The following is a 144,179-nucleotide window of genomic DNA, read 5'->3' on the forward strand; positions in this document are numbered from 1 at the left end:
TAGTCCTAGTATGGTGTTCTAATCGTAAACCTAAGAAGGCACTCTCCATTAATGTTTGAAATTGTGACTGGACATGTGGGGAGACATTTTCTTAGGAGGCCAACTAGTTAGGGCCTCATATTACTAATTATGACTTGTAAATGTTTTCTAATACTCTATATCACTTTTATCCTCCAATAGTAGAAAGAGGGGCAAAACCAGAAAACTGGGGGGGGGCGAGGGAGGAGCAGGGTAGGGGAGAATAAAAACCTGTCAAAAAGGAAACCAAGTGAAGCTTAAGACTTGATTTGACAATGGAAAAAATAGTAACCCACAGCATATATCCAAATTGTTTGACACACTGTCATCTAGTTATCAAAAGCTTTATCTTCCAGGAGAACAATCTTGGTGTGAAAGATAGTTTTGTTTTCCTAAGTAAACACTGCTAGGTACATGGTCTATGACGTAAATAAAGAGAGCCCAGAATACATAATTCAGATTATTATGCAAGAAAAGCTTCCCTTACACAAGCCTTTATCCACCACAAGTTTCTGCACAATTTTGGCTTCATCATAGATATGTTTCAGCACTATTATCTTTCAGCACTGTCTGCATTGTCTTTCCAAGAAATGCAGGCTCACTAAAAGTGAGGACTCAGAATCAACACAAAATTTCATGTAACATAGCATGTTGATACATTTTAATTAAAAGATTAGTGAACCAGGGCTGCCATCCCACATTTGGGAGGAATGAGAAAAGGAACTTCACAGGAAGGTCCTAAAGCCCAATCTCAGATCTATTAAAAATTCAATTGCAAAAATGTTGTGCATGTTAAGAAATTTCCTTGTGTTCACTTTTTATACTCCAAATCCACCTGAGACAGAGTGGAATGAATTAGCGCTGCACCAGGACTACAAAGAACTGGATTTAAATTCCCACTTGATCATGAAGCTCACTGGATGTCTTCCTCTTGGGTTAACCTACCTTACAAAGTTGTTAAGAGGATAACCACTGGTGGAGGGAACTGTACAAGTCATCCCGAACTCCTTGGAGGAAAGGCAAGATAAAACTGTAATAGGTAGAAGTATTGTGGAGGAGTAACCGTATGATCTGAAATATGGCGAGCATGAGCACTATGAGATCTTTCTAAATTGTGCCCCTCTACTTTAAATCCACTTCATGCTTAAATCCACATGGCAGTCATGTTTATATCTGTTACACTAGTGTCACAACAGTGTTTTCCACAGCGAAATATAAAAAGTGGGTGGTGATGATGTCCAGGAAATCTGGGCTTGCTACACTGGCTCAGGAAATTCCTAAAGATTTGGAAGGGTGTGCTCAGGGATGGTGGATTTGGGAGGCAGAGATCGGTAAGAATATTAAGTTAATTCATAATACCATGTCCTGCGGTGTTACTTCCAGGTCAAAAGTCAAGTGATGGCAGATCATGTGATGTCACTTCCAGTTTAAAGGTAGAGTCATCAAACTCCTCTTTGTGAGTTCCTTCTTCCTTTCAATCTTTAAATTTCCCACCTTACATAACTTTCTCCCTCCTCCTCATGAGTAGGATGGGTTGGAGACCAACACTTCAGGCTGGATCCTGCTGGTGCTTCCCTCCTTCTTGCTGGTCTCCTTCAAGTTGCCAGGTCTCTTGCTATGGTGGAAAATCTCTTCGTAACCCTTGCTGCCCACTTCTTCTCTGACTACCAGCAAGATAAAATGCACCAACTTAATGTCACCCAGAAGTGACTTTGTACTTCTCTAGGAACAATTGAAAACTCTATGATTTTACTATGCTATGTGAGCCGCCCTGAGCCTGCTTCGGCGGGAAGGGCGGGATACAAATTAAATATTATTATTATAGAATTTCTGGTGATTCCTAGAGGGGTATGACATCACTTCCAGGTTTTCCCTGATTCCTCACTGGCTGGAAACCAGTCCTACTTGTGAGCAGGATGGGGCACCATTTTGTGCTTCAGGCTGGATCAAGACCGAGGGCCCCTTGCAAATGGAACAAGGCAGGAAGACGGGAAGGTGTCAGCACCATTTGGAGCTCCATCCTGAAACTCAAAGTAGTGCCCCCATCCTACTCAAAAGTAGCACTGATATGGGAGGAAGGAGGAAAGACACTGTCCTGCTGGAACCTCCCCCTGCTTCATGCTCTGGAGTAGGAAGCAATGGGGCGGCTGCTTGATCCATGTTAGGGAAAAAAGGGTAAAGGTAGTCCCCTGTGCAAGCACCAGTTGTTTTCAACTCTGGGGTGACGTTGCTTTCACAACGCTTTCATGGCAGACTTTTTATGGGGTGGTTTGCCATTGCCTTCCCCAGTCATCTACACGCCCCCGCTCCCACCCCCGGCAAGCTGGGTACTTATATTACCAACCTCGGAAGGATGGAAGGCTGAGTCAACCTGGAGCTGGCTACCTGAACCAGCTTCTGCTGGAATCGAATTCAGGTTGTGAGCAGAAGGCTCCAACTGCAATACTGCAGCTTTACCACTCTGCGCCACAGGGCTCTTTCCCAAAAAGGTAAAGGTAGTCCCTTGTGCAAGCACCAGTTATTTCCAACTCTGGGGTGACGTTCCTTTCACAATGTTTTCACAGCAGACTTTTTACAGGGTGGTTTGCCATTGCCTTCCCCAGTCATCTACACTTTCCCCCCAGCAAGCTGGGTACTCATTTCAGCAACCTCAGAAGGATGGAAGGCTGAGTCAACCTCGAGCCAGCTACCTGAACCAAGCTTCTGCCAGGATTGAACACAGGTCGTGAGTGCAGTACTGCAGTCCTAAACTCTGCTCATGACCTGAGTTCGATCCTGGCGGGAAGCTGGTTGATGGCATTATGCCCTGCTTAGGTATCTCTATGTCCCAATTCCCTGAGGCTCCACCCTCTAATTTTCCAATCTGAAGCTGGCTACACTAATTGAACTCTGTAGGCTTAGAAAGCTATAATTCTGCTTAGGAGCATGCTGTTAGGTTATTAACAGACTGAAGAAATCTACTAGAATACCCTGATTGGTTATGGCTATTTGTATAGGTTCCTTGCACTTTACATTTTGCTTGCTTACTGTGAGGATCACTGGTGGGATACTGGTAGTGCTACAGATAACTTTTTAGTTTCTTAGGAAGCAGGGCCCTACTAGATGATCCTAGAGCTTAAGTGAGGGAAAGTCATGGATATGGTTACCAACAAGCTGGAGAAAAACCCCCAACTCTGTCCCTTTGTTGTTGTTGTTGTTTGGTCGCACAGTCAAGTCCGACTCTTTGCGACCCCATGGACAAAGTCACACCAGGCCCTCCTGTCTTCCACCATCCTCCAAAGTCTGCTCAAATACGTGTTTGTTACATCAGTAACGCTGTCCAGCCATCTCATCTTTTGCCATCCCCTTCTTCTTTTGCCTTCTGTCGTTCCCAGTATCAGGATCTTCTCCAGGCCCTTTAGCAGAGACTTAATGGGATACTATTTCCTTTGTGCCATGAAAAGCTTCAACTGCCTAGTTCTACATAGTAAGCCTCTGTTAAAGGGGCAAGACATTTTTTATCTCCAGGTTGCTGGCAACAATGGTCATGTGGAAAATGTCTGCTTCAGGCAGATGCTAGGTTGGGAAGGGCTCTGGGTCAAGAACCAGCCCATTGAATGGGCCCACTAATACCTGGCAGCTGATTGAATATGCATCTGCTTTCTCATGAACGCCAGAATGTGGCATTCTGCACCAGCTGTAGCATCCAAGCCAAACCCAAACCCTAGATCGGCTTATAAAAGCTCGCATTAGCATTAAACCCTTTTGAAACAATCTCAGAGATTATGTGTGTAATATTCTCCATGCTGTGGGAAATGACCTCCAGTTCCTTAGTTCAGTCAAAACAAGTACCGGTCTTTCTTGTCACTAGAATGCAGCAACAACTCATTAAAGAGATATATATTTGTGTACATATGTATCTGAAGCCAAGCTGAAATAAATTGTTTATTGCCAAAGGTAGTGGTGTCATGCCAGGCTTCCCTATGAAAATGTCAAAAGAGTTTCCCTTTTAGGAATAACATATGTAAACTGAGAGTTGGGGATAGGAAAGATCAATTCATGTACCATTTTTTGTTCTTAGACCTTGTTTTCTTTGTATTGCACCTTCTACAAAACAGTTCCTCAGCTGCATTTTTGTCCATGTGACCAGGGAAGAGCTTCCTTGGCTCTAAATCTAAATTGAATAAAGCAAAATAAATAAATAACAGTTCTCTTCTGGTCATACCAGCTGTGGCAGCACTCAATAAAGCTTGATGTGTATCAAACTGCATAGGGAAGGCTTCTGATGGAAACATGAGAATATCCCCACTACAAATAACTCTAACATGAATTATGATACATTATGCTTTGTCTTTCTCACTGTCAGGCAGCACATGCAGGTGTTCTGACCAATGATTAATTATGGTTCCAGTGATAATTTTCCAGCCTCTTTTGCATTTATAGAATATATAAATTATTCAGCTTATTCAACATAAAGCAGGAAGAAGATTTAGCTTCCCAAAGGATAATTTTAGGCACATACATAATAATTTGATGAGTATTATGGAAGCAATACTCCACTATAGCCTTTGCCATTACCAAGAATATCTACATTATTTGCAGAAAACTTTTATTTGCATAGCATACAAGACAATCATTTAGGATGGTTTCTTCTGTTTTTTAAAAAAAACCTTGTACACTGTAGTAAACTTCTTACTTGTGTTCCTCAGTGGAGTAGCTTTTCATTAATATAGCGGCTGTGGAAACAATGAATTAAAGTTTTGGTCACAGTGATCTCACAAATTCCTCACCCCCACCCCCAGGCAGGAACAGAGTAAAAAAGCATTTTCTCTTGCTCAGAGGATGACATGTGGTGGTTCTATAGTGGCCTGTGACCCACCTGAGGGTCTCAACTCATGGGCCAAAGACAGAGACAAATTATACTCTGAGGGAAATTTATATTCTTGAGGGGGAAACCAAGGCTTATGCAAAACAGATGGGACACAATAAAGACATACTGTGCAAAACAAAGGACCACCTGACCACTTCATGACACTTTCAGCACTTATAAGAAGAGCCAATTGCTTTAATAAAACTTCAGTTTTCAGATTGACAGTGAGAATTCTGGAGCAGAATCCATTTTTAATTGATGTATGTTGGCAAGAAAATACTCTTCTGCCTTCTTTGGTAGACAGTCACTTCACTTAACTGCATATACCAAAGGAGTCTTTTTTAATTTTCAATTCAGGAGTAGAAGAAATACTGGCAGAAGATACAAAAAAGACACAGTAGAAAAGTCACCCTCAAATAATAACACAGCCACCATATTAATGAATGGAGACTCCATTCAGAAATACAAGTGAAAAGATTGCTACAGTGCTTTTGATTTTTTCTTTTTTTAAGAAAAAGTCTTATTGGTCAGTCCACACAAACTGCGATGTCCACTGGAACAATTCAGTATGCTCAGGCAGAACATTGCAGAATTTGAAAAACCGTCCTAAAAAAGGTCAATTTAAGTCACTCTGGGAATACTGAAGAAATCATCTGAGATTTATCAAGGATTCTGACAAAAACATTAACTCAATTTTTGGCAAATGGTGCAAAATGTACTTTTTGCTCTACCTGACTGTTATGATCCTAGGCCTAAACCTGAAGAATGAGCAGCCTGTAGGCCTCAAGGAAGCCAACAGGCCTATACTTCCTAAACTCTCACCAAGCCTTAAGACTAGACTGGGAACAAAATGGAGAGAAAAGCAGAAGCCAATCACTGGTGAAGAGTCAGAGCTCTAACAAAAGGCCCTGCACAGAGAGGGTATTCCACTGATGTATTCTCCAGGTGGGACCTCGAGATCTCCTGCTTTTTACAACTGATCTCCAGCTGGCAGAGATCAGCTCCCCTGGAGAAAATGGCTGTTTTGAAGGGTGGACTATATGGCTCTGTACCATGCTAAGACTCCTCCCCAAACCCCATCTTTTCCTGGATCCATTCCCAATGTCTCCAGGTATTTTCCAACACAGACCAGGCAGCCGTAGCAGTCAGGCTGTTTCTGGAGAGTCGATCCCTTACCCCATGGTGGGGGTGAGTCTGGCCTATTAGGATCAGGTATTGAGACATGCTTAGGATTGTCTAATGACTTAATGACTATTTGTATGGACACCCAACTTGTAGAGTGCCTAGGGGACTAAACACCTCCCAACAATACAAAGTTTCTTTAAATGCCCATACTGTAGGACTGCAGCTCATATTTTACAACTTCACACATTAATCTGTTCCAGTAAATAAAAAAAATAACTATAATAGTCATATGAACACATGTATAATCGACGCACGATGTACACTTGATTTTTCTTATGCGTGCAGAGTAGTTCTCCTGTTCTATTCAACATATATACAGCTGAATGTGTGACAAACCTTACATTTATCCAGGTACTGGTCTCTGGTTTCCTTTGTAAAGTGAATGCATGTTAGCTCTTCCTTACATGCAGATGTGTGCACATTCATGGAGGCTAGCTAAGGTGATTTTATTAGCATTCCCCAGATACTTAAATTGACCTTTTCCTGGGACAGTCTTTGCAAATATCAGCTTGCTTGTTTAGGGCAGATTCCCTGCCTGCACAAGAACAGGAAGGCTTGAAGGCTTAATATATTCCAGAACACTGCTCCCAAGCATTCAGGGGTTTGCAAGTAACAGTAAACCAAAGGCAGCTTCCTTCCTATAAATATGAAGGTCAAATATGCTGTATCAAGGGCTCTAGCTTGATTAAGAGACTGCTGCATAGGTGTTAAACAATATTGGCTGGCCAGAAATGCATCATTCTGCATATCATATTTCTGGATGAGGGCCAAGCTTGTTAGTAGGCCCAGGATGTTGCTTTGAAGAGTGAAAAAGTATACTGGGGGAAGAGTTTAACACTTTCTTCTCAAGCCTCTGGTTTAACACTCCTCTTTCTCGGCGGCATCCAATTCTAGCTCTAATTCCACTATTGGGAGGCAAAAGCATTGGGCATATCTGCAGAGGCTCTTACAGGGCACCTGGAGTAGCCAAGAAGCCTCAAGAAAAACAGGCAGCTGAAGTTTTGGAGCACAGAGCCAAGTAGCCTGGTAAATAGGGTTGCCAAGTCCAATTCAAGAAATATCTGGGGACTTTGGGGGTGGAGCCAGGAACAAGGGTGTGACAAGCATAATTGAACTCCAAGAGAGTTCTGGCCATCACATTTAAAGGGACAGCACACCTTTTTAAACGTCTTCCTTCCATAGGAAATAATGAAGGGTAGGGGCACCTTCTTTTGGGGCTCATAGAATTGGACCCCCTGGTCCAATCATTTTGAAACTTGGGGGGTACTTTGGGGAGAGGCACTAGATACCATATTGAAAATTTAGTGCCTCTACCTCAAAAAACAGCTCCCCCAGAGCCCCCGAAACCTCCAGAACAATACCCATTATACCCTATGAGAATCGATCACATAGGGAATAATGACGTTTCCCTCTCTCTCCCCCCCCCACCCCCGTCCTTTCTGGCCAGTCTGAAGCAGCGGATCAGCCTCTCTACTCACCATTTGCTGCCAGCTTCTTCACAGACACACCATCCTAAATTGAAGTCAAGCCTCTGGAGGTGCAAAGGCACATGGTCCTCTGCGGGGGGGGGCTCCCTCTCCACCGCCAGCCAGCTGATTGGGGCAGGAAGCAGCCTGGGAAAACTGAAGAAAGGCTGCTGCGATCGGGGCTGGGTGGGAAGGGCAGGGCAAGGAGAAGCTGCTGAGATCGGGGCTGGGTGGGAAGGGCCACCATTCCCCCCCGCTTTCCAGATTTTTGGCTAGCAGGGGGAGAAGGCTCCAAATCAGGGGTCCCCAGGCAAGGCAGGGGATTTGGGAAGCCTACTGGTAAATAACAACCCATTAAGCTTCTATTAAAGGGGAGGATATTTTTTCCCTACAGGCAGCTGGCAGCTCTAAAGCTGCCCTGCTACCCCATTTTAAGAACCACAGCTGCCTTCATGTGGTTCATGGGCTATGAGCATGCAATTAGACCAAGGTCACCCAGGAAGCTCCCATGGCCAAGTGGGGATTTAAACCTGGGTCTCCCAGACCCTGGTCTGATGTTCTGACCACTAGGAAAAGAAAGTGCAAGAGCTGGACCCCAGCTTTTCCTATCCTGGGAGCTAATGGCAACGGCAGAAGGGAGCTTTAAATCATGAAAGAACAAAAGCGGAAGGGATTAAACCACCCTCCCCAGTTCCTCTTTCCTGATCCTCAAAGCAGCTGCCTCCAGGCTGCTTAATCAGTGTTTATAAAAGTGGGCAATCCTAATCATAGATCTTTGAAGTCTGGTCTAGTTTACCCCATAAGAGCCCCATGGCACAGAGTGTTAAAGCTGCAGTACTGCAGGCATAAGCTCTGCTCACGACCTGAGTTCGATCCCTGGTGGAAGCTGGGTTTTCAGGTAGCCGGCTCGAGGTTGATTCAGCCTTCCGAGGTCTGTAAAATGAGTATCCAGCTTTGTGTGGGGAAAGTGTAGATGACTGGGGAAGGGAATGGCAAACCACCCTGTAAAAAGTCTGCCGTGAAAATGTAGTGAAAGCAATGTCACCTTAGAGTCGGAAACGAGTGGTGCTTGCACAGGGGACTTTTTCCTTTCCAAGTGTACCCCTAATGCTATATTTTCTTTCTCATTACTTTGCGTGGGTTATAGACACTGGAGGCAGCTCTTCTTCCAGTGCTTGCTTTTGGATGCCGCAGATCTTCACTCCATGCACACCCCTTGTATCAGCTTACATTCTGAATAAAACTTGGTTGGTCTTAAAGGTGCAACTTGACTCCTGCTTTGTTCAACCCCTTGTATCAGTATGACTACTATCTGACCAGTCCCCAAAGCTACATGATAAAAGCATTCCTAAGAAGTGATTTCAAGCTTCTGATTAGATTCCAACCAGTCAGTTTTAAACTAGCCTAACCAGCCACCTATCTGGTTCTGAGACAGATTATAGTGGTTAAGACAGAAAGACAGGTTTGGAAGTGTTGCTTCTCAGGGTATATGAATACTTTCCCCCACAGTCACTTCTGGTCAAACAGGTTTTGGATTGAAATTCAAAAAACCCTGCAAACCCTGTTCATTGGGAGGTGAAAGCAAATCATCTACCAGCTGTCATTCAAAAAGTAAATGTAAGCCTCCGGTCCATGGTCTGATGCACTCATATCTAGGCAAACTACCATACCTTTCCTTTGTTCTGTAGGAGTTCTGTCTGCAAAACCATGCTCTAATCAAAGATCTTTTGGAATAAAGGAATTGGTAAACTACAGGGCTTGTCAGGCAAGGAAAACAAATGGCTTGATAGGTGGGAGGGTGTCATTTCCTGTGTTTTTTCATCCTTATGAAACATCCCTTGGATGGCCATTCTCAGCTTTTCAATGCACACAATGAGAATCTAATGAAGCCTCAAGCTTTTCCACTGAACTCCTCTCTTGAGCTAGAACCAATTTAGTCAAATAATAGAAGAGCCCACCACACCTGGAGAATCTTGTTTGAAAAGAATGTACATCCCTCCTTGAACTAACAAAAAAAAACCCCCAAGCCGTGTTGGTTTGAAGCAGCAAAACAAAAGTTGAGTCCAGTGGCACTATTAAAACTACGTAAGTTTAATTCTGGATATAAGCTTTTGTGTGCAAGTACATTTCTTCAGATACAGAAGTGTGCTTGCACACAAAAGCTTATACCTTGAATAAAACTTTGTTGGTCTTAAAGGTGCACTGGACTTAAACAAAAAGCAATTAACCTTCTTTTACATTCTGTTCTTTGTGTCCTTTCCTGCATAATAAAAAACCAACCTTCTTTATTATCAGACTTGCACCCAAATCAGTCCTCTCCCAGGCTGCTTCCCTGCAGGGAGGATTATCAGCATTACTGTTATTGCCACTGCAAATGCAGAGACAGACAGGTTAGTGGGAGTTCCCCTCCCTGACTTTTCCCTTCCACACGTTGGCTCTCAGGGGAAGAATTGTCACAGCTACTGTGATTACTCCCATTTCCCTTTCTTGTTCTTTTCTTCATGCATGTGCTTATGGGAAGTATAACAATTCTATGAAAAGTAGAAATAGATGAGTGGCAATAAGAGCACTAGTCACTGTGGTGTGCCTTGCAAAGGTCCTGTCCATATTAATGCCATTTCCCTATGAGCAGACTCTTGCAAGCATCTCTGTAAGTTTAATAATTGCTGTATTTATTTAATTAATTTACATCTCACTCTTCTCCCTTACGATTTAGTTTTTCCCTTCTATAATCTTTTTTTTCCTGAGAGTAGTGACTGACCCAAGGTCACCCAGCAAGCTTCCATGGCAGAGTGAAGATTTAAAACTGGGTCTCCCAGATCTGAGTGTGACACTATGATCACCATATCTTGCTGCAGTGGGGGGCGGGGGACAGGAAGTTCCAGGCCATCAATAGAAATGCCTTTCTGTTAGTGGAGGGGTACTATAAGATCTGTGCCATGGACTGCAAGAAACAAAAAGTCTGGCCTAAGCTAAAGAACAGGTCAGAAGACTACATAGCTGGGGTGTTTTTCTACATTGTGGAGAAGACACTTCAGCCAAACCATCCCCACTGCTGCTACCACTAAAAGCCTCTGCAGAGTAAATAAACAACTGAAGAAATCAAACAGTTCAAAGAATAATAATGTATCTGAGCTCTGTGTAACTTGCCCTTTGCTGGAGTAGCTAGACCCTTTAAAAGGGTGGGGGAGAGTTGTTCTAAACACCTCTGCTGGTACCATGGTTGAAATGCCGATTCCCACACCCAGTGTGCTGTGAGAGAGACTTGGTAATGAAAGCCATCCAGCTGTGATGCGTTGCACATTTTCCAAGTTTTAATAGATACAGAAGTGAGTCCATTTGACTTAAGACTACACTGATTCCATTCTGTTGCAAGTCCCTTCTCAAGACTGTATACAACCAGAGTAAACAGTTTTGCGGCATTTAAAATTAAACAAGAGTGTGAGAGACCTTGTTAAGTAAAAGCAGCAGCAATATGTGTGTGAGTGGAGAGGGGAACGGCAGAGGAATTATCAAGAGGGGCTAACATTTTACGTAATAAATACATTCCAGGTGGGGTGTTCATTAGTTCCCCATGTCCATTGAAATGTTTAAATATCTTTTTTGTCAGTCTGATTCTCTCATGTTAACTAGCCTTATGACTTTTGGTCAGACTAGCCTCTGGAGGGTCTCCTATGCAGCCTGGGTGCTTGTTATCTCTTAGAGTCGATCAGCAAGGCCAGTCTGAAAGCTCATCCTGCCACATATGCAGCAAAACCATAAGAATCTCCTGGAGAGTGTGTCAGGATGTTTACAGACTTCGTGAAACTCTAGAACAGCTGTGCTCTTCTGTTACCTTGAAGAAAGGGAAAGAGGGAGAGGTTACTGCCTGTGGTGCAGAGCAGGCCAACATGAGCTACAAAAAGCGTACACACACCCATTCCTCTAAATATAGCACAGAACCTCCCAGGTTAAGTCTATCTCAGCAAAACTGGAGTCAGTACAGTTTTTACATGAGCAGATGCATATTCTGAAGAATCACTGATGCAAACATGCCACACCTACAGAATTCAAAATACTTAGCGCTTAATAGTGCAAAAGGGAACTTTCTGTTTCTCTATGATGTAGCTATACAGGACAAAGGGGGGGGGGGATACCCAATTGGTTACAGTGGCTTTTACTCCAATTTCTTCTCAAGACACCCCCCCCCAAAAAATATTACAGAAAAGGATATGAAAAACAAAAAGGCAGCTGCTTTCTTCTTACATGCCAGTGTATTCTTGTGGCAAAAGGTATCTTCCTGATCACACACACACATACACGCACTCCTTAATGTCCAGTCTACAACTAAACTTGTGAAATACATTTTTTTTATTATTTAACTGAACTACTCAGATTTCATAAAGTGGGTTCCCATTTCATATAATGAGTTCACTTAGAAGCTCAAAGATTCTATGAGAGATTTCAGAATTCATGTCAAGGGTTCAAAAGCAACTTAGCTCGTTTAAGGCATCTCCTTCACTAAGTCCAACAACATGACCTAGTAGAAGCCATCTTGGGTCTTAGTATTCCTTCCTCCTGTGCTTCTTGGTCTCTATTAGCCGGAATTGCTCATTTAAGAAGTCTTCAGAGTGGTCTTACTGAACTATACTTTCAAGCACAACTAACATCTGAGACACTATCAGAAAGAATGAGCACTAAGATTCATATACAAATTTTAAAAAAGAATTTGGCTAAAATATGTTGGTGGCATTTTTTGTCCATGAGCAGAAAACAAAAAGAGAAAGCCTAATATATATATTATAAATAATGAAATACAACTCATACTGTTCAATTGAAACCTCTCAAATAGGAGGAGCCTTCTGAAAAAAAATCTAAATATACTTGTTACTGATATAATTTGTTAGGAATGAAGACCATCTGTATGAAATGCTATTTGTTCCCAGGTTTGTATGTCTCTGGTTGTGAGGTTTACCATTAGTTGTCACAGTTGTTATCGTCGTCGTCATCATCATCATCACCATCATTTATTAAATTTCATTAAACGTCCCATCCAGCTTATGCTGGGCTCTGGGCTCTATGGTTACAACATACACCATAAAAGCAATATATAAATTAAAAGCCAACACAATATAGATAGCACCCTATGAGTCTTTGTTAACATTCTGGACTACCAGAGCATCATACCAGGGTGGGGGAGAATTTACAAAGCATGGGGGGGTGGGGAATGAAACAAGGGAGGTGCCAGCTGAATAACAAAACATTGCTGTCCTCAGCCAAAAGTCTGGCCGAACATCTCTGCTTTGTGGAATTGCATAAGGTTCCACAAGACCCAGAGGTCACCTGACAGAGAGTTCCACCAGGTCAGTGGATAGTCGCCACTGGTGGACTTATCCTCCATGAATTTTGCTAAACCTCTTTTAAAGTGATAACTGTGGCTATCACCATATCCTTTCACTCCCTCAGAAATACTGAATCTATTGCCCATCATCTTCACAGGGACCCTTCAGTTCTAGTGTTTGGGGAGAGAAAGGCATTCTACCTACTCTCTTTACCACATGCATAAATTGAAAAATCTCTATCACACCCCCTCGCATGTGTCTTTCTTCTAAATAGGCAAGTCCTCAGAGTTTTCAAACCTTTCCTCTCAAGAAAGATCCCATCATCTTGGTTCCTTCTCTTCTGTTCTTTTTCTATCTCTGCAGTGTCCTTTTTGAGATATGACAAAAACTGCACTCAGTATTCCAAACAGCCCACACCACTGATTGCCAATTTTATGTTCAAGGTCTTTCCAGTACAGAGCTTGACCTCCTTGATGTTGTCATACACTGAAATGATTTCATTTTCATCACAACCCAAGAGTCTCTTCATCACAACCCAAGAGTCTCTTCCTCTCAAGTTTCAGAAAGTTCAAACCCCCATCAGCATATGCTCAAAGTTGGGATTTTTTGTTCCAATGTGTGTCTCCTTACACTTATCTATAACTGAACTTCATCTGCCCCTTCACCCAATCTTTAAAAAAAAGGTCTTCCAGATGCCTTTGAAAAACATTCCAGATCCAGCACATCTCCAGGAGAAGAGGCATCTCCATCCCGAACTCAGGCCTGAATACCGATTGAAATGGGTCTTGATAATCCATCTCTTCCAAGGCCACCTGAAGCTGTGTGGCCACTCAAGCACCATGCCGCAAAATGGAATGTTAGCTTCCAGACAGTAGTTTTGCAGGTCAGTGGGGTCCATGGATGCTTGCTTCAGGAGAGGTCATGCAACTGCCTCTTTCAAGGCAGCTGGAAATATATCCACCCTCAGAAAAGTGCCTATTACTCCTCAGATCCATTCAATGAACCCAGACCTGCTTGATACCAACAGCCAGGAAGGCCAAGGGTCAAGTCTTGACATGGTGGCCTGCACACTTCCAGCTCCTTATCTACTTCTTCAGGCCTCACCAACTGAAAGTCATCCATACAGCTACAACCACACTGCACTACAACGCATCTTGAGATCAAATTGCCCCAACCATGGGATCTCAACCACAGTGGAAGAGAGCAATTTTATCCACAAAAATGCACTGCAAAAGCATCACAGTCGGTATATACATTTTCCAGGTCAACATTTCCAGGAACCTGGGATAAGAGCTCCACTACATCCTGGAAACGTTTCACCACATGTCACTGAGCAGATGCAATGGAGCCAGACACAATGGTGGAGAAATGAGCTTGCTTTCCTGCCATGTCTGCACAGAGCAGGCATAACAGTGTGCTCTCACCTGTGCATGGTCATATTCACCAAGTCTTCCTCCCATTGTACTTCAATGGTCTGCCCAACTGCATCATTGCTCCAAGCTCCTCAATAAACCAAAGAGCATTCTGAGGTCTGCATGAGGGTAGAGGGCACTCCAGAGCAATTATGTAAACAGCCCCAGGCATCTCTGTATTGCACAGATCAACCAGGGCTGCAACAGGAACAAAAGCCTTGGCTGACCAGAAAATCCCCTAGAGCAGTGTTTCCTATTTGCAGGTTCGTGACCTGGAACTGGGCCACGGAAGCCTTACTACCAGGTCACAAGAAAAGCCAAAGTTAGCCCCACCCCCAGCAAAGCATGACCTCTGCTTCCTTCCTTCCCCCATCTCACTGTGGTTGTGCAGAGAAATGCTAGCCTTAAAGACTGACACAGGCTGCAAAGCCTGAGCTCCATTTGGCTTCCTTCTTCCTTCCCCCATCTCTGTGTTGTGCAGAGAAGAGCTGGGCTGCCCCTTCTTCCTTCTCCCCCCCTCCCAGTATTTGAGAGAAAAGCTGGCGTCACTGGCACTTTAGACCCATGAAGTGTTCTTCAAGGTATGAGCTTTCCTGTGCCTTGTAGTATGTTCTTTTGGGGAGATTTCCCTGGGAGGCCTGGTTGGCAAAGAAGGGAGGGGTGTTTTTTCCAGATGGGCGGGGCGGGGAGTGGGCATTCCAGTAGCTATTTTTTTTACCAAACGACCCCTGGGCAAAATTGTTGCTGGCTGGGGTCATCTATGGTAAGACTTTCCTTTCTTTCTTTCTTTCTTTCTTTCTTTCTTTCTTTCTTTCTTTCTTTCTTTCTTTCTTTCTTTCTTTCTTTCTTTCTTTCTCTTTCTTTCTCTCTCTCTTTCTTTTTTTCTCTCTTTCTTTCTTTCTTTCCCTGCAAGTGATGGTCTGTCTGTATTCTTGGTGCTGGAGTGTGGGGGAAGTTCTTTCTTTCTTTCCCTTGCTCTTTCTTTCTTTCCTTCCATTTTTTTATAGGATGAAACTTTTCTGTTCATCATACTGTTGTTGCAGACATAGCAGCTCTGCCAATGAAATGTTGCCACCCCCAGTTGTAGCCAGCTGGCCTTTCTATGAGATTTCTGTATGAGTGAGAGTGAGAGGTGTGGGGCAGAAAGAGATTATTGGAGATTACTGCTGTATATCTCAACAGCACTGAAAGTGATGGTGCTATGAACCTGGCACCATTTTACTGTTCCTGCTTTTAACAGCTGTCTGACACAAAAATTAAACTCCTCCTGTAGATATTAAAGAGGACGAAAAAAGTTCACTGACTAAATATCTGCACAACAGGTTGCTTTTAAAGGCATGGGAAACAAAGCCAGTAAAAAGCTGCAAGCCCCTCATAAATATTCTTTTTGGGATAACTGCAGAAAAACAGCTGTCAAAAGATTTTCTTGAAACCAAGCAAGCTTGGTTGTAGTTTGAGGCAAGGTTCTAGTAGCAGCAGCTAAAGGAAGGGCCTACTAAATGTGTCTGCATATTTTGAGGTAGAGCAGCTGCCAGGGCCTAGTGTGGGTGATACACAGTGCTGGCATTCCTGATGGCAATGGCAACAGCACTTCCAACTGCATACACTGGCCAGTGCTGTTGAGGAAAGGGTGCGTAGGTGGTGCAGGCAATTGAACATGGGCATTAGGTATGTGCAGGTCTGGGGGTGGAAAGAGAGGACCGCCACTTTCCACCCCTATTTTGGCTCAGCATGAGTTTCAGAGAGATTTTTCTGAAAATGAAGTTACTTCAAAAGAAGAGGCAGGTTTGGGGGAGTGCCCTGGAAGTGACATCACAGGAAAAGGTGGAGTTTTGGTTCAGTGTGCCCTGGAAGTGACATCACTTGGTCCTTGACCTGGAAGCGACACCACAGGAAATGACATAATTCCTGTATCCCAGCTCCACCCCAAAATCTCCTAGCTCCACTTCCGAATTTTAGTGGGCCACAAAGGAGAAGTGTAAAAATAACCGGGCCATGGAAAAAAAAAGTTTGGCAAACCCTGCCCTAGAGATGTCAGGAAGCCATCTGGATCCATCAACTTCTGGAGGCCAACTATCCTAACCAGCCACCTATCCTTGCAGAAGTTTTGAGAATCAATGAGTCAAAACCTAACCAGGCAACACTCCGTCCATAAGGTTTTATGCTGTATTAAAGTCCTGTGATGTTACACATACCTTGACACCCTCACACTATAAAGCACTGACATTTCATAGTTTGCACACCTTCTCTGTTAACAGTCCATTAACAACAAATTCATTCAAACACAGAAAAGATGGAGGGACACCAGTGTGGAGGATAAAAAGCAAAATTATAAGCCAATGCTGCCAGAAACTGGAAGCAATCTGTCAGCATATGGGCTTCACAGTGTTTTCTGCAATTCCCACATGCTCCCCTAAGAACAAGTGATCACTAATATTTGTTTTTGCCCCGTTTTATTGAAATACCCAGCCTTTCTTCATTTGATCCCAAACTAGCTTAAATTTTGCCAATTTAATTTAACCACAACCAAAAGATAAACACCATTGTTTTTGACAACAAAGAACTGGGGGGGGGGGGGGGGGGAGAGAGACACAATCTAGGATACAGGTCCAGATGCTGCAACATACATCAGATAACATATGCCACTTTTAAACCATAAATACAACATCTAAACTATAAACACAGCCATAAGCCATAAACACAACATTTATCAATATCTACACCATGCAAGCTGTCATGGACAACTTTCTAAAGATCGCTGTACTTTACAGCAGCATTTTTAATGCTGTGTTCCAAATTTCTTGGAAACTTATGAGGAATTTCTTATGCAGGATATCAGGCATGGCAAATAAGTTTCCCTGATCAACAGCTTGCGCAGTCATTTCCAGTCTTCTCCCGCAATACGTGACGCAACAATAGATTGCTGGGTGCATTCTAGGTCACATATTCTGTGCCCTCTTAAGTATGCAATTATGTCTTTGGCTCATCCCAGGTGAGAAATGGTGGCTGCCCCCCATTTCTAAACTTCACCTTGAAGTCTTTTGAAGATTAAACATCTTCTCTGGGGGGTGGAGGAGGGATTAACATTTGTTTTTCTAGAAATTACTAATAGCACAATCCTAAACACCTTTTTACAACTTTCTAAACCCACTGAACTCAGTGATTAGGATTTGCACCAGTTTTTCTATGCCTGGGTTGAAAAAGGATAATATATCTGTGTTGGCACTGATGTGCTGGTAAGATCTGGGACTAAAGGAAGGTAACTCTGTTAAAAGTACAATGCAAATAGAACAGCTGAATTCTTTGGTTCAAGAGAACTTTGGGATCTTTTGTTTCCCAAGCAACAAAGGGAACAACTTTTGTGAGCAGCTCCTGCCCAGCTGGAGTAACATTTAAATAATCCAACCATATGGGTGTGGGCAGATTCAGTGTGACAGAGTCAAAGAGGCATCCCCTGTTATCTGCACTTGAATAATTTAAATGTCACTCTGGTCATACAGGACTGACTCTCAGAAAAGACACTATGTGGAATTTAAAGGGCCCCCAGGGTTAGCAATAGTCATGGTTAACTCTGGTAACAAACGTGGAACCTCCCTACAATTAAAACTGATGGAGAAAGGGCAGGGGAAATTTACACTACAGAAGAGAGGATTAAATTGGGAGCATGAAATCCTATGGCCACTCTTGGTTTCTCAACCATAAAGAGATTCCAACTATTATATCTTCAATCCCAAAGAAACAGCTGATGACCACACTGAGAGTCTGAAACATATATTAAAAACGTAGCATCTTGCTTAAATTGTTATTAATCTGCCACTTGGTATCTTTCTCTCCACTTACCAGTTAGGAATTCAGTCCAAAACATACCAAAGTGCTCAGACTCAACATGTATGCCACGATTTAAATATGCCATAGGCAGGCAAGAACTGATCTGTGCAATGTTGAACATGGCTGGAATCCTGTTTAAACTGGGCCACTAAGATTGCAACCTCACTATGTGAGCATTAGCAGCATGCCAATGCAATGTCAGCCCAGGCTATGGATTTCTGGCTTTTTAACATTGCAAACACAGTGGTGGAAGGCCCAGCTTAAATTATACACTGGGCATGTAAGAGCCCCATGGTGCAGAGTGTTAAAGCTGCAGTACTGCAGTCCTAAGCTCCGCTCACGACCTGAGTTTGATCCCCAGTGGAAGCTGGGTTTTCAGGTAGCCTGCTCAAGGTTGAGTCAGCCTTCCATCCTTCCAAGGTCGGTAAAATGAGTACTCAACTTGCTGGGGGGAAAGTGTAGATGACTGGGGAAGGCAATGTCAAACCACCTCATAAAAAAAGTCTGCTGTGAAAACGTGAAAGCAACATCACTCCAGAGTCAGAAACAACTGGTGTTTGCACAGGGGATGCACATCATTGCATAATTAAGTTGTTCTGCTAGCCAGCACTGTATTTAAAGTAGATTGTCTGAAGATCAGTTGTAATTCTGGGAGAACTCCAGGCCCCACATGGAGGATGGCAACCTACCCTCATACACATGTGTGAGATAATAATAATAATAATAATAATAATAATAATAATAATAATAATAATAATAAACAACTTTTATTTATATCCCGCCCTCCCTGCCAAGGCAGGCTCAGGGCGGCTAACAAGACATGGTAAAACCATGATACAATAAAACAATATATAATATAATTAATAATTTAAACAGTAAAACCAATAAAACGATATAACATTATAATATAATCAAATTGTGTATAAGATGGCTCGGTGTTATTGATGTTATCAGGGGTTCCATCTTAAAAAGCTAGCTGGAAGAGGACAGTTTTGCAAGCCCTACGGAATTGGTTAAAATCCCACAGGGCCCGCACCTCTTCCGGCAGTTGATTCCACCATTGGGGGGCCTTCATAGAGAACGCCTGCTCTCTGGTAGTTTTTAGTTTGGTTTCTTTTGGCCCAGGGATTTCGAGAAGATTTTTTGAACTTGATCGTAGTGCTCTCTGGGGAACATATGGAGAGAGGCGGTCCCTAAGGAAGGCAGGTCCTTGATCATATAGGGCTTTAAAGGTAATGACCAGCACCTTGTAACGGACCCGGTAAACAAGGGAAACTATGGAGGACTACCTTCCAACAACCCTCATATTGTCCTTGAAGAAGAAGAAGATATTGGATTTATATCCCGCCCTCCACTCCGAAGAGTCTCAGAGCGGCTCACAATCTCTTTTACCTTCCTCCCCCACAACAGACACCCTGTGAGGTGGGTGGGGCTGGAGAGGGCTCTCACAGCAGCTGCCCTTTCAAGGACAACCTCTGCCAGAGCTATGGCTGACCCAAGGCCATTTCAGCAGGTGCAAGTGGAGGAGTGGGGAATCAAACCCGGTTCTCCCAGATAGGAGTCCGCACACTTAACCACTACACCAAACTGGCTCTCTTGAATGTACTTTAGCATTAACATCTGTGCCTCCTACCCAGGAGAACTTCCATGATAGATTATATTTCAAACCCACAAAGATGGCTGCTAACTTTTCAGGACTGACAGGCAGTGCCACTCAACCTGCCTTTTTTCTACTCCTAGTGATCTGTCTGGCAACAGATAATGCCTTTAACCCCCCTCTCCCCATTAATAGACTGCCTTAATTCAAAAATAGACTCTCAACATGAATGCCTTCAGGCAACTTGCTGTCTCACTGGGTTTTACTGCAGGGCACTAAAAAATTCCCCACCCACCCCTTGCATAAGATTATAATAAAAGGAAAGGCAAACTATACTGTAAATAAAATATAGATAACTGTTAGTAAGTTCTGATTAACCTATCAGTTCCCAAAATGCAAGCAGGCCTTTCACAACTAACAAACCTATTAGCCTCTGATGGCTGTCACAAAGCAGGGGACCAGGAAAGGCTCTCTACTGGCTGCCACCATTCTGGTAAGGGTCTGCCTGGGGCCCCCAGAGCACCTACCTATCCCCCGTGTCTTCCAAAACCGTTTCATTGTGACCAAAGAGATGCTAGGACTCAGGCAGTTTAATGGTAAAAGATTTATTATAAGTGCTGAAACAATAATGGGTAGTAAAACATTCAAGGCAACAGTGAACTAAAAAAACAGTAAAGGATGGTATAAATAAATAAACAGCCCTATCTATAGCTACCCTATAGTTTCCCTTCCTCTAATTCCAGATTCACCCTCCTTGAGTGAGGCAACACTCCTGCTGCAGCTGTTCCAGAGAGCACTCCTTCTCTATCTGCAGCCTCTCTAGGGAGAACAAATTTCCTTTCCAGCCAGGCCTTTTCTGCTTTACTCCTAGGTCCCATCCCCTCTCGGCTAATTTTCCCTCCTAAACTCTGCCATCCAATCAGAGGGACAGAAGGAATCCTGGGAGGTGTAGGCCCATGTATCTACTCCTAGGCAGGTTTCTCCCTGCCCTCTAGGCCACACTAGGCCTTTGATCATGACACCCCCCCCCCCAAATCATGGGGTCTGGCAATCTAGATCACCATTGATGTGATCTACATACCAAGGGCACTGCAATAACACCTTGTTAACTATACCTCCTTAAACTATTTAGTGGTGAACACAACCACTACAGCACTAAAATGATTTTTAAAAACATACAGTAAGGTAGCTCTCCTTGTCCCAAGCTCTACAGATTCCTCTGACCAGCAGCAACTTGCATTTCTTGCTTGGAAAGTGCTGGTTTCACCTCACAGTGATGTCCATTTATGGTGTGGTACCTCTGAAAAGCAATTTTGTTAATTGCAACACAAAAATCAAACCCTCTTTTCTTCCCATTCTGCCCGTCTTCCATTACATTTATGAGTGTGATCTTGCCATATTTTCCAAAATAGTATCTTGAATTACATTCTTCCAGGTCTCCAGTTCCCCCTACAAATACTTCCTTACAGTGGCACTGAGGAATATACTCAGGGTCTGGATCAGAAGAAGTGGGTTCAGGAAGGGTTGCCAATCCCCAGGTGGGGGCAGGGGATCCCCCTGTTTGGAGGCCCTCCCCCCGCTTCAGGGTCGTCAGAAAGTGGGGGGAGGGGAGGGAAATGTCTGCTGGGAACTCTGTTATTCCCTATGGAGATTTATTCCCATAGAAAGTCATGGAGAATTGATCCCTGGGTATCTGGGGCTCTTGGGGGGGGCCCTGTTTTTTGGGGTAGAGGCACCAAATTTTCAGTATAGGATCTAGTGCCTCTCCTCAAAATACCCACCAAGTTTCAAAAAGATTGGACCAGGGGGTCCAATTCTATGAGCCCCAAAAGAAGGTGCCCCAGCCCTCATTATTTCCTATGGAAGGAATTGAAAAGGTTTGCTGTCCTTTTAAATGTGATGGCCAGAACTCCCTTTGGAGTTCAATTAGCCTTGTCACAGCCTTGATCTTGGCTCCACCCCCAAAGTCCCCAGATATTTCTTGAATTTGACTTGGCAACCCTAGGTTCAGGGCCTGTTAGCATTCATGTGGTATGCCACAGTAGTGCAAGACCTGGGGCACTGACTTTGAATATGCCCCAACTCATTGCAGGCATAATAGGAGGTACCTTCCAATCACCTGTTGGCAGTTTCTCACCAGCCCCTGTAGAACTAGGAGGCTGTTGCTGCCCAGCAAGGACAATAGCCCCCCAAAATAGGGATGTCACTGTGCAACATTCTCAATGCAATGACATAACTTCCAGGGTGATGCCATCATGCTAGAATGCTCTGGTATTTAGGCAAACTTTATGGTTTTGAGGGTGAAAAAACTAGAGTTTCATCCAAATACTTACATGACATTCCCAAAGTGATGATATCATTTCCAGGTGACAGCATTGTGCCAGGGGTGTCACCTGGTACCCACTTAACAGGGAACAAAATATTTGTAGGGGGAACTGGAGACCTGGAAGAACGTAATTCAAGAGACTATTTTGGAAAATATAGCAAGATCACACTCAAACATAATGGAAGACAGACAGAATAAGAAAAGAGGGTTTGATGATTGATGATTGTGTTACAGTTAACAAAATTGCTTTTCAGAGGTACCACACTCCCCAGAATGTCCCCCAAACCCCCTGCCAGATAGCCCTATGTCTAACTATTTTCACCTCACCTTTCTTTCAATGATTTACTGGCTTTCCGTTCCCCAATTTTGTCCCAACTATGAGATAAATCAAAATGAAAGTATGTGAATGCCAAGATCACCCAGTGAGTTTAAGCAGGAACTCATTTGCATATTAGGCCACACACATCACCATTGTTTCACACAGGGCTTTTTTGTAGAAAAAGCTCAGCAGGAACTTATTTGCATATTAGGCCACACCACTTGATGCCAAGCCAGCCAGAACGGCATTCCTGTGTGTTCTTGCTCAAAAAAGCTCTGAGTTTAAGCATTTGACCGCATGAGGCTACTTTATACTGAATCAGACCATCAAGGCCAGTTTTATCCACTCAGACTGGCAGCAGCTCTCCAGGGTCTCAGACAGAGGTCTTTCCCATCACCTCCAGTCTGGTCCTTTCAACTGGAGACACCAGGGGTTGAACTGGGAACCTTCTGCATGCCACGCAGATGTTCTGCCACTGAGCAACAGCCCCTTCCCCTTATCGCTTTAATTAGAACATCTGTAGGTTGTCCTTCCAAGGAACTCAGGGCAGCATAGATTGTTCTCCTGCCTCCATTTTATCCTCACAATAACCCCATAGAGACTTCAGACTGAGCAAGAGTGATAGATTCAAGGTTGCATAGTGAGCTTCATAGCAAAAGGGATTTGACCCTGGCTCTCCCTGATCCTAGTCTGACATGCAAACAACTACATCACACTAGTTCTAAGCAACAAAATGCATTAACTATTAGTTCAAGGTCTCACCGTCATTATACCACCCATGCCTTTAAAAAAAGGACAAAACTGTATGATGGATAGCCAGCCAGCTTTTTAATTAGAAAGAAGAAAAAGCCTTCGGCTTGCAAGAGTCTCCACTTAAGGTCTCTGCAGGGACCTGGGTGAATCGCTCACTCATTGCTTTCAAGCAGACACCAATTCTAACTCTTGGTCATCTTCTGTAGCCCTGGAAACAGTTTTTATCAGAGTGCCTTTTGCACAGCTGACTCATTTTGATACTCTACAAGAAAGATACCCTACAAATGTTTCACAGAGCTGAATAAAACTAGAATAGGGAACAAAAGAAAGGATGTCCATAAAAGCCCTGTGCATGAAAGGTGTGGTGTCCAACATGGGCCTTTGACTGTATTCAGCAATAGGACAGGTTGCTACTAGGCCTGTCAACAGATTTTTTTTAAAAAAAAAACTGGCTCAAGGCTGTAGGCATTTACCTCAGAGTAACTTCACTTGGCAAAATTGGGAGTTATTCTTGAGTAAACATGCACAGAGCAGGCTGCTTAATAGGATGCCATTGCACTTTTCTGTAGGGCAACCCTTGGTTAGAACTGCCTGTGAATGAAGAACCATGCAGGGTGGGGTGCAGTAAGACCACACTAACACAGTTAACACTTACCCAGGCATTGATTGTCCTATCAATGGCTGCAGGGATGGGCACCCCAGTGAAAAGCCAAGGAGTAGCTTGGTTACATTTATACAAAACGTACATAGTACAAACTTCAACAGGCACCTTTTAAACAGAGCCTATTATATTCTTATTGATTAAAAGTATATTCCACCTCCCTCCTCAGTATTATAGCAGTGTGTGCATAGGATTCTCAGGAACTTGCTCAGATAGGAACTGGCCAGATTCAAAATCTGTTTGTTGCCGTTTCACCCTCTCCTCAAGCTATATCCTGGACTCCTTTCCACTACCCTTAAAAAAAATTTCTTTTTGCTGCCTCTGGCATCAACATATATTGCGCTGCCTCTGTTTTTAAAGGCATCTAAGGAAGACACTTTCTCTTAAGTGTAAAAGACTACGCAAGTAGAAGTGAAGAGAAATCCAGCAGCAACCAGTTCAAAGTGAGACACCTCATTAAACACAAACACATATTTCCTTTCTCTTCTTCACTGAATGATGCCTGCTAAATACCAAACAATACTCCTCATTGTTTGGGGAAAAGGTTAACACAATTTCTTGTTCCTTTACTGCAGAGATGAAGAAACCAAAATAACAAGCAGAGTGACAGGCCCTCTTCATAGTTGCTGAGATTTTGTTTGCTGCCAGGCCCACTGACTAACAAGAGAGGAAGCAACTGCACACGTGAGAAATGCAAATGCAGGAAAAGGGGCCAGTGAAACCAGTGAGTGGGTCACTAAGTGACATCACCTGGTAAATAACATCCTATTAAGCTTCTGTTAAAAAGACAGTACTGTTTTCTTCAAAAAAACTAACTCTAGTTCCCATACTTTCTCCCTCCTCCCACTATGCAGATAGGGTTGATTGATACGGCTTCCAACTGCATCAAGAGAAGTCCTGTCCCTTTAATAGAAATTTAATAGGATGCCATTTCCCAGATGGTGCCATAGAAAGCTTCAGCCGCCTATTTCCATATGTTAGGCCTCTACTGAAGAGATAAGTTGCTTTTTCTCCAGGTCTATTGAAAACCTTGGAGATTGAAGGCTTCTTAGTTTAAGAACCTTTGATCAAGCCCTAATGTGTTGCAACATCGAAATTAAGACACCTGAACAAACTGGTGATGTTTCCTTCCAAGTAAATGTCCTTTCTTAAATCAGGATCAAATTGTGATTTAGAATGCTCAGAAACAATCAGTTTGTTCAAACCACCCAGACATCACAGCAAACTGCAGAGATAACAGCCTACCTGAATCACAGATTTCAGCTCAGCATGACAGAAGAGCAGAGAACATACAAGTCCAACAATTTCTAGTTTGTTCATGATGTCTGCATGTAGATAATATCTAACAGTTTTGAGAACACTCTAATGAAGCTTGTTTCCTGAATTCATAAACTGCTGATTCTCAGCTGAGCAAGCTAAGAACAATGTTACCTTACAACGCTTACTTTCCTGCTTGGAAACACCCATTAACCCACAGGTGTAATTTACATAACCCGGTGCTTACAAGCAGAGTTGGCCAATGAGGCAGTGGGGGCTTCAAGAGCCACATAATGTGTGTGAAAGAGCTACTTGTGGCTCCCAAGCCACAGTTAACCCAAGGCTAACCAGATCTGTCAGCCCACCATTCTATCCCCTACACTGGGGTCTCTGTGGGCACCATGGCACCTACTGACCTGTCCTGGGGACCACCAAGTGCTTTTTGAAAATGGATAGTTCCTGGTGGGGCTGTTGCCCAGCAAAGCTTCTGATTGGCCTGTGATTTGATTGGCTGTGCAGATTTTTTTTTAAAGGCTGCTTTGCTAGCAGCTGCTACCATACCATAGCACAAGGATCTTCACTGTGTGACTGATAGTAAGCTGCAACAGCTGTTTTATGTCTGGATCCATCTTCTGCAGCAACCATTTTGTGGCTGTGCCCATCACACTGCATCAGAATTCTAAAAGTGCCCACAGGGTCCAAAAGGCTGGGGCTCCTTCCCTACACAGTCTTTAACCTACACTTTGTGGAAGTGTCTTTTGGTGTAGTGGTTAAATGCATGGACTCTTATCTGGGAGAACCGGGTTTGATGCCCCACTCCTCCACTTGCAGCTGCTGGAATGGCCTTGGGTCAGCCATAGCTCTCACAGATCTGTCCTTGAAAGGGCAGCTGCTGTGAAAGCTCTCTCAGTCCCACCTACCTCACAGGGTGTCTGTTGTGGGGGAAGAAGATAAAGGAGATTGTAATCTGTTCTGAGACTCTGATTCAGAGAGAAGGGCGGGGTATAAATCTTCCTTGCCTTTAGGCAACAGGCAAGCAACATAGTATTTTGGGCTAACCCAAGATGGATTCAGTAGGTTCCAGGAAAATGTAAAATGGAAAGCACAATTCCCCTCCTCAGTTCCATAACTTTTGAGGTTCTGTTAGTTTCTGTTGCTAGAATGTAAATTGCCTTCCTAGGGCTTAGTGGTGGAGATGGAAGGAATCAAATTCCTCAGCAGGAGATATTTGTGCATCATTCCTATAAGGCAGCCCAGAGGCATTCTTATCAATAGCACTTTTTAGGACTAAGCATGAACCAACACATTCAGCAGATGATCATCCATAAGCTACAGAGTGCATCTTCTCAGTTAAGCTACTCAACCCATGACACAATATTTGTCCATCAGGCTCATTAGAAGGGACTTGGCTTCATTTTTTTTTCTACTGGAAGATAGCCTGATCAACTAATCCTTGAAGAATGGAATCAGTCAACCTGATAAAGAGTTTCAGTGCACTCAGAATCTTGCGCAATCTTTTCTGTCAATTTGGTTGGTCCTAATAAAAGGTATCACACAGATTTTGCTCTTTGGTTTTGGACTTTGTGTGTAGACCAATATGGGCTGTTTACAACTTTTTTTCAACTAATCCTTGGGCAGGCTCTGAAGAGAAGTTCATCTCCATGAATGCAAAGATCTGCTTTTCTCAAAACAGTGGTTTCTTTCCCCAATAACACATGGCATTCAGATTTAGAAAGTGCTTTCCAAAAAAGTTTGAAATATTGGGGGGGGGGGGAGCTCTCCAAAATCCTCTGAGTTCATGATCCCCTGGGCCAGCCTACATCAGTTCTGGGGAATCCTGACCCTCTAGACAATTCCAAGTACAAAATCAGAATTTCTGGCAAGTCTGCTGGTTAAGGTTGGCATGCTAATCAACTGGTAACGTTAACTGCCCACAGTCAAATATTCCAAGCCAGGAATATTGAATTAAGGTGTCATTTGTTAGCAAGGACAAAATGAAGGCTGTTCTCCCACTGGTCCTGTAGCAGGCAGGGACAAAGGTAAGGAGCACAGCACAGCTGCCCCAGCTCCACACCCGCTGTAACTATAGGTTTCTCCGAACAGGCAGAACTGGCTGGCAGCCTACTTAAAAAGTCAAATTTTAAAGGCAATTGCACTTTTTCTAAGTAGTTGCAATTTCTTCACTTTATTTATTTATACATTTTTAAAACTGCAGAGTGGCTCTAGTGATCTAGAATAAAAGGCAGAAAAGGACTGTTTAGTGAATGTTTACATTTTATAAAAACATACAACTCTTTAACAATAACGAATTATTACTTTTGGGTTTTTTAAAGTTATCATTTATACTAGTTTATTTTGATTAAAGTAACTGTGTTTTAATAAAATTAATGGGGTTTTTTGGGGGGAGGGGAATTAATCCTTAACTAATATTTGACCAGTCAACTGACCAAATGTTTTCTCAACCTATCAAAAACCGTCCTTGGTTTTATTAATGCAAAGCATGCTAGCTTGCACCCATATGACGTATCATTCCTCAATTGCACTTTTTCTAAGTAGTTGCAATTTCTTCACTTTATTTATTTATACATTTTTAAAACTGCAGAGTGGCTCTAGTGATCTAGAATAAAAGGCAGAAAAGGACTGTTTAGTGAATGTTTACATTTTATAAAAACATACAACTCTTTAACAATAACGAATTATTACTTTTGGGTTTTTTAAAGTTATCATTTATACTAGTTTATTTTGATTAAAGTAACTGTGTTTTAATAAAATTAATGGGGGTTTTTTTGGGGAGGGGAATTAATCCTTAACTAATATTTGACCAGTCAACTGACCAAATGTTTTCTCAACCTATCAAAAACCGTCCTTGGTTTTATTAATGCAAAGCATGCTAGCTTGCACCCATATGACGTATCATTCCTCAATCAACTAATGCAGCCTGCAATGAACAAGCTAAACCAGCAGAACCCTTAAATCTGTTGTTTAGTTGCTAGTGTGTTAGAAAGCTACAGACTGCTTGTACATTTAAAGACAAGGAGAAAGAGAGAAAAGTTCAAACATGCATAGACATCTGATCAACTACTGTGTCTGATATTTCCATCTGGACAGTTTCTTCTTCCCAACTCCACCCAGTACCGTTTTCTGTCTATTCAAATCTACACAGCATTCTTCCCAGAGCAGCTTGCACACTGTTTGACATCCAAAAAATGGTATTTTGTGAATTTTGTTTTCAGATTTTCCTTTGGACCAAATGCAGTTATCTGCAAATACAATGCTAAATATAGCTACAGAGACCCTGTTGGTTTTCCTTCATCTTTAGCTACTGCTTATAAGCAGGGCTGCTGTTATTTGCAAGTTATACAGTCACCAAAATTAATAAAAAGCCCTCCTCGTTATATTCATTTCACAATAGTAGGTCATATGGTAAGTTTCCTTATCATTGGCAAAAGAAAGTTTGCAGAAGGCAAGGAAAAGAAGCTTCTTGGACAGGTTGCATAACACATTTTAATATAGCACTGTCTGCCAAAAATAACAGTCATTTATGCTTGCCACTCAGCAAACAGACCATTCATGGAAACAAGGAAGCACACATAAAAAAGCAATACTGACTCGCAAAGTAAATGCTAACGTGCAGATTCAGGTTCTCCCTAACCATCTAAAAATAAGCCCGTAGTAGAATGAGGCTCTGGTTCCTTACAGTTGAGACTTTTGTGCAAGCGAATACAGTGAGCACTGTATAAAAAAGACAGCCCAAATCCTGCAACAAGAACTATACCAGCCAACAGTTGTTTTCCATAGCCTTGTCAATCCAAAAATGGTCCTAGACAGGATTGTGTCCTATGTGTGTATGTGGAGGAGGCCATGGTAAATCAGATTTCTCACTGAACTTCACAGCAAGTTCCTACAAAGTGTTGTGCAGTCCAACTCTGGTGGAGAAGGGTAAGGTCATTTACATACTAGTAAGTTTAAGACATGCTCCCCATAGCACAATGCAACAGATGTTCACCAACCCTTGCCCTCCTTTTGAACTTGGCATGGGAGGAGGCTGCACTGGCTCATGCTTCTATTTTTTCCTACTCCTCATAGTTCATTTCCCTCCCTCCCTCCCTCTGCAGAGCTCTCTCTGTAGCCACCTCCTCAACTTCCCAGCCCTACCATGTTGAGCAGCCAATCCTCCTCATCTTCCCTTACTGACACCTTTGCCGGCTACCTGCTGCGACCCACCTGTATTAGGAAGAGGCTGTTTCCTGTATTAGGAGGAGGCCTTCTTACCAGTAGTCTGGGCATCTCAGCTTGCAGAGTCCAGGCTCTGCTGGTGGGAAGCATAACTAGCGTGTGTGGTGGCACTGAAAGGCAGGGCCAGCTCCAGGTCTTGCCCCCCCCCCCAGTCCCCTCCTTTCTCCCAGGGCCTCTTCTCTCACCATCCTTATTTCCTACCCATTCCCATGCCTCCCAGTTGCCTGTGTGCACTTCCCTTGCCCACCTGTGACCCATCACCATCAATGCTCACAACCACCAGCACTGTCTGTAGCCCTTTCTTCAGCAATGCGAGGATCTGGGAACATGGGTGAAGGAAGTGGCCGGGAGGGATGCTATGACCCAAGGCCCCTGCTAGCTGCCCCACTTCATGCTAATACCAGTCCTGTTGAAAGGTATTGGGGGCTAAGCAAAAGAAAAAGCTCACATGCTCAGCACTAGCTGATGTTGGCAACAGAAGAGAGGACACAGAAGCTGTGCTGCTGAGTCCTTTTTGACGGGGGGTGGCAGGAGCATCATTGCAATGGCAAGTTGATGAGAGACCCTTTTTAAGTCAACAGACTTCTGACGAGAAATTGCTTAGTCAGCATACTTATTCTCCCACTATGAGGATTCTGATAAAATTTGGCAAATATTGGAGAAAAAAATAGCATTGCAGCAGCAGCAGAACAGCTCTGATGCGGGGAGGGGAAGCCATGGGTAAGCACAGCAGCAAGGAGAAAATGATCAGAAGAACTGAAAGCATGACAGTGAATGCAAAAGTGCCACCTCCAAAATGGCAGCCTCATGGAGGTCTGGAGCTGAATTGGCACCATATTTCACTCAACTCCAGAGCTGGCTTTGAGTATTAAGTACTTGAGCATGCGAAGTAGTGATGGAGAGATGTGCTGAGCTCATGCAGAACACCTTTCATTTGTCACAGAAAGTTTCTCACACCTTTAGGCCTAAGAAGCAGGGATTCCAAGGCCTTGCTTCTAGCAACTCTTCCATCAGAAACCAAGCGTCCAGAGGCCTTGCTCACAAATTTCAGGTTTATGTATATAAGGACTAGGAACATAATCTTTTAAAGATAAATATGAAAACTGGGTTCCAGCAGACCAAATCGCAGTCTCCCATGCCAACAAAGTGTTGCTTCCCCACCCCCCCAAAACTGGAGAGAAAAATAATTAAAGTTGTGTATTTAACACCACAAATTTCACTGTAATAAGCCTACAATTAAGACTAATCAGCGTGTGTCCATGCACATGTGGTTTCATCTAGATCTGGGGAAAAAAATACATCTCATGCAAAAGTCAAAAAATGAAAAGCAGAACTAGGATATAAGTGGAAATATGGAATGAAGACAGTCTTTGCTCTTGTAGCTATATACCAAAGTTCAGAAAAACCCAAAGCGCACAGTCCTGGAAAGATCAAGGAATTTCATAAATTGCATCTTCTGTCACGCACATGAGATTGCTACAAAGACACTGCAAGTTAATGTATGTTGAAGTCCCAGTCTCAGTTATGATCGAATTCCAAAACATATTCACAGAAGTTATACAATAGATGACAATTTAAAAATAATAATAAAATAGCATTTTACACACTAGTTTCTGGTTACCTCTCAAATGTTTCAAGGATACTTCTGTCTATTATGGTGCAGTCCTAAGCAGTTACACCCTTCAATGACTTAAAATGGTATAACTCTGCTTGGAATTGCACTGTACAATTACTACTTTTTAAACCATTTATTACCATAGCATGCACACACATGCATACATATGTAAGAGCTATTATCTCTGTATTATCTAGGTGATATAGCACACACACTGGAAATTATACGAGTGCACACACACGTATAGTATGTTTAATTCATTAGCCTTTCAAACGTTCTAAAACAAGTTCTAAGCAAAATAGTTGCTTAAGCCAGTTTCTGCATTGCATCCATGTCCCCTAAACACTCACCTGTTAATGAAGCCAAAATTATGTTTCAAATTGTGTTAAGATATCTCTTATTTCTGGGGTCAGGTGTTCCACTGCCTTGGCAGCTTCAGTAATAGCTTTTCGATACATCCCTTTCTTTTTACGATTAAATCGTAGTTTGAAATATTCAGAGAAGGGGGACAGTTTTGATAGAGATAGGAAAGATGTTGTTGGAGAACCAAACCATGAAACTTTTGCTTCCTGCCAAGAAGGGTCTCCATTTTCCTTTTGGCTCAGATTTATGTCAAGAACACGGGCCGGCCACCATGGGAAGCCATGAATTTTACCCCAAACGACATCTCCCACTGATATAGTTCTTCCATCTTCAGTGACACACTTGGAGACGCTGTGCGTGTGCAGTCGAACGGTTAATGGGGGCACAATTTTGCGTTCCTCTTTTGAAGAAGAAGAGACAGATGCATCATCACCAGGTAAAAAGTCACACATTTCTGGGGATGTTACTTCTGAGCTGGAAGATTTGGATTCATCTAGGCTGTCATTGCTACATACTGATAAGCTAGAAGAATCTGCTTTCCTTTTACGATAATTCATGAGAAAAGCCAAGTTATCATGTCCATCTTTACCTTGGTGAAACCTTTTGAAGTCCTCCTCTTCACAGGAGCTGCCTGAAGACATTTCTGCTAGACTTCTATCAGCAGACTCGTCAGTATAAAAAGCATCAGCAGCAGCATGAGACCTTCTCCTGCTGGGAGGGACATTCATCTCATCAATAAGTTCAGCTTTATATATTGAAACATTATCCCCCTCATTCATTCGATGGGGCTTCAGCCTGATTTTTGGAGGTGGCGCATCTGTGCTGGAATGCACAGGCCTAGTTAACTTCAGCTTTGGAATGGAAGCAAGATGGCCACCTGATGACTTGTCCATAAAACATTTCGGTTCCTGATACTGCTCTGAGTCTCGATCCTCTTCTTGGTCCTCCCCTCCATTCTGCAGTAGTCTCTGAGGACAAAATGGCTTCCCTGAGCCATGAACTCGAGAGGGAATTTTCACCACTTCTCCTTTACCTTGTGGGGTGCTGTAAGATATTTTGATAACAGGAGTCCGATGCAGCAACTCCCCAGAGAACTTGTCATCTTCTCGTTTTTCTCTTTTGTTCCTCTTCTCTACATACTCAGATTCACTGTGTCTTTTTTGCTCCTTATCTTGAATGCTTAGTTTCCTTCTGGTTTTAGCATTTTGCCTTACTTTACCATCCTCCTCTGGATTTAGGGTGTTCTTACACTTTTCACAAAGCACTTGCCTTGGTCTCAACCTAATGGTGCTCATGATGAGCCTTCCTGGGTCTCTATTTCGGGACAAGCGTCTCCTTGTCCTTTTTATAGTTCTTGGGGGTGGCTGTGGTACCCACTGATTATACGTGCGCCTTAGCCATAAGGGAGGGGGGAAAGGGGCTCCCTCAAAATAGGGAGGGTAAGGAGGAACACTGCCTGATGGTGGTGGAGGCAAGAGGGGAGGAACATGTTCCTCACTATTGGCCTTGGAAAGTGTTTCATCTGAAGACCACAGTTCAGTCTCCAGCTTTTTAGGTTCTCTGTCTTCAGATGTCCCATTAGCGCAAGGTTTAGGAGGGTCATCAGTCTTTGGTAATGAAGCCGGCGGTACACAAAACAATCCAGACCTAGAGTAGCGTGGGAAGGAAAAAAATACACAAATAATCAGAAGAGATTCAAACTATGACTTCTACCCCCCATTAACAAAATTACAATTCAAAAATATTGTAGCAAAACAAACACTAGAAATTATATATTTTTGCCCTCTATGCAGGAAGAGATGTGGAGAGGTAGAATCTTATGCTTACTGCTGGTAGCAATGCAAATTTATTAAGGAATTTTGGCATGCCATACTTTCTCAAATAAAAATTCTAACTAGATATGAGATTCCATTATTACCAGAAATAATGCTTCTAAACTATTGGCATGATGTAATAATTCCTAATAATCAGATGTGAACTAATTAATAGTCTCCTAGTGGCACCAAAAACAGCAACTGCTCTAAAATGGAAATCACAATCTACCTCTAAGAGATCTCTCTGGTACAACAAGATCTGGGAGCACTTTGTGATGGAAAAGATCTTAGAGCAGTCTGAGATTTATCTGAAAATGACTCAGTTCATGGAAAAATGGTTTCCATTTCTTGAATATGTCAGTACAAATTATATTCAACTACATCATCCCTTCTCACCAGACTCTGCTACATCTTTAAATTTTGAAAACTTGTCTACATAGGACAAATGTTTATATTCTTGCTTGGTACAACGCTTGGCCCATACAACACTTACTGGCACTGACAGATAACTCTTGCTGTTTATGATGTGCATGTATGCAATTTACTGTTTTATTTACTGCTAGTATGTTCACTAAATTCAATTACCATAGCTCACTGATTGTAAATATTTTCTAGTTGTGTTGTAAAAGTTATAAAATATTAATACAAGAAAAAAGAGTGGGAAGAAACAGGGCCGGCTTCAGGGCATCTGGTGCCCAAGGCGAGGCCCCCTCCCCACCATCTGCAGCCTTCATACCCCCACCCTCGCCCCCAGAAGCACAGACCTGGGAAAGCTGAGTGATGGTGGCCAGCCAGTGCGCATGCTCTGAGATGCAGGAGCTGCACTTGCCCATTTCCCTCACCCAAAAGGTAAGGGGAGAGCCCAAATTGGCACACACCCCAGCGCCGCACCCTAAGCAGACGTCTAAGGCTGCTTAATTGATGGGACGGCCCTAGGAAGAAATTATACATTCACTGGACAATCCCAAAGCACCATAATCTCAATTTTTGGAAGTTTACTCATTTTATGGATAGCCAAAGGTAGTCTGTATGCTTGAGATTCTAAGTACTCAAGTGCAAGCAATGCAGTTGGGAAAAGTAATATATCTAGTGAAATCCCAAGATGGTTATGGTTCCCTACCAAAAAAATGAGAAACAGAAGTCAGCTCTTTCCTGAGAAGCACAGCACTAGTTTACACATAAATAAAATAACTCACGGATGCTACCCTAAGCTCTTTCTGAAGAAGAAGATACGCATTTCCCAGCAGTCTTCACACTCGAAGCTGCCTTATACTGAATCAGGCCATCAGTCCATCAAGGTCAGTATTGTTTACTCAGACCGGCAGCAGCTCAGTTCTCCAGGGTCTCAGGCAGGTCTTTCACATCACCTCCTGCCTGGTCCTTTTAAACTGGAGATACCTGGGATCAGACCTGGGGCCTACTGCAAAGCAGAAGCTCTTCCCCTAAGCCACAACTCCTCCCAAATACAGATGTGGGAAATATTTTTTTTAAATATATTCATCATTTTATAACACCAGACTGTGTGAGGTCATGGCTCAAATAGACTGGGGACTTGGCCAAAAAGCAAGCTGCATGGCCATCAGCAAGGCATTTAACTTCAGCTTAAGAGGATGGTTGTGAAGAGAAAATGGAGGAGGAACCAGGTACACTGTCCTGGCCTAAAAGGACATAGAGGTAGCACTTTAATGATAACTTGCATGTGTGAATAACCCACCAACGCCCAAGTTAAAACTCTAGTCTTGCTTCAACAGCAATACTTTTCAGTAGAGGCAGGCCATACATTCTGAAGCAAGTCATCAACTGTGGAGTAATACTTTTACTTGTGTGAACTACTTCTGAGACTGCTGAACCACACAACATCACAAATATACACCTGTGCTTGTACTACCACTCTTAGTGCCGAGGTGGTAACCATGACTGCAGCACTAGAAACAATTAATGCTGTGGGGCATATTTTAAAAGCTGGCTAATTGTGGCATAAAATTTACACTGGATTAGGCTATGGGAGGTAGGTTGTGACTCCCTAAAATTAGGCATGGAAAATAAAGGTGAAGCCCTTACTAGCAATTGACAACTGAAGTAAACAATGCTACTAGATATTTGTTGCAAAGCAGTTACAATTTATATACCAGCTTTACAGCTTTTAATAAAGCAACCATATGATTAAAAGCAGCAGGACAGCACTTATTTCCATTAAGAACAGCACAAGTACTGGAAAAATTGGGGGGAAATATCCCCCTTTTTTAGTACAGATAGGTTTTGGAAGCAACTGACACTTTGATTGCAACGTTAAGCTTTCTAGATACATTGCAATATAAAAGACTCAATATGTTTAGTCAATAATACTTTGAAGTGGGGTCTTGGGGCAGGTGGGAATCTCATTCCATTACTCCCTCTCTACCTCTAGCTTTTCATCTTTGCCTCTTTCTGACAGTGTCTACACAGTCTCTTCCCTTTCTTTCTCTCCCTTCTATCTACTTACCTTTTTCAGTTTCTCTCGCAGCAGTGTCTAACCCCACTCCCCACCCCTTTCTGTCCCACTCCTCTGTTGTCAACTTTCCCTATTTTGTCTTTCTCTTCCCTTCCATCGTCATCTTCCTCTTATCTTTATAGTTCCCTGCTACACAAGCTAACACTAACCAAGATGAGGAAACCTCAGCAATGCTCATTGGGGTCTGCATAGCAACCCCAATAAAATGGTCACCAAGATTTAACAATGTAGCCTCAAAAGATTTCAGTGGCATTCTTTTTCCTAAAGAAGTGAACTTTGATTCTATTATTTGAGGATTTAACTTCCACCAATGTTTTGGGGTTGTTCTTCTCACAATGCATATTTTCCTGTAATCCTGGGGGGTCCCTTATCTATACATGGCCCCGGTGTGTGGATTTTTTCATCCAAACTGAGGTCATTGTTCAGAATTTGATATAATAATACTGGCAAACAAAGCCAATTGGGTTGGATCCAGATTAATTTTCCTGTGGTTGCAAGAATTTTTACATACAGAAAATGATTTCCTCACCTTCCATGGCAGCTCAAAATACCCTCTGAAATCCTGTTCAAGAGAGGTTTCCCACACACACACCCCGTCAATGACAGGATTTCGGATGGATATTTCAAGCTGTTAGAGGGCCTGGAAAATTTTATTCCATCCTTGCACCTGTGGAAACACCTAGTCTGGATCCAAGCATATAATTAGAAGACAGCCCATGCTGGAAGTGCTGGGGCCACAGGACTTTTTCATCTGCCTGGTGGAATGGGTTAAGCAGCCAAACCTTTTGGCAAGAAAATATGTGAAACTTCAAGGAGGAAAGAGTCTGATAATTATTATTTCAAATTAATTAAAACATTTTGACTTGTTTCTTTAAATTTTACCACATTGTAATGTAGGATTATGAACCAATGCTGATAAAAACATAGTTAGACAAAGGCTTGAGTAATATCATCAAGCTGTCTTCCCATCTGAAAAACAGCAGGGTTCAGCAAAGAGGTCAAAGCCTCACCTGCTCCATCAAGGTTCACTGTAAATTAAACTGCTATTAAAAAGATCACTTAAAAAGCCAGCACAAGCGTCACTGTTACCATCCAGTAATGTCACTGTTACAATCCAGTAAGGAATTATACCTGTAGGAGCAGGTGCTCTCCCTCCCCCTAGTCCCACTCCATTTACACAGGAATCCCCCTTAATGTTCTCAAAGTTAAATCTTAATCACAGTTACTCATAACGAGGGTTCATGAAAACTTTAACTCCCATCTGCAGAACAGGTATACTAATGAGCTGTTTTCAATAAGTTTAATGAGGCTAGCTATGTTAGGTCCATTGGTAGCTACTAGCTATGGCGAGTAAAGGAAACCTCTGCATTCAAAGGGAGTAAAAGCCCTGAAAACCAGTATAGGAAGCAACGTGTGTGCGCATGTGTGTGCTTGGCCTCTGTGCACTGTTCACTGGCCCTGTGGGGCAACTGGCTGGCCACCCTGTGAAAGAGGGCTACAAGGACCATTGGTCAAATCCAGCAGGCTCTTTTTATGTTCTTACACTAAGGCAATCAATAATTAATGTTTAAAGTATGTTGCCTAAGCAGTCACAAGCCATTTAGTTATTTACCATAAATATATACACAAAAGCTGTGGGCAGCTTGTGGGCCTCTTGAATAAAGTATTGTACAGAGAAGGAAGAAAGGAGGAGAAAGAACTTACACGTGTATAGATGAAAGGAAGTTACAGAGAAGAACTGAAAAGCTGCCACAGCATTGCTGGGACATCAAGAAAGCAGTTGACAAGTCATTTGGCTAGCTGAAATAGAGCGCAGGAGAGAAAGATACTGAAAAGATAGTGGAAGCCAGCATTTGAAGTCTGAGCTCTCAGGGACTGACTGCACCAACTACTTTACACTCAGGGCAGCAATAGAGGGGTCAAATTCAGGCAGCAACCACCCTCAAGAGTGCACTTCCTGTGCCTGGGAAAAGATTCGTTCGGTAATGTGGGTCACAGGTCTCCATAAAAGCTTCACCTTGAAATTAGTCTACTGAGATATATTAGATGGTCTCAAATGCAAGGTCACTAGAAACTTATGCTGGCACCTAGGTTCTTTGCAATCCAATTATAACCAGCCTCCACAGACTCACTTGAGGAGACAATACTATGTTTCTAAGCATTTCCAACCAAGCTTGACAAGCACGGAGCACGCAATACTTGGCAGTCTTTCTATCACACAACAGCTTTCAAGATCTGAGTGCAAAGTTAATTATTTTTTTAAAAAAATTAAATTTGCATATTTTGGCTAGCTTAGAGAAGTGTCTTTAGCTCTGCTTTAGCCACTCTGAACTAGAACAGCTGTGATCCAGTCTGTAATATCTGACAAGTTCTCTGCCTCAGAATTTGGCTTCTTAAAGACTTAGGCTTCATTTTTCTTCTTTTAAAAAGTCAAGTTTCTAGCTCTCAACATGGTAAGAAAATGTTGAAATATAATCTTCTTCAGCTGCTGTCCCACGTATGATTAGAAGCAGGGCTTTTTCAGTGGCAGGAACTCCTTTGCATATTAGATCACACACCCCTGATGTAGCCAATCCTCCTGGAGCTTACAATAAGCCCTGTAAGCTCTTGGAGGATTGGCTACATCAGGGGTGCATGACCTAATATGTAAGGAGTTCTGGCTACAAAAAAAAGCCCTGTTTAGAAGATATGATACCTGCTGAAGCTAAGCAGGACAAAGGACAAGGGATCTTCTGAGGACCTTGTTTGATGCCACGATGCATTCAATGAAGGAAGAAAAACAGGATATAAATATGGTAAATCTGTAGCCTAGGATATCCTACCTTCATTCAGTATTTTAGTCCCCCCCTTCCTTTGCAAATAAAATAAAATCAGAATTATGCAATTATGCTTACTTTTTTTACAATAAAAGAATTCTGACTATAGAATTTTTGTTTTCCTGTCTTAGAATTTAATTTCCTCCCCAGGTGCAAAGCTTCCATCCCTAGGTATCCCTAGAGCTCACCAAGTAAATGGTCAGAGGGTCCTGTAGACTACTGGCCAGATCTGGAAGGCATCTGCGATGTAATATTGCCTGACACAAGAGAACAAAGCCATCAATTGTGCTTTAGCCTGAAAAAAGGGAGGGGAATACTTCAACCAGTAAGCTGTTTTCATCACAAGATGAAATTATTATCAAAATCATGACTAAGGTTTGTGAATTAGGGAGATAGCCTTTTACAAATGGCATCAATGTACAGCTTCTGCTTGCAAGAACACAAATTTACATACAGAAAAATGTAATATCTTTTTTTAAAAATTGAGAAGTATTTTCCTTGAAGCTTCTGGGCAATAAATGTGGACCCTTTCCTCGTTTCTCTTTCAGCATACTCCAAAATCCTTACAGTTTTTTTCTCCTTTTTGTTCTCAAAGAAGCAAGCTTTTAAGATTATGTGAATTATAATTTAACTGGGGGAAGACAACACATCCTTTTATTTTTACATAGCCAAATGTAATTCATAGAACTCCAAGCATTCCAAAACCAAAGGCCAGTCCACATAATCAAAATCTGAAATTGTGTGTGAGCATAGGGCTGAAAGTGACCACATGTATTTGAAAGAGAGACAGGCACATATATGCACAATCTGAGCCTTCTAACTTAAGAAAGTACAACTCTGGAAGGAACTAGAAGCACTCACAGATCTGTTTCCTCACTATTAAGTTTAAAAGTTCTTGATTTTTACAGAGGTAGGTTTTAAAAATGTGACAGTGCTTTAATACAGCCTTTTAAAAGGGTGAGCAGGGAATATGAAATGAGGAAAAACATCTCAACAGTTTAATTCTGCGCAAAATTACTCCAGTCTAAATCCATCAGTCCCAGTGGACTGGAGTAACTCTGCATAAGACCAAGAACGTAAGAACAGCCCTGTTGGATCAGACCAGTGGTCCATCTAGTTCAGCTGTGGTCAACCAGTGGTCAACCAGTTCCTCTGGATGGTCAACAACAGGGCATAGTGGCCAAGGCCTTCCCTTGTTGTTGCCTCATGGCTCTGAGATTCAGAGGATTAGTGCCTCTGAATGTGGAGGTTCCCCTCCATTACCTTGGCTAGTAGTCATTGACAGACATCCTCCATGAATTTATCTAATAACCTTTTAAAGCTGTTTATTCTTGTGGCCATCATTACATCCTTTGACAGCAGATTACACATTTTAATCACTCTTTGTATAAAGTATATTTCCTTTTATCCATCCTGAACTTACTGCCCCATCAGCTTCACTGAATGCCCTTAAGTATCTAGTATTTGGGGAGAGGGAGAAAAAGTTTGTCAGCACTCTCCACCCCATGCATAAGATTATGCGGTAAATCATCCAAATGCATTATATACAGCTCTGAACTCCAGGGACATATGCCAAAACATTTTCCAAAACAGAAGCCTGGGAATATTTTTAGTTAGAGTGTTTTCTCACCATCTGTGGTTTGCAGTATGCCAAATTCATGAAGGTGCGCCCATTACTTCTACAACCAATACTTGTATGCAAGTCAGCAGGCCCAGCACCAAACTACCTTGTTTCAGAGGAGTACTCAGAAAGTCAAACAAGTACATCCTGATCCATCCTGTCTTACAGCTAGCTTTAGACATCAGCTCCAAAAGAAAAGCAAGGGAACCTGTTCACACTGAACTCTCTCCCCTGCCCCCAGAGACTGGTTTAAAAAGAAATCACAGTTTGTTGTGATGCCCAAAAGCAGCCACTTAAACAATCTGCTGAGTTCCTTGCCTGAACCCCCAGATTCTCCAATGGAATCTGGTGTAGAATCCCAGTTTATAGCTGAGGAAGAAACAGTAATTTGCTAGAACTTCCAATTCAGATTTCACTAGTATTCAAGAAACTGTGGCTTCTTTTGAATTAGCAAGTCTATGCAAGGAGGCCCTCCTTTGGGAGAGAGATGGGATAGAAATGTTTTAAATAAGTAAAGCAGGACAATAAGGGTTGCCAAACTGAACACACAAAATGAACTGTTCTGCTAAATGTAATACACATTATTCATGCAATAACTAGACATTACTTGGTCACCTGCAGAGAAGTATGCATCTTTGTGAACTAAGGCAAGCACATTTATGAACTAAGATTAAAGGTTCTGTTGATGATAGCTTACTTTATTCAGGGAGCTACCTAAGAGATGGCTAAATATCATAAATGGGTGCTAGGCTGAGAAATATCAATGCATTGTGGTGACATATGATGATACCTTAAGTTTCAGCTAACAAGCACACTGATAGGCGGTACACAGTCAACACTAAAACACACTTACCTTTGCAATCACCCTTAGCAGTGGCATCACAGTTAAAAGTTCTCAGCCCAATAAATTGGTACTTGCATGCATTGCCACTACTGCCCAGATAGTATCTGTGTACATGTTCAGTGAAGAACCAGGGCCATAACTTAATGAAGTCATGAGAACTTGAGAACATACCTAAGTGCCTCCAGACATCACATGTCATGATCACAGCAGACAACATTCTCCCCAGAAGGAGACACTGTCCTAAGCTAGGGAAACTCATCAGAATAAATATCTGCACAGAACGCAGAGATGTTAAGGGCAACAATGACCTGATCTAATTCAGTAAAGTATTCAATCTTCCTAGCAAATATAAGAATATTTTTTAGCACATGTTCATCAAATATGTCTAGGAAGACATTTTGCATTTGTTATGATCGCATCTATTGGGCTCAGTGCTCCCGCTAAGCTGTGTTAGTGTGAGATAGCTCACAGCTTTTTAACCTTCAGCTCACACATTTTTGTCTTAGCTCAGGAAAAATGGCCCCAGAACTAATTTATGCAATAGCTCACACATTTGTGAGCCAGCAGCTCACAAAGTAGAATTTTTGCTCAAAAGACGCCACAGCTTAGAGGGAGTATTGATTGGGCTATACTCATATTAGAAAGTCCACTTTCTATTTGGATATATTCTTTCTGGTTTGTAGTCTTCATAATAATCTAAAGAAGTATGCATCTATGTGAACTAAGGCAAGAACATATATGAACCAAGATGAATGGTTCTGTTGATGGTAGCTTACATTATGCAGGAGAGCACCCATCTTTCCTCATGGAATTTACTTCTGTCTTCTTCCTATTCAGCCTCAGCCTAGTTGCTGCCAAGAATATTGCATAAACTCTTCCCTTATATAACCATAGTATGCTCCATATTGTAATCAATCACCTACTGTATTTTTCTTCCCATGCTTTAAAGCATTTATAGCACAATCCACAGGGTCCTGGGTTAAAATTGTACATGCTAAAACCCAGGGCTTTTTTTGTAGAAAAAGCCCAGCAGGAACTCATTTGCATATTAGACCACACACCTGACACCAAGCCAGCCGGAACTGCGTTCCTGCTAAAAAAAAAAAAAAAAAAAAGCCCTGCTAAGGCCACAGATGCAAAGATAGCTTCTTGTATTACTGGCTTTGAAAATATCTGTAAAACATTACTTTTTAAAAAACCTCATATTGTGAATTCATTGACAACTAAAACTTGATGGGGAGAAGGGTGGAAAGCGCTGTCAAGCTGCAGCTGAATTATGGTGACCTTGTAGAGCTTTCAAGACAAGAAGCAAACAGAGGTGGTTTGTCATTGCCTGCCTCAGCCTCATGACCCTGGTATTCCCCTTAGAGGTCTCCTAGCCAAATGCTAACCAGGGCCAACCCCTGCTTAGCTCCTGAGATCTGACGGAACCAGGCTCTCCCGTGCTACTCAGTTCAGGGCCCAGCAAACTTAGTGCTGTTACACTATTACCCTGCTGCTCACAGATCATTTCAAATCCCCACCCCTCAGCTTAGCTACAAAACTGGAAACAAGCCAAGTAACGGGAAAAAAATGGCTGGTGGTGTTTACAAAGGAGAAATGATGGGCTTCCAAGGGTTAAGTGTTCATCCCACCAACTCTCCTTAAGAATACACACACACAAACATTTGCCTCCATATTAACAGCACCTTAACAACTGAGGCTTTGGAAGCATACACTGACCAAGGAAACATAGTTTCGCCCTCAGTTTTATCTTGAGGAGGGTAATGTTCTAAAGGAGGACATTTGGTCCTTCACCCAGAGGATAGCAGAGAGCAAACAAATCCCTGCAATGTTAAATAACTGCAGAAAAGACTTAATATCTGAACTCCTTCCTTTCCAATGACTAAGCCTGCTAATAACAAGACCAGGTCCTTTCAGAGAGCACATCATTCCAATCAAGAGATGACTAATGAGTATTGTTAAGCATTCTGTTAAACACCTCTCTCAAATCAGCAGATCCTTACTTTTCTAACACCTGCTTTCTCTTCTAGGTTTGACTTCCAGATTATTTTCTGTTTTAGTACTTAATTTCAAATATGTGAAGAGCCAGACTTGAGCATATTTAGAAGCAGCACCCCATGGAAGGATTTTTGATAATCCTTGATGTATGGAGGCCAGTTGTGGCTATTCACTGGTGATAAGGAAATGAAAGTTACTCATTCATACTCTCAAAGCTTGCGTGCCTTCAATACATAAAAAGCCAATGGGGTACAATTTAACTCAGGGGTGTTAAACATACTGCAAAATGGATGTGGCCAGTGCAGGGCTCAAATCCAGCCCCTGAGCAACTTCCTTCTTCTGCTTCCTTTTCCAGGACTGCTACTGCAGCCACACTATAGCTTGCTTTTTCTCCCAGCTCGCTCTGTGGCTCTTTGTTTCCTGCTTCCTGCCTCTTGCTTCACTCCCTCTCTCTCACACACACACACACACAGGTGCAGAGAGAGCTCCATGGCTGCTTCCTGCTTTGGTTGGGGAGATATAAAGACAAGATCCCCCCCACGCACACATAGGGAGCTTCTGCTCCCTTCTCCAGGGCTATTCCTCCTCTTTTGGGGAAGAAGGGAGGGGGAGGAAAAAGTTCCATGGCAGCTTCAAGACCAACAATGTTTTATTCCAGGTACTAGGAATAAGGCCCATTGTGAAGAAAAATATAACAGGCTCTAGAAAGAGGCTCTGGGCGAATGCCCCCCACCCTTGCTGTCTTCCCACCTACCTGCCTATAGGGGAACTGATCTGACTTCAGCTTTCCATCTCCTCCCTCCTCCCCGCAGCCTCTACATAGAAAAAGTACAGTCCTCCTTCATAGTGTGGACCAAAGCAGCTTACGTCATTCTCCTCTCTCCCTTTTGAATTGCACAACAACCCTGTGAGATAGGTTAGGCTGAAAGTCTGTGACTGGTCCAAAATCTGAGTTTGTGGACCAAAGCAGAGGGAAGCAACCTCAGCAGGGTATAATGACACAGAGTCCACTCTGCAAAGCAGCCATTTTCTCCAGGAAAAGTGATCTTTGCCCTATGGAAAGCAACTGTAATTCTGAGTGATCTCCAGCCCTCCTTGGAGATTGGTCAACAATGGGTTCCCATGAGGAATAGCTGGAGATTGAACAACAATGGGTCCCAAGGAGGAATAGAGGGTGGAGTCTATGGCATTGTACCTGTCTGAGGTTCCACCCCTCCTCAAACCCCAATCTCTCCAAGTTCCACCTCTCAAACCTCTAGGAGTTTTCCAACTTGGAGTTGACAACCTTAACTCCTTCCCTTTATCTGCCCCTCTGACTTCAGCTTTCCATCTCCCCCCCCCACAGCCTCTACCTAGGAAAAGCACAGTCTTTCTCCACAGAGTGTGTGTGTGTGTGTGTGTGGGAAACAAAGCAGCTTAAATCAGCTTTCCCCCTTTTGATCTGCAGCTCTCCCCTTTTGATCTGCACAACAACCCTGTGAGGTAGGTTAGGCTGGTCTGAAATCACCCAGTCAGCTTCCACAGCAAGAACTTGGGTCTGGCAGACCCTGCTCTGAAGCCCTAACTGCTATGCGGTTGTCATGGGAGGCTGCTGCTGAACAGGAGCAAGCAGCCAGGCCTAGTTAAGTCATGCCAGTCAGGGGGCATCAAGCCACCCAGAGGGTGCTACCAGGCCTAGGGTAACCAACCTCCAGGTGGAACCTAAAGATCTCTTGGTATAACTGAACTGCAGACAACAGATTTCTCTCTCCCTGAAGAAAATAACTGCTTTGGAGGGTTCAGGACTAACACCAATGAGTTCTCTCACTAAAGGCCTTTAGTGATACCTTTCAGATCAACACTGTCTCTCTGATAATGTTGTTGGTCTTAAGCACAGGACTTCATTCTCTTTCTCTTTTGCTTTTCCTCCTCCCTCCCTCTTTATCTCTCTCTCTGTATCTGATGTGCTGCCACGGGATGCCATTTCCACCCCATCTCTTGCTGTTTCCCTTCCAGATGAGGAGGAGCCCCCAGCCAATTGAGGGAAGGCTTTCTCTGGCTCTTTCTCTCCTCCCACAGACCGTAAAGGGAAGGCATTCTTTCTCTCCTCAGCAAAGCAGTGGCTCAGTCTGTCCTGGGGCTGGAGGGTGGGGTTTGGTCTCCATTGAGATTGAATGACAGGCAGCTCAGCTAATGGCTGCAAAGTGGGGGTTGCTCTCCATTGAGATTGAATGACAGACAGATCAGCCAGTGGGAGAGTAGGTGAACGATGATCAGTCTCTGTCTGAAGAATTATATTATAGGGGAGATAAACTTTTACATGCAAGCACACCACCTTCTTCAGAGGGAGCGATGCAGGGTGGACGGATTCTTCTGACAAGCACTGTAAACACTGAAGAAATTATTTTGGCTTATTCTGAAAAGTTGTTTGTTGTTTCTCTTTCTTTCAAAAAGACCCTGATTAGGAATTAGAATACTTGAACTGGCCCGTATATCTTGGAGAGTGGAGTAATTTCAGATGCCAAATGAGAGCACACACTGGTAATGAGACAGGAAAACTAGCTCTCAGTTCTGTCCAGAAGGATACCTTGTCTTGAGCTTCATTATCTTTTAAAACAGTTTATTATACTGTAATAATATTGTAGTAACACATTATCATTTGTTATTAAAAATTAATACATATACATTAAATTTTCTCCATCCCTCCCCCCTTTTGGTGACTCTTGAGCTTCATTATCAACTACAATTCAGTCTCTCTTTCTAATATCGCTTTGAAATTCCTTTGTAAGAGCACTGCTACTCTTAGGTCAGCAACTGAATGTTGCCGTTTTTAATGTCAGACTTACATTTATTCTTTGCATCCTCTTAGAGGGAACTGAGATCTAGGTTTCCATTACCAACACTGGTATCTCCATGCCTACCTACCCCATCTGCACATCACACTTCACCCAATCAAGCCTGCTATTGCCATTTAAACTTTATAAAAGTTTATATCTCTGGCACCTCCTGTTACATTTTATGGCACACATGGCCCAGTCCAACAAAGTGACATTTATGTCTGATTCTGCCCTCATAGCAAATGAGTTTGACACCTCTGATTTAACCCATCAGAGTTCTGCAGTGAAGGACAAATCTGCTAGAGCAGTGATAAAGGCCATCAAATGAGAAATGTTCCGTTGTCTTACTTTATCAGGAATGTCCATAGTGGTGGGAAGTGTCATCAAGTCATAGTCAACTTTATGACCCCACAGGGCTTTCAAAGCAAGAGATGATCAGAGATAGTTTGCCACTGCCTGCCTGTTTAGTGACCCCGGACTTCCTTGGTGGTCTCCCTCCAAGTACTTAGCAGGGACAACCCAGCTCAGCTTCTGAGATCAGACTAACTCTGGTCAAGGCAATATCCCTATATCCTGCATCATTACAGTAAAAAGCAGAAGATTCTAAGTACTGAAAATCTTTTCAGTGACACACCTTTGAGTACTTACATGGGTGAAGTTTCTCCCCTCCTCCATTTTATTGTCACCACAATCCTGTAAGGTAGCTCTATCTGAGAGACAAGCACTGGCTGAGGATCACTAAGTGAGCTTCACAGCCGAAGGGGGATTTGAACCTGTGTGTTCCTGTTCCACAGCATCAGGGCTTTTTTTCTAGCAGGAGCTCCTCTGCATATTAGGCCACTCGCTCTTGATGCAGCCAATCATCCTGGAGCTTACAGTAGACCCTGTACTAAGAGCCCTCTAAGCTCTTGGAGGATTGGATACATCAGGGGGCGTGGCCTAATATGCAGAGGAGCTCCTGTTAGAAAAAGAGCCCTGCACAGCACTATACTGACTGTGGTCTGGGTGCCAATGAAATCCATTTTATCACATCTGTACCCAGCCTTTCTGGCGCAAGGTGGCATATCTGGCTGGGGTTTAGCATTCATCATCCTCATAATAATCTGATTAGAAAGAGAGGATGGCTTTCCCAAGGCTACCAGTGAGCTCTGCAGCAGAGCAGGGATATGAATCCAGGGCTCTCTGGACCAAATCCAACACTTTGTCCACCACACTATACTGATTGTAATGCTTTTTTTAATAGGATTCCAACCATCTTGACCATGGGGCAAGAGAAGTCCTGCCAGTTTTATCCAGCAGCTAAGCGGCATTCAGGGTACTTAGTCTGCAAAGAAACCAGGGAGGGGAAATTCAGGTAATTAGAAGCCATATGCTTGAAAGCATAGTTCGTCACAACTGTCATGGGGCGGGGGCAGTTAGTCATCTATGGCCACTGACCACAGATGTAAGTCTGTTCCTCTGCAGCCACTTGGACCTTTGGGAAGGAAGAGGATGAGGACAGAAAGCTTTCACCATGATTGGAAGCTACAAGCTTCCTATGTGGTAAGCTCTTAAATGGCTATTACATGACTCCCAGTAGTCTAAATCCAGCCAAGAATCCCTTCCAACTAATGGACTGAGAACAGATTATACAGCCCTTTGCACATAAAACACTTTTGCTATTCCTCCCCACAACTCAGGTTCTCTCTCACATCTGTTATGTCTGTCTCTTTAGGCAACCCAGTCCCACCCCTCCTCCCTGTTCCAATAAATCTGGTCCTTTGCAAGCAGAGAGCGCTTACAACCCCCAGACCATATCCAAACACACAATGCTATGCACACTTGCTTAGGAGAATGGTGCGCTAATGCAGAAGGACTTGCTTCTGAATATAGGATCGGGCTCTTTTTTATGTCAGAGCACATAGGATTGGGCTGCCAGTTTATTCACAAATAATGGTGTTTGCGTTTTTTCTTCCAAGTGCATCACAAGTAAGATGGAAGCCACAAACTGTCAGCTACTATTTTGCAAAAGTGGAGAGCCACTGAAATAGCTGATCCTCTGGCAAGTCAAAATTCTGCAGAATATTATTTAAACAGAGAAAAAGAAAGGAAAAGGAAGAAGACTTCTGCACGACTGCCTTTCTCCTTCCCACAGCACATGTAAGATCACTGAGAACCAGCCACAAGAGGGAATTGGCTGGTCATAAATATGCGCATCTCCTCCCCCTTTTTAATACAAATTTTCACTTCACTGGTGAAACATATCTGCTGCATAAGGTTGGGGAGAGAGAATGAGGGTAGGGATGCTGTCAGATAGGCACAAGGCAACCCCTGTCTGTTGACAGGCCACAGTCAGATAATCAGCGAGTGGGGGAGGGAGGCAAATTTCCTCAGAAATTTGTAAAGCAAGACACTGTGAAGCAAGATCACAGCTTCACTGATGCTGCAATCCAGAAAAGGCATTAAACAACCAGCTTCTTTTCTGATCAACTGGAAACAATCCCGTGTCTTACCTTTTCCCCAAGCCGCACTCTAAGGACTACGGTTGACAACCTCCAGTTGGTGGCTGGAGATCTCCTGCTACTACAACTGATCTCCAGGCAACAGAGATCAGTTCACCTGGAGAAAATGGCTGCTCTGCAAGGTGGACTCTGTGGCATTACAGCCTACTAAAGTCCTCCCTCTCTCCAAACCCCGCCCACTTCAGGCTCCACTCGCAACATCTCCAGGTATGTCTCAACCTAGAGCTAGCAACCCTACTAAAGAGGGCTCTGAGGAGAAAGGGGGAGAGCTTGTGGCAATGGTCAGAATAAGCCAAGGCATTATTTGTAGACCCTTACCCACAGCATAAGGACATTTTACTTTTCATCACCTTTAAACCTAGCAGCCAAGAAGTAGAGACAAAGGACAACATGAGATAAGAGCAGTCAGCCTCAAGAGATCATGGAATGATATGGAACAGTGGAAGTCCAGCCTGCTTGCCCAATCCAATGTAAAAATTTCCTGATGTGACAGCCAATCCTAAGTGCAATGAGAAGGAACCCCTCAGCAGAACCCTTCAATCATTTGAAAGAGGAGGGACTCTGTTTCAAAATCATTGTCATACAGAGAAAAAGAAACTTTGCTGCAACCACAGAGAGAAAGAAACGTCACTGCAACCAGGCTGGGCTTTTAATCAATTCAACATGAAGATCTGGCCAAATAGTGTCCAAAAATAGTTCAGCGTTTACTAAACAAAAACAAAGATTCTTTAGTCATCAGCAGTGCTGATGGTAATTAGAAGAAAAAATATTTGTTACTAGGAAACAATGAAATTAACTTTCCTTAGAAAACATACAGAATGAATTCAGAAGGGTGTTCCTGGGCGATGACTTTTGCCATGGATATAGATGCAGATGGGTATCCGCGCTAGTCTGTCTGTAGCGGAAGAAAAGAGTAAGAGTCTAGTAGCACCTTAAAGACTAACAGAATTTGCAGTAGGGTATCCATGGCAGGGTATCCATCAGTGAGAGTTTCACAAGAGCGCTGCATGCTTCCTTGCAAAGACTCTCCTGCACATTTTGCCATGGATGACAGCTTGCCTTTCTGCTGCTGCATGAAAAACCCTGCAATTTCTGCAGCTGACCAGTAGGAGAAGCTGGCCTGAGTCATGCAGGATTAAAGGATAAGCAGGCCTTCATTTTGGAAAGCAAGCTGCTATCTGCACTGGGCTTTACAGAATATTTTGCAGTGGTCCACAAACAATATCTGACAGTGTGCCAATCCCACACTGCAAGAAGGAGGGTTTCCCTCTGATAGCTGCCTTTGTCCAGCATTCCTGGGTCTTTTACCTTCCCTAGTATCATGCACACTTTGCTAGGCTTCTCCTGTCTGTAGTGGAACCTAATCCTGCACTCTGACCCTCCCCCCTTTTAGCACAACTGTACCTTCCACCCTCTTGTGAGCCATTTCGGCTTGGGATCTTCGTCCCCCCCTCACTTCCATTCCACCTTCTTCAGGAAGCCACCTGAAATTCAGGGAACCTTTAAGCCTTTTTAAAGGTATCCATGAAAGAGCGGTAGATAAACAGGCCAAGGCATACGTATGGCAATGCAAGTTCTGGAAGTGTCAGAGATGTCTAGAAAAGAGGTATGAACTAATAAGAAGCATCTTAGACTTACTGGAAAGGAAGATAAAAAAAAGAGGTTAGGTAAACAGGAGAGGGAGAAGAGAACCACACTCAAAGTAGACTGGCACCAGGCTTCTGAACAGTCTGGGTGGCTTGGAAAACAAAACGAGAGATAAAGCTATTTAAGCTTTGTAGAGAAAAGCAACCAAGGGATTTGGTTTGTGCTGCCTTTATCCAGGAAGGCCTAGGCACTTAGGAAAAACTGTAATCCCACCCAGCTAAGAATATTAGCAGAGATGTTCTCCAGATCCCTCTATGCTACCCTGTTATTTGGAAAAATTCTTATTGTTAAAACATACCAGATGAGTCCAAAAGCCAGCAGATGTAAGTACACTTTTTACTTCTTAAACAATCCAAAACGAAAGTACAAGCGGCCCTCTTACGCAGAAGCAATGCACAATACATATGCTAAATAAAACACAGGACTCTGCCAGAGATTATTTGGGCCTGGTTTATGGTACAAAAATTAAGAATGGAACCCAGCAGTTCTAAAGTACGCTTCTACAGAATCCACAGTAAAAGGGAATTGGAGGCATGTATGAAGAAATATGATGCCAGGTAGAACTCTGTCAACATGCAGCTCAGAGACTGTGCAGGTGTGCAAACTATTGACAGAGGGCAGGAGGCAGATTAGCACAGAGACCTTGCCAAAATTCTGGAAGCCATGGCAGCTACCCAGCATAAAACTTCTCACATACTTGCCCTGTGGAAATCAGTGAGAATTTCACAAGAGCCTTGCATGCTTCAATGCAAAGACTCACAGCGCATTTTGCCCCATGTTATTTTGCTTCAGAGTCTGAATTGCCAGAGAAAAATCAATACAGCTGCAGCAATGGCTGACCATATAACACAAGGCCTTCTGTGGCTATAAGGCAGTGATTAGCTGCCTGGACAATGGAAAGGGAGGGGGGAAACTACCTATACCCACAATTAGGTGAATATAGTTCTGTGCAAAAGCAGGATCCTCGTATTGAATGAGATAAGTCTGAAATGCACATGAAGTCGTATTTTAAAGTCATATGATTTTAGATTAAATTGTTGTTGGCAAATCTAATTATGCAATAATGCTGGCAAGACAACTGTAAAAGGCTAATGGCAGCACATAGCTAAGAAAAACAAACAGACATATATACTAAAAGTTAAGAGAAGCTGCCACTGAACCATGAATCCTTATTAATGAAAATGAATTTTGGGGGAGCCTTCAAAAGTGGCAAGCATTTATTTATCGTTCCCACTCAAAAATAAAAAATGGCGAGGAAAAGTCCATGCTTGACAAATGATCCCAAGGTCTTCCCAAGAGACTCCAGAGAATTCCATTTTAGTGTTGTGAGTGTTTTCCAAAGAAGTTTTAACTATTTAGGAACAAAAGAGAAAGAGCATGCACACTCAAGTCAGAGTACATCAATGCTACAGCCAGTTGTTTGGACAATGGTATTTTAGCCAGTAATATAAACAGCACTCTTAAGCTCACTTTTCTATCTGTAAATACATTTCCATGTTATGTGTGGTGTGTTGTGAAGCTTTCTTTACCAGCAAGGATCCTTTTCTATATGCTTTCATCAGCTATCGGGAGGGCTTTTAAAAATTATTCCAACCATGCAAGTTTCTTATTTTGGTTATATAGCAAAGGAAGCACTTTTGGGTAGCACAGGTTGACAGAAATACTATTTCATTCTGTACCCACTGGCATGAGCACCAGCTCCTTTTCAATAGGAAAGCTTTCACTCAAGATAATAAATGCCCCAGTGGAAGTGTTGAGCTCAGCTATGCAGCTTTGTGTATTGTGTGCACGCAAGCTTCCCCAAACATGGAAGGCCCATAATTTTCATAAACGCATGCGTTTAAAAAAAAAAAATTAATGACAAGCTGGGGCAGTTTCAACCCAAGGGAAAGGCCGTTTGAAGTATGCAATACTTGTGAACAAAGAAGTCAGTAATCATGGAAGCGTATGACATCATGAGGCTCTCTGCATCAGCAACCACCTATCTGCAGCAAAAGTGGAACCTCGTCTAGGAACGAACTTCAGCAAACTTGGAACCTTCGGAGAAGATCCGTCTTTTCTTTGCCTGCAACTCTCAAGATATGTAAGAGTTGGCCAGCTGGATCTTTGAAAGATGAAAGCATTATGATACACCTTTTAACAAGCCTATGCCCATAAGAAGTATGGCCCTTCCAGAAAGGGCCCTTTTTCAAAAGCGTCACTAATAGAGGACTCGACCGTGTGTTGCAGAAGCTGGAAAACTTGACATTTTTTTCTTAACAGGAATTTTTGGCACGCTGGCTTTCAAACAGAAAATGAAACCACGCAGCCTCCTCTTTAAGAGGGGAAGACAACTTGACACCCTCCCCCCCCCGCGCCGCCACACGCCCTTCCCCTCCCCCACTGCAAGTGCCAGGCAACTTTAACTCCTTACGCCTATGGCCTAATTTCGCCTCCTGCCCTGCTCCGCTCCTTTCTGCTTCCTCGCAGGCCCCAAATGAGGACAGCAAACTTCTCAGTGCAACCCCTCTCTGGAAGCTTTTGTTTTGTTTTCAAAGGGGGAGGGGGGACAGCACACACACACACACACACACGGGGAATAATAAGAAAGCGATCAGTGTTCCTACTTTTTAGTGCAATCCAGGAGGATCCCGGTGAAGCGCCGCTCCCCGCAGCTCAAGGTGACCACCAGGGTGTCGTTCACCACCTGCTCCACCAGCACCGGTAGCCAGGAGCCGACCTGCGGCTCTTTCGCCTCACCCTCCTCCTCCATGCTTTTGCTGAGGAACTCAGCGGCAGCAAGCTCGGCTGCAGCTGGAGTGCGGCTGCGGGATCCCAGACGGCCTTGCTCAGGCCAGCTCCCCTCCCCCCGCCGTCGAAGCTGCTGGGCTGGCGGCGGCGGCGGCTGCTGCTCTCAGGATAGCTACAGTGGCCGCTGCGATGACCTCATGGCTCCAGGCTCCCCCTCAGCAGGGAGGATTAGTAGGTGCGCTGACGTCACAACGCTTCCCTCCCGGTAACGTTCCACGGCGGAATCCTGAAACAATTGACTTCATTGGGATGATTATGGAAGAACGCGTAGGGTGCTTTCTCCACCCCACACCCCCACCACACGCCGCTCCACCAAAAGGGTTACCCCTAGAAAGGAGGCCTGCTGCCCTCTGCCCGACTTGTGTGCTCTCCAAAGAGTCAGGTGATTAGGTTTAATAGGTTTCCGGCCCTGGACAGGCTGTTACATCTTTAAACTATCAGACAAAGCAGAAGCTAAATTAAACGCATTTCCCTCCTTCCTCCTACTCTTCTCCCGCAAAGGTTGTTGGTTAAAAAAAAAGTGGGATGTCTTTCCAATCTGTTCCAAAGTGGATATTTATCTGGAGTGAAAGGCAGCAACAATCTCCACTTTCTGGAAAAGGGATCTCTCCCCCCCCCCCCCCCCGCCACCAAATACCTCTGTTAAAACAGGGGCAATCTCTCTTTGTGACTTGAAAATAAAACATAGGTTGTCTCCGAACTCTTCCAACTAGTGTTTGAGTGCAGTGTGCTTCCATGACGTTTAAAGGTAATCCACAGTTTCGAACGTTGTCAATAAATCCAACAAAACACTTTCATCTTGGGAGGCGACCCTGCAGCGCCCTCATGGACTCATTCCTACATTGCAGTCGCACTATGGATGAAAGGGTCTTGTGAACTGAACTGCCCCTCCCAAGCTAGGCACACTAGGATACAAACAATTCTCCACCATTCAATTAAATGGGGTGTATGTGTGCGCTTAACCAAGTTGTGAAAAAGCTGACCATTCGTTTTGGTCGGAAACGGTGGGCAGTTTCATCTCTCAGTTCCTGTTAAATCAATTCAGTTGCTACTAGTAGAAAGTACACTTTTTTTTAGAGTGAAAGGGCCAACAGAGTGTAATGATAAGTTACTTTTCTCTAAATGACATGGGAAATCCAAATACCAACCGCAAAACACAATACTTCATCTCAGGAATGAGTTGTTTACGGCTACATCCTCAAACAGGATGCGGAGATGACTTTATCTGAACCAGCCTGCTTTGGGAAAAACAAGAATTATGATTAGCTTCCTTATTCATGATAACACAGATCTCACCTAGCTCTCTCTTGTTGTCTCTCCCCTCCCCCCCCCCACATTCTTTTATAAGAAAATTAATTCGAGCTGCAGTCTACAGGTGTATTACACCAGAGTAATCCTATTAAAGCCAGTGGGGCTTAATTGAGTAGCACTGAAGATTGCAATTTGCAGGTGCAGACTAAAATGCTGAACTTCTTTGGGAGAACACAAACCCAAGTCCATAAAACTCCTTCCAGGTAAGCAGCTTTTGCCCAGTGCTTTTGTGTTTTTATGAACAGCGGCCATTTTCAAAAGCAGCATTTTTAATAAGTAATGGAACCATTTCCCCGTTACAAAATAATTACATGCAGTCTACCACTGGGCATATTTACCCGCCAATAAGACCCACCAAGTTCAGCAAGACTTACTCTCAAGTAAGTATGCGTGGAATCACAGCCTTTCAACTATTCCTTTAAAGAGGAAGCTCTATATTCTACAGCAACCGATCTGCAGATGTAAAAAATGAGAGAGCCTGATTTTCATGGACTACCTGGAAGTAAACGCAATATGAAGGGGGGAGGGACTTCTACTGCTGAGTCGTGTGCTCAAGGCCAGGAACAGAAGTGAGTCTCTCTCTCCCCCCCCCCCCCCCCCAGAGTTCCCAGCTTCCTCAAACAGCTTCTTGGACAAGATGTTTACACAAAAGGGATCGTCGTTTGAAGTTGCGATTCAGTCCCCGTTTCAGTCGCAGCCAATGAAACAGAACCGAAGTGGGCAAGTCCAGGTCCTCTCCAGGGCAAAAAGCAGCACGGAAGCATAAACTGTTCGTTTAGGAAAGAGGCTGGGGTTCCCCCCTCCCCTCTCCTCAGGAGAAAAAGCAGCCAGAGTGAATGTTCCTGTGCTGCTGCCTAGACGGGTTTGAAGTTTTCCACTGGGCGGAGATTAAAATCCTTAGAATTCAGGGGCGCCACATGGCTGCGTGCGTGGAGCCTCCTGCTTCTCTGGGGCCCTTGCGCAGCGCGACAAAGGGAGGAGGAGGAGGGTGACACAGCGAGCCCTTCGGAGCAAGGCTGCCAGCCGTGGAGGAGGGCTGCAAGGTCGACAGCTCTCCCTCTCCCTGCCACTCAGGCCTGGAATGCTGTCCCAAAAATCGGGCTTTTGGGGGGTGGGTGGGATGCTTAATCATATTTACCAAACAAATAACCAGCGACATGAGCTGCAAAGTTTATTGAAATGTGGCACCTCATTTCAGCCTCCAGGACTCCATCGTGGGGGTGGGGAATTAAAGCACATTCCCCACACAAGCATGTGGCTAAAAATCCTATTTCAGAATCCAAACAATTCAGTATGAAAAGGAATCTAGACACTTCAGAAGGGAATGCATACAAAGCTTCATGTTTTAATCCGGCTTTTTTTTTTTTTAAACGAACCCAAAATGTAGCTTTCTTAGCTGATCATCTTTTTGTTGTTCCTTGTTTAAATAGTTATGCTTTGTGCTGAATGTATTAAAATACATTAAAACCAACCTGGGGGGAAGATTTGTTCTAAAAATGCAGTTATGGTCAATATTTTAACCACTGGAAGATTTTAGGTCTCCTTTCCCCCTCCAAAAAACCTCCACTATTCAAATGCAATTTCCTAAACAGAGCAAACAAATTCTTTTGCAGGGCCCAAAATGAGTAAACATAAGACAGATAAAGCTGACATTCCCCTGATACATCCCAAACCATTATTTAGTGTGACAGGTACATTCATTGTACTTTACCTGCACATTTATGCCAGAGGATTCTCTGAATTTTAAAACGGTGTTGCTCCAGGCTTTGTACAGGACAGCTGAGGATATATATTGGTCAAAATGTAATCATAATTTTAAAACACACACACACACACAGAGGGATGGCTCTCCTCCCCTCACACACACACTTTGAAGTTATCCTATAATCTCCTGCAGCCTGCATAAACAAGAGCAGCCAGAAAGCATCAAAAAGCGAAGGGGGGGTGGGGTTGGAAATCGCCCATTCAAGTATGAATTAAACCCTGGCAAACGAGAATAATGGAAATCTACAGAAATAAGGAAGAGAAGGAAGTCTATGGCTCGCATTACCTGAGCGATCCCTGTCTCCGGCCCTTTTAACCATGACAATGTTTGACAATTCGGCGAGGTTACTATGTGCCGCGTTTTGTTTCCATCACGCTCCCCCTAGCGGCTTCTCGCTACATTTCCGGATGCTGCATTTCCCCCTAGCGGTCTCTCGTTGCATTTCCAGCGCCGACTTCTCCGGTCTTGCCAAGCAGGGAAGAGTCGCCCGTGCCGTTCAGGCTAACCGCAGCTCTGGGGCAGAAGGCGCTGGGATGCAGCCTCGGCTTTGTGACAATTTCCTTCCCTTGGGACAGGCGGACCATCCTAGGGGCAGCAGCCATCAGCTCCAGGAAAAGGTTCTAGAGGTGGGCGGGGGAAGCCAAGCTAAATTTCTTATCAGTTGCAAGGGTCTGGAAGTCCAGCTTCAGATGTTACTTACACTAAAAAATGTGTATCCGGGAGATAAGACAGCAGGAACCCTGCAGCTTAGAACCCTATCCCAAACTGTGTCCCACTTGTCATTCCAATGTCTCAGTGTTCAGCATAGTTACACCAGTTGGAACCCCAACCTCGGATCACTCCCCACCACCACCGGACTTCTGTCTTTGATGGATTCAGTCTTAGCCGGCTCTGCCTCACCCATGATCCAGCCACAGACAAATTAGCCGAGGCAGCGCCTGCCCACCCATCATTAGATACATCTGGGTGTCAATAGCATACTGGCTCAGCTCCATCTTTCCATAGGGTATGCGTGCAGCAAAGCATGTTATGGGTGTATGAGCATCACATGGGGCTATCCACATACAGTTTACATGCTGTTCCTATGTGGCAATACTGATAAGCCAATAGAAAGCACTTGGCACAGCAGCCAGGTATGAACATCATGCTTTTAATTCATGTAGAAAGTGCAAAGGGGAGTTGCATAGCCGGAATTCTGGGCCACAGTGGATTGTCATTATTTGGTGCATCTCCACTACCCATCTGGAGATGCATGCTTTGTCTTCAGATGCTGATGGAAAGTGGATGTACCTGGGCATCCAGAATGGGAGGGAAGCTGCAATTAGTGGAATGTCTGAAATCATCATAATATTAGAGCTATGCTATGGACACACTATGTGCATATGCAACAATACACCATATGGCGATGAGGCAAGGTGCTCCTTGCCCTTGAGAAAATGACGTAACTCAGCAAACTGGTTGGGCACAATCCCCTGGAATCTTTTTTCTTCCTAGGCACACCCCATTGAATTTAGATGCATGGGAACTCAGCATGGTCACAGCAAGTCTTCCTCAATTATGTATTTAAATTCAACAAGGAAGTTCCTGGTGATTTGTGCCTACTGTAGGCAGCCTTTCCTGTTCAGAAGAAACTGGGCCCTTTGCTCTGCCCAAGCCACCGGGAGACACCTTCTTTTCTCTGGCTGCCATGGGATCACATTCCTTGCAAGTTTGCCCCTGTTGCTGGACAGCCAGTTGGCAGTGACTCTGGGCTCACAGTCATAACCTTTCGGTGGTTGCTGTGCAGCCGCAGACATCAATGCTGCTCCATGGCAGCAGGAAACAAGATGCCTGGCCTGAAGAGGAGCACATTCCCTGCTTAGTGATGTGCTCCCAAACAAGAATGCTGCTTAAACATTGTTCCTAAGATACCATCAAACAGACAGGATGAATGGAGCTTAGGCTCTTCTCCAGTGTGCGTGCTGCCTGGGTTTCAGCACACAGGTTACTTGTGAACAACGCCCCACCAAAAGCCACAGGTTCATCACGGGCGTACACCAATGCCTTTCCCCACACAGCAGAGGAAGGAAAGTGAGTTGTAGTGCAATCTTGTGCATTGCATTCAGACATTACAGCATTCAGACTTGACCCCCTCATAATGCATAGGCTTGCAGCCTTGGAGGACAGCGGGGACCCATATTCAGATCCCAAGATATATACTTTCTCTGTAAAAAAGAAGTCATGGAGGACTCCAGATAGAAGAAAGGGTTAACTCTTCCCTCATACAATTTCCCCAGTTGGAAATCCTCCTCCACTGGTCCTTTATGTCCCAGGAAGAAAAAAAAAAAAAAAAAGACAAGCATTCATAGCATGCTCTTTTTGTTCAGCTGGGGCTAAAACAGCCCAGGGGCTATTTCCAATCTTTTGATAATAATTCAGCATTAGAGAAATGGTAGGAAAAGTGAAAGGCCATCGCAATCCTAACCCACATCATTCCCCTCTTTACCAGTTGCTGCTTTTTGCAGCTGAATTACACATCTGGAGCCCCACAGTATCACATCATTAGGGCCTAAGAGGGGGGGAGGGGAAGTCTGCACATTCTTCACCAAGGAAATAAACGTCCTGAACTGACCTTCAGATGGTAATTTCAGCACTGTAAATAGATTCATTCCTTGTGTCAGGAAATGGGTGGATTATACAGTTCTGCTGTTTCGGGTTAAATGATATACTTAGCTGGAAATGCAGTTTGCTGTGTGGTTTTTTTTAAACATGGTGAGTTTCTCGAGGCATAAGTCTTCTGTACATGCTATGACTGAGGCCATTCTCTTAAAGGGCTTCAGATTCCCAGTATTCCAACAGAACATGTTATTTCTGGAGGACAGTTACCTCGCCCTGCTCCACATTTTAGTTGCCCATAAGCATTTCCCAAGTCATCATCAAAAAAGATCCATTGCACTCCAGGCAGTTTCCCACATGGATAATATCCCATATTGCACCCTTCTTAAATCTTCGTTCACGAAGCCGGGCCGAGAGAGAAAGCATATGAAACCATGTAGAAGCAAACTCACAAAACTGTACATTTGTTTGTGTGTATACGTGTGGCAAAACAGACATGTGCATTGGTCACACCGTTTTCCTTACAGAAGTGCAATGAAGGAAAAACTCTTTTGCAAAGCAGTACCATCAGCACAATCCATAGGTCTACTCCGAGTCCTATTCAGGTTTATTCAGTGAGGATTACTTCCAGATAAGCGTTCTTTGGATAGCGCTATGTCTCTTTGGACATAATGAGACAGTGAATGCAGCATGAAGACAATTGCTTTCAGAATCTTCAAGGCAGTCTCTGGTCATTGTTCATGGTACACTTTAAAAAAAAACTTTCTGAGATTGATGATATTGGATTTATATCCTGCCCTCCACTCCAAAGAGTCTCAGAGCGGCTCACAATCTCCCCCGCCACTATCCTGCTGCCCACCACCTCACAACTAAAGAGTGCAACTAGCCCCTTGACCTCAGAATTGGGAAACAGAGAATGCTGGCCAATACTCCTCCTAAGCTATGGAGTCTTATAAGCAAAAATTCTACTTTATGAGCTACTGGCATAAAAGTTGTGAGCTACTGCATAAATCAGTTTGCTCTGGGACCATTTTTCCTGAGCTAAATGTGTGAGCCAGAGGCTAAAAAACTGTGAGCCAGCTCACACTAGCTCAGCTTAGAGAGAATACTGCCTGGCCTCTTTCCCCTGCTGCCTGCCTCCCTGCCCTGCCCTGCCCTTTCCCCTTGCTGTTCAGGGCTGCCTTGTAACCTCTCCCTTTCCGGCCTTCCCCAAGTATGAACTCAGCCTTGTCTCCTGACAACACCCCTCCCATCTGCCGGGCTCCCTGACTTATTCTTGGCTGTGTCAGAGTGATCTTTCTGGGTCCCAGCCACCTTTTTGTCCTGACCTTCCTTGCATGGGTGAGTCTGGGCCATTGCTGTCCTCAGCTCCAGCAGCTGGGGTAGGGTCGAGTTGGGACCAGGCATCAGCTCCTGAGAGCAATGCTCTTTGGTCAAGCTACATTTGAAGATTTCTATAGAGCCTCAAGGAGAACTAGGAAAAGTTAAAACTAACTCCCAGCAGTACAGTTGTAATAAATGTGCAATAAACTCTCTGGCAATAAATGTGGTATTTTAAGTCTCTGTGGGCAGTTGGGTTGCCAGTTCCAACTCAGGAAATACCTGAGGACTTTGGGGGTGGAGCTTGGAGACTTTCCCATTTCCTTAAAGAAACAAACAGCAGTGCAGTTCCCCTGAATAAAGTCTTCATTTCTTTGCAGTGCAGTGCAGCAATGCAGTTCCCCTGAATACAGTCTTCATTTCCTTGTCCACTTTTTTGCCTTCAAAGGGTTCCTCAGCAGCTGCGCTTCCCACTAAATGAAAGTGTAAGTCCCTTGTCAGGCTTTGGTAGCATTTCCAATCATGGCTTTGAGGGACACACACACACACACACACTCACAAAGCAGCCAAAATAAACAATGAATCCTGTCCCAAACACAGCTTGCAATCCCACACCTTTGTGATTTCACTGCAGCAATGGTATAAATCCCTTTACTCACAGGAGTTGCTGAATTTAACAATCTGCTTTATTTCAACCAAGTTCTTCAGAAAAACATAGAAAACTGAAAGTAGTCTAGGGGTGCATTCAGACATACCATTAGTGGTGACACAGCTCTGTCTTGCTGACAGATTAAATATGTTCATCCAGACATCCACATCTGGCAATCGAGCATCATCCGGGGCCATCCCGGCTTGCTGCGGATCAATGCCACATTAAATTTGATAGCGCAGAAAGTCTGGCCCTTTTTCACAAAAGTGACACACGATCGGTTTTTTCCTGTTCGGACAGCTCATGCGTGATACTGCCCCTTTTTATAAAAATAAAAAAGCCCCAGCAGACATGCGCATTGCCAGATCATCTGGGAATCTGAGGCGACGCTTCTGCTTCTCTGATCAACACAAGATCGGAAGGGAGGGGGGGAACGTTATCCCACTAATCAGAACAGGAAAAAAATCTTTTTTTTCAATGTGGAGGATTTCCAGATATCATTGTCACTGCCAATTTCTAGGAAAGTAGTTCCTGGCAGTCCCCTGGTTTGAATCGGCAACGTTAATTCCGGAAACTTTCCCCCCTCCCCCCCCCCCGCCTCTGAAGCAACGTTTGATTTCCCACCTCCAAACAGTTGGGCGCATGTTCAGTGGACCCCACCCCCCTCCCAGGAATCACCATCTGATCACGCATGCGCCAAGAAAAGAGCATGATAGTATTGGATGTCTGAGCTCTCAACAACAGGATGAGTCGCATTCTTGGATGCTCGTCTGATTGGCTCTGCATCGAATCAATATTCAGCAGTTCAAATTTGAGTGCTACACACCCGCTTTTAATGTGACGTGTGACCACACCCAGGTCAATCAGGTTCTAGTTAACTCTTTACTATCCATGACATCTGAAACAAATGCAAAACACACAGAGAGACTGTGCTCTCTTCCTCTCACACATTAATTGAGAAAAGCCATGTAGTTCATACCTGCTCACCCTGCCCCATGCAGCTTTCCACCTGCTCCCAAACACAGTTTGCAGACTTCTTCTAAAATGTCCTTCTGAGAGTTAAAGACACATCATAGCTGTTGGGGGTGGGGTTTCCCCACCAGCCAACTGATTGGAAGTGGGGAGGAGCCTGCAAAATTGGGGGATCCCCTGCTGAGACCTGGAGGCTGGCAAGCCTAGCGGTGAGTGTAATGAACAGAGCTTTTTTGTCTGGAAAGAGAGGTGCTGGAACTCTCAAGAGGGAAGTGAAGGAGAAACACACAGGTGTCCTCATGAACTTTTAACATTTTTTTGAGAATTTCATTTACACAAAGAGGTTCTGGAACTCTGTTCTACCATGTTCCCCCCCCCCCCACACACACACACACAAAAAGCCCTGGTGATGAATACCACAATTCTGCCACTTCCATGCCTTGAACAATCTGGGAATTATATTTAATGGTTGGTGATGCTAAAAAGATTTTAAATGCAGAAAAATGGGTCCTTAGGCTACAGCTGCCTATCAGTGATATCCCCACCCAAATACAAAAGCTCTATGACACTATGAAAGCACAAACAGAATGGATGCACTACATATGTTCCTGATTTAAAAAAAAAACTTTTAAAGAAAGAACAAAATAACAAAGCAACAAAACTTAACATCCAGCAACTAAGAAATATTCTTAAAAGGAAAAAAGAAAACATAAATACAAGAGAAAATTATAACAGTGGTGGAAATCTACACTTAAGTTTCCATAAATGATTTCCAGACATCTAAAAATAAGTCAATATAAAATTGCCATCTATATGCCATATGTTCAAAAGTTGATAAGAGTTCTAAATAAATCCATTTATTTAGCAGAGGTGGACTTTTATCTTTCCAGTGTCATAATATGATACCAATTTCTCACTAGCATTGCTCCACCCCCAGGCTTCTGTTTTCCCTCAGTGCAAGTGATTGATTTCCCACCAGTTGCTCCATGGGCTCATTTTGATGCATGGCTCCCTCCAGTTCCCTTCGTGGTTTCTTAATCCTTAAAAGACAGTATCATGAAGCCACGAGGGGAACTGGAGGGAGCCGTACATCACAGTACTTCCATGGAGCAACTGGTGGGAAATTGATCACTTGGGCTGGGGTGGAGCAATGCTAGTAAGAAATCAGAATGAGTCTTTTAGCTGTAGTTAAGGGCACAGGCGGTGTATTTCCATAAGAATAATAAAAAATCAAGGAACATTATAATATAAAATTGATATTTAATCAGTAGTAATGTCTTCCTAAACAAACTGAATTACTGAACACTTTCAAAGCATATGTGTAAGGAATGTGTACTGAGTTACAACATCAACAATTAGACAATTTAATCAGTCTTCTGCAAAAAAGTTCCTGGGGTGTCCACTATATTCTAAACAACTTTTTGCTGAGTAAGTCTCAATATCCATAGAGAAAGTAGGTATAGCCTTTAAGGCCATATCCCATTGCTTTGGCAAAATACAGCAATCTAGCTCCTAATTCTATTCATTTCTCTGTACATCAAACTGACAACTAATATTTATATACAAATATTGTAGGTTTGTTTCTCTGCTTTGATTTGATTAAAGTTTCCAGCAGCAAAGGATATTCTGAGACAGTTAATGCTGAAGAACCATATTTAGATGCCAACAAATGTTGCAACAGTGAAACTCTGGTTTTTCTTCAGATTGTATAACTCTGCTTCATACCGAGTCAGACCACTGGTCTATCAAGTTGAGTATTGTCTACTCTGACTGGCAGCAGCTCCCCAGAATGTCAGATAGAAATCTTTCACATTACCAACTACCTGATCCCTTTAACTGAAGATGACAGGGATTGAATCTTCGACCTTCTGCAGGAATTAGGAGCAAAGCTAACAAGCTTATCCCTTCATGGTGAGGCTATCCCTTACCAACAGTGCTGAGTCAGAGCCAATGCTACAGAGAGATAAGGAAAGTTGTCTCTGTTGCTCCATGGAGATTACTACACAAACTTTTGCTCAGGTTTATAGTATTTGTGGTGTTGCAGTTTTACAAATAAATATGATATTAAAATTCCAGGCTTGATAATGTTTTAAGATTCCACAAACACAGGATGAGCCCTTCCTACTAGCCAAACTGTGGTCTGTGACACCTAGATCTCCCATAACAAGCACTAGAGTCCTGCCTTCAAAGGCTGCTCCATTCCTGACAGATGTGCAAGTATACCAATGAAGATCTGCTGCCTTTACTGAAATGAACAGGAGCCTCCATTATACAAGAGTTCTCTGAGCACATCAAAGAGCATATAGACCTCATCTTCAGGTTGAGTATTATTTGGGAATGAAGTGCATTAAATTCAGAGGGACTGGCTTCCTCTTAATGCATCTATGACTTAGATATAAGTAATATGCTGACTACCATGACTGCTCAATGTTTTTAAGAGACGCAGTAGAAACATTCATGTGTACTGGGATCATGTAAAGTGAGTGGGTTGTGCACATTGCAAAAAAGGGATAGCCAGGCCATGCACAGACAAAATAGGGTTTTCCCACATACTTGGAGAAGTGTCCATCTATTTATGCATTTATGTTATTGATATTTAAAAGGCTTTGGAGATTAACCAAAAGAGGGGGGAAAGATACACACACATTCCCAAATAGGGTGGCCAGACCGTCCCGGTCTCCCGGGACTTTCCCGAATCTGGCCCCCAATTCCCGGCTCCCGGGCTGGGTATACCGGGACCATTAGAGGTCCCGGTTTAGCCAGCCAGAGAGCCGGGGGCCGCGCGCGCGCGCGGGGAAGGCAGCGAGTGAGGGAGGGAGCGACCCTGCGCGTGTGCAGATCGCCCTGCGCACGCGCAGGGACACTCCCTCCCTCCCTCGCTGCCTTCCCCGCCCGCGCACGGGGCCCGGCGGTGGCGGCGGAGGCCCGGGAGGGCGTCAGAAAGGCCCGCGGTGGTCGCTGGAGGCCCTCCAGCGACCCCCGCGGGCCTTTCTGGCGCTCCCCGGGCCTCTACACCCCCACCCCCCGCTGTCCTCCGCCCGGGAGGGCGTCGGAAAGGCCCGCGGGGGTCGCTGGAGGCCCTCCAGCGACCCCCGCGGGCCTTTCCGGCGCTCCCCGGGCCTCTACACCCCCACCCCCCGCTGTCCTTCACCCGGGAGGGCGTCGGAAAGGCCCGCGGGGGTCGCTGGAGGGCCTCCAGCGACCCCCGCGGGCCTTTCCGATGCTCCCCGGGCCTCTACACCCCCACCCCCCGCTGTCCTCCGCCCGGGAGGGCGTCGGAAAGGCCCGCGGGGGTCGCTGGAGGTGGCATCACTTCCTGTGACATCATTTCCCCCGTGTCACCTGCCGGAAACGGGAAGTGACATCACTTCCTGTGACATCATTTCCCCCAAATGACATCATTTCCCCCAAATGCCACTGCCGGAAACAGGAAGTGACTTCACAGCACTTCCTGTGACGTCCCCAAAAATCCCCCAAATATCACCACCGGAAACAATTTTGTTCTCAAATCCTGTATATACTTCATCAGTATATGGGATAAGGCACTTTCTCAACTGTGCTGCATAATGCAGCCTATTTATTTTGTTCTGTTGGCTCTATCTGCGCCACCTTTATCACTTTCGGGGTGTGGATCCCCCAGTGGGGTGGTCTCCCGACTCCCTCCGCTGACTGTTTCTGATAGCCCTGCGCCCCCTCTTTCATTTGATATGTGTCCCGTGCGGGTGCCACCCTCCCGCCGGGAGATGCCGCAAAATGAGCCCCCTTGAGGCTTATGGCGGCAGGGCTCGGGGGAAGCGAGCTAGACTGCTGTTCTTTTGAGGGGTTATAGAGTGTTTCGAGCCCGTCCCTGTGGCATCGGTCCCATCGTTGTGGGACCCAGGGGGCCGGCGCAGCGGCACGCCGAAGCAGCCTGTCACTAATAACACCGGTCGAGATGCAGGACAGGAACCTGGAAGTGACCGACAGGCTGCTTCAGCGTGCCGCTGCGCCGGCCCCCTGGGCCCCACAACGATGGGACCGATGCCACAGGGACGGGCTCGAAACACTCTATAACCCCTCAAAAGAACAGCAGTCTAGCTCGCTTCCCCCGAGCCCTGCCGCCATAAGCCTCAAGGGGGCTCATTTTGCGGCATCTCCCGGCGGGAGGGTGGCACCCGCACGGGACACATATCAAATGAAAGAGGGGGCGCAGGGCTATCAGAAACAGTCAGCGGAGGGAGTCGGGAGACCACCCCACTGGGGGATCCACACCCCGAAAGTGATAAAGGTGGCGCAGATAGAGCCAACAGAACAAAATAAATAGGCTGCATTATGCAGCACAGTTGAGAAAGTGCCTTATCCCATATACTGATGAAGTATATACAGGATTTGAGAACAAAATTGTTTCCGGTGGTGATATTTGGGGGATTTTTGGGGACGTCACAGGAAGTGCTGTGAAGTCACTTCCTGTTTCCGGCAGTGGCATTTGGGGGAAATGATGTCATTTGGGGGAAATGATGTCACTTCCCATTTCCGGCAGGTGACACGGGGGAAATGATGTCACAGGAAGTGATGCCACTTCCTGTTTCCGGTGGTGGCATGACGTCACCGGAAGTGACGTCACCGGAAGTGACATCACTTCCTGTTTCCGGCGGGTGCACGCTTCGCGCGCGCACCCCCCCCCCCCCAGTGTCCCTGGCTGGCCTTCAGACATTATGGTCACCCTATTCCCAAATGATGATGAAGAAATATGCTTTAGAAAGTCCTAAATGTTGAGTGCTTAAAAGGAAGAAAAAGTAAGGGGAAAGCAAACTACTCAAATCCCTGGGAAATTACAGAAACATGGAATTTGAAAATATGGGTTAGTGTAGATTGGGGGGATTTCCAAGTGGCCCCAAACCTGTATTATTTTAGTAACTTCATTTATACTCTATTTTTCTCCTCAACGGGGACCCAAAGCAACTAACACTGTCCTCCATTTTAAGTTATGCTGCATGTGACTGGCCCAAGGTCAATGAGCAAGCTTCCATGGCAGAGTGGAGATTCAAAACTGTTTTTCCTCATGGGGCTAGAATGTTTATTGAACTAAATTCAGAACCAGATTTGCAGGCTAAGCTCTCTCCTGCCTGATCCCATCCCACATACTTACATGGAAAAACCTTTTCTTTTGTAAGAAATACAAAACGTACTCTGACAATTCATCTTGAAGACAAGCCGTCAATTGAGCAGTGTATTTATGAGAAAAATCAACATCACACATTGATAAGCAGTGATGTAATCCTGATCGGTTGCTATCCAAGAAAAGGAAAGGGCAGGAGAAGGTTTAATGCACTAGACGAGCTGGAAAAGAGTTGGTTAATATTTAGCCTCTTGAACACTCCCTTTGTATCAGGAGAAGGCAGGAGAATGTTGGAATGCAGCAGCCTCAACTGTTGCTGGTGATACATCACAGCCATTTAGAGCGAGGCAACGAGGCAGACAAAAAATAGGAACACAGCAAAAGAAGCATTTTAAAAGTGGAGCTGGAGGAACTGAGAAATTTAAGGACATCATTACATGCTATTGCAAGTTATTGTTAAGCATAACCAATGCAAGAGAATCTGAACCTACATAAAATGAAAGAATCTTAACCTAACAGAAATGCAAGAATCTCAACCTAGAATAAACATGTGAGAATCTTAATGTAAAATGTGAGAATCCACACTCCAACCAACTCCAGCAAAGGACAAACTTTAAAAAAATAAATAACAACAAAACCCAGAAACACCTGAAACTCACAGAATCTTCTTTAAAGTAGTCTGGCAAGCCAATAGTAAGCTCTGCAAGACAGAAACATGGAGGAAAAAGGAACATAAAAGGATAAAAAGTCCAGGGAGCCTGCAAATGCTGGTTCCTATTATTCCTGGTTAATCCCAAATATTTCCAGAATTTTTTAGGACCCATCTTTCAGTATTCCAAAAAAAACCTCAGATATATTTGGGAGACCAGAATATATCTGGAAAATGCTGATAAGGTGTTTTTAAAACATATATTTTTGGCTCAGTAATATCCAAACGCACATCCCTAGGTCTCAATATGTGGAAGTTCCTTCCTGGGAAAGCAGAAGACATCAGAGTCAAAAGAGAGAAAAACTAAATGTGTGGTTGTGACAGTGCAGCCTGGTTTCTTCTAAGCTGAGTTAGTGTGAGCTAGCTCAGTTTTGTAGTCTTTGGCTCACACATTTTTGTCTTAGCTCAGGGAAAGTGGCCCCAGAGCAAACTAATTTATGCAGTAGCTCGCAACTTTAATGCCAGTAGTTGTTAGCCGCCCTGAGCCTGCTTCGGCGGGGAGGGCGGGATACAAATAAAAATTGATTGATTGACAAAGCAGAATTTTTGTTCACAAGACTCTACAGCTCAGAGGAAGTATTTTGGTCTAAACCCCTACACAAAAGCCATGGATTACCTTTTCTTTAGACTAACCAAAATGACACAAGACAGTGTGCAAGCTTCTGAATTCTCTAGAACTCTTCAACAGACAATGTTTAAAAAGGGGGGGAAGGAGGAAAAACAAAAGATATTTCAGGATCTGATCTTAAGCTCTTTCGTAAACATTCTGAGTAGATTGCCAAGGAAGTTTGTGTCAATAAAACTATGCAGAATTGACCTGGTTTCAAATTAAATTTTCGGTCTTCTGGGAAGGAGGAGGAAAAGTGGAAGCATTTGGTTCAAAATATAAATACCTGATCATTTGTTTTTCTAACAAAAAGAACACATGAGCCCCTTAAAAGGCTGAAAGAAGGAAATCATGGTCATTATGTTAAAAATACTGAAGACTAATTTCAGTTGATGCAATGACTAGGTAAAGAATCAATGGAAGCCATATTGGGAGATATCACCTAACAATGAGAATGCACTCTGGTTGATTATGCTAACTGAACCTTAATACGGTACCACACAGATTTATTTCTTGATGCTGAAACACTCTGGAGGAATACAGATGAAGAATAAACCTATGCTTCACCCTCCAGCATTCGTTAGAACATTTTCCACAGTGAGATTTGGGATACGCCATGCAAATTTTCCCGTACCAGGGTATTTCTGCTCCAAAAACAATTCTCAAAGCAGATTAGCCTAGGTCAGCATCTCCCTCTCTAAACAACTCCTATCAGAACCAAATCTCTTTAATGCTGAGGCAGGCTCAGGCAAGCAATCTTAAGAGTTCCTTCAGGACTCCCAAGTGTATTTGATGTGGCTCTCTCCAAGCTACATAAACGGGTAGATCAGGTATATCTGAACACCTTTTGTCCCAGGTGCATTTGCTGTTCAAAGAACTAATTTGACCTATTCTTCTACTGTTGGATTGCCCTCTGAATTCAATTCAACCTACTGAACTTTAATAGGGAAGGGGGAGAAGAACTCAAGAGTATTCACTGTGACATCGGAATCTGGCTGTAAAACTATCGTCAATATTTACTGTATTACTACAACTAAGGTTTGCTGCTACCTCTCTCATTTCCCTGCGTTTTGCAACCTGAATGTTCTTTCCAATCCTGCATTTATTTAACATGGCTAAGCTCAAGGCAGAGGATGAGACAAGTTTATGAGAAATGGGGTGTTCTTTTTTGAAGATACTGGGTGGGATTGCCAGAAGCTGTGATAGAATAACAAATAATGGGTGCTCCCTAAGTGCTTGTGCTCTTGCATTTCATTGCATCTGGGACAGACATCTGGCGAAGAGGATATGCATGCACCAGCATACTGCGTTGCATTTCTTTACATTTTCATTTGCCTCCTGATGTCCCAGTATAGTCTTTCCAGATACACGCACCACTGCGTGTATCTGATATTGCTCTTGGAATCAGTTCAACGGGGGAAAGAGCAAGCATGAAGATGACTGTATATACGGCCAAGTTTTAAATAAAAACAACTGCTATCAGAAAAGTGGAGAATGGGTGCGATTCCACGTGCTTATCCAGTGTGATGAAGGGGCACTGTGGGGAATGTACAGTGCAATAAAACCACTTAATTTAAGTAGCCTTAGACTGGAGTAACTCTGCATTAGATCGCACTACTAGTATCTCCAGTGAGGTGCAAACATTCACACCTGGAGAAAGGCCAGCGTGCACCTGGACATCAGTGTTTATTCACAGAGCAAGCCAGGATCCTTGAAATACCATGAAAAATGCCCCGTGAAGAAACTTTTACTCCCAACATGATCTCAAATTATATTCATTTAGAGATATTTGCTAATGTTGTCTTTATTCCCCTTGTTAGTCTAAATGTGAAACCTTGCATTGATCTAATAAATGTTTAAGCAGGGTCATTTATTTTATAGCCATGTCTTTTCAAGAACAGCTTGCAGTTTTCTATCAGCATCAACTTTTCCATAATCACCAAAACCTCGAAACAATGTTGCTGACACAAAAAACTCAAGGGTTTCTGATGCTTTCAAGGACAAATCAAAACTATGCACTGATCTACAAGTTAAAGCTTATAAATAAAAAAAACGAGCTTTATTATGCTTTACAAAATGGAAGGCAGATCATTCTGACAATGCACAGGTATCTACTAGAGAAAGCACGATACTCCTTAACACCTACAAATCAGTTTTGTTCATTCCTTTATTGAGCTAGTAAGTTGAATCGCAACATCATTTGCTATACCACTTTTTAAAAATGGCAGCCATGACTAATGAAATGAATATATGCCAGTATCTAGATATATTAATGAATCAAATTTTGGATTTTTAAATGCCTTTAAATATATATATTATAATAACCTAAAAAATCCCGCCGTCTTGCCCTGCCCTGGATAGCCCAGGCAAGCCTGATCTCCTCAGATCTCAGAAGCTAAGCAAGGTCAACTCTGGCAAGTACTTGGATGGGAGACCTCCTTAGAATACCAGCAGTTGGAAGGGCAGGGGCAGGCTTTATGCAGACACCTCTCAGAATATCCTCCATGCCTCTAATCGGGGTCAGTCACCAGAGGTCCTCATGACTTCCAAGTGCACATAGACACTCACACAAAAACACAAGCACATAAAAATAAAAAAAATAACCCCCCCCCCCAAAAAAAAAATTCCACTGTCTTTTGAGTAATTGCTCATTGTTTAGCCATTCTAAGCCATCTGCTTTATAACATATAGACTAGTAGACTGGAGGATCATCTCCTCCCCACCTGCCAGTTAAGATCTGCCCCTCAAGCCTTGCTCTCTGTGCCCTCGGCTTCAGAGGTGAGGCAGGTGATGACTAGAGATGGCATTTTCTGATGATGTTTTCTGTTGTGGCACCTGGTCTCTGGAACCCCTCTCCTTGAAGTTTGCTCGGTGCATGCTTTGCTTTCTTTTGGTTGTCAGGCAAAAACATTTATTTTCACCTAGCCTTTTAATTAGGGTTTTTTTCTTACCTGTTTTTAATGATCATCTTCTGTTTGATGGATAGTTTTAATGCTGTTTATGCCTAATGTCTTCTCTTTATATTGTTAAAGGTAAAAAAGGTAAAAGGTAGTTCCCTGTACAAGCACCAATCATTTCCAACTCTGGGGTGACATTGCATCATGTTTTCATGGCAGACTTTTTACGTGATGGTTTACCATTGCCTTCCCCAGACATCTACACTTTACCCATGGCAAGCTGGGTACTCATTTTACCGACCTCAGAAGGATGGAAGGCTGAGTCAACCTTGAGCCGGCTACCTGAACACAGCTTCCACTGGGATCAAACTCAGGTTGTGAGCAGAGCTTGGACAGCAATACTGCAGTTTACCACTCTGTGCCATGGGGCTCCTCTTTATATTGTTATGTTGATTTAATTGCAAGCTGCCTTTAGCAGGAGTCTGAGGAGGCAGCACAGAAATATACTAAATAAAGGAGAACAATGTACATTGGTTCTGAGCTCCTTGGAAGAAGGGAGAGATAAAAATGTACTAAGTAGGATTAGACTGGTGTTATCTAAAGATAGTTACTCCAAGAGAGGGATAACTATGGTTTCTATAACAACTTCTTTGCTTGGAGACTTCGCATAACAATAGTCACTAATGTTATTTTGCATTCAAATGATAATAATTTAAAAGTGGGTATCCACCAAAGGTATAGATTTTTACCCTAGGTGTAAGGTTTAGAGCAGGGATGTCAAACATGTGGCCTGGGGGCCAAATCAGGCCCCTGGAGGGCTCTTATCAGACCCCTGAGCAACTGGCTGTGATCTGCTTCCTTCTCCATCTCTCTTGCTTCCGTCTGAGTTAAGCCTCTCTTCCTTCTGTTGGCTGATGCTCCCTCCCTCCTGGTCCCCTGGGGAAGGAAAGAGCCAGAGCTTCCTTTGCTCAGTTCCCTGGATCCCATGTGAGAAATACAAAGAAAGCACCTTTAAGACCAATGAGAACTAATGCTTTAAATGTGTTTTAAGGTTTTTGTTAAAAAAAAACTTTAATTGTGTTTGTCTGTATCCTTTATAAAGTTTATATCTCTACTACCCATCCTTAAATAGGAACATATATGGCCCGGCCTGACATGGCCCAGCCAGGTCTCATTTCTGTCAGATCTGGCCCTCATTACAAATGGGTTTGACACCCCTGGTTTACAACTTCAAAACTGGCCTTATACGATATGACAGGGGTGGCCAACGGTAGCTCTCCAGATGTTTTTGCCTACAACTCCCATCAGCCCCAGCGATTGGCCATGCTGGCTGGGGCTGATGGGAGTTGTAGGCAAAAACATCTGGAGAGCTACCGGTAGCCCCCCCTGCAATATGATATATTAATATGTATTCACTTAATGAATCATGACTTCCATTTATTAAAGATGGTGGCAAGAAAAGTGTCTTTTCAGGAAAAACAACTTCTTCAGAACAAAGTCTATTAAACAACCACACATGGACTAATAATGATGGCTTTTGCATTTAAAGACTTAGAGCTGCCAAACCGTGGGATTGTTCTCTGCAAAAGACAAAGGCTGCAGACTATTGCAATACCTATTTACAACCTTTCAGAAATGCCAAAGTTGGGGAAATGACCTCCAGGCAAAGTTTCATCCTAGGCACTTCAAAATGATTTTCAACCATAAAAGGTCCTCTGCAGTGCACAGGCTGCACAAATATGAATCAATCAAGTTTCTTTTGGTAGCCCAAATATTCTGATCAATGATAGTAAAAATGAACAGCATTGTTATGTGCGTCATCCTCCCCCACCCTTTTTCACTTGGAGAGACATGAACAGGTTTTTCATGTATCAGAATCATTGCAACAAGATTGTAAAATTGTTGGTTTAACATTTCTGTTTCTACTAGAATTCTCCTTATAAGGATTACTATTTGCAACATTTTATATCAGTCAAGTATCTATAACTTAGGGCTGCATGAAGTTCTATGAAGACCTGAATTGCTCAGCATGAAAATCCCTGTACAATCACTAAAGGCACTTCAAAACCTTGTGGACATCGATCTATTCAAACTGTGAAAAATTGAGAATGAGAAAAAGTTCTAATAATTTCCAGGTTATAAAAAACAAACAAGACTAAAGGAGAAAAGGACAACTTTATGAAGTCTGCTTAGATGCAGATCCACCAAAAAGCATGCAACTGCAGGGGGTTGTTGCATGAACAAAACTCTTTCATATAATTAAAATGTCATGTTAGAAAAGATATTTTGAGGTTTTGTGACTGATAATGGTCCTGCTGGCAATTCTCCGGTAAAGGCAGTGAACCGATATTCTGGGTGAAGGTCCTTTTTCAAGTCGGCTAGCTCTGCTTCTAGTTCCTCAGCCTGCAGGGAAAACCATTAAGAACAAATAAAACCATAACAAGTATTAGCATATTAACATGACAGTAGAAATGGCAACGTATTCCATTGTGCCTGAAACCAGCAGCTACTGTTCTGTTTGTAAAAGCGGATACATGAATTGAACAGCTGGCGCACTAGTCTCAAAGTAATATCTAGAATTGTTTTCAGTTGTTTCCACAGCAAGAAGTCCCCAAAGTCATAGGAGTTTCCACACTGCATCATGCCCACTCTGTGTATGGCTCCTGTTTCCTTTTTCTTCACCTTTACTCTGGAGAAAATATAAAATACAGTTTCTCTGAAGTAAAGGCAAATTGCAACACAGCTGTAGGTGAAGCATAAATGTGGATACTCTGCTATAGTCATCACAAAGGTGGTGGTGGGGGACTAAGTGCACTTTCAAAATAACCCCCAACCCTTAAGAGCTTTTGTTATTTCTTTACTATTTCTGTGCTGTAGCGATATGGTGTGGCTGGAGGAAAAAATGACAAAAAGAAGCCTTTTAAACTGTTATGGACATCTGACGCCTGAGAACAACACTGAGAGTAAAAAGCAACTTTTCACTGTATGTCAAAGGGAGGCGATGTAACCCACCGTTTGAAAGTCTTGCTTTGCTCTTTCCATATCCTCATGGGGTATTCCTGATAACTTTTTCCTTCTTTCTTTCATTATCTGTGTGAGCTGCCTAATACGGTTTTCCACTTCCCTGTATTTGGCAGTTCTGAAAGAAATGAAGGAAAATATAATTAGTTGTAGATTTTCTGGGCTGTATGGCCATGGTCTTGGCATTGTGAGACCTGACATTTCGCCAGCAACTGTGACTGGCATCCTCAGAGGTATAAGCCAGAAAAACTAGAGTTCTCTCTGGGTCAAAGTGAGAGGAAGATGGTAAGCAGGTAATTTATATCTTCTCATGAAGGTGGGGTAGAGCTGAGATTATCTTGTAGCTTCCCAAGCTATGACATGCTAATGGAGGAGCTGTTGAAAGATGTAGAAAATTTTGCATTTTTCAGGACTGGAAGCCATGCCCTGTTCATTTTTAAACTCTCTTCCTTCCTGTTGAGATTGTGTTTATAGATTTCAATGGCTTCTCTGTGTAATCTAACATGGTAGTTGGATGTGTTGTCCAGCATTACAGTGTCTTGGAATAAGATACTGTGTCCTGTTTGAGTTAGGCCATGTTCAGCCACTGCTGATTTTTCAGGTTGGCCAAGTCTGCAGTGTTTTTCATGTTCTTTTATTCTTGTCTGGGTGCTACGTCGTGTGATCCCACATGATCTGGGGAGGGAAGTGGGGAGGAAGCAGTGGTGGCGGCTGCTTTTCCAGGGCTTGCTGGTCCTTCCTTTTGCTGCCGCCCCAGCGCTAAAGGTCCAGAGAGTGCTGGAAGGCTAGCAGAGGAGTGCCAGCCTCCCCATGGCTTTTTCCACCAATCAGCTGATTGGTTGGGGGGGGGGGCTTGAAAGAGCCCCAGGAGCTGGCGCTTCACTGGGTGGGAGGGAGGAAGGGAGGGGGAGGTGCTGCGGAGGGGGGCAGGGGCTTCCATAGCGGCAAGGAGATCGGGGGCTGTGAGAGCCATGGAGAGCTGGGCAGCCAGGAGGGGCCATACAGGTCAGAGGGGGGATGGAGAGGCCAGGTCCCCTCCGCCCACCTCCCCAGTGGCTACAAGCCTGCCTGAAAGACATCTGGCTCCTTTGCTGCTTCTCTCCTCTCTTTCCCTCTTACGCTTTAACTACTCAGAAGTAAAATACCTCCAACTTACTAACCATGGCTTGCTAGCTTGCCTCCAAACTGGGATTCTATACCACAGAAACAGACCAAGCTATGTTTTGCCCCTGAGAGTAGAAATGCTTAATTTCTGAGAGGAAGAGGAAGACAACTGTAGATTTATACCCCGCCCTTCTCTCTGAATCAGAGTCTCAGTGGCTTACAATCTCCTTTATCTTCTTCCCCCAGACATGTGTACATGAGTGCTTCAAGAAGTCTGTACCTGCACGCAGGACATTCAGACTTCATGTGTTTCCTTGTGGGAAATAACACTGGCATTTCCAGCAACAATGTGTGGAGCCACTCTAAGATGAGGGCTGTTTGATGTAGTCTCACAGTAAAAGCAATACCCAATAAAGTCGTTCTTAAACAAAAATATAAAATTAAGTACATGCCAAACATGAGAGGAGTTGCTGAATGCTCCATTCTGGCATATATTGACTTTGGCTTTCTTATGCTGAAATATTTTGTTAGGCAAATAAATTAATATCTGGATTTTTGTGATACAAAAACTGCAGGTCATATAAGTCTCAGCTAACAATCATCATCATCATCATCATCATCATCATCATCATCATCATCATCATCATCATCATCATCATCATCATCATCTCAGTACAGAATTTAAAAGAACCACCACCAATAAGCTTCCAGTATAAAACACCAACCACCAATTAACAAAAGGCCCTTGTAAAAAAAGGATAGCCTTGCAAGCCTTCCTAAAAGAGCGACCAAGCTTCTAATATTTATTAGCAGGCCATTCCATAAGATTGGGGCCACTATGGAGAAGGTCTAAGAGCAAGCTGAAGCTGTTCTAACCATTGCGAGGTGCAGCATAATGAAAAGGTTCTAATCCAAGTAGTACAGCTGTTGCAAGTGTTTATCAGCAGGGGAGGAAGTTCCTTAAATATGTGAGTCCTAGATCATGAAGGTCTTTAAGAAACAGAACCTTGAATTGAGGTAACTAATGATGCTGTCTCAAAATCGCAGTAACATGTAAATCAGTGTGTGCCTGAGATTACAGTAGCATGGATCAGCATGGCCAGAAAAAGTTGAAGCTAGAAGGGACAGCGAATGCCCCACCCACATGCCATTGGTAAAATGAGCCGGTTCACAGGGAAGGGCAGGCTAGAAATCAAATAAATCAAATGAAATCAAAAGCTATTTTTGTCCATTTCTCCATCAGCAAGGAGAGATTCAAGAAAACCCCTAAGCTCTTGACTGACTCAGCTGATGTAAGAAACGCCATCCAAAGCTGGCAACACAATCCCTTTGAGAACATACCGTAAGTTTTTCTAGTCAGAATGACTTCTATCTTATCTGGATTCAGCTTTAGTTTGTTTTCCCTCACCACTTGGCCATATCAGAGAAACATCAAGTACCTTTCTCCCTCTGTCTCTGTGAAAGGTAATTCAAAGTTGGAAGTCGGAATAATGGGAGGGGAGAAGCTACAGGAACTAGAGTTCCCTTCTCTACCCCAACCATTTTCAAACTTCAATGTTTTAGATGCAGAGCTGGATGCAGAGCAGTACTGAATTCTCGACTTATCCTCTGTTCTCCTTAACATGCTGTACAGTTAATGGAAAAGTTGGCAAATGAGCCAATGTGGTGTAGTGACTGAGCTATTTGCCTTAGACCAGCAGGACCTAGTTTCAAATTCCTACTTAGCTGTGAAGCTCTCATTGAGTCCCACTGAATCAGACTCTCTCCCTCAACCTGAGCTACTTCTGGGAATGGCTATAAGAAAAAAACCCCACACATAATCCCTATGCATCACCATGAGTTCCTTGGAAGATGGATGGAATACATATAGACAGAGGGATTTCTTAGGTTGCTGTTTTCCAGGCTCTGAGAAGACAAGGAGTATCTGTCTTTGCACTCTGCTTAGCAAAGATGGACTGTGGTTAACTCCTCTTGCCTGATCATACTTATTGCTGTTTGACCAGGGTGTTTGTCCAGCACATACTATGGTACTTCAATGCACTGGTCTTGTCTGGCTATCTATACAGAACTGTCTTCCCTCTCACAACTCCGCCCCTGCCCTCCCACAAATATTCCATAGTTTCTCTTGAGCAATTAGGACATTAGGCTGATTTTCTGATAGTCAACCCCAAACTGATATCCCTTTGATTGAATCCAATTGTGCCACTCTTTTATGACGGCTATTTAGGGTATAACAACAGAGAATATATTGATACAATGAATGCCACCTGGCTTTCTCACAATTTCTTATCTTTTCTTTAGGCTAAACATGTCTAACTCTTTCAACATTTTACTGGCATCTGCATACTGGATTGAAATTCGGGTTTATAGCACAGATACTGTTAAATGCATCTGCTACAGTAACAGAATACAAATTAAAGCAAAGAGCATATAGATTTGTCCATAAAATAAGAATGCCTTAGACTGAAACAATCTTATAGCAGAGATGACTTTGCAGCAACATGTGGCCCATAATTCTGAAAGCTGTTTAAACTGAAATGGGTGGGAACTGGAACCCAGATCCTCCAGTGAAAAAATTTGCATGAATGAATACTTACAATTTAAAAACAGTACGGGGGAGGAGGAGCAAAATGTATGAAATGCATAAGTCACACGATAGGGAGGAGGGGACCATTGAACTTTCCCTCACAATTCACATACCTGAATTCACAGACAGCTTAAAGAAACTTCAAACACAACAGGTCCAAAAGAGAAGATGTTAGCATGAAAAGCTTCAGTACCCCACTACTAAGGCATTTTCAGCAGTGCAAACCCAGTCTGCATCTAGATTTGCTCTCACCTTGCCTCGTCAGTGGGTTTCTCAGTGCTCAAATTCAGTGTTGTCTCCGTTGGTTCTTGTTTCTTCAGTACTCCCCAGCCTTCTAGCTTGCCATGGTAATTGTTATCATTGTCGACAGCATAAGGTGGCGCATTCTGTGGGACCTAGGGCAATGCAGAATAGGATGGCATCAGCACATTCTAGGGGAAGCAAAAATATCAGTACTAAGACTCCGCACAGCACAGGGCCCTTTGATACCTAAAAAATCTTGTAGCAGGGGAGGATTTCAATTGACACCCCTTATCGGAAATCCTCCCCTTTTCACAATTCTCAATAGAGCAGGAGTCCAGCTGCATATTAAATTTGGCAGGTGGAAGTCCTACTGAGCTTATCCAAATGTTTCCTCACCGCTACCTAACAGAGACCCTGACCTGGGTGGCCCAGACAAACCTGATCTCAGATGTCAGAAGCTAAGCAGTGGCATTTACCTGTTGTTAATTCAAATCCCAAATGAGGGCTCAAAGCATTCATATTGCTGCTTCTCCATCCCAGCACCCATCAACCACACTCATTTCTTATCCAGTACCATAGGCAGCCAAAGTATACCTTAGTCATCCCTACCACATGCCTTTTCACATGCCAAAACAGCAGTGGAGGTGGTGTCCAGCCATTTCAGCACTTGGAAGTGTGCAGGGGAAAACAAGAGTGCCTCATCCTATCACACTATTCTTGTAGTATTTTTAAATTGCCTCATGTGGCTTTAAAATGATGGTGGTGTCCATAGGCCAGATCCATGGACACCAACAAGTCTAGTTTGGCTCACAGTACAGTGAAGGAATCCACACTAGAAATTAATTCCAGGTATCCAAGATATGCGAATGTGGGTGTGTAGTAGGTTAACCACAGTTTCCCCATAGGGAGGGACTTATTCTTAATATTCTGCATGAGAAGAGAGGGGAAGGACATAACAGCAACACACTGATCACAGCAACAAGCCAAGTTTGTACACATATTCTCTTAACAGTAAATGTGTTTTCTGAATGCAGCCTCTTTGGCTTATCACAGCCTGCTCAGGTTCCAGCTTCCTAACTCTTGAGACCACACAGTTTGTGAAATCTTTGGCAGTCATATGGCACATTCTATTTACCTGAGAGGCAATACAAAGGTGACTTGGCTGTCCTCCAGCAATGGCAGCTGTGGAAAGATGATGCTCTCCACAGGAATTTGCCATTAGTGTTGGCTTCAGAATCTCCTGCCTTGAGCAATACTTCACCTTTCCCAAGTTTTATTGTAATTGACCATGCCAGGAGAATTATGCTGCCTCAGAAAATAGTGGGCTGCAGAACATGAATTCTTAACAGCATCAACAGCATGCTAATGTATGAAGTTATTATACAGAAAATTCTAGCCTGCAGGTTGAATTGGCCACTGTGAACAATTACCACCCATTTAAGATGCCCAAGGCCTAGACATTCCTGTTACAGCATGTGATGTACCTCCTACAGTGAATTAAATGTGTTGTTGCTAATGAATTTGCCTAACAAACAATTCAGGCCAAGAACAGGGTATCATCTATGAGTGGTCATTTCTTCCAGTATACCCAGGCAACTCCCACCTTTCCTAATTTCATTATTATTGAATTTCCCCAGAGCTGCTTGGGTACCACATAGAACTGTTTGCTTGGCCTCCTATGTAACAGGTTCCTCTAAACTTTACTACGAACTGGTGAACAAAGGAAAAAAACCTTCCAGGAGAAAAAAAAAATGTATCATCCTGTGGTTGACTTTTTAAATAGTACACATTCAGGGTGAAGATTTTCTAGTTTGTGGGAAGGACTAGTAATCAGTATGCCTCTTCCATGTGTAGCCCTACATGCCACTGTGTGCATGCCAATGGCTAATGTAGATCTATCAGAAAAGATTAGCACAGAAGCCCCTGAACTTCATAAACCTGTGGGAATTTTGGAAAAGGAAGTGTGTGCCTCCACAAAAAGGGGTGGAGTGTGGCCAACCACAGAATGATTACCGTGGCTGCTGGGGCCAGTCATAGCATGTTGGGAGGTTCCAAAACAAGCATTCTTCTAGCTCAACCCCCTGCACAAAGCAGGAAATTCACAGATACCTCCCCCTAAATTCACAGGATCTGCATTGCTGTCGGATGGCCATCTAGCCTCTGTTTAAAAACCTCCAAGGAAGGAAAGCCCGCCATCTCCTGAGGAAGCCTGTTCCACTAAGGAACCGCTTTAACTGTCAGGAAGTTCTTCCTAATGTTGAGCAAGAAACTCTTCTGATTTAATTTCAACCCACTGGTTCTGGTCGTACCTTCTGGGGCCACAGAAAACAATTTTGCACCATCTTCCCAGCTCTATTTCTTCCCCAGTTCACCAACATGTACCCCTTCTCCTCCCTGCTTCCTCCATCTTTCCCTCCCCGTCATTTTTGCTTCTCAAGCAGCAGCATTGTTTACTGGAGTTAAATTGCCCTCATCTCTCTATCTTCCCCCCTTTCAGATTTCTATGAATTCCTGCAGATTTATCAAATAAAGAATTCTCTCCCAACTGTGAAGACTTCATCATCTGCACTTTAGATTTAATAGAAAAATTTAGGCATGAGGAAACGGTGAAAAAAATACAGATTCAATCTGTACAAGGTACAAATGAAAATTAGGTTGGATTCTGGGCATCAATTCCACTAATCCAATGATTCTGCAGATAAAAGCGTCTCTTGTGTCAGCAGAAGGTTCCTGGTGTCAGAGGAGAGTACTGCCATTGGTGGAACAGCTTGACAGATTCAGCCTAGTGCTTTCAACGGCAAAGCAGTAGAACTGCATAATCCCGTAGTGTCCTTATGTGGACACAATTAACTGTCATATTTTATCATTTATAGAGTCCTAGCATACAAAAGAATCTTCACATATGACAGGGACCAATAAAATCATTTCTATGGGAAGTCCTTGGTTCTTCTGATATACCACAGAATAAATCATGCTGGCTTTTGAGGAACAGCCTTAAGAAATGTATCAGTGATGTTCAAGATGAACATTCTGGACAAAAACAGATTTATCAGCTGTTGAAGGCATTTCAAAGAATCCAAGTTTGTTTCTTTCCAGATAAATGTGCTATACAACAGAGCTGGTATAAACACATTTTGACAGATGAAGGCTAAACCCGCCTTTTTTCAAAAAATAGAAAGAGAGATTGTTTCCATTTTGTTCAAAGAAAGATTTGTGTGCTTTACAGTGCTGGCAGTCTCACAAGGTCTAAATGCTCCAATAAAGTGGGAAATGTTAAACAATCTTTTAGTTACAAATTTGTTTGTAAACACTGCAAGCCCTCCAATAAAGTAGGAAATGTTAAACAATCTTTTAGTTACAAATTTGTTAGTAAACATTGAAAACATACACTATAAACACATCTGTGCTTGTGTTTTCTGCTTAAAATTTGTCTTATGTAGGCTTGGAAGAGAAAGGCTTTTTCCATGTCAAGAAAATGACTCCCAAGTGTATCTTGACTATAGCATGATTCCCCTACATGGCTCTTTCCAACAAAATTCAACACAAAATACAACACTCACAATTGTCACTGTGTCCTGTCTGGGAAACAAATAGCATTTGTTCTAATGTGCCACCCCCAGAAGAAAAGTACCTCCTGGATTCAATAATTACTATAGGCACTCACCTTAACACATATAGCATTCATTTTAATATAGTTTTGTAAATAAACTTGTTAGGCTGTGGAGTTCTTACTCGGTTGCCTGCCTGCATGATAGTCACTGATGTTACATCAATAGCATTGAAAAAAATAGACAATACTGAGGGACTCCAGTTTACAAAATGTTTCCTTATCTGGGGCCGAGGTCAGATGCACATAAACTGACGAGATGGGCATGGATAAAAGCCAGATGCATGTCGGATTTTATGCAGTTGTCCAAACATCAGCATCTGGCAATGGTCGTTGGCTCGTTCGTCTCCCGAACTGCCACAACTGAGACGTGGACTTTTTTGATAGTACATAAAATCCGGAATAAGAATGCTTCTGACGACTCCCGCGCGTACTTTCTAGGTTTGAATGCTCCATTGTAGCCGACTTGTCGCAAGTGCACATCCGCTTCCCTGCGAGAGCCCACTCCAAATGATATCATTGCGCCAGCAATTGTTCACTCAGCCTTCCATCCTTCCGAGGTCGGTAAAATGAGTACCCAGCTTGCTGGGGTGGGGGTGGAGTGTAATGACTGGGGAAGGCAATGGCAAACCACCCCGTAAAAGGTCTGCTGTGAAAACTTTGTGAAAGCAGCGTCACCCCAGAGTCAAAAACGACTGGTGCTTGCACAGGGGACCTTTCCTAAATGGGAGGGGGGGAGGCAGATCACCCACCTTTGCTGTCTCCCTGCCAGGGGAGGAGGTTGACCCACCTTTGCCGTCTACCCGCCAGGCGGAGAGACAGCAAAGAGAGCTGCCATGCGCCCCCCCCATTTAAACACCACGGCGGGGTGTTTAAATGGGGGGGGGGAGGAAGATCCCGCACCTTTGCTATCTCCCCGCCAGGCGGAGAGACAGCAAAGAGTTGCCGTGCGCCCCCCCCCATTTAAACACCACGGTGGGGTGTTTAAATGTGGGGGGGGGGAGGAAGATCCCGCACCTTTGCTATCTCCCCGCCAGGTGGAGAGACAGCAAAGAGAACTCCTGGGCTTCCCTTTCCTTTCCGGGTGTTTAAATGGGGGGAGGGGGGCAGATCGCCCACCTTTTCTGGCACCTTTTTTTTTTAAAAAAAAAGCCAAGCACGATATCCCATGGTACTGTGCTTGCGCGAGTGTGGAATGCCATCTCAAAAAATGAGGTCTGATCGGGAAATTGGGTGTGCGGATTATAATAGAGGCGCGTTGCAGATGGATTTAATGGTGAGTGTGACCGCACCCTGGGTTTCCTAGAGGCTAGTCTTGGCCATATAGGTAACCCAACAAGTAGTTCTTTATAAGGTTCTTTTAACTCTGGCATAAATAAAACTGTGAAAACTTGAAACCGAATCTGTTTTTCTGTGGTTGCTGTGACTCTGAACAGCATGGCATGAAATGGAATAGTGCTAAAATAGATTTTTGCCTCCTTTCAACTTAAAAAATCATTTAGGCCCCAACTGAGAGATGCTAATTAGTTAAAAACATTATATTTGGCTGGTTATAAGTTACACTAATCACCTTTTCAATACCTGCTCAAGGCGATGTGTGATGAACACACAGCTGAGTTGCACCCTAATGCTACATGACTGAAAAAATTTGAAAACTACATAGCTAAAAGTTCTGTGCCACACATACACAGGATAGAATCTAACCCAGTATTCAGAACAAACCATTAGCAGATCAATCAAATGCTCTGCTGAATAAGTATGGCCTATATTTCTAAATATTAAGCTGAGGGAAATTTTGGACTCCCAGCGTTTCCAGACAGTAGGAACTGCAGTCTTTGGGTCTTTGTCATCTTTTAGTATAAGTTTTAAAAAGGTTTTTTCTAGAAGGCCTTTAAAATAAACTGGTGTTTCATGCATACTGAAGTCTTTCAGGGGTCTCTTAAGACTGCTGTTGTGATATTTTAGATGACTGATGAGCTGCTTTATTTTATTTGTGCTGCTTTTGATTTCCAGATGGAATACTTAAGAATTCTTCTCATGTTTTAATGCACTGCTACTGTTTTTAGCCATCGCATCTGGTTTTACACTTTTAACATTTGATTTGGTTTTAGTTAGATTGTATGGGTACATTTATAAATACAAGCATGTCTCTATATCTATATTTATCTTCTCTTGTAGGCTACCCTAGTACTTTGTAGGCTACCCTAGTAATACCAGTCTTACTGTGTGCTATGGATTACTATGATGGTGTGAATGTTCTTTGAACGCTCAGAAGACATATACATATATTATTATTATTATCATTTGCATTATCCTACATCAGCAACAATGCTCTTGATTTCCTGAACGCTTTGGATGTCCTCCCCCTGCCCCCGTAGCACTTTGGATAAGTGAAACTGCATAGCACTAGTATGAGAAATGCTACTGCTAGCAATAATAATATATTATGCAGGATATTCTCCATTGCTAGTTCAGAAGCTGCAATCTGCATTGCCTAATCACTCTAAAGATTGGCAGTGATCAAGGTCACAAAAAACTAAACTAAATAAAGCCTGGTGAGTTTGCTGTCTATGACTAAACATGATGATTTGCCTGCAAGCTTACCACAGCTGAATTTGTAGCACTCCAGTGCCCTCTTGTGTTTCATATACATTTTACTGATATAAACACAATTGTCCAAAGGAAGCCAACATCTTGTGAGCTTTTGAGCTACACAGAGTTCTTATTGAGGTGGAATGCTCAGAGGAAAAAAATATGATACTACACAGCTGAGGTGGGAGATAAACTGGAAAATCTTTGGAAGGATAAGAGGGGAATTGGCTGACAGCTGTGAGCACCAGAAGGTGTATCAAAGAGGCCCACTAAAGATGGACAGTATTGGAAAGGGCTGCAAAACAAACATCTCCAGGATCTAGTGCAGGATAAGAAAGGAGGAAGTGCCACTGACTGACTGGCTGCTATACTTGCTTATGGTTATCCACAATTGAGGTTAATATCGAAATGTCAACAGTTGTACACTTGCATTTTGTGCTTTACATCTTTTGTTCTCTTTCTAAACCTAGGTGAAGGCAACACTTTGTACACCTGATCAAATGTGCTACGGAAATATGTATTCCCTATGGCAACACACGAGCTCTAGCAGTTTGTAATATTCACTTTCAGTATAAGGCATTACAGCACTGAATGCTTTTTGCATTTGGATTGAATAGCTGAGCCAGCAAAGAACTCCTTCCTGCCCCTCTTGCTTCCTTCTCCCTCCTCTCCTTTCATCTCCACTCTGCTTACCTTGTGGCTGGGGCTGGTGGAAGTCATTCCCTGTTCCTCCTGGCTTCCCTCTCTCCCCCCCCCACCCGCCCCACTTCAGGAAATGAAATGTCTTGATGCCATCTAATGTCAGGCAGGCACTCTGGGGATTATGTTTTCAAAGGTACATGGCACATGCCTGAAGGGCTGCTCTGAGGTGCTGGGAAAGGGAGAGCCCCCCCCCCTCCGCAACCTATTGGCCAGAGGGCCAGTTGCCACAACATCACAGCCACAAGATATAGGGAGGGAGGGGGAGAAAGACTGCATTTATTTAGCACTGCAATTAACTGATTTAGTTTTTTATTGATTGGCAGTCCTGTGCTTTTAAATTGTGACTTTCTATGGGGTTTTAATCACTGTTTTATTTATATTGTTTTGATTGTGTTTTTTTAAATAATTGTTTTATTTATGTTGTAAGCCACCTTGAGTTCCTCAAAGGAGAAAAAAGGCTAATAAATATTTTAAACAAATAAAAAAAAATTAAAAAGGGGAGTGAAGGAGGTCTTCTGAGATATTCCAATAACAGAATTAGCCAAGCTTACTGTATGTCGATCTTTTTGGCTTTCCAAAGCCCAATTATGGCCGAGTTTAGGGAGACCTGGCCATCGCTACAGCTGATGAAGTGGGCTCTAGCCCTTGCAAGCCTCTGCCACAATAAACCTGTTGGGCTTTAAGGTACCTACCACAAGACTCTTTGTTTTTAGAACAAAGCATATAGTTACTCCTGTAGACACAAACTGTTGAGCTCTAAGAGGATCTGAATTCTCCATGTCCTTTAGTGCAACTTGGCTTAGTTAGCATACCTTGTGGCCACTTCCTTCAAGCATTCCTTCTTAATTCTAATTTGTCCTACAAACGTCACCTTCTGCCATCAAACCTTTTCTCTTTGGGCTTTTCTGAGAGTAATGCCTGCATGTAAAATGCTTAGATTTTGTATGGCAATGGTTTCATAATTAAGCTATAGAGGATTAGGTGCATTTATAAAGCCCCACTGGAAACACACAAACAAACAAGGATGTTGTTCTCTTTGGGGGCCAAGATGACAGACTTTGTTCTCTCCTGGAACAACTGTAACATCTATCCCACGTTGTTTTCAATCTGGCAGAGGCAAAACCTCAGGAGGCATCCGTCAACGTTAACAATCCTATTTTAAATTAAAGCCCTTCTGTTTCAACGCCTCCAAACAGCCTGAGCAGCCACAGCTTTGGAAGAGCTGTATGCAGGATGTCTCCACACCTACAACGCACATGGGCCTTTCCTGTACTGTCAAAAGCTAGATATGTATTTACTTGTTTTTGCACCTGCTCCCTGTATCAAGCTGCCAGTGGACAACAACAATTCAAGATAAAATACCTGCTGAAGAAAAGTTACATTGTGAGAACAAGTGTGTCAGGGGCTGATTAGGCTCTTATCAGTGCAGAGAGCTGGACTGGATCATCACATGACAGCTCTCTGCCCTAGAACCCTATGGTCATATTACAGATACAGACTTTTACAGCTACCCTGGTGCCTGGAGATTTATCTTCCTTTGACGGAACACATCTAGAACCAGGCAGGGCTCTGGGCTCCAACTCCCTAAAATGTTCTTATCACAAATCTCACAAAATTCAGGGATCCATCTCCTTTGATTGTAATATTGGCTTCTCAAAGAACTACGAATGATTACACTCTTAAGCAAGGATATATTAATGACGAGAAGTCAGTAAGTGGCCACAGTTTGAGGCTAAGGAGCTAGCCAGGACCCCTGAACCCCAACAAACCTTGCCTGCCTCCCAGCTTCCATAATTATAGTAGAAAGAGCTTGTAGCTTTTAAAATTTCTCTCACCAGTTCAACACTTCTGCTAAGAGAAGGGGTGGTGTAGTGGTTACTGTGTCAGGCTAGGACTGGCAAGATCTAGGTTTCAAAGCCAACTCTGCCACAAGCTTCACCTGGTGACCTCGGGCCAGTCGCATACTCTTGCTTCTGAACCTACTTCGTGTTGTTGTGAGAGTTAAAAGGAGGAGGAAAGAGGCCTGAACACTGCCCTGAGTTCCTTGGAGGAATGATGGAATAAAAATGTAATTATCTAAAGCAAAAGATGCTTTTTAATTCTACATGAAGATCGACAATGTCAAGATTCCTAATAATTACACCATACTACAAACATAATCTATGAACCACAGCTGGGTGAAAAGCTGCTTGGAGGGAGAAATTCTGAAGCAGCAGTGATAGGCAGGAGAAGGCTTATCTGCCACTTCTCTGCTATGAATCAACTTCTCTTAGCTCCTCTTTGCCAGGGCTTTTTTTTTGTAGCAGGAACTCCTTTGCATATTAGGCCACACACCCCTGATGTAGCCAATCCTCCAAGAGCCTACAGTAGGCCCTGTAATAACAGCCCCGTAAGCTCTTGGGGGATTGGCTACATCAGAGGTGTGTGGCCTAATATGCAAAGGAAGTTCCTGCTATAAAAAAAGCCCTGCTCTCTGCACAGAAGAGGTGGTCATGGTTTCAGTACACAATAGCTACTCCCATGCAGATCTTTTGATCTGGTTTTATGACTAAACAGATGTGCTGCATGATCATGCACCTTTCCCATCCTCAGTATGCTCTTCTTTATGACCAACAATCTAACTACTGGGATTTACCAGCCATGTAGATATGAAGGTAGAAATTTTCAACCCCACCTACCCTGAGACCATTTTTGTGTCCTATTCCCAAATGCTTACCATTCCCCACATCACCATTGACAAGGTTTTGACCTTTTAAAAAATGGTTGCTATAGTGAAATGGTGGGCACAAGGAGATACCAGGAAAACAAGGAGATACCACACTGAGTATACCCCCAGTGTGGTCATGGCATTGCCACAGTTAAGATACGCACAACAGGGCCATAACACAGCTCCCAGCAGCACCTGGGATTTTCAGTAGCAAAAGGCTTTTCTTTAAGGGGGTGGGGGGAAGCAAAGCTCTGCTCTTCATTTACCTAGAACAATATCTTGTTTAGAGGAAGAGGCACACACTTCTCTATATACCTCAGCAGCTAAATCAGACCTTAAGGATGGGACAACAAGACAAAGGATGCCAAAGGTGGTCAACAGCTATGCCAAGACCACATGGCACATTTGTTTCAAAAATGAGAAGCAATTCTTTTGGACAGCTCCTGCTGTGGTTACATACCATGTCTCCTTTTTCTGATACAAATGAGTACAGTTCTGCCTTCTTCTCTCTCATCAGCCTGGCCTGCCTCCTCCATTTCTGAAGCACTTCTTTATCTCTAAAAAAAATCAGCATGGTTTATGGAAAACATTTAATAAAGTTCACACTTGCAGCCCCCACTCCTCCAATATGGAGGGCATTAAGTAAATTTTAAGTAGTAGCAGTGGCAGTAGTAAAAATTAATCAGAGTTATGAAAGTACCGCCATGTGGCAGCAGTATGCGCCACTGCTGTTTCACTGCTGTTTAAATTCTATCATTTGAAAGAGATTTAATAATAATAATAATAATAATAATAATAATAATAATAATAATAATAATAATAACTTTATTTTTATATCCCGCCCTCCCCCGCCGAAGCGGGCTCAGGGCGGCTAAGAGATATATTGTTTGAGGGAGTTGATCCTTTATGTGTGACAGTATCCAAATTAGAGAACTAATATAGTGCAGCGGTTAAAATTTTTGTCAAGAACTACGTCAGACACTATGGTTGAAATTGCCATTGTCATGTAGCTAGTTGGGTGACCATGGATCAGCCATGTACTTCTCAGCCCTTCACAGGATTACTGTGAGGATAAAATGGAGAAAGGGCGCATGATGTACATTTCCCTGAGCTCTTTGGGAAAAGGATGGAATAAAATGGGATAGAAAATGATAATTTCTTCACTATGCCACGCTAATGAGTGCATATCGCTCACTGTTATGATTACCAGAGTCAACAGTAAAGCAATCCTGTTTGAAGTTTCTCTTGCCAAAGCTTGCCAAACAGTTGCAGTTCTTTTTATATTCCTTTACAAAGTAAAACACGTAAAACATGTAATGCTAACTATTGTATCAGGAGTTCCTGCACCATGAATGACTGCTTTTTATGACGTTACCTCACACTGAATCAGACCACTGATCCACCTAGGCCACCCAGCAGTGCCTCACCAAACCCCCAGGCAGAGGCTTTTTCCCAGCCCTCCTACCTCAGTTCCTTTTCACTGTGGGCTGAGCTGGGGAGATGCAGGATGCATGGGCAGAGCTACATATGAAAACAGCAGACCCAGATTCTCTTACTGCAGGTTGGCACCAAAGAGCAATAAAATGGAGTGGGTGGGAAGTGATTTCCAGTAAAGCAGCTGTGCATTGGGGGGGGGGGGGCTGTTATAATTTCACTCCATCTTCTCATTTCCTACTACAAGCCCTCTCTCTAGAGTCTCGACTATTCCTGCTGCCCATCACAGCTGATTTTCAGACTTATGAATTCGGCTGGGGGAAATACAGCTAAATGGACATTTTGTAAATGAAAGAGAGTGGCAGGCAAGGAACAGTTTGCCTGCTCCCTCTTCTTGTCTGTTGCTCACACATGTTTGCAATCATGCACATACACAGGAGTCTGTCACCCCTTTCTGTCATTCTGCCCTGAGTTTGCGGATCCGGCACAGATCTGGTTAGATCATCAGGAAACAATGCAAAGCCCTCCACCCCACCCAGCAGCAGAACCAAATGTGCATATTCCTATCAGCAGATCACAACATCAAAAAAGGCTGTGAGTTCTGTCAACTAGGAAGCAATCACATGATGGCAGGATACCACAGTGTTTAAAGACTGCACTGATATTAGCACAACCCCCCCCCCCAAATAATACTTGCTTTCTCCGCTGTTCAATTAAAGCCTGTTTCTCCTTCATTTCCTTGAGCGCTGCCAATCGACACTCTTCAGCCCTCTTAGACTGAATAAGCAGATCATAGGATGAAACTGCAGGAAACAGATTCTTCTTGTCCCTTTTGAAATAAGCACATTGGTATAGTTAATTAAAATTTTGCACTGTAGGATACAGTGAAATAAATGATTAACAGCAATTTTTTTAAAACAAAGGGAGACGGATGAATTAAAGGTCTCTAACTCTCTTTTCCAGGACATTCCAGCTCTACAAATCAATCCCCCTACTTCAGAATGTGTGCTGCTCTGGTACCAGAGCTGAGCAACAATGGGAACATTTTACATAGGGCTGTTTAGATTTGGTTTTGATTGAAAAATCTGAATAATTTGGCATTACTCCTTCAGTCCTCTTCTTTCCAGGAAAGTGGAAACCATTAGCTTTTTGGCATGATTTGAACATATGAACATATGAAGCTGCCTTATACTGAATCAGTTGAACAAAGCAGGAGTCAAGTTGCACCTTTAAGACCAACCAATTTTTATTTAGAATGTAAACTTTCGTGTGCTCTTAAGCACACTTCATCAGACAAGGAATCCAGCACGGTGAACAAAGCCACACATAGCTGAGCAGCGCCATACATAGCTGGTAGGCAGTGGCCTAGAATGCAACATGGTACAGATTTAAGAACCAATGATAGTGAAGTAAAATTATCTTGTAGGCAGTGGTTTAGAATGTAAAATGGTACAATGACAGAATAGTAAAATTAACAAATTGAGCAAACCTTTGATCTAAGCAGCATGAACATGCAAAAGCAGCAAAACAGCAGTATGCAGTAAAATTATCAAATTGAGCAAACCTTTGATCTGAGTAGCATGAGCATGTGAAAGCAACAAAACAGTAGTATGTCAAAATGTGAGATTGTCTGTCAATGACAATGGGAGATGGGTTCAATATATGTAATGGGATAAGCAACCAAAGTCCCTGTTTGAGTGTGTCAATATAGCTAAAAGAGAAATACATTGGATAGTGATGTTCTTGTCTACCTGATTTACTTTTTAACATGTAAACATCATTCTAGTTTGCCATAGGAAAAAGGAATACAATAAAATATAGTGAAAATGGGTAAAGTATATGTAATGAGATATAGAGCCAATATCACTATTTTGAGTATGTCAATACAAATAATTATACTGATACACAATTCTAAAAGAGAAACACATTGGAATACTGTGGATGTATAGCTATACTCACTGAGAGTGGGTTTAGCATCTGTAATGAGATAAAAAACCAATATCCTTGTCCGCTTGGATTCAGACCAACACGGCTGCCCGCTTGGATCTTATACTGAATCAGACCCTCAGTCCATCAAAGTTAGTATTGTCTACTCAGACTGGCAGTGGCTCTCCAGGGTCTCAGGCTGAGGGTTTATCACGCCTATTTGCCTGGACCCTTTTTAGTTGGAGATGCTGGGGACTGAATCTGGGACCTTCTGCTTACCAAGCAGATGCTCTACCACTGAGCCACCGTCCCTCCCCTTTGTCATGGACAAAGCTTATCTGTCACCTGGATAAAAAGTATTCCAACTGATTTGACCATAACTCTTCATGCAATTATGACTAAATGTATTTGCAGGGTTGCACTACGTCAAGATTTCCATCATGGCATAATCAGATTACTGTACTGGGAAAAGAACAAGGGGGGGGGGAGACTTGTCCACAGCACTAGTGCAGCTAAAGTTAGCTGTCAATAACAGAACCATCCTAAGCAGAGTTGCACCTTTCTAAGCTCAACTTCAATTGATTTAGAGGAGTGCAATTTTGCATTGGATGGCAATGAAAATCCTATAGAGAGCAACGGTTGCTGTGACTAATTCCACAGGTTTCAGTGGAACCTAGATGTAACTAACTAGAACTGGATTGGAACCAAAATCCTCCTTCCTTCCCTCCTCTCATTCTTTCTCCCTACTGACTCATGTGTTTTACATTGGAACAAAAGATTGGAATGAAAGAAATTCAGGACAGAATCAAGAAAGTATGCATTATTAAGGAGTTGAGCTGGTGGAGATCCCTGCTTAATGTTTCCATCATCATAAAGTGATTCTTATAAAGCATATTAAGAAAAGGAATCATATACCCACTGCTGGCAATAGTTTCCATTAGTGTATGGTAAAAAGCATTTTAACAGATGCAAAAATGCTTACAACTGTTGGTTTTGATTGCGAGGGACTGTGCCAGGAAATATTATAACATATAGAGCTGCCTATACCAAGTTAGAGTACTGGTCTGTTTAGCTCCGCGTTGCATACTGGCGGCCTCCTCCAAAGCCTAAGGCAGAGACAGGACTTCCTCTGCACCTTGATAACCCTTAAGTGGAGACATCATGAACTGAACCTAAGACTTTCTGCATGCGAATCGTGATGGATTGGTGTGTCAGTATTCAAAAAGGTATATTAGGCCTTGTAGACTTTTTTTCTTTTTTTTAGCAGAAGAGCTCCCCTCTGATCAAGAAGCACTGTTTCAGGCTTCACTTAGGGACAGGAGACCTTTCCGTAGGAAGGCATAATTCACACCATGGTTCAAAGGCCTGCTTTTGCATCCATTCCAGGTTCAACTGCAAATCAACAAACACTCAGACTGGCAGTGGCCCACAAAATCATATTTGCTATAGGGTTCATTATTACACTTCACAATAACCAGAAATATAAAAGCTCTTCAGGAACAGTACCTGGTGAGCTAAATCATAGGCTGATGATACCTTCTCTTAATGGTGTTTTTGAAGCTTCCCCATGTTTCAAAAATGGCTAGCTGCATAGCAAGGGAGGGTGGAGGGTTGCTGCTATGATAATATGGTGCTTTGAATACTGGCTTCTATCCACAAACTGTGGGAATTAAAGAAACCTGAACAAGAACCCTGATCTGGAACCTGGGCAAGCCTGATCTCATCAGATCTCTGAAGTTAAGGAGGGTCGACCCCTGGTAAGTATAAGGAATACCAGGGCCAATACGCAGAGGCAAATAATAGAACTGCCTCTATGAATGTCCAAGCCCCAGTAGAGTTCTCCAGAAGTCAACCTGGCATGTGCGTGCACACACACATCCAGTACTCACAAAAAAGAAAAATCTGAACAAGCATGTTAACATTGCCCATTTCAAGGAGTGGACAGCCTGCCACCTTCTGGCTTTCTTCAGAAAAGAAAATACAGGGATGGTTTCTGTCCTACACATCTTTGTGCTAAACATGTGGCCCATGATACACCCTGCTGGTAAAGGGCCTTATTTGTGGTATTCTGTTGACTATGGCTTTGAATTGCACAGCACACGGGCCTTTTCTGTCTTCTACTTTTTCCTTGTCTACTTTCATAGCATTCCCTTAGAGGTCCAATTGTGCTATGGCCCATTTCTCCCTTAAGAGCAAAGTAGGGCTGTTAAGCCTGTCAAGCAATTTATAGCTCTTTGCAAGCTGAAGAGTAGTTATCTTGTATATTATTGTTTGTTCAACAGACCAGAATATATGGAGTTCTACTTTTGCTCTTTGAAATGCAGTGCCGGCTTTTAAAAGAATTCTGCTAGAATGGTCTGAAAGAAATGCTCAGCGTATTGATCCTTAACTTATTTTAATTTGATGTACGGCACATGGGTCATCTCAAAATACTCAGCTGTAATAATCATGTAGGTAAAGGAAAACATTTAAAATTTTTAATTATCATTGAAGGGTCCATGCAGTGGCTTCATGTTAAGCATTTGAACAGATTTTGCTACATGGACTGTAAGAAGAAGAAAAGAAAAGAGAAGGCAAGACTAGGTACTCATAAAACCAGCTTTTGAAGAGACCTCAAATGACCTAGAAGAGCCCCGTGGCACAGAGTGTTAAAAGCTGGTGTACTGCAGTCCTAAGCTCTGCTCACGTCACGACCTGAGTTCGATCCCCGGCGGAAGCTGGGTTCAGGTAGCTGGCTCAAGGTTGACTCAGCCTTCCATCCTTCTGAGATCGGTAAAATGAGTACCTGGCTTGCTGGAGAGGAAGTGTAGATGACTGGGAAAGGCAATGGCAAACCACCCCGTAAAAAGTCTGCCATGAAAACGTTGTGAAAGCAACGTCACCCCAGAGTCGGAAATGACTGGTGCTTGCACAGGGGACCTTTCCATTCCAAATGACCTAAGATAATTTTGCTGATTTATTGTGCTGTCTTTTGTAACTTTTGGGGAGAGGAGGTTAATAGTTGAAACTGTAAATGTGAACCATCTTAAGAGCTTGGGTAGAAAAGAATACAAACATAGCAGTTAAATGAATCAACTCAAATCAGCAGAGGAGGGTTTTTAAAAAGTAAGCAGCAAGAATACCTGCAAAGTGCATTGGTTATTGAAATCCCAACCTCACCTCATCTAGAATGAATAAGCAGAAATTACAATGGTATAAATCAGCAAAATATTAGGAGAAACTGTGGCTCAGTTGTAGAATGTTGTCTGCTTGGCATGTGGAAGGTCCCAGGTTCAACCCCTACCACCTCCAGTCAAAAGGATCAGATAGTAGATAATGTCAGGCCTTTTTTGTAGAAAAAGCCCAGCAGGAGCTCATTTACATATTAGGCCACACCCTTGATATCACCATTGTTTCACACAGGGCTTTTTGTAGAAATTCACAGGAATTCATGTGCATATTAGGCCACACACCCTCACACCAAGCCAGCCAGAACTGCGTTCCTGTGCGTTCCTGCTCAAAACCCCCCCTGGATAATGTGAAAGATCTCTGAGAGCTGGAGAACTGCTGCCAGTCTGAGTAAACAATACCAACCTTGAGAAGCTTTGTGTATTCATTAGCAAGAGTTGTTCAATGGTAGAGCAAACTGCCTTGGGAGGTGGTGGACTCTCCTTCACTGAAGGTCATTATGCAGAGGCTGGATGGCCATCTGTCAGGAATGCACTGGATAGAGGGGTGGATTATATGAGCTCCAAGGCCCCTTCCACTCCTTAACGCTCTACAACCTCATTGCCCACCATCAATGCACTCAGGCTACTGGTACAGCTGCTAGAGTATATTAAATTCCAGGTCGGCCATGTTAGTCTGTTGCAACAAAAATAACAGTCTTGTGGAACTCTGTTCAGCTTCTGCCCCCCTCCCCCCAATCTTTCATGCAATAGAATGGTTTTACCTTTAGTGTCTTATTCAAGGAGTAATATGAGGAAAAACCCCTTATAAAACATCATAATCACCAGCTTGGTTGCCAGAGCACCTGGAGAAGTAGCTCACACACGTCTGGCCAGAGAGTGTGGGTATACCTAACCAGACACGGAAGAGACTTGTGCAGTACCAGCAGCCATAACGCTACTAAAGCACTCGAAACTGGTAAAAGAGTGCCAACCAGGAAAATAGATGGCTTCCCGTTGTTATGGGCACCCAATTAGGTGCCACCAATTAACTTGCTATTGGCTACTGCAGAAGTCCAGTCCTTATGGTCATTGCGGAGCCTCCCCTTTTTCTGAGGTCATGCACCAGCTGACCACTTTCCTCCTCCCTTGTACCTCCCATCCCCTAAGGGCTCAAGGTAGTCCTTATAACTTGTGGACTAGCTACCCACAGGTGTGCGTCTAGCAGTACCCCAGTTCCGCTGTCTAGATCCATCCCCGATTCTGGCCACAGTTGAGGGTCCCATTTCCCCCGTCCTCTTTCGTTGCCACTGGAGCCTTCCTGGAAGACTATGATTGGTAATTATCACCTTGTTTGTCTACCAATGTGTTGTTTCTATATCTCTTCTTATTTTTCCTAGGAGGACTGTATGTATGTTTCATGAGCACATTGCCTTGTATGTATGCCTATATTTTTTCTGGGATAAATTTTAATTGTTTTACTTAATTAGAGTCCTTGATAAATTTAAGCATTAATTTCTGGATGTGGAATCCTGTATACATAGATAAAAGATCCTATTAAGCCAGGTGCCCACCTGACAATTCTCCAACCTTATTTTGAGGGCATTTCGGCTTACAGTAAGCGGCATGAGCAAGGATCAAGCAGTGTGAGATGCAGGCAGGACTATGACCTAATTTATTCCATAGCCAAGTAGAACCACCCTCCCATTCCTATTCAGGAATGTCATAAACTCCAGCTTCCTTTGTTGTGTGGTACCCATAGTGCAGGTTAAGGGCAATTTTGTAAACAAAAAGAGCAGTAATATCACAATCCAGGACATGTGTATGCTGAAAAGTCTTGGGGGGAAATGACAAGAGATAATCAAAAGGTATCCTGCCACTTCACTTTGAAAAGTGCATTTTTTTTATATATGTATACTCCACTTTTCCTTTTTTACTCATGTTGGAAGCTTTTCTCCAATCTAAGGAGGCTTCCTCCAAATTAAGTGCTATTCCACTGGAAGAAGAGCCACTTAAATTGGCTTAAGGCTGGATGAAGGCTACTTGGAGGATGGCTGGATCCACCCCACCATGTAGGGTCATTGGAATAAGCAGAGGGGTCAGGTGTAATTGCATTAAGCCACACAAAACAGGTCTGTACCAGAGAAATTAGTCCTTCAACTGCATAGTGCCAAAGTGTTCTGGCTTTTAAAATACAACACACACCAATGTTTGTATTAGCAGAGCATAATGTAAACCTCTTATAAGAAACAAAGATGTATCATATACATTTGATTACCTGGTTGAGGTGATAGACCATTTGCGAGAGAGGCTCTGTTTTGCATTGGATTTCTTTGTGAACACAGAAGTCATAGAGTCGTTGTGTAATTTTTGGTCTGCAAGATACTCGTCTCTTTCTTTTTGCATTATTTCTTCTCTCAGCTTCTGAAATCGTATCATTTCTTCCTCATTAGGCCATCCATCTGATAAATCCATACTTGATTTCACGACATCCGTCAGGTTTAACTTTTCAATGGGAGGCATTTCTGTCAGAATCAAAAAGAGCTCACTAGAGTCATTCACACAACAAATCAGAAAAGGAACCCAGCAAAAACAAGGAGTGTATGTATGACTGTATCTACATGTGTGTGTACACTCACACATGTATATATTGCTTATCGGTTATGTAATTTTACTTATTATTTATTGTATAGAAATCTTGCTGATTGTTTTATGTTTTGATGTTCTTATAGTTTTAATGGTTGTAAGCTGCCCTAGTCCACCTGCAGGGAGTGCGGGATACAAATCCAATAAATTAAATAAAATAAACCAGCAAAAATTACACACACACACTCTTCTCTTCAGGTTTAAGCATCAAGATAAATGTGACTTTACCCTTGAAAATCTGACTGGCTTCTCTCAGTGTCTCCTCTCTTCACCACTTATAAAGTGAAATCATAATCTGAAGCAGGAGCAGTAGGCAAAGAAGATAATAGTGCCATGAATGGAACAGGTAGCAAATGGCAGAGAACAAAGCATGATGAAAAGGAAAATAATACATGTTGCAGCTTGCTTGCTTTCTGCCACATAGAGTACATTTGAGTCTATTTTTTCCATATCCCCAAGAGCTGGATCCAGCCAGCTTTTTCAATTCAATCTTTCCCAGTTGTCCTCCTCAGTATATTCCCTGCCCCACATAACTTTTGTCAATGAATGTTCCATGAACCTTTTTTGGTAATCCAAGGGAATGCCTCCTTTTTTTACCAGCAGAAAAACTAGTTGGATTCAACTTCCACGTTTCTATCTACACTCTTATGCTCCCCGTTTTTAACACAATCTGACCAAAAATATGGAGTCTTTGGAACACCTCTTTCTCTTGACCCTGCATTCTCAGTTCAACAAACCTTTTCAAATTGTATAACTATTTGGTCCCATAAACTTTCTATCCTTAATATCACATCACTGCAGTCAAATTCAATGCTTACTAAAATGTCTGGATAAAGAATTATGAACTAAAGTTACTTTTAATCACACAATAACCTTTTTGTGGCCATGCCAACTAATATGGTTTAATACAAAGAGGGAACAGTAGCCTGAGGCTTTCTTCTTGTTATTCTTCATGAGAATGCCAAGGTAACTGCCTCATCATAAGATCGTCCTACCTTCTGAGGATCTTCATTGCTTTCAAGTAAATGGACAGTTTTGTAGGATTTTCTACTAAGATTTCCATAACCCAAGACTAGGGAGGCAGAATTCTGGGAAAGAACACTACCCAGAAAGATCGGGGGGGGGGGGAGTGCTTAATATTTTGGCAACAAGTTGCAGAACCGACTAAATCTCACAATCAGTCCCATTGGGAGATAATGGACAGCACCACTTCAGACTGCAGATAAAGGTAACTTATCATTGAATGTTCCCCATGCCTAAATTAAAAACCCCTTGGAAATAGAAATCATCACAAGAGGCAAAGCCTAGTGATAGAATGTTTTCATTTTGTGCTACTTTTCTAATTTCAGGGATTTTTTAAAACATGAAAGTATTTCAAAGACCTCTTGCATCTGTATTTTGAAGCAGTATGATCCATTTTGACCTACTCTACTGTATGGATAAACCTTGCACCTTTGTGCACCTAACCCTGGAAGCACAACATTTCCTGATGTTACTAGTCACTTTCTGCTCTCCCACAGCCATAGAATAGAGCACAGAACTGACATACAAGTGTCCCTTTTGTTCTTTCACAGCCTGGTAAGGTACAGCCTTCTGCTGTGAGCTAATGGACCACACATTTGGAGATACCAATCACATATGGCTTGTGGCATAACACACAGTCAGGACGTACAATAATGCATCCACATTTTATGGTCTACATTTAGATGAATTGGAAAGAAGGACGACGATGACACTGGATTTATACCCCACCCTTCACTCAGACTGGCTTACAATCTCCTTTCCCTCCCTCTCACCACAACAGACACCCTGTGAGATAGATGGGGCTGAGAGAGCTCTCAGAGAATTGCTCTTTAGAGAACAGCTCTACTGAGAACTTGTGGCTGACACAAGATCACACCAGCAGCTGCATTTGGAGGAGTGGGGAATCAAACACGGTTCTCCCAGATTAGAGTTCATAAAATTAATCACTGCACCGAATTGGCTCCCAACTTTACTGATCCTAAATTAAACATGAATATGTAACAATATCTATGTCACATCTTTAAATTTTACATGCTTACTTATGAACTGTTTTAACAATCTCATTGGTGGATATGTGAGGTTCAAACACATTAAATGTACACATACAACTGGAAAAGATTATTGGGTTCAATTAATATAATCTAACATAAACTCCAGAGAATATGCATATTATGTAGAGATAAAAGAGCAGCACACACAAATCCCAAAGCAACCAGTTCATCGGATGTCTCCTGAGACATCCCAACAAGAACTTGAAATCTCCTTGCTTATGAAATGTCATTGAGGCTAGAAATATTTATGCAAGGAAGACAGGATCCCGGAAGACTTGTCTTTCAATCTAATTGGTCTCCCGGGTAGAAAATGGGATGATTTTTATTCATTTATGGATATTTGTTAATGGAATAATGGGAAGCTTTTAGATTTAAAAGGTTAGGACTAAAAATGTGACCACAACAGAACCGGAAAACCGATGAACAAACACTTTTAGACTTCGGTCCTTAAACAATTTATTCAGTTTTCTCACTGAAATAACTTAACTACTGAAGGAACACTTTCGTGTCAATTCTGTCCTCCATCTATAGCAAAGGTAGATGGGGTGGCCAAAAGCTGACATCTCTGACCATTCTATCAGGGCTGAACATGCAGTTCCAGATTGGGCAAAAGTAATTTGCCATGGGTGCAGAATGAGAAAATCCAATACTAGAAAGTTCATATACAGCAAGATGGCATGCTTTGAACATATTTGTTTTATTCTGACATAGATCATCCAGTGTCATACAGCATAAATATACAATGGTCTGAATTCAAAGGTTGTTTTCCACCAACTGCAGGCATGATTTACAACTTGCATGCCTCTCCTGCAATCCCCTCTTTGAGCTCCCCAAAATGCTGCTCCTGGGGGACAGGGGATTCCCACAAAGAGGCATGGGAATACAAGTGGGACATCTTCACTGAGAAGTAGGTATCTGACGCATACATCCCATTCTGCTGTCAGAAAACGCTTTGTATTCAGCCCAATGTTGTGCATCCTAATCCATCAGATATGGTATATGAGATTATATACACACAAACATGCATAATCTATAGTCTCCATAAAAGCCCACAAGGAAATATAAATTTATCATGATGCAAATGTTTTGTGTAGTAATACTCTGTATTGTTTCCACTTCATATTTTATTTAGTTTTTTTTCATAATGTCTCTCCAAGGACCATAACACAAACAGCAAAGAAGCTTATTATAAAGCTTCAAAATATGCTTTGCATTGGAATTCGGAAAGCAACACAAAATCCTGCTGCTTTATAAAAATCATGCATGCATCAAGGAGGGCAATTAAACATCAAAGAAACCTACCATATATTTTTGATGGATAATTTATTTGTATATAAAACAACCATCTATAATTTCTAAATAGTCACACAAATACAGGGAAAAGTAGACAATTTTTACAATAATTTATTTACAGTAATTTCTAATGCAAATATTAACATGTGTACAAATACATTCCTATCTGAATATAAATAACATCCATTATAAATGCTTGCATCTTTATATCATTTTATATTATTTTATTCCTATGGTTGCTGATTATTCAAAATAGATTGACAATACATGATGAGTTTCCCTAGCATACAACAATCACCTTCAGTCTTGTGCACTGGCATTACATTTTTCAATTAAAAGTATAACATTCTTTTATTCCTAGTAACTATATCAAAATGCAAAGTTCAACAGATCTCAAAACTGGTCATTTGATGATAAAAAGGACCCTTGCAGAAGTTCTGGAGTTTATTTATGTTTGGAAATACAAGAGAAAGATCATCACTCCAGAGCTATACATCTATTCTAATGCTCCTGTTTGAGTCAGCTTGGCATTCATTTCAGTAGAGGGCCTACTCTACACAAATCTTTCTTTGCATATGTAGAACCACCTCCTCCACTGATGTGAACAATGGAACCTTCAGCATAGAAACACATTGGCTCTGGTATGTCTTGAACAAAATTACTCATTATTTATAAGACAGAGAATTCAATTTTTATCATATTTCTGTACATATGTTTAGAACACTGACTGAAAAGTATTCCTCATGTCAGAAACCTTGGTAAAAACTCATATTATACAGCTAAAAAGGTAGCAACTTAGTATTAGATGGTCACAGACATCCTAAATCTCTGCCTGAGATGTCTTCATGATATTGTTGCTAAGCAGGTCTGAGGTTATGTTTTGGGCTACTGCAGTGATACTACATTCTGGTACACTGCATCCTAAACATTTGTTTTAGTGGTATCCAAAGGTTTAGAACTGGACCACTATGATCATTCAGCCTGATCCATCCATCCATCCAGGAATAGACAGCCATCAGTAATATACCGTACATAAGGGGAGTACATCCCATTTCACAATAAATATTAAGTTCTTAGTACAGACTCCCATATGAGATATTTCATTTCTTTTTTAAAAAGTTCCAGTGGCACTAGGAAACTCACAATCCACACAACATTTTGCGCTGTTATGCTTATACATGGAAAATGGAAAACTGATTTCCTCTAGCAATTTAAAAATGAAGTTTGACTGCACCCAGCAATATGTACCAAAAAGTACACAAAAGCAGCTTTGTTTGGAAAAGTCGTTACTTGTTTTGACAATTAACCCCAAAACATTTCTACTACATATGACTGAAGTATATTTTCTTATACTATATATAGCAGGAAAAACTTGAATTAAGACAAGTACAAAGAATTCGCATGAAGAGTCTGTCCTTGTCTAACACTAATGGCTTCTACCGAACTCACTAATGAAGCTCATCTGTTTCCACAAATCGTTGAAAGCTTTCCTACGATCTGGTGGTCTGTCGCATTTTCTCTTGTATTCTCTAACAATGGCTTTTGCTTCTTGTTCTAGCAGAGAAGGCAATTCTGTGAAATACAGAATTTCAGAGGAAGTGCACACTTTATAAAGGACTGAATTGATACAGGCTAAAGGTCTGCAAAACATACTATAAAGAATATCTTGTCCTATCAGTGGTCTGTTTCTTCAGTGATCACTGTGCCATGAGAGTCCAGTGCTGATGTTTATGCAACATATATATTTTTTCTTGGGAGACATGTTAATGGGCAGAAATCACAAGAATATTTGGTGATCCAAAAAAAGTAATGGAACAGTGTCAGTCAGATCAAGACGGGTAGCTGTATTAAGTCTGTCTGCAGCAGTAGAAAGAGTCCAGTAACACCTTAAAGACTAACAAAATTAGTGGTAGGGTATGAGCTTTCGTGAGTCACCGCTCACTTCTTCAGACAGTGAAACACTGATGCTTTAAATCAAAAATTAAACATGCAATAGATAAGCGGGTGTTCAACTGATCCTATTTTTAGCTTTTCAGCAAATCTCATATCTTATCTACAATATTGTAGTGCACACACATACAAGTATAAACAGCACTATTTAATATGGAAAGGCTGTAAAACTTACAAAACAAACAGGTAATGTCTGTATCCTGAACAAGAATTTTTTTCAATATGTCAATGCTGCATGTGATATAATCCAGGAAATGGCAATTTTTTAAAAATTGAATCACGGCCTCCAATTGTCAATATTTCATCTAATAATTTGTATGTATGTACTTCTTATTCCTGCAAATCTAAATATTAATGTTCAATAAGCAAATTTAAATATTAACATCCCATTTTCCAGCCATAGAAAGTAGAGGTGTGGCTCCATCATACACTACAAAATTGTGTGTATGACCAGATTCATACTTATATAATAGTGCTGTTTTAGCTTTTTTAATGGCTGCATTTTTTAAAGCTAGATGTAATGCAGAAAACTTGCTGTTTCTCAGATCAGCTTTTTAATATATCCATTAAGAGCCTCATGTCCTGTTCTGGCAACTCAGATGTGTATTTCTACCATGTTAATACTGGGACACAGATTTGTGTGACATTGTAGGGATAAAGGGCATTTTTGGAAAAAAAAACTAAATAACTCATGAAAGTGATCTTCATTTCAAGTCAACTTTAAATTATATGAGTTCACAATTTTCATAGCAGAGGGTGGTAAGCAGTGGAATACCGCAGGGCTCAGTAATGAGTCTGATGCTTTTTAACTTGTTTATTAATGATTTGAAGTTGGAAGTAAGCAGTGAAGTAGCTAAATTTGCAGATGACACTAAATTGTTCAGGGTGGTAAGAACCAGACAGGATTGTGAGGGACTCCAAAGGGATCTTTGGAGTCGAGGCTGGGCAAGTGGGCGTCAACATGGCAAATGAGGTTCAAGATGGCTGAGAACAAAGTAATGCACATTGGGGCCAAAAATCCTAACTATAAATACAGTTGATGGGGTGTGAACTGGTGGAAACTGACCAAGAGAGAGATCTTGGAGTCATGGTAGATAACTCACTGAAAATTTCAAGACAGCCCAATAAAAAAGGCCAATGCTATGCTAGGGATTATTAGGAAGGGAACTGAAAAAAAATTAGCCAGTATCATAATGCTCCTGTATAAATCGATAGTGTAGCCTCATGTGGAATACTGTGTACAGTTCTGGTCACCACACCTCAAAAACGATATTATAGCATTGGACAAAGTGCAGAAAAGGGCAACAAGAATGATTAAAAGGTTGGAACACTTTCTTTATGAAGAAAGGTTAAAGTTCCTGGGGCTCTTTAGCTTCGATAAATGATAACTTAGTGTGACATGATAGGGGTTTACAAGATTATGTATGGGACAGAGAAGGTAAAGAAAGAAGTACTTTTCTCACTTTCTCACAGTACAAGAACTCGTGGGCACTCAATGAAATTGCTGAGCAGTTGGGTTAGAACAGATAAAAGGAAAGTTCTTCTTCACCCAAAGAGTGATTAACACATGGAATTCACTGCTACAGGAGATGGTGGCATCTACAAGCATAGACGGCTTCAAGAGGGGATTGAATAAACATATGGAGCAGAGGTCCATCAGTAGCTATTAGCCACAAGGTATAGATGGAACTCTCTGCCTGGGGCAAGTGATGCTCTGTATTCTTGGTGCTTGAGGGGGGGACAACAGTGGGAGGGTTTCTAGTGTCCTGGCTCCACTGGTGGACCTCTTTTTTTTTTTTTGCCGCTGTATAACAGAGTGTTGGACTGGATGGGCCACTGGCCTGATCCAACATGGCTTCTCTTATGTTCTTATGTTATGTTCTCAATTTTTCCTGTCCCCCTCATAAATAATGTTTCACAAGGCAAATACATCATTAATACTGACAGCAACTAGGTATTTTTGTGTATGAAAATAAAGGTGATTTTTTTTAATACATTAAAATCTACATTTCATTCTTCAAGCCACCATTTCATATCTGTCAATCTTATGAAGTGATTACTGATCCAGTATGAATACTATGAGTATTAGCTTTTGACCTCACTGTGTATGAAGAGCCAAAGGCACTTTCTCTGGACCAGAAACTGCTGATGTAAATCAAATGAACACCCAAATGTAGATGTCTTCCTTCCTGAACTGCATTGCTTTCAATGAGATGAACTCTTCATCTACATCCAGATACAACTGCATGTACAGCTCTTTGAGACTAGACTGGGAATGAGTGCAATCTTTGGTTTCCTTTTTTAAATGTACTAATACAAGTCTTGGTACTGATCATTCAGAACAATACTTTCCTAATTTATCAATTCTGAGCTTTGGCACCAACAAAGAGGCAGGAGATAAAAGAAAAGTGCTGAAACTGATTGAAAATGTTACTCATATGAAAATCACTTGATATTTAAAAACCACCTCATCACTTTCAGTGGATCCAGAAACATAAATGGGTTTACCTTAATTCCAATTGTGAAGGATCTTGTGCGACACATACAACTTCCCTCCTTACATATTACAATACCCCAAACTGGGTTGCACAAGATCTTGCACAAGCACAAATGAGAATATGACTCTGACATAGTGCAAGCAACTACCTCGGTGTCTTCCTTAAATTTCTGCTTGCATAAGTACTCCAGTGCTAGCGAAATTTTTGCACTAGATTCAACTCTGTGTTTTCTGTGAATTAATAGTCAAATTAAGTTATGGGAAACAGCTATTTATAAGGAATATATTATGGCTAAAGACATGGTGATAAATAGGAAATGATTCACAATGGCTGCGGCAGATTACATTCCCAAATGCATCCAAGAAAGTGTTGCAATAGCTGAATTCTTTTATGTGTTTAACAGCAAAAAAGCCCATATATGCAAAGGTTCTGGCAGAAGGCAGCAGGTGACAGGTCATGCCAGTCTACACAGCTAAACCAACAATGTTATCCCTATGCAGAGTTACTTCAGTTTATGTCCACTCACCTCACTACTTTGCATAGGATTACACTGTAATTATTGGGCATCTTCAAAACCTGGTTTCTACAGAGAATGTGGATGTAGAGACTATAACCCCCAAAGATACGTTTCCATACAAGGAAGGATATCAACTGGGGAACTGAATGCATTCACCCTTCTTCCCTTGCCTTCTAACAAGATGAATCAGAAGTGGCTGATGTAGCTGTCCCCAATGTAATCAAACCCCCCAGGATCAAGTGTATGGATCAATAATGATCTTTACTAAGTATCAAAACTATATTAAGAATATTATTAGATATTAATAACAGTTTATATTCCTAAATATGAAATCTCTTAAATGGGCAAACCACTGGCATTAACAGTGCAATTCTAAGCCATTATATCTTTCAGAGCCCACTGACTTGGACAGACTTGGAAGGGTGCAGAGCTGCTTAGGACTACGCTGTGAAACTTTCCATCTCGTGTCCTAAAATGGTAATAACGGTCCTAAACCATATGCAGAGTGTAGTACGAACTATGCTATCCCATGTTCTCAACTAGGTAAATACTACTTTTCAAAAATATGCATTAAAAATCATTGTACCTGGAGAAACAGGATCTGAGTCATCAAGATTCTGATTATTGTACTTTTGAAGGAAGCATAAAATAATAGGTAGGCCCTGCTGTATCACTTCAGGAGGTGGAAATTCCAGGGGACAATGTCTGAGATTCAAGGCTGTCAGTGAAGTTAAGTTACCTGGGGGGGTGGGGGAGAGAAAAGGCTTAACATGGAAGTATTTCAAAAGAAAGAGCACTTCTCAGATCTTGTCCTGAACCACTAAATTTCAGAAAACACCAAACCCTCCCCCCCCAGTTAAAAGGACAAATTAAATACAATCATGGGCCAAAATGGATCTAACATGCTACCAAGCAAAAGCATCTGATTTCCAAGTCTCAAGTCATTATTACACAGAGGCACTTATGTTCCCTGCCTAGCACTTCTGCACGCAACCTCCATCTCTACTTTTCCCTTCCAGTCCAAGGCTTCCCATTGTTGATTCTCCTAGTTCCACTTTCCCAGTCCCCAATTAACTTGCTTCTTCCCTCTTTCCTTCAGTCTGCCACATAAACAGTAAAGACCCCCTAACAAGGAGTCCCACAGGCTGCACTTCAATTGCTGTTGTCTACTCTGTTCTCTTCCCAGCTTTTACTTCCTTTTCCTACAAAACCTCCAGAACTCAGCATGCCTCTGGGAAGGGAATGTAGACAGGAGGGGACAAGAGCGACCCTTGAATAGCTCCTTTCTTGATTGCCCGGGATGGACACATTTGAATAACTCAAAAGCTGCATGGGGCTTCCTAGCCACTCTTTAATAGATCTTAAAAGTGCTTTCAGTCAGCACAAAACAAATGCCAAATTCACGAAGGGCAAAACTCAAGGCTGTTTATGACAATTCTGTGCTGTTTGGAAAACAGTAGTATCTTACAGCAAGTTGAATAGGAACTCTGCATTTTCCCAGAGAAGTGGCTAAACAGCTTGGGTTGTTGCATATTCTTCACAGACTCTAGCAGAAATGTTCAATAATCCCTGGTCAGCCCTGTGTAGCTCATAAGAGTACGTGGTAGAGACTAATTCTGTACAGATTAGAAATGATACTTGTGCCACTGAGCCAACACAAGCATGCAAAGGGAGTGAAATATACTGGCTCTCAATGCTAAGGTGCAGTTAATCATGGCTCTGCAAAATAAGAGGCACTGTAAAGAGAGGCTTCTGCAGAGTAAAGTACATAAACGTGTGATTTGAAAATGTTTTTACACCCTTTGACCTCCCACTCACTCAACCATAACAAAGCTAGTATTAAGGCTGTTTATATCAGACACAGTGGAGATCTCAGAAAATGAGAGATAACGTGAAGTCTTCGATTGTATGCATGCAGCAGACATACTCCACTAAAGCACAGTGGAAAAGAAACCTTCCCCTAGGAGCAACTCCTTAAATGGCTTGCCTACCGAAGCCAACAAACCATTTAAAAGCATATAGGTGCCCTATGGTGTTACATAATGGCTAAGCAGCCTAAACCTTTTCTATTATCTCCATAGCAGACTAAGGGAAAACTCCAGTGATGCACCCTGGATCTTTTGCATGCAGAGACCTTGGATCTCTGTATCACATCCTTTAATTGTATCACATCTTTATTCTCCTATGTAATGGAAGCTCACATCAGGCAAACTATTACAGAATGGCTCCCTGAGATTCACAATCTAAACAAAAATTTCCATCATCTGTACCTTTGTTGAATGAAGGGCTGCAAAACTTGAAAACCTACATATTCCCATGAGAACATAACCCCATAAAATGTATGCTACAAAGCCTCTTTTGCCGCAACCACAATGTTTAAACCTAGTCTGAGCTGTCTTAGGAAAACAGACAGAAGGCACAATTACCAGTAGTGGAAATGCAGGCTCTCTTAGGCTTCAGTCAAACTGTGTATGTGCCTCACTTCCTAACTCTTTAAAATCTATGGGGATTTTGCCTTTGATTTTAATAACATGAACTTATCCTCCATTATCTTTAGTAATGAAATAAAAGATAGCTGCCAAATATTATTATAGCCTGAGCTCCAGGAATTATAACATCCAATATTTTATTTGCTTTTTGAATAAATGCTTGTTTTCATTGTAACTGGCACAACTGAATTAATAAATGTAAGTAACGCATGCAGATACTTGTGGACACCCTGTGGTGTAACAGCTATCTTGTTTGCATCTGGATGAAAATACATTTCAGAAAGGAAACCAGCAACAATGCTCTTGCAAAACACCAGCTTTATTTATGTAAACAAGGACTTCTGCTCTTGAGCAAGAAAATAATTCTTTACACAAAACATTGGGTTGCTTTCACATGAACAGAGCTCACATCAGTTTGGAGGGCACAGTATGAAAAGTGCCAAGATTCTGAAGGTAGTCAATAACAGATTTTTCACACTGCCTTGAGAAAATGCCTTTTTGAAAAAGTCGATTCACAGCTTGAATGAGCATCAATTTCCATTGCTTTCTGAGAATAAACTACTCAATATTCTATGCAAGTTTGTTCCTTATTCATTACTGTATTACGTAACATATTTGCACACATTCTTTCAGCAAAGCCTCTCCTGGACAACAAATATCTTAGCAGAAGGTGGTTGCGCTATTCTAAATTACTAGCAATTAAAAGCTAATATGAATGTTTTAAAATAAACTTCCTCTGCCACTTATAGAAGAATGTTAACAACAATAACCGTATCATAGAATATTGCAAACAATAACAAACACAGCTTTTGTGAGTCACTGCTCACTTCTTCAGATATTTTATTTATTTCAATTTATATTCTGCCCTCCCTGTGAACGGATTACAACAACACTCAAAACATCAGATAAATGATAAATAGTTAAAAGCAACTAAAACAGCATAACCTAACATATCAGATGTGTATCCATAAACATGGTTTCCAGTTGGCACCACTAGGGCTTTAGAATCATCTCATCTGGGCCTTATAGAATAGTCATTTCGGCTACAGCAGGGGAGGATGGGTGTTTTATTGGACACCCATCACCTCAGCCAAAAGAATAAGCAGTGATTCACAAAAGCTCATACACTATAAATAAAATTTTATTATTATTATTATTACTATCACAATTTTGTTAGTCTTTAAGAAGAAGATAATGATATTGGATTTATGTCCTGCCCTATACACTGAATCTCAGTCTCAAAGCAGTCACAATCTCCTTCACCTCCCCTCCCCCCAATACAACAAACACCCCGTGAGGTAGGTGGGGCTGAGAGAGCTCTTACAGCAGCTTCCCTTTCAAGGACAGCTCTGTGATAGCTATGGCTGACCCAAGGCCATTCCAGAAGCTGCAAGTGGAGGAGTGGGGAATCAAGCCTGGTTCTCCCAGATAAGAGCCCACGCACTTAACCACTACACCAAACTGGCTCTTTAGTAATAAAATTACTAAAGGTGTTACTTTTTTCTACTGCTAGAGACAGACTGACTCAGTTACCCATCTTGATCTAATAGCAACTGCAGTTACCTGCTGCCTTCAATGACTTGGTTATTTTCTGTGCCTCCTTTCCCCCCATCTCTCTGCTTTCTCTCAGATATTTTCATGAACACTCAGTTCTATGCATATAATACAAGAATGCTCCTGTTCCTGTTATATAGCCCAATGGCTACACAGCAAGGAATTAAGTATTTAGGAGAACACAAAGGTTGCTACTATAAGCTTAATTCTTGAGGTGCAGGAGCCTCTAAAGAAGAAGATACAATGCACAGGCTTCTTTATACACATTATAAATTACTCTTGTAGATGTTCCCTAATGAATAATAAAGGAGTATATACATTACAAGCATCAATGTATATTGCGGGGGGGGGGGGGTCAACATACTGCCTTAGGGAGCTAAAGCAAAATAAAGTTGCTGAGGTTTTTTTTAAAGTTTGGCACAGATGAAATAATTTACCCAACTGGGAACATCTATATATGATGACTACCCATATTACGTGAAGGGGTTTTAAACTGTTCTACATTGCAGTTAATACTTTTCTGATATGAAGTAAAGCACTTTAACATCTAAAAAGAAATGATCACATTGCTTGTGTAATAGGCCTTTGGTTTACATTTCTATCTAGCTCCCCTACCTAGTATGGGAAGGGTATATGGTATACCACTTGTATTCAAAGAAAACCTCGATAATATTACGGAAAACCATTTTACTTGTTGCAGATTGGGAAAAAGTGATCTTAGCTGGCCTTGCAATGTCTGATCTACTGGGTTTAGGGAAAGCATGGGAACAACCAGCTGAACTTTCATCATATTGTATAATACATTTTTGGAAATTTTAGCACTGCCCTGCAGAGGAGTTCCAAGCATGAGTTAAGGTATAATGAAGTAGCATCATTTCTAAATACTGACATTTGTGGGTTCAAGAACAAAGGCAAGTCTCAGCAGAAGGGTGGTTACATCTGGACAAAATAACACAGCCACCCTGGACATTTCTAGCAGAAGCTAAGAAGGAAAAAGTACTGGAAAATGGAGGTTGTCTTACTAGAATCAGATAGTTCAGGGATAGGCACTTGATACCAAAGGCCCCTAAAGACACAGTGCTCAGCTGGCTAGGAAGGAACACCATAACTGAATGTTTGCATCAGCCTGAACAATGGAGCCTGAACAATGTTATTCCTTGAATTCCAGAGATGAATTTGAGGAGCTGAAATTCAGAGCTTCAGATTCCCTCATTCTTACTTAATTCTGAAGCCAATATTAAAACATCCAGTTTCTCAATAATGACCTGAAGTAGGTCCCTTGGTACTGTGGGCTTATTTTCTTTAGATTCTGTCATATATAGTATGCATGGAGAAGCTCCAGTTGGTCATGTTCTGAGGAACTCTTATTGATTTATTAGCTCTACTCCTGATATTGTTAGTTATTACCTTCTTGTCTGTTGCTAATGCATTTTAATTCATCAGTCATCTTACCACACTGTGCCAATGGACTGTATTACAATAAAGCCTACTGCAAGTTCCTAATTATTCAAGAGTGCATGCACAGTTAAGGCTAATTACTAACAATTGCTAATTTTTAAAAGCATGTATTATGGAAGAAAAAGTACTTACCAAACTCTACAGGCAGTCTTTTAATAGGATTTCTTTCTAGCAGCAGAGTTTTCAATTGCCTTTAGAAAAAAATAAAATAACAAATATTCAAACAGAAAACAAAACTCAATTAAATTACAACTGTTATTTTAAATTATATTGGTTTTGAAATTTCTTCTACATTACAGGAATAATATTTCAAAGTGCACCTCTGAGATGCCACCTCTCATATTTATTTCAAATTCCTCATAAAAACTCATCTTTTTCTGTTAAGCCTCTGGGGATAACCTATTCTTACTAAAATTGTCTAAGCACATGTTGCTGAAATGAAACACAACAAATTGCCAATTTTTGTGTGCTCTGTAATGAATCATGCAAGCTGATAACACTGAATAAAAAAAGCTCTTGGGGAAATCTGCTTATTAGTTAACATATATATGTTTGCTTATACTACTAGATGTATCAGTACACTACTGTATGGATCAGTACGCTGAAAGCAAGTGTATTTGCATCACTGTATGCATGACAGTTGTTCCATACATCTGACTGAAAAGACCAGCACTCAGATCCTCACCCTGCCCATGTCCTTGTGCCTGTCATTATATCCCAGAGAAACCTATCTCACACAGTTTTTTGTGAGGATAAAAAACAGATGTGGGATGAAACCATGTATGCCACCCTGCTAGGAGGGCAGGATAAGAATGCGAGCAATAATCACAATACATTACAGTTTTCCTTCATGGAGATAAGCAAGTTGCATGCTGGCCAAGCTAGCTATGAAAGGTGTCTGCCCTGTTTAATGTCTGCCCTGTTTATAAGTAAAGTGGTGGAGGGAGAAGGTCTCTTTTTAGCATCTCTGAGGGAAGCTGAAACCTCACAACTCCCAGCAATCCATAATCCCCAGATGCTTCTTCCCCATCCTGACTCACTTGCTGTATCGGAGTGAGGCTGGGGAGAAAAAGGATGATGAGCTGCGAGAAGACACAGGACAGGAAGGAAATCAACTTAGCTTTTACTGTGAAAACTAGACCCATTTTATATATGCAAATCAGGTAGTATGAGAACAAGAAATGAGGCTTCTCTGTCACAATTAGTTTGGCTACAATAACGATGTTTCAAAGTTATTTCTTAATCATACTTCACATTTTAAGTCAGTAAAGAGCAACATTTACTAATAGGTCATTTCATAATTAATATGTATGCAATAAACAGAATGAAATTATTGTGGAAGTATTAACACAGCAGAAGACTTACTTGTGGCATCCTATTCTTGAGGGAAGCTCTTTAATTATGTTATACCGTAGATCCAGCCAAACAAGATTTGGCAGGTGCTGAAAAAAGTCCTCTGGAATCACAGACAGGGCATTCCCTTCCAGATACAGATGCTAAGACAAAATATATTTTTGTACATATTTGAAAATGTAGCAATATTAGATTACTTAGTGTACTAATTCATGTATTACATACACAGCAAATGTGCAAAATTTTATCTAACAATTATCTGAGTAATTTTTAAGGATTGTATAAAAATAATGAAATGGAAAATGCATATTTAAAAAATTTATTCTAAAATTTAAGAGACAAATTTTAAGAATCTAGAGTTTTTCACCCACAAGTCAACTATTCTGTAAAGATTATACATTTTAATAATTGTTGCAAGATCTGAGAAACTTACTTTAAGGTTTAATAACTTATATATATCCTCAGTTATATGCTGCAGATCCTTTCTGCTCAAATCCAGAGAGTCCGAAGAACTAGAGATTAGGTTCTCAACAGAATTGTGAATGTTGGTCAAAGAGCTAGAGGCAGTAATGCTCTTCCTCTTTTTCTGTTCATTCTGAAGGTTATCACCACCACCACGGGTTCCTTCTGAAGACCACTTTTCTTCCATTTGATGAAAACACACTTGAACTAAACCAAAAATGCACTCACCATTCAAAGGAAAATAAGGACTTTTTAAAAGGAAGATAGCAACACATACCTCCAGACAATATCCTACAAAAAGAGAGAAGGTGAAGTGACTCAGCAGTCTATGGACAACCTCTTTGCAGAGTAACAGCAACTTCTCCCTTTGCATGACAGTGATACTTAGCCCCCCAATAATGAAACAGGAATGTGATAATTGCACAAAAGTACTGGAGGAAAGGAGCAGAGATTTGATGAGGTGAAAATAAACTTGCATCAGGGGTTCGGAACACTTGAATAACGTCCTCTGAATCAAGATGTGCATTATAAAGCCGGGAGGAGCACTTCCAAGTAACATTTAAACAAATAAGTAAGAATAGATTTCTTGGAAAGGCTGAGGAGAGATAACTTTGAAATTTTTTTCAAGAGAACTATTTTGTCCTAATGTAATACTGATAAAGCAGATACTCTCTTACATTTTTCTAAAACTAATAATATACTTTTACAAACAGTAACAAATCTGTGTAAACACCACAAGGAAGAAAGATTTCTATCCCTTTATTCTTGGTGTCAAGAGCAATAGGTGCCAACTACATTAATGCAAAATTATAAGAATTCTGCTGGCTGTGGATTTCAGATTTGAGCTTGTGGCTACTGAGGCACTACAATGAAATACAACTGTAGGGAGTGGTCTGTGTATCCCTGCTTTTCTGTACTTCTCCCTTACAATCTGAGCTGAGGCCATGCACTTTTGCTCTCCCGTAGCTATATCACACACTACGGCTGCTAGCAGACCAACACTTTGGGCCAACTCAGAGACGCCTCCGAAATTGACCCAAAAAATCCTTTAACATACAAACATCTGCCACCCATCCTTGTCCCGTCCTCACCCCATCCTCTGCAGTGCGACTCAAAAAGGTACCACTTCTGAATTGGTAGCAAATTTTTGAGCTGCACGCCAGTTGCCTCCTTGGCATCTGGAAGCAGAAGGGCACCAGCGAGGCACCTTGGCGGTGTGAAACCGCCAAGCCACCTCTAGCTTTTTAAAAATAAAAACTTTTCCGTGTACATGCATATGAGCATACATCACAACCATATGCTCGCACATGCGCATGACTACTGAAAATGTATGGGGAAGCTGAGTGACGGGAATGGTACACAACAGCCATCTGAACCCGCCCATGTTGCCCCATGGACAGGATGGGGGCAGCTTGCGGGGGAGCGTGTGGAGGCTTCAGGACGGCTCTTTTTGAGCTGGCCCAATTAATAATGCCTGCCAATCGCCCCCAAATGCCAGTGTTATCACCCTACATTTCTTTTACTTTGTCATAGAACAGGAACCACTGAGAATAAGCCTCTATCTGCTGTAACAGGCAGGAGAGAGAAAAAGTTGCTGATGGCGGGGGGGGGGGGGGCGGTAATGTTTCTTTTCAGCAGGCCAGTTGCACAAATCAAAGGGTAAGACAGGGAATTCTTTCCCAAAGCCAGGGAATTCACTGCCACAGGAAGTGGTGGCAGCTACATGTATAGACTTCAAGAGGGGATTGGAGCAGAGGTTCATCAGTGGCTACTAAAAGATGAAGATATTGGATTTATACCCCACCCTTCACTCTGAATCTCAGAGTCTCAGAACGGCCTACGATTACTTCCCTTCCCCTTCTACAACAGACATCCTGTGAGATAGGTGGGGCTGAGAGAGCCCTCACAGAAATTGCCCTTCCAAGGTTGACCCAAGACCATTCCAGCAATTACAAGTGGAGGTATAGATTAGCCCCAGGGTATATATGGAACTCTCTGTCTGGCTCTGTATTCTTAGTACATGGGGGGGCAAGGCCTTCTCGTGTCCTGGCCACACTGGTGGACTTCCTGATGGCACCTCGTTTTTTGGCCATTGTGTGACAGTGTTGGACCGGACAAGCCATTGGCCTGATTCAACATGGCTTCTCATGTTCTGTACATAAGGCTATACATTTTAGGTGAATAAGCAGCTTTTGACCAGACTCTACACTCAGACCTACTTAAAACCACTGGGCTTCAGCCCAGGACCTGGTAGAAACTGCTTGGCTGTGCTCTGGCTGCACTCTTAGACCTGCTGTGGATTCCACACCAGCAATTTTCCGTATGCAAACATTTCAAATGCTGACAATTCTATGCGTAGCTCATCTCTAGCAACACAACCCTACTCATGTTCTTCTTCTTGGGCCTGGTCTACATAGGTGGCAGAATGAGAGAATATTTCGGTAGCAGAGTGCACCTAACCTTTAAGGCTGCATTTGGAGAATACCAGTTCTGAATATTCTCCCACGTAAAAAGCTGCCTACAAATAAAAAGCTATCACATCAGACTACATACCCTGTAGCTCAAGTGCCGTCAAGTCATGCCTGACTTGTGGTGACCTCATAGGTTTCAAGGCAGGAGACATACAGAGGTGGTTTGCCATTGCCTGCCTCCACATCACAACCTTGGTATTACTTGGAAGCCTCCCATCCAAATACTATCCTGGGCCTACCCTGCTTAGCTTCTAAGACTGGATGAGACTGGGATAGCCTGGGCTATTTGTGTCAGGGCACTCTATTACTCTACTTGCAGGAAAGCAAGCAGGCAGAAACTTTATTCCCCATCTGCAGTTCAAAGTGGTGCAATCTTCTTTGCTACCTCAGAATTCTGTCCATCATGCGTAGATCAGGTCTTAGATCTTGACAAGCCAAAAATGATGGGAGTTGGTTATTAAATGTATCGATTTAGAGAGTGAGATTATCTAGTATTCTACAGATCTCCCTTACATTCCTTCCTATCTCCACCAAATCAGTCACGTCTTGTCTAGTACTTTCAGTCCCAAGTTTTGGAAGGAATGGCCTTTTCTTTTTCTTATTCTAGAGTTTATAAGTTTGCTGCCAGCAATCACTGGAGTTCAATGTGTTTGGTTTATCTAGTCTGTGCATGAACAAGCAACAAGTAATAACAACTGAGACTCAAAATAAGCATTATCTAACAAACAAAAAAAGTTTGTCTCACCACTTTACTCTTTGTAGCGTAGTCTTCTTGCTACCATACCAACAATGTGCTCTCAGTTTCTCTAATCCAGGTCCCTTAAAAGTACTCTTTTCCCACCCACTGTGTTTTCCTGACATCACCATATAAGCATCTTTTTTTCTTTCATTTCACTTTCTTTATTATGGACAGTAAAGGCCCTTGTGAGAGCATTCATTTTCTATAATAATAGCCCTTTCCTCAAGCCCTTAATTCACATTTGTTCTTGTTCCTCACTCACATTAACAATAAAGAGTGAAAGATTATTAACTTCACCAGAATCAATCATATTAATAGACTGCATCAATCGTTTCCCTCATCCTAGGGTATGTGGACTCTGTTATGACCACATTGGGAACTTTTTGTGATTTTAAATAAGACTGATTTAGAAAGTTCCCTCAACAAAAGTTAGTTATGCTTTGGCTGATACAAAACCCTGAGAAGGCGCCCTTACTTCTGTAAACAGACCATAAGAGTTCTAGTCTGTTGATTTTTAAATATGCAAGACTGCACAGCCCATGCCTGAGCTACAGTGTGTTCTACAAAAGCATTAGACTAATCTAAGTCCTCCAAAAGAATCCTCATTTTAGCATACAGACTATTCCAAGATGGGTTGGAATACACAGCAGTAATTTGGTGTTACTTCCAAAAGTTGCTGCTTCTCCACATTCCAAACCTGGGACCAAGATGCAAGAATTAAAATGCCTGCAGCTAGGCAAAGGATGCATGGCTCATTTCCACTAGTATCCAAACACTGGAAGTTAAGCACTATTCAGACTTTGAGGCTTTAAATGCCTGGTTGCTCCCTTTGGCCCTCAAACAATACAAAACCCATGCCATATAGAGCAATGCCATGTGGAGCTGAACCTGCATATATAATCACATGTGACAAATGCATATAATTGTCTGCAGCTTCCCAGCATTAGACACACACACAGCTGCAATTATCATGCATGGTCTGCCGTTTCCCCCCCCCCCCTCCTACAGAGTAGTTCTATTAGTGAAGGAACACATGAAGCTGCCCACTGGTTCAGGGCAGGTAATAATGGAAAATTAATTACACATGGCATGGAGGGGGGGGAGAGCCACATTAAGTCTGAATGATATCACAGAAAAGCTCTTTTCCCTTTACGTCCCCCCCGCCCCCCCGTTCCAACCCTTTCATTTTAAATACCGTTATAACAAACGCTCGTGAACAACATGACCTAGAGAGCGGCAAAGCATTACAGGAAAAAGCCCGCCCGGTGCAACTTTCTCTTCCAGATCATTTTCCCCTCCTCGCAACTGTGCTCCTTTGCTCGCCTACAGAGCCTCCACCAGCCGAGTCTTTCACCCACCTGTTTCCCCGGGCTTCACTCAAAAGACACCTGGCAAGTCGAGGGGAGGGGGAGTCAGCTCCTTCTACAGCTGGACGCCCCTCCTCCTACGGCTTTGCTTTATGTCGTGACCAAAATGCAACAAACAGGCCGCAGGCGGCAGCTGCCGAGGTCGCCATAGCAACACTCAAGCGCCCGGGAAAGCGTAGAAGGAGGCCTCTGCTCGCCTTAGCGGCGCCGGGGAAGAGCGTCGGCGGCAAAGCCCCATATAGACCTTTGCTTACCGGGAGCCTGCCCCATAGTCCCACTTCCCTCGCCCAGCCCTGGCTTGTTTTTAATTCCCTTTAAAAAAAACCCCGGCTTTGTCGGATGTAAAGAGGTGGGACAGCAGCGCGGGGAACCCACGGGGCCGCCTCCTCCGTTCTCCGCCCCTTTCCGCCCGCATCTGTCGCTCTCCGCCGAAATCTGAGCGCCTACAATTACGCCCCCTGCCTGCCGTCCTTTGACCCTCCAGCCCCCTTCGCTTTCCTCCGCCCCTCCCCCAGCTGGGGAGGGAAACGCCCCCGTCCCAGCGTGTATTCGCAGGCGCCAGGCTGCTGCGGGGAAGATTCTCAGTGGACCGACGGGGTGGGCCGTAGTAGCCCACGGAAACAAATGCTTTAGTCAATGTGTTCCTTTCAAGTGCTACAAGACAAGTGGTATAGCAACAGTATGGCGTGGATGTCATCCCACTGGGATTTCTTGCAAACTAGTTAGCATGATCTCCTTTTTGCCAATATAGTGCTCGTGAACTGCCAGAAGTAGTGCTCCATCCGTTTATATTTTGATAACCGTTCAATATTATTATTAGATTAATCTTAACAACCCCCCCTCCCCCCATATCCCTAATAAAAACCATCACAGAAGTTATGATCGGTGTGCTATATATGTCCAAATATAAGTCCACCTCCCCAATCATCCACCCAGTTTGACTTCTGCCCTCTTTAGGTGTTTTTCCTTCACCCAACTTCTGTATCCCCTTTCTTCCTGTTTGTAGGGATGCCAGCCTCCAGGTGAAACCTGGGGTACCCCAGAATTACAGCTCCTCTCCAGTTCCAAGTTTATCTATCAGTTCCCCTTGAGAAAATGGCTGCTTTGGAGGGTGGACTCTAGGTAAGGTTGCCAGGTCCGATTCAGGAAATATTTGGAGGTGGAGCCAGGAGCAAGGTTGTGACAAACAGGAATGAACCCCCGAGGGACAGTGGCTCAGTGGTAGAGCAGAAGGTCCCAGGTTCAATCCCTGGCATCTCCAAAAAAGGGTCCAGGCAAATAGGTGTGGAAAAACCTCAGCTTGAGACCCTGGAGAGCTGCTGCCAGTCTGAGTAGACAATACTGACTTTGATGGACCAAGGGTCTGATTCAGTATAAGGCAGCTTCATATGTCCATAGGTCCAAAGAGAGTCATGTTCAATACATCTAAAAGGGACCACATTTCTTTTAAATTCCGCAGGGCCTGCAAGACTGCTCTCTTCCGGCTGGCGTTTAACTGATACGGCGCCTGTATTTCAGGGAATTGGAAGCAATGCCATCTCCACTGTAATAGCACCAAACTAGTATTCTGCTCTTAAGTGTTTTAACTATTGAATATTTTGTTTTAACTGTTGAATGTGTAATTTTAATACTTATTGATTTTAACTGTCTGTTGGGATTTTATGGTGTGAACCGCCCTGAGCCTGCTTTGGCGAGGAGGGCAGGATATAAATAAAATAAAAATAAATAAAATAAAATAAATGCATTTCCTTCATTGGAAATAATGGGGGATGGGAGCACGTTCTTTTGGGGCTCATAGAATTGGACCCCCTGCTCCAATCTTTTTGAAACTTGGGGGGTGGGGGAGGTTGAGAGACACCAGCAGCTATACTAAAAATTTGGTGCCTCTACTTCAAAAAGCAGCCCCCCGCCAGAGCCCCAGGCACTCGATAGATTTTTCCATTATACCCTGTGGGGACCAGTCTCCATAGGATGTAATGGAGAGCCCAGCAGACATTCAAGCCCCCTCCCCCACTTTCTGATAATCCTGACGCAGGGGAGGGCCTCCATACTGGGGGATCCCCCTGCCCCCAACCGGGGATTGGCATCCCTAATAGGGCATTGTATCCCACTGAGGTCCTTGTTCTTCTCAGGCTCCATTCCCAAATCTCCAGGAGTTTCCCAAACTGGATGTGGCTACCCTACTCCTCATCCCTTGCTGGTGGTCAGGAGAGACCTGGCAAAAGACCTTTAAAAATATTGTGACATCTTAAAGGCAAATGTATACTATTTATTATGCTTCTCCAGACTTTTGTGAGCTCTAGTTCATTGTGATAGCAACATCACCCCAGAGTTGAAAACGACTGGTGCTTGCACAGGGGACTACCTTTACTTTTAGTTCCCAGAACCTCATACTACAATAATTTGGTTAGTCTACAAGGTGTCACAAGGATAATTCACTCATTAGTTCTTTCATTCATTTGCTGTTAGAGACTATCCCACTGGAAGAGATCTAACAAATTGTTTTTCATAAGCAGACAGCATTAGGCACTTAGAGACAAAATCAGAAGTGCAATGGTGTGCTCAGTGAAGCTTTGGTCTTGTCATTGGGCAGGGGTGTGTGTTTTTTTAAAAAAGAAAGAAAACAATTTCAACAATACAGAATAACTAGAGAAGGCATTAGTTGCCTTTCCAGAATTCTATCTTTACTCTAATTTTGGGCCAGGCTTCATGAGTTAACACTTTTACTAACTGGAGAAGTATGAGGTTTTATAGATTTATGGATATACTGCAAAATAATCATATTACCTTCTTCAGCTGGTAGAAAATTGATGGATGCGCTAATTGAATTACAATATATTCTACATTGTAGAAAAAAATCTTCCCAGGCATTACAAAGAATAACAATTGGCTTTGAACTGGTTCTCTGTAATTTCTTGGCAAAGGCAAAAAGTCATAGTCTCAATTATTTATAATCTGCTATTATCCACACATTTTTGGAAGTAAATTAAAATATATTGAAGCCCGAAAAACAGATCAGCAACAAGCCAATTAAAGAGGAAATCTGGCATGAGACAAGATTTGGAGGCCTCTCTCACAACATCAACATGTAGTATTATAACAGAAATGAATTTTGAAGTTAAGGGTAAATGATAAAACTACAATCTAAACAACAAAATCCCTTGGATAAATACTGATATTTGGGTAATGTTAAAGGGGACTATCATATTATGTTGTAGTCTCATCCAATTGACAAAGGATTTGGGGAAGAAGAACAAGTAAAATCAAAGCCATCTTCAAAAAAAAAGTTCATCTTTTCCAATTCAGTTATTTAACATTACAAGCCTAAGTATCTATAGAGTGCTTTAGTGTTCTCCTGTGTTCTACAAGCAACCTTTGCAACAAACTTGTGTGGTATATCAGTATTATTATCTCTCTAAATGTTGATGATCTTGAGAATCCACATGAATATGTCTAACAGCAAACAAGGACAATATTTGTCCAACCCTGGATGAAAGTCAATGTGTTTGTTTGTTTTTTTAAAAATGGGAAATTGGCGTTATAGGAAAAGGTCAACAACTAGTTTACAGAGTCATTAAAAAGAGCAAAGGTTTTTGTTAATATGGATTCCTTTTTGCACTTATAGTGAAACAGAAACCAGGATGGCAGAAAAAGTCTTTAAATTTATTCATGTACTAAAATATTCATAATATGCAATAGAATAGGTAAAAATGAAAGAACAATATCTTTATCCATTCCTGATCTTCTTGGAGGATTGTTTGAGATACTACAAATACATCATTATGTATAGACTTATTGTTTCTCTGTTTTGCTTCTTTTCCTATATAATGATGTAGTTTTTATTTTAACTGTAAACACCTTATGAAATATCTCCCCCCACAACCCCCCCCCCAAAATAATGACAGAAATAACCCCAAGAGATTCAACATGTAAAAAAGAAAATGGTGGTTGCTTGTTAATTGTTCATGTACACACTAGATAAACCAAACACATTGAACTCCAGTGATTAATGCTGACAGCACACCTAGAACACCTTGCATTCTCTTTGCATATATTATTTTTGGGGGAGATCTAGACACAACTAACTCAGACATTATCTGAAAACAATCACTCGACTACCCTGGATCTATGGGCAACACCAAGCAATAGAAGCAGGAAGTTCTACCATACATGGACATCATGTCACAGCAAGTTGGACAGCTCTTTTATAACTCAAATTCAGCTCTGAGGCTACCATCCAAATCTAAAGAACCAAACAAGGCATTCAGGAGCCATTATAGTAAGTGATACAAAAGCAATTGCTCAGGAAAACTGCATTTCCTTCATTTGGAACATTGTAGTGTAATAGCACCTAGTCTACTAGTCAACATTAGCCTACAATACTTTTACAAAACTGCAGCGAATGACCCTGGCAAAGATTAGCAAGCAACTGCGTCAGTCCAAAATAAGGATTTGTGGGGATTGATACAAATCCATTACATAGCCCAATGCAGACAACAAAAAGCTGAAACCGACCAAATTTACCTTAATCCTAGATAGCTGTTCTGTAATCTATGAATAATTTGATTTACGCTACACACAGTTCCTACAAGACAGACAATGAAATTGTCAATGTGATATCACTGTACAAAACCATTATAAAGGAATTGTTTAGTTCATGTGAATACAAACTCCGTACAGGGAAAGATGTGTTAGCTGATGCCACATTGGATAAACGCTTTCTGTATTTCCACGTTAAGGTTGTGCCATACAAAGAGCACAGCTTTATATACTCTTTAAGAGCTGAAAACTCTAAATGTAGAATAAGATCAAAACTGGCTATCATCTGCTTCTTGACCAACAAGCTCTCTTTAGCCATTGGATTGACTGATGTGATACCATGGAACATTCATTAGCTTTCTAGTTGCTGTTCTGGAGTCAGTCATAGAATGGGAACAAACTATGCCTCTGCTAGTGGATTAGTCTAAAATTACTTTTCCAGCCCAGTATACACATTATAGATATTTCACTAGTGCCAGACAGGATCCAGTAGTCAAATCCAGATGGTGCTATGACCCACAGACTTAAGAAACAGCTATGATGTTTTACTTAAAGCTGATAGCATAGACACTGTAGTGGTGCTTCAGTAGTACTTCTTTAGAAAACAGAATGCAAGTGAATAATTCAGTGATGTAACATCTAATAATAGGATGTCCACAGTGCCACTAAATTCCAAACAGCACCTGATTTGTCTCAGCGATGCTCCACTGAATTGGGAGCGCTTCATCGTGGCTGGACAGCATCTGTATTAAACCAACAATGCACTAAATCCAGGCAGCGCCTAATCATGATGTGCTCCATAAAATTTGAAGAACACCTATATTGTTAAATTGATGCAGATCCATTAAATCAAGACTGAGACTGTTCTCCTCAGTTGTTTCAATGAGTGTATCTTAAGTTGTGCCACAATGGGTCTCTTTGGGTTTCTCCTCTCATTGCCACCTTTAGGATTCCTTCTGTGTATTTTCTAGCTCAGGCTCTGGCCTGTTTGTCTGCTGTACAAAGGGCATTGCTGACATTTGATGGCATATGTAACATTGGAAGATGAAGAAGTGAATGAATCTGAGATGGTATGGCTGGTGTTAGGTGTGATGAATGGTGATTATGTTGTCAAGGTTTGTTTGTCTCTAAGGTCCTACTGGAGTCGAGTCTAGCTGTTTTACTGTTTATACTAAACAATTTTTTAAAGCTTAATAAATACAAACACATTTTATATCACCTGTCAGCTAGATCACCACTGTTTTGTATTTCTTCGCACACTTCTTATCCTCAGTGGAATTATGTGCCTTTATTGTGTGTTTGTTTCCCTTCTTTAGCATCAAGATTGCTTCTGGAAGTGATTCCCCATTGTTCACCGATTTCATTTCGCTGGACATCCTTCACTGGCTGTATGGGGGGGGGGGCTGTATGGGGTGGGCGCTTTATAGCAATGGGCTCTGCCAGAAATCCTAGGCCCAGGCAGCTTAAGGTTTCCTGATGCCAGGGCTGTAGCCAGGGTTTAAAAAGTCAGGGGGCACCCTTTCCCATCCACTGCAGGGCTTGCCACTTCTCAGAAGTTGGCTACAGGCCTGCCTGATGCTGGCCCTGATTGCTAGGCAACCATCACAGTATTGCCAGCCTTCAGTCTTGGTTTCTCTCAGTAAAAGGTCAGGAGATGGAGAGGTGTCCTGAATAATGTCCAAATTTACAGAAAAATCTTTGAAAATAAAAAATTATATCCAGGGGTTTAAAAAAACCCCAAAAGATAAAAGAAGTGCCTATAGCTTTAACAAGCAGATTCCTTCAGTGGCTATTGCTAGACAACCATAGCATTCCAAGACTTTTGGTTTCTATAAGTAAAAAGCAGAGGAACTCATTTGATGTAGCGGGTAGGGGTATGCATTTGGTTTGGCCGAACCAAATAGACCGCCGAATACCCCCTGATTCGGAAGTATACGGCGCTGTATACTTCCGGATCCAGCTCACATGCATTATACGGCTGAACCAAATGCAATATTCGGAAGTATGCAGAACTCAATGTAAAAGGCGGAAAAGAAGCTGCTTGCCTCCTTTTCCGCCTTTGGAAGCCTTTTCCCGCCTCTCCCATAGCCTCCCTGGGATCAGGGAGGGAGGGGAGGGGGAGAGGAGCCCCAACAGCCAATCCAAAGCATGCATTTGCAAAATGCATTGCAAATGCATGCTTTGCAGGGCTGTTGTGTAGCTGATGGCTGGACTAATCCCCCAGCCATCAGCAACATTGTTGTTGTTTTGTTTACTTGGGTATCCAAGTGAACACTGTTCTCTGGGAGATCACAGAGCAGTGGTATTTTTTGAAACTGCTCTGTGTAGGGCCAGAGAACCTTTTTAAGGAGTCTGCCTGGCTGGACTCCATTCCAATGCTGCTGTGTTGGTGTGAGAGAGGGATTGTGCTGCGCTGGCCCTTGGTCTCAGCTGCTGCTGCTCTCTCTCAGCCTTGCCTGACCTGCCTGGAGAAGACATCTAAAATAAGACAGTTTTGAGATTCTTGTTTTTATTTTAGTTAGGATAAAACTAAAAGGACTTTTTAAGACTCAGAATTCCTTTACTTATCCAGATTTGGGTGGGTGGGTAGCTTATTTGGGGTTAGAGTTAGGGGGTTCTGCTGGGGGTGGGGGCCTGGGGTGGGGGGATTGCCAATTTGCCTAAGTCTTACTTTAGTGAGAGGACTTTTAAAAGTGCAATGTCCTTTTACTTTTCCTGATTTGGGTGGCTTGGATTTCTTGGGGTTAGGGTGAAGGTGTTTTTTGGGGGGGAGGAGTTGGTTAAGTTCCTGTATTGTTAAAAGACAAGCTTTTTACTGTTTTAAAAGGATTCTGTGTTTGATTTGTTGCTGCTGTGTTGTGCTGCTGTTGTTCCTTTTCTTTTCTGGTTCTGGTTCTTTAAGGGGGTGGGAGGCTGTTTGGCCTAATTTTTATTGTTAAAATTTCAGTTTTTTAACAGTTGAGTTTGTTGGCCTTTTCTCAGCTGGATTTGTTTGGATCTGTTGTTGCTGGTTTTGCATCCTGTCCTGTTGTCCCTTTTCCTGGTTCTGTTGTTTTTTTTTGGGGGGGGGAGGGGGGTTAAAAGTTAAGTTTCTTTCTGTCACGTTTTGGTTTTTTTAATTACCTCTGGTGGGTGTGAGCTCAGGGTTGGTGTGTGGGCTGTGTGGGGTGGGTCACTTTCATGTTTTTATAGAGCTATTTTTGGAGTCTGAGGGTGCTTTCGGTTTGCCTAGGGCCATTAAATAGGCTGCCCCACTAATAAGGGTGTTTTTAGGGATTGTGTTTTTTGAAATTTTAAAAAAAATGAATCCAGTTTAGGGCTTTATCTTCTTTCTAAAATTCAACTAGGCCCGATAGGGGCAATTTAAAAAGATTTTAGGTTTCTCATAAAAGGCAGCATGACTACTAGGCCACATCAGGCTCCCTTTTAAAGAGACTAGGGTTGCAGTGCATCTTGCTTTCAGTCACTGAAAGCCGGTGAATTCTTAGATTTCCATAGGGTAAACCACAGCTTCTCTCTAGTTATAGGGGACACCTGATTTCCAGTTTACAAGGTTTGTTCCAGGATCTAGTTAGGAGAAGTTTAACTAGAAGGATATAACAAGGATTGCCTTCATCTCAAGGTAGCCTTTTAAAAACTGTAGCCAGGTAGAGGCAGGATGACCTAGTCTCCTAAACTTTACCAGACTAAATTTGGGGGCTCTCCCTCAAACCCCCTTCCCTCAAGGCAGTTTCCAATATACCCTATTTTGCCATTGATTTCAATGGCCCATAGGGTATAATGGGGCCGTATATCTCCCGTATATATGGCTATTCCGAATACCAGTATTTGGAAATATATGGTATTCCGAATATTTTGGCCCCGTATACGGTATTTCTGAATCTGATTAATTCCGAATATTTTTTTTTTGCACACCCCTAGTAGCGGGTACAGCTTCAGAGTAGGGCTTGGGAGACCCAGGCTTGACTTCTCATCTTGCTGTTGACGTTTATTGGGTGTTTTGGGATCAATCACATACTTTCAGCCTAACTATCTAAAAGGGTTGTTGTATGGATAAAAATGTGGAGAGGAAAATAATGTAAGCTGCTTTGGTCCCCACTGTGGAGAAAGGTGGGGTATAAATGAAGAATAATATAAATAATAAATATAGCTGAAGATGGGAGGTAGATAAAAGGTAGGTAAGTGAATGGCTGAGAAAGAGAGAATGAGGCAGGCAAAGGGGAGGGTATATGAGGGTTTTCAGGAAAGAAAAAGAGGAAATAGTGAAGGATCAGGAAAATGAGATGCTCTCTGCAAATTTTTTAAGGTTCCCACTTGTATTTTCCTAAAACCCAGCTTTCAGGAATCAGGTGTCTTACACAAAGTTAAAAGCTCCCTACATTTTTTTCCTGAGAGGCTAAATATGCTTTGACATACTGACAGTGGTGGGGATCAGCTATTCAGAAGTGATGTTGGTTTTTCTTCCCTTAAGTCTAGGATTATTGAAAGGAATTCAGCTGCTCTGATGTTTCACATTCATAAAAGTCAGGACTCATTTCAGGAAAAAAAAACTGGGGGAGGCTGTTTTTGTGTATGATCTTCTAAGCACAGATTCTTAAATGAAGAAAATTAAGAGCAGCGCCTTGTCTTCCAGCTGGTAAGTAAATACTAATTAATTGCTAACTAAAAACAAGTAGCATATGTCCTAAATCTCCTAATGAGACATCTGGATTCATTTTTGCATAAGTAGAGAACATGAAGGGAATAGACGTGTGAATGAAAGATGGCTGACAAGTTGCTAAATGGATGAAAATACTCACGATAGTGTCAAACATAATTGCATAAACAAGTGGGGGAGGGGTGGAACATGCATCCCCTCGAGTGACAGAACTTTTTGTTTGCCTTGCAGAAAATTCTTAAATGCAAATGAGGCTGGAAAATGATCTTCATGGGGATGCTCTGTGAATTTCTCCATGTCTTGATGGCCTTTACCATAGAGATTAGGGGAAATTCCTAGAACATCATCTGGAATTTATTTCATATCCTCCCTGAACTCACCTTTTTCCATGCGCTGCCTTCAAAATTTCCCAGAATTTGGTGAGACAGTGCTAGCAACCCTAGACAGGTTTTCTTTTCCCCTCCAGAAAGGTGGCAATCAGATTGTTTGGTACGAGTTTTGGGCTTCTTTGGAAAAAGTTTGTTCTTTTGAAGCTCAGACCTGAAGAATCTCACAGAAGCAAGTAGATGAAACATGCAGGGGAATTGTCCTTTTCCCTATGCTGTCTTATTATCATTGAGAATAAGGGTCTGAAATGTGACTGCTGATGAAGAAAGAAATGTTCCCTTTTCTTGAGTGGCCAAGTCTGTTTCACATATATTTCCAGGGATGATAGTTCTTGAGGCTTTGATAATCAGGAAACATTTAATTTTGTTTGTAATAGGCATCTTTACTATTCAGCAACTTGCCTGCCTGGTGCAAAATCTGTGGACATTATATGCCAATAACCCCCAAATATGGTGCCTGTGGGCTAGGGATGTGCAGCTAAAAAAATGGGAAGAAGGTATTTTTCAAATCTAGATACCAGAGAGCTGAAAAATATCAGTATTACTGGTTCCCTGAATTCCAAACACCAGCTTAGTAATCAGATATGGGTTTTAGGGGGATTCTGATACTTTCCAGCTCCATTAATCCCTATTGGGAAACTTGTGGGGGAGGGGAGCTGAAAAGGCTGTTTTTAAAGCTACTGGCATCCAAATTGCTGGTGCTTGTCCTTTAAATAACCCTGAAATTTCAAATGACTTGGATTAAGAGGTCCAGTTCTGAATGAGATACTCCCAGCCATCTTCCACTGATTTCTATTGGAATAAAAATGTAAAAATTTAAATTAAATGATCCATATCAATGTCAAACCTGAGAATCTATATCAATGCACAACTTGAGAATCACCCAATCAAAACAGACTATGAACTCTGCTATGAGCCTAGCTAATGTAAAATAAGAGAATCAAGACAATAGACAACCAGAGAAATCTAAAGCTATGTCAGACCTGAGAATCCACCACATATGCAAACCTAACAAAGAACACAATTTTGCAAAGTCAACAAAAACAATTTAAAAGGGCATAATCTAAGACAAAGCAACCTGGCAAACTGATACCAAATCTGGGAAGACATTGATACTCAAAAACAGTTTGGGACCTTCAAACTTCCCAGTTCTCCCAAGTAATCCTGAACATTTCTGGGATTTTTCAGGACCCATTTACCAGTATCCTGGAAAATTCAGGATACCATCCAGAGACCTGAATATAGCCAAAAGATACTAATTAGTTTTTTTAAAATGTATATTCGGCTCAGATATATCTGAATGCACACCCCTACCCTGGACTCCGTGGTGTCCATTGATGCATTCCCTGCTTCTGCACACTTTATTTCCCATAGCATCTCATTTCCAAAACTAAAGAGCCGGCCTTTGTTTTCCTCCACTTCAATGGATCAGGAAAGGAGATGCTTCAGAAGAGCCTGAAGGTATCTTTTTTTTTCTACAGGAAGCACCTATTTGAAGCGGCTGTCTCCATCACAGGAGGGAGCTTAACTTTGAACCTCTTAATATTTTGTTGAACCTTCCAACATTTTGTGACTGCACCAAGCCTGTGACAGCCATTTTGTTGTGATGCCCACTACCTATTTTCAGAATTACATAAATCCCCATAGGCTTAATAAATGTAGGGTCCCCTGTCACATACTGTCTAGAAAGGCTGGTAGATGTGTCTGGGGATGCATAAATGATCAGGGTACCCATCAGCACTAGTGGCATTGGAAAATGTTAACTGTGAGGCCTGGAAGCCAAATTTAGGGGCATACTTCAAGATTCTGGTATTTTATGACTGGAATTCCTTTCTAATACATTATCAGACTTGAAAAACTGGTGCCAGAGGGCACCAGTATGAATTTGAGCCATAGTGATGGGGAAGGGGAAGTTTAACTATCCTAGGTAAAAATCCTTCGCCCCTGCCCCAACTACTTTAAGCCATAGTAGAACTCTTGCTATCTATATGAATCAGTGTGTCATCAGGGCCAAAATTAACTTGCTAATCTTCCCAATAGTTCACACTATTCTGATAACAAGATGTGCATCTTGTACTTTTCTAATAACCTAAGAGATTAAATGCAATAGCTCTAGACAGATTTTCATTTTCTGCTGTAACCTTACTAGCATCTTATTAGATCTGCTAATGTATAAATATTGCGAAACAGAAGGAGCAAAGCTGTTACTATTACCACCTTTTAAATAGCATTGGAACTATTTGTAGAACCACTGGTGACAGGAAACTTGAAGTATGATACTGTTGGCCAAAGTAATTGTATGCTTCCTCAAAAATGTGAACTTATCCAAAGGCCACTTCTCACTTTAATTTACTATGGAAAGATATGGAGATGCCTTTGGAAATCACACCCATGGGCTTTAAATGCATAGAAGTGTGTTATCAGGAAGTAACACAAAGCTTGTTTTGGATAGAAGATGAAAAATCACAGAATTCTTCTAGATGCTTGTCCTATGCATTTTCTTATACACACACACCCCAAATTGTGTTTTTTAAAACTAGTGGTTAATTTCCTAAAAGAAATGGATGAGGATTTACATTTTTCTAAGAATTGTTTCTGCTTGCTTTTCCCAGAATCTATTTGTGTAATGCATGTAACTGTGTTTAGTAAGCAGTGTCTTGTCCTTATTATAATGCTACTGCTGTCGCTATGACAGCAGGGTGTATGAGGGGAGGGGAGGGAGGGAGAGAGAGAGAGAGAGAGAGAGAGAGAGAGAGAGAGAGAGAGAGAGGAAGACCATTCTAGCACTGAGATGTCCATAGTATGATGAGTGTGGAATAGAGCTGAGTGTACATTGGGTACTGACAGAAACTGATTGAACTTTCCATAAGGTCTTCTATGCAGAGTCTGGGTCACACAATATCAAGTTTGATGGGCATAATTTATTCCAGTGGGGCAACCATTTTAGCCTGCTGTGGCAAAACAAAGAAGTCTAGTGGCACCTTAAAGACTATTCTAGTATGCAGTTTTGTGAATCAGAGCTCACTTCTTCTGATACAGTGGGAAGAAACAAAAAATTTTTCCTCATTTTTACAGAAAATTACAAGGGAGAGAGAGGAGTTGAGCCGGGAGGGACCTAATATAATAAATCAGGTGAGTGTCTTTATGCAGAATGTGAACTTCTTTGTCATTTAATGAATGAAGGGAGAGACATACAGAAGTGCAATAAAATAGTGTAAATAACTAATGAAAGAGGAGGAAATTAGAAGTATGAGAATACTGGCTTGTAGAGAGTAATTGTATCATACAACCTGCTAAGGACAAGTTATTAAATTATTGAAATTATTGAAAAGATATTAAAGTTATTGAAAAGTAATGTTATTCGAAATCATGTGTGAGGAAATCCAAGTCTCCGTTTAAGCCAGGATGACAGAACGTGTTTAGCTTGTTGATGATTTCTAATCCTGCACTCTTAGACTCATAGAATCACAGAGTTGTAAAGGACCTCCAGGATCATCTAGTCCAACTTCCTGCACAATGCAGGAATTTTACAAATACTGCCCCCCACATACATCTGCAGTAAACCTTGTTCCATGCCCAGAAGATGGCAAAACCTCCAGGACCCCTTCCCAAACTGGCCTGGAGAAAAATTGCTGATCAGTCCCAAAGTATCAATCAGCATTTCCCTAGGTGTGTAAGAAAGGGCCACAAGAACTAAGCACTGATGCAACCCTATCTGCCCTACTTCTCATGATCTGCCTAATTTAACATTGCTGTCAGATGGCTATCTAGCCTCTGCTTAAAAATCTCCATGGAAGGAGAGCCCACCACCTCCCAAGGAAGCCTGTTCAACAGAGGAAACACTCTAACTGCCAGGAAGTTCTTCCTAATGTTTAGCTGGAAACCACTGGCTCTGGTTCAACCTTCTGGAACAACAGAAAACAATTCTGCACCATCCTCTATATGACAGCTCTTTAAGTGCTTGGAGATGATTATCATATCACATCTTAGTCATCTCCTCTTCAGGCTAAATATACCCAGTTCCTTCAACCTTTTCACATAGGACTTGGTCTCCAGACCCCTCACCATCATTGTCGCCCTCCTCTGGACATATTCCAGCTTGTCTATATCCTTCTTAAATTGTGTGACCCAAAACTGAACACAATACTCTAACCAGAGCAGAGTAAAGCAACACTATCACTTCACATGATCTGTTACAGCCCTAAATCACATTTACCTTTTTAGCCACCGCATCACACTGCTGACTCATGTTCAGTGTATGGTCCACCTAAGACCTCTAGATCCTTTTTGTACATACTACTGCCAAGACAAGTCTCTCCCATCCTATAATGATACATTTGACTTTTCCTGTCTCAATGCAGAACTTTACATTTAACCCTATTAAAATTCATTTTATTGGCTTTAGCCCAGTTTTCCAGCCTGTCAAGATCATCCTGTATCCTGTCTCTGCCTTTTACTGTATTTGAGACCCTTCCCAATTTAGTATCATCTGCAAATTTAATAAGCATTCTCTCTATTCCTTCATGCAAATAATTTATAAAGATGTTGAATAAAACAGGTCTCAGGACAGATCCCTGGGGCACCCCACTTGTCACTTCTCTCCAAGAGGATGTGGATGAGGATGAGGAACCATTAACAAGCACCCTTTGGGTGCGATGTGTCAGCCAGTTACAGATCAGCCTAACAGTAACAGTAACATTTTACCAACTTGTCAACAAGAATAGTATGTGGAACCTTATCAAAAGCCATACTGAAATCAAGATAAACAATATCTACATCATTCCCCTGACCCAGCAAAGTAGTAACTTTTTCAAAATAAGAGATAAGGTTAGTCTGACATGACTTGTTATTGAAAAATTAATGCTGGCTCTTAGTGAACACAGCCATCCTTTCTAAATGTTCCAGGACTGACTGACGATTTGTTCCAAAACTTGTCCAGGTATAGATGTTAAGCTGACAGGTAGGTAGTTACCCGGATCCTCCTTTTCCACCTTTTTGAAGGTGGGGATGACATTTGCCTGGCTCCAATCTTCTGGCACTTCACCTGTTCTCTAAGAAGTCTCAAAAAGAATGGCCAGAGGCTCAGAAATTATATCTGCAGGTTCTTTTAGTACCCTCAGATGCAGTTCATCTGGCCCTGAGGACTTAATTTCACTTAAAGAACCTAGGTGTTGATGTACTACCCCTATACTGATACTAGGCTGCAACTAGGATCATCCTTGCATATACCTTTAGAAGTTTTTCTGTAAGACAATGACTTTCAGATCTGCAACAGGAAGCTCAGGAAAATTAAAATGTTCACCACTGGTTTCTGAGTATTTATTTAAGATTTATATCCCGCCCTTCCCACAAGTGGCTCAGGGCGGAGTATGGCAGTTTCTTGTGTCAGATTTGTGTTCATTGATTCCCTCATGTATGAAATGACAAGTTTATCCAAAATAGAAGGGCACTGTTCACACTTGATGGCATATATTGGATGATGTGCAAATTGATGAGTCCAAGTTGGTGTAGCTGATGCCATTAGGTCCTGTAATTGCATAATGTGGAGACAAAGTTGGCATCAAAGAATGTTGTTTTCTGGGTCTGTGTCTCTGATGGGTGATCCACTGTTGTTAGTAAGACGTTATGTTACGTTTGAGGGGGTGCATCTGTAAATGAGGAAAGACCTCCCCACCCCTCAACTGTGAAAGAGAAATATCCTCACCCAGGAGAGACTGTAGGCCATTGATGATGTGCTGGAGCAGTTTAAGTAGTGATCTGGAAGCAGGGCTTTTTTTGAGCAGGAATGCAGTTCCAGCTGGCTTGGCATCAAGTGGTGTGGCCTAATATACAAATGAGCTTCTGCTGGGCTTTTTCTACAAAAGAAGCCCTGTCTGAAACAATGGCGATGTCAGGGGGTGCGGCCTAATATGTGAATGAGTTCCTGCTGGGCTTTTTCTCAAAAAAAAAACAAAAACCCTGGCTGGAAGTGACCACCAGAGAGGTTGTGTTGTTGCCTTCCTTGGATTTAGGTCTGGGTGGCTTTCTTGCATTGATGATCCCCCCCTTTTACTATGCTAGTAGGCTGCAGAAATATCAAAAAATGCTTTTTGTAAGTCCTCAAGGTGAGAGTCCTTGTCTGAGGAACTGAACCAAATGCAATTATAATGTCGTGCTTAACAGTAGACTATTACTATACTGTGTTCTGGGCTGTAACTGGAAGCATGGAGGCATGTTTGGTGACCAGTGGAGTTTTTAAAATATAAGATGCAAAGGTTCACAGTGGTGTCCAGGAAATGTGCCTGTTGAGTGGACTGGTCCATGCTGAGGTTGATGCTGGGATGGAAATTGTTGAAGTCCTGATTACACTTCTACAAATCTTATTTCCTGTGCAACCAGATGATGAAATGTCATCAGTCATTCTTAAGTACAGGATAGGTATTAGTGGGCAGGAGTTGGGAAAGCACTGGCCAGCCATAAACATATTTGCATAGCGTGGTGCCACATGGGACCCTTGTCTTTTTCCCCATGTGAAGTAAATAAATCCCCTTGTCTTGTATAGCAGCCCCTGAGGGCTGAGTCAGTCCTTATTCATATCCCTCTACATATCCCTATCCTGCATTCAGTGTTATGATGTGCTGCAAACATGTTATAGAACCTTTAGTATTGGCATATATAGATAACAAAACTGGTCACAATGACTAACTTATCTATTTAGCACAAGCGTTTATGCTTTAAACTAACACTAAATAATTTGTTAGCTTTTAATAAGTTTTTATAAGCTCCTCAAAGACTTGTTTTTGTTGCCAAAAACTATTGTTGCGACCCTTTTTAGTGTTTAACATGATGCATGTATGTAGACTTTTTGCATTATAATATTGTAGTAAAGTTATGTTCTGGGAAGACTAAGAACATAAGAACATAAGAGAAGCCATGTTGGATCAGGCCAACGGCCCATCAAGTCCAACACTCTGTGTCACACAGTGGCAAAAAATTTTATATACACACATACACTGTGGCTAATAGCCACTGATGGACCTGTGCTCCATATTTTTATCTAAACCCTTCTTGAAGGTGGCTATACTTGTGGCCGCCACTACCTCCTGTGGCAGTGAATTCCACATGTTAATCACCCTTTGGGTGAAGAAGTACTTCCTTTTATCCGTTTTAACCTGTCTGCTCAGCAATTTCATCGAATGCCCACGAGTTCTTGTATTGTGAGAAAGGGAGAAAAGTACTTCTTTCTCTACTTTCTCCATCCCATGCATTATCTTGTAAACCTCTATCATGTCACCCCGCAGTCGACGTTTCTCCAAGCTAAAGAGTCCCAAGCGTTTCAACCTTTCTTCATAGGGAAAGTGCTCCAGCCCTTTAATCATTCTAGTTGCCCTTCTCTGGACTTTCTCCAATGCTATAATATCCTTTTTGAGGTGCGGCGACCAGAACTGCACACAGTACTCCAAATGAGACCGCACCATCCATTTATACAGGGGCATTATGATACTGGCTGATTTGTTTTCAATTCCGTTCCTAATAATTCCCAGCATGGCGTTGGCCTTTTTTATTGCAAACGCACACTGTCTTGACATTTTCAGTGAGTTATCTACCACGACCCCAAGATCTCTCTCTTGGTCAGTCTCTGCCAGTTCACACCCCATCAACTTGTATTTGTAGCTGGGATTCTTGGCCCCAATGTGCATTACTTTGCACTAGATCAAATTTACCAGATCAAATTTACTAGATCAAATTTACTAGATCAAATTTACCCTGTAAGTTTAAAAGTCTTAATGCATAGTAGTGATGTTCAATGGTATCTGCATCAACAGCTGGACATGTATGTAATCTTCTCTACAGAAAGCAGTACATTAATTGAACAGATCAGAAGCGCAGTTCTTTATACTGATTAAGTATGTTGTTGCATTTTAAAATATCTGTTAGTTAAGAGCCAGAATATCACAGTTGGGCTGCCTGCATGATGTTTTTATCCTCACAATAAAGATGTTTTACAACATTTGCTTTCTTTATAATGTTGAAACTAGAAGCATTTATTTTGCAAAGGCAATTTTCATTAGCTGTGAAATGGATAAGAGCAGGATGAGAAAAAAAATCATAGGAGCACAAGTAAACAATTCTAACTAAAGCAGAAACTGTTCTGAACCTTTTTTTTTTAAATTACATAACAAGCAGAAATTACAAAATTACCACCATAGCTTTAAATGGATGCACACAGGGTCAGCTTCTTTATGAAACAATTTGAAGCAGCGATTTGAAGCTTAGAATACCACTTACTGTGCAATCGAAAGGACACTCTTGGGAGTACGTTTCATTTAATAGACCTGAGTAGGACTCTAAGATGACTTGCTTAGGATTTTCCTCTTAGAGAAATATCTCACCGTAGGAAATAAAAGCTAATAAGGAGTTGTGGGTTTTTGGTATTGTCACCTCCTGCTTCTCCACTTTTTCCATCACTATATCTAGTTATAAACTGTCCTCACCCTATTGAGGCTGACAAAAGTAGCAACAATTAGTCCAGATTCTGACAAGACATTGATTTTGGGGACTTCCCAGGTATCCATGTGCGTGGGTATGCATGCATACATGTGGAATTAACCTGCTGAAGTCCCTGAAAAAATGTTATGGAGATGATATATGGGGATGAGGTTTCCAAATAGTTCTCTCTTCCAGCAGTTCCTCATGGTTTAGAGTTTGTGCCCATAATACTGCAATACATTCTGTGCCTACCTGAGTAGAATGCACAATCTATTTTTGCTATATATAATTTTCTCCAAACATCTACTAATGAGGAATTGAGTGGTGCACATTCTCTCTAAATTTGTTCAATTTGCTGCAAATCACACCATTAAAGTATCTTGCTAATATAATTTCACTTACTATCCAAATATCAAATTGCTCTATTTAAAGTCTAAAAGAAACATTTTATCATTGATTTAGTGCACATATACATTGCAATGTAACTTTCCCCCCTAAGATTGCCTTTATTAATCTTTTAGCTGTTCCACTACCAGTTCTCTACTAATTTCATCACCTCTACCCCTACATCTTGTATTTTCTTCAGCATTTGATGTTCTGTCCTTTTTAAAAACATGTCAACATTTTTCTTCTTTGGTTCTGCTATATTCTTCCTTAAGGGAATACTATAACTAAGTTTCCCCTTTTTCAATTACTTACTGAAATCTGCTACAAATAAACTCACAGAGCAATCATAAACAGAGTCAATGGGTTTAGAAAGGAGTAACATTGCTTAGATTGCCACTTTTATGCACTATGTATTTCAGCATTGCATGTTTGTTTGAAATTAAACCCCATTGCATTCAATATAATTGACTACGAAGTTTCTACTAGGACCAGAGCCTTTTTGGTTCTGGCACCTACCTGGTAGAATTAGCTCCCCATGAAAATCAGGGCTCTGCAGGATCTACTGCAGTTCCTCAGGGCCTGTAAGATGGAGCTCTTCCACCAGGTCTTCTGGGGAAGTTTTAGACATCTGACGGCATCTGCCCTTCCTGCTGTATAATGTATATTGGCTGGATATTGGCCAGACCTGCCTTTGACTGCTCATTGTTTTGAATGCCTGTAATATTAGCTATTATCAGCAGGCCTGGAGCAGATTCATAGATTATAGCCATCTTGTGCTTAACTAATGTTGTGAATTGTGATTTATTGGTCTGTTGATTTCAGGTTTTTAATTGATTAATGTATATGTTTTTATGCTGTTGTCCTCCCTGAACCCCCCTTGGCGGGATGGGTGGGATATAAATCCCATTAATAAATAATAAAGTAAGGACCATAGAAGTGTAGCTTTAATGTATTCACTAACATTATTAAATGTTAACATTCACTAACTTTATTAAGTGTTAAATATTAATTAAACATAAAAATAATTTTGAAAAAGGAGGTCAGATAAGCAGTTTGATGCAACATACTAGCATTACCTGTGCAGATTTAAAGGGTTCGATCAGATGACATCTGCCTTCTGTGGCCCAGTTGTTGACACCATGTCTTGCTGCACTTTGGAAGCAGAGTAATTAGGCATTGGAGAAAGTCCAGTATTTACAGATGGCAGCGCTTCTGCTCCGCGTTTTCAGGTATCTGAACTCCCCTGTCATGAACTGAAGCTGTATAGAAGGTCTAAACCTGCAGATCTGTTGCCACCGCTTTTAAAAAAGTTACTGCCAATATGTGCCTGAGCACTTGAGCACATATATGCATGCACCCAACTGTTTTTTAAATAAACAGTGTGCTTCATTGTTGAGGAGCTGCAGTAATGTGGACATCTCCCCAGCTAGATGAGCATGTGAGGAAACTGTTGCAGGATGTGCTGTCTTGATGGATCTTCCCACAGCACTTTAACCCAGAGCTCTTAGAGGGCTGCCTGGAGCACACCAAGCCTCCTGTCTGACCACAGCCTCAAAATACACTCTTGTTTTTCAGATTCCTTTTAAGGAATTCTAAATTCCTTCTCCAGCTTATTCATTCAGCTAGAAATCACATTCTTGCTTTGCCAGGCTGTCTCAATCACACAGCAGAGCTACTAAGTGTCTCTTCCTTCTATTGGCTGAGGCCCCTTCCCCTCCTGGTCCCCTGGGGAATGAAGGAAAGAGCAAGTGGTTCCTTTGCCCAATTCCCTGGATCCAATGGGAGAAATACAAAAGAAGCACATTTAAGACCAATGCTAATGTTTGAAGCATGTTTTAAGTTTGTTTTTTAAAAAAATCTTTAATAGTGTTTGTCTGTCTGTGTCCTTTATAAAGTTTGAATCTCTGCTACCTAATCTTAAATAGGAACACACATGGCGTCGCCCAACATGGCCTGGCCCAACAAGGTCTCATTTATGTCAGATCCAGCCATCATAACAAATGAGTTTGACACCCCTGCTCTAGGGTGAAGAGGAGGTCTTACACTTCTAAACTACATGTCCAGGCTTGTCTCTGGCTGGCATCCATTTCATGTCATTTTGTATTGCATTAATGATATTTGAGATGATATATATTAGGAAGAGTGTTTATAGTTTTCTAGCTATAAACTGCCCCTCAGCAAGAGAAGGAGTCAGACCGCTAACAGTGTACCTCTAATTACATTGCCATGGTTAAAAGAAAAACAGAGTGGATGAAACCTCTTAAAGGACAAAAGCATATATTAGAGGAAACCATGGTATCAGATTATCTCCTGCCCTTTCCACATTCTAAGGACTTTAAACTGTGAACACTACGTATTGTTGTGTGGGAAGAGGCACTGTGATTTTATCCAGAACAATAGTGTAAATTTGTTTATTAAGCATATATGTGGTTACAAATGCACCCAATATTTTACAGTTCTTACAGATTAAAAGTTCACTTACTGATCAGCAGTGAAAAGCATTGCCCCTTAGAGGTGTCACAAAAACTGAAGAATTATTTAAACAAAACACAAAAAGGTCATTTGTCAAAAATTATTATAATCTGCTTGATGCTGATTTGTTGGACTGTCCATGGAACAAGTTGCTGTGAATTATGTAGCTGTATGTCTTATTTTTATATTGTAAGAAATTTATTTCTCTTTTCTCTTGTATGTCATTCATTATATAAAACTTTACCTTCTCCATTAAGATGGTTTTGTAAAGTATTGATAATTAGCAATAAAAACTGCTTTTCTAAAAGAGCCACAGCAAAAATATTGAAAAGACTCTCATGTACTTACAACCAAAGCCTTAAGTATCACCTTGATAGATAAACTTACAGAAGAACTCCACTCTGGTAAGGGAAGCCTTTCCCCACCCCAGTTAATTTTAAACAAAAATTAACTTTATTTCTTGATACGATGTGCATATGGGCACAGCGGTAAAGAGGGTTTATGCTTAAGTTATAACAGGGTCTTTGGAACCTTCAGAGGAAGAATGAAGAAGGAGTAGGAAGAGAAAAATATGACAATGAATACAACAGTACAACAATTAGTCTCTAACATTTAATGGCTTCCTGCCTGTACTGTTTATAATATTTCTCTGCACTCATGAGGTAAATTGTTCTGTACAAGATTGTACTCTCCCTTAAAGATACATTTAGGAGCTTAGTCTTTGATCCCGGTTTACTGACAGACACCCAAGTTGCATCAATGACACAGAGTGCCTTAGGGGAAGAGGCCAGAGCTGTGGTCTCTTCTAAAAACATGATTTTGCCATGGTTAGAGTACTGTGATGCTTTGAGCTGCCCTATGGAAAGTGTTCAGAACCCACAGTGAGCTCAGAACACAATGATTAGACTGATACATACTATGTGATGTTTCACTGGTATCGGAACACAGCATCTGTTTACTTCTGGGCACAATAAGTGCTTGTTTACATACATACGGTTGGATTCAAACTTATGTCTACTTAGCAAGGGTATGGATTTGATTTTTCCTTGGCTTTGTCCTCCTTCAGCAGCCCCCTAAGGCCCCTCAAACACCACTGGCTGAAGGTCAAGGCACCCTTCAGAACAGGATGCCATGCACCACAGGGAGCTGCCATGAGGGGAGAATTCTGTGGCAATCATCCTTCCTCCTTTCACAAGCAGTCATGTGCTGAATGAGGTTACATGTGTGATAGGCCAATTCCTGAATAGTCAAAGTCCATGCTGCAAACACACACCCCCATGTCACATGGAAGATTCTGTGGTCCTCATCAGTGATATTTTGGGAGTCCAGGAGACTCCTTGGGAAAGGTGGAGCTGATGAATACATGAGCACTTGAAGCTGCCTTATATTGAGTCAGACCATTCGTCTATCAAAATCAGCATTCTCTCCAAGGTCTCAGGTACAGGTCTTTCATACTACCTGGTCGTTGTAACTGGAGATGCCAGGGATTTTTGATGTATTTATTTCTAGTCTGTCTTTCTCACTGAGACTCAAGACTTACAGAAATCTGAAACAATGCAGTAGGAACAGTATAAGACATACCCTAAACAATTCAATAAGATTGGATTACAAAATTAGAAAACAATGCAAGGCAAAACAGTGTAAGACATGATATATAAACAATGCGAGAACAGGATTATTGAAGCTAGAAAACAATGCACAAAGAACAAGATAACTCATGCAATAAACAGGGCTGTAAACTACAGCCCTAGTCCCATTAGGAAAGCACTATCATGAACAATTCCATTTTATTACATCTATTTATAAAAATGCTCTCAAACAATTCCATTTTACACATTGTGAGAACAATAGCACTAGGCTATAGGCTGCTGCCCATCTTACCCATTTTTTGGGGGGAGCAACTTCAGCAGACTTTGCTCAGGTGCACATTAGTGTCACTGTGGGTCATATCATGAGAGACATCCTTTGGATATGTGGGTCATATGCCATGAAGGGCTATCAGTAGCCAACTGCAGCAGGTATAACATGCACACTCCACCTGGTTCCTGATAATGATTGAGCTGTGGCAGTTGGTACCAATCAGAGTTTCTGGGTTGTCTTCCAGGGTGGACACTCACATTACAAGAGTCTATCCTCAAGGTTATTTAGGGGACTGAACCTGGAACTCTCTGCATGCAAAGAGATGCTCTACCACTGAGTCATAGCCCCTCAATCTGTGAAAAATGCACCATGCTGAGAATAAAATGATGAAAAAATTGCTTCTATAAACCTGCTATGTTGATAGAGTTTTGGTTACTCATTTTCCAATTCTGTTGAGTATTCACATATTAGAAGTTATGTAGGAAGTTCAGCCCCTTGGGGCCCCAAAGACCCTTTAGTAATTTCTGCCATCACCTAGAGATTTTAAGTATATTAACAAGCTGCTCTGGGCCAGTCAATAATTCTCCTTTTGTGTGCAGCCTGTCCAGAGTGTGAGATAGGGAAAATAATTTAATCCCCCCCCCCCCCCCAGTCATTAGTACTCTTGAGCAGCAGATTTGTGGGGGAATCATGATGCAGAGCCTCTCAGAATCAAAGGGGAGATATTTTATTTGATGCACATATAAATAAGTGAATGAAAAAAATCGCAAAAGTGACGAATACAGAAAACACAGTTTAAAAATAAATAAAAGCATTTCTTGATACCTAAAACACAAGATGTGTGCCCTTGCTGCCCGAAGACAGGACACCTTTTCCTACAATAGGACAATTGTGACAAAAGAGTGACAAATATTTGTTCCATACTAGCCCATATTTCATGGGATCTCTCAGAAGCAGGGAGTTTCTCTTGGAGCGATCAGAAAGTGGGGGCTATTCAAACTTCTTGCTATAGGAGGATGTGACCAATAAACTATTTCTCCAGGTTTTGTTTACATAAAGGACCTATAGTGTAGAGTGCAAAAGAAGAATGAAGGAGTCTCAGAACAGAGGTTGTGCTCCCACTTGATTGACATTTGCCAGATCATTTTTGACATTTTGATGGCAAGGTGTGACGTCACATCTGTATCCTGATTCCCCTTCCCAACTAAATATGTTTACCTGATTGGCTTGTGTCGGTATATTTTTGGCTCGACAGAAAACTTAAAACAAGACTGTCCCCATCTTCAGCAATTAAGTGGATGACTTTTCCTGTTATCACATCCCTGACCTGAATAGCCCAGGCTAGCCTGATCTTGTCATATCTCAGAAGCTAAGCAGGATTGGCCCTGGCTAGTATTTGGATAGACCTCCCAGGAATTCCAGAGTTCCTATGCAGAACCTGGCAATCGCAAATCACCTCTGAAAGTCTCTCACCTAGAAAACTCCATGGGGTCACCATAAATCAGATGAGACCTGAAAGCACTTTCCACCACCACTATGGAAGGCCTTCTTCAAATATAATACTCTGCCACCTCCTTTGATTTCTTTTAGATGCTGAGGGAGATTGTTTTGTTCTCCCAAACTTTTTAGGAATATAATTTCCTTGTGTTTTGGTGTAGTGGTTAAATGCATGAACTCTTCCCTGGAAAAACCAAGTTTGATTCCCCACTCTTCCACATGCAACTGCTGGAGTGACCTTGGGTCAGTCATAACTCTCTCAGAGCTGTTCTGCTCAATAGCAGTTTCTGTCAGAGCTCTCTCAGCCCCACCTACTTCATAGGGTGTCTGTCATGGGGGAGGGAAAGGAGATTGTAAGCCGCTGTGAGACTCCAAGTGAAGGGTGGGGCATAAATCCAATCTCCTCCTCCTCCTTCTGGTAGTTACTGCTAGAACTGCAGTTACTGCTAGAATATTGGTGCTGTTAATTTATTATTGTAAAATTGCTTCGTCAGTTGTTTTAGTCTAATGGTATTGTTCTTGATATCTGTTTCTAAGCCACTTCAGAGTCCACATGTAGAAAATTGTGATATATATTTCATAAGTGATATTTGCCAATTGAGGATAATGCTTCATGCATCTTATAAAGTTGGCTTTAGTCCACAAAAGTTATGTCATAATCAATCTGTTAGCTTTTAAAGTGCCACAAGATTTCTTGTTTACATTACAACAGGCATCATGGCTATCCTTTGGGACTCTGTCCTAATTTTGGTATCGTATTCCTCATGTGGTGGTAACAGTACGCCAGCAGTTCAACCATTCAGCTGTGATGTAATTTTGCAACTCCACTATATTGCCAGAAGATCTAATGTGGTAACTGTTTTGAAGGCTGCAATCTGAAATTTTGGAACTCTCTCCATAGGGAGATAAGTCTGTCTGCCTCTGTTTGGTCTTTGACTAGCGGGTGAGCACTTTTCTGTTTCCTTGTTTTTTTGGCATTCCCCCACTATTACTGGCCCTTCTCCTTGGTTGCAATATGCATATTTGTCTGTTTATGTGGTTCATTGACTTGTCCAAATATTTTATATTCTAATAGCAAAGTCAGGATATCTTTGAATGCTTAATTCCAGTGACTACAGCTGTCAACAGGCAAGTCAGATATTTCTATAAACCTGAAAAGGCCCAGGTTTGTAGAAAAGTGTGAAATCTAAAAAAACAGACAACAAAAACACCACTGGCCAGTTTTTTAAAAATCTGAAAATGATAAAAGGAGCAACTGTAGCTTTAAGCAACAGATTCCCTCAGTGACTGTTGCTAGGCTACCACAAGATTCCAGGTTGGGTTCTGTCAGCAAAAGGGGTAGGACCCCTTCCAGCCTATGGCCTTTGAGGGAGGACTCATTGTGGCCATGCCTGGGCCTAGGATTACCAGCTCCAGGTTGGAAAGATGGCTGGAGATTTTGTGGCACAGTCTGAGGAGAGCAGGGTTTGGGGAGGGAAGAGTCCTCAGCTGAATATAATGCCATAGAATCTACCCTCCAAAGCAGTTGTTTCCTTTTATTGTCTGGCATTCAGTTGTAATTCTGAGATATTTCCAGATCCCACCTGGAGGCCGACAGTCCTTGGCCTGGAAGGGACCTCTGGCTCTGGGTGACTTGGTATCACCCAACTTGCATGACTGAAATAAGCCTGGCTTCTTGCTACTGTTCAACAGCAGTGAGCTTATGAAAGCTAGTATGGTATAGTGGTTAGAGCTTCAGGGTAGGCTCTGGGAGATCCAGGTTTGAATCCCCATCTTGCTGTGGAAGCTCACTGGGTGATTTTTGACCAGTCACATACTTTCAGCCTAGCCTAACTCACAGAGTTGTTGTGTGGATAAAAAGGAGATAATAATGTAAGCTGCTTTGGTCCCCAGTGTGGAGAAAGATGGGGTATAAATGAAGTAAATTAAAAAGTAAATAAATATAGCTGAATATGGAAGGCAGATAAAAGCTAGGTTGGTGAATGGCTGAGGAAAGCATTAGGCAGGGAAAGTATATGGAGATTGCCAAGAGAAGGGAAAGAGGTTAGGAATTTGTGAATATGAACAGATGAATATCAACATTAAATGTGGGCTTTTCCCCTTTCCTGAGAGCAGTTTGGTTAAGAACGTGGAATCTAATCTGGGAGAACCGGGTTTGATTTCCCACTCCTCCACATGCACCTGATAGTGTTACCTTGGGTCAGTCACATTTCTTGAAGAAACTGCTCTCAGCCCCACTTACCTCACAGGGTGTCTGTGGTAGGGAAGATAAAGGAAAGGAGATTGTAAATCACTCTGAGTGAATGGTAGAGTATAAATCCAATGTCTTCTTCTGCAAGGTTCCCACTTGTTTATTTTAAATGGTGTTTTAATGACAAAATTTGTTGTTTGCTGCCTTGGGGTCATTTATTTGGGTGGGAAAGGGGCATAGCAATGTTTTAAATAAAATAAAAATATACAGTTACTTGGGAATAAGCATCGCTGGCTAAGTGGCATTTACTTCCAAGTAAACATGCATAGGGAGTAGGGTGTGCATAAACCTCTTTGCAGAAGCCAAGCATTACAAAATGCTCATTTCCCTATCTGTCAGGTGATCAACTCCGCAGCTGTTGATAATCCCAGTCATTTGAAAGGAAGACAATGCATCTCAATTTGCACAATAAAAAGTGGGATTTAATTGTTGTGCTATTTCGGAAATAAGATATTGATTGTGTGCCTTTCATTTTTGAAGAGGTATTTACGTACAAATTCTAAAATAGCTAAATATATGCAGTACAATACCTGGATATACAGCAGACTGAAAATTCCCTTTCTCTCAATTAGCTCTTTAAGGTCTTTTTTTTTCTTCTTCTACGCACAGCATGTAACTGAAAGGAACAGTTAAATAAGAGGAAGGAAACTGCTGTGAATTAATTAGCAGTGCTAATAGAAAACAATGCAAACTTAGTAAAAAGTGGGTTTATCTATTCTAATAAAAGGTTTGTTCAGAGCAGACAGTAAATTAACAGTGCCATCCTAAACAGAGTTATACCCTTCTAAATCTATTTAAGTCAGTGGGCTCAGAAGGGTGTAATTCTGTTTAGAATGGCTTGAAATTCATGGTTGTGATCTGAGCCATTCTTTTGCAATGCTCAGCATTTAAACATGGTGACAGATGAACATCTTTTTAAAACTTTCTCTTAAAAGTCTGTCAGAATAAATACAGCACAAACCACAGTAGGGGTGTTTGCATAGAATAAGAATTCTTATGAGGTTCAGTCTGGAAATTCTATGCCAAATCTCTTAAGTGTAGAGGAAATGGGTTAATCATTAGTGACAGAGTGACACTCTGCACCTGCATAAAAGAAATCTGTGGCTCCGTACTTTCGCATTGAAAAACAGGTTCTGGTGTTAAAATACAATTTATTTACTATTTATATGAATTATGTTATTTTTAGCTCACATGATCTCAAGAGACTTGGAGCAAATGTTAATATATTACACACCTCTCGACTTTGCAAC

The 144,179-nt window shown here is 42.2% G+C and overlaps 2 protein-coding genes across 5 annotated transcripts; both read right to left on the minus strand.

The window, feature by feature from the left end:
- Positions 1–10,810: 10,810 nt before the first annotated feature.
- Positions 10,811–55,991, minus strand: PWWP2B (PWWP domain containing 2B). 2 transcript variants are annotated; one of them, XM_060241380.1, is made up of 5 exons: positions 55,909–55,974; positions 55,570–55,637; positions 52,364–52,773; positions 31,194–32,853; positions 10,811–11,353 (listed from the first exon to the last, which is right to left on the minus strand). In XM_060241380.1, exons 3-4 carry the CDS (start codon positions 52,507–52,509, stop codon positions 31,212–31,214), a joined length of 1,788 nt encoding a protein of 595 aa, XP_060097363.1. In that variant the 5' UTR covers positions 52,510–52,773; positions 55,570–55,637; positions 55,909–55,974; the 3' UTR covers positions 10,811–11,353; positions 31,194–31,211. The 2 variants fall into 2 exon arrangements, with proteins under 2 accessions (XP_060097363.1, XP_060097362.1); XM_060241379.1 differs by lacking the exon at positions 55,570–55,637 and having other exon boundaries at positions 55,909–55,991.
- A 16,635-nt stretch (positions 55,992–72,626) lies between these two features.
- Positions 72,627–116,420, minus strand: LRRC27 (leucine rich repeat containing 27). 3 transcript variants are annotated; one of them, XM_060241385.1, is made up of 12 exons: positions 116,240–116,400; positions 111,806–112,125; positions 111,385–111,515; positions 110,152–110,210; positions 105,105–105,257; positions 101,003–101,125; positions 95,818–96,064; positions 89,165–89,296; positions 87,494–87,590; positions 77,435–77,577; positions 73,483–73,609; positions 72,627–72,873 (listed from the first exon to the last, which is right to left on the minus strand). In XM_060241385.1, the coding sequence occupies exons 1-12, from the start codon at positions 116,265–116,267 to the stop codon at positions 72,730–72,732; spliced, it is 1,704 nt and encodes a 567-aa protein (XP_060097368.1). In that variant the 5' UTR covers positions 116,268–116,400; the 3' UTR covers positions 72,627–72,729. The 3 variants fall into 3 exon arrangements, with proteins under 3 accessions (XP_060097368.1, XP_060097370.1, XP_060097369.1); XM_060241387.1 differs by lacking the exons at positions 101,003–101,125; positions 116,240–116,400 and adding an exon at positions 116,403–116,420; XM_060241386.1 differs by lacking the exon at positions 101,003–101,125.
- Positions 116,421–144,179: the final 27,759 nt, after the last annotated feature.

Source organism: Heteronotia binoei, chromosome 6 (assembly GCF_032191835.1).
Source record: "Heteronotia binoei isolate CCM8104 ecotype False Entrance Well chromosome 6, APGP_CSIRO_Hbin_v1, whole genome shotgun sequence".
Taxonomy (NCBI): domain Eukaryota; kingdom Metazoa; phylum Chordata; class Lepidosauria; order Squamata; family Gekkonidae; genus Heteronotia; species Heteronotia binoei.

Bases quoted from the DNA above. Each gene is read 5' to 3' on its own strand.
- LRRC27 (XM_060241385.1), bottom strand. From the start codon at position 116,267: ATGTTGTTCACGAGCGTTTGTTATAACG. The intron at 87,591-89,164 runs GCAAGTATTATT...GATTTTTTTTAG, and splicing joins TTAATTGAACAGCGGAGAAA to AGATAAAGAAGTGCTTCAGA. The intron at 73,610-77,434 runs GTGAGAGCAAAT...CATTTCTTTCAG, and splicing joins AAACCCACTGACGAGGCAAG to AACTGCCAAATACAGGGAAG.
- PWWP2B (XM_060241379.1), bottom strand. From the start codon at position 52,509: ATGGAGGAGGAGGGTGAGGCGAAAGAGCCGCAGGTCGGCTCCTGGCTA. The intron at 32,854-52,363 runs GTAGGAACACTG...ACGCTACTCTAG, and splicing joins CTCCTGGATTGCACTAAAAA to GTCTGGATTGTTTTGTGTAC.